The sequence below is a fragment of the Rosa chinensis genome, chromosome 5 (assembly GCF_002994745.2).
Source record: "Rosa chinensis cultivar Old Blush chromosome 5, RchiOBHm-V2, whole genome shotgun sequence".
NCBI lineage: Eukaryota > Viridiplantae > Streptophyta > Magnoliopsida > Rosales > Rosaceae > Rosa > Rosa chinensis.
In genome coordinates this window covers 3,788,758-3,900,764 of record NC_037092.1, presented here as the reverse complement: position 1 = coordinate 3,900,764, position 112,007 = coordinate 3,788,758, and the positions used below count along the sequence as shown (strand labels likewise).

The 112,007-nt window shown below is 38.5% G+C and overlaps 7 protein-coding genes, 1 long non-coding RNA gene, 1 other non-coding gene and 1 pseudogene across 12 annotated transcripts in view; 8 read left to right on the top strand and 2 right to left on the bottom strand.

Moving 5' to 3' along the window:
* LOC112165121 (F-box/kelch-repeat protein At3g23880) overlaps positions 1–588 on the top strand; it is a 2,001-nt gene extending 1,413 nt beyond the window's left edge. Inside the window, exons 2-3 of one of the 4 annotated variants that reach the window (XR_002922641.2) lie at positions 43–185; positions 328–588. Coding sequence is in view for 3 of the 4 variants with exons in the window: in XM_040505370.1 (XP_040361304.1) it covers positions 43–90 (48 nt within the window). In the remaining variant the exon portion in view is untranslated. Of the gene's footprint in view, positions 1–42 lie in introns of all 4 variants that reach the window. The other 3 variants (XM_040505370.1, XM_040505369.1, XM_024301550.2) reach the window with 3 other exon arrangements.
* A 13,424-nt stretch (positions 589–14,012) lies between these two features.
* LOC112166608 lies at positions 14,013–16,121 on the top strand. The gene has a single exon (XM_024303485.2). The coding sequence runs from the start codon at positions 14,240–14,242 to the stop codon at positions 15,977–15,979; it is 1,740 nt and encodes a 579-aa protein (XP_024159253.1). The 5' UTR covers positions 14,013–14,239; the 3' UTR covers positions 15,980–16,121.
* A 6,002-nt stretch (positions 16,122–22,123) lies between these two features.
* On the bottom strand, positions 22,124–22,585 carry LOC112202940 (coiled-coil domain-containing protein 12). The gene has a single exon (XM_024343988.1). It carries the CDS (start codon positions 22,583–22,585, stop codon positions 22,124–22,126), a length of 462 nt encoding a protein of 153 aa, XP_024199756.1.
* A 9,353-nt stretch (positions 22,586–31,938) lies between these two features.
* Positions 31,939–34,502, top strand: LOC112202938 (annotated as a pseudogene).
* Positions 34,503–44,651: 10,149 nt separating this feature from the next.
* On the top strand, positions 44,652–47,413 carry LOC112165049 (sugar carrier protein C). Its single transcript, XM_024301441.2, has 4 exons — positions 44,652–44,930; positions 45,036–45,358; positions 46,087–46,716; positions 46,821–47,413. Exons 1-4 carry the CDS (start codon positions 44,801–44,803, stop codon positions 47,295–47,297), a joined length of 1,560 nt encoding a protein of 519 aa, XP_024157209.1. The 5' UTR covers positions 44,652–44,800; the 3' UTR covers positions 47,298–47,413.
* A 19,349-nt stretch (positions 47,414–66,762) lies between these two features.
* On the bottom strand, positions 66,763–69,887 carry LOC112166764 (vesicle-associated protein 4-2). Its single transcript, XM_024303664.2, has 7 exons — positions 69,406–69,887; positions 68,833–68,903; positions 68,533–68,614; positions 68,301–68,419; positions 67,471–67,548; positions 67,218–67,337; positions 66,763–67,123 (listed from the first exon to the last, which is right to left on the bottom strand). The coding sequence occupies exons 1-7, from the start codon at positions 69,656–69,658 to the stop codon at positions 67,064–67,066; spliced, it is 783 nt and encodes a 260-aa protein (XP_024159432.1). The 5' UTR covers positions 69,659–69,887; the 3' UTR covers positions 66,763–67,063.
* Positions 69,888–72,409: 2,522 nt separating this feature from the next.
* Positions 72,410–72,493, top strand: TRNAL-CAA. Its single transcript has one exon. It is a non-coding gene; the product is annotated as a tRNA-Leu (tRNA).
* Positions 72,494–82,890: 10,397 nt separating this feature from the next.
* Positions 82,891–85,484, top strand: LOC112202129. Its single transcript, XR_002937128.2, has 3 exons — positions 82,891–83,298; positions 83,542–83,906; positions 84,922–85,484. It is a non-coding gene; the product is annotated as an uncharacterized LOC112202129 (long non-coding RNA).
* Positions 85,485–90,658: 5,174 nt separating this feature from the next.
* LOC112166266 (putative PAP-specific phosphatase, mitochondrial) lies at positions 90,659–94,045 on the top strand. Its single transcript, XM_024303061.2, has 7 exons — positions 90,659–91,100; positions 91,178–91,389; positions 91,522–91,581; positions 92,186–92,568; positions 92,945–93,020; positions 93,106–93,156; positions 93,513–94,045. The coding sequence occupies exons 1-7, from the start codon at positions 90,758–90,760 to the stop codon at positions 93,666–93,668; spliced, it is 1,281 nt and encodes a 426-aa protein (XP_024158829.1). The 5' UTR covers positions 90,659–90,757; the 3' UTR covers positions 93,669–94,045.
* Positions 94,046–105,465: 11,420 nt separating this feature from the next.
* On the top strand, positions 105,466–106,985 carry LOC112165555 (transcription factor MYB102). The gene is made up of 3 exons (XM_024302107.2): positions 105,466–105,683; positions 105,776–105,905; positions 105,998–106,985. The coding sequence occupies exons 1-3, from the start codon at positions 105,551–105,553 to the stop codon at positions 106,818–106,820; spliced, it is 1,086 nt and encodes a 361-aa protein (XP_024157875.1). The 5' UTR covers positions 105,466–105,550; the 3' UTR covers positions 106,821–106,985.
* Positions 106,986–112,007: the final 5,022 nt, after the last annotated feature.

The window sequence follows — 112,007 nt, the reverse complement described above, 5'->3', positions numbered from 1 at the left end:
TTCTTTTTTGCCCCTCAATGCTTATTTTGAATTTTGGTATAGGTGAAAGTGGAGAACAAGGGTGCAAAAATGGAGCTTCTATCCTTATAACTACCAGCTCCTCCGGGTTGGAGTAAGAAAGGCTTTGCTTCACTCTGTTATTTCCGTCATACTTTTCTATGGCCTTTCCAATCTTGAATTTTTTGGTGGATAGTTTAGCTTGATTCATGTTCATTGACTTGATTCCAATCATGGTTTAACTTGATTCCAATCAATTTCCACCACAAAAACTCACTCACTAATTTTTTGGTGGCTTTACTCTGCCATTGCTGTTAGTGAGTTTTTGTGGTGGAAATTGATTTTATGGTAATGGGCAATAGACTTATAGTTGGGATCTGAATGTCGGAGTGGTCCTCATTTCTCTGTCCAGTTCAAGCTACTGTGTTGGCTGATTGTAACTTCTGTACAGCATTTTCATAGCTAGGACCATACCCGAGTTGCAATTGGAGTCTGATTGTGCTGCACTCATACATGATCGAACGTAGCAAAACAAGATGTTGATGTATCACCTTTAGGAGTTCTTATCAAAGACGCGAAGCTGTTTAAGTAGGCTTGCTCTAATGTTTCTCCTCAGGGAAGGCAACAATGTTGCCTACTGCCTTGCTAAACTTTCTCTTTTTGTTGCTTCTTCTTTTTCATGGTTTGGTTCTGCTCGGGAGTTTTCTCCGACTCCTCTGTCCATTGATTGTATCTGAACTTATAATTGATCAATAAAATGTATCTACTTAAAGAAACAAAGTAGACTAACACCCTATCTATACAAGAACGCCCGGCCGGGGGTGTCATAAAACCAAACTCCTCAAGAAAAAGCAATCAGAAAATAAAACAAATGACAAATATAAGAAGGAAGTAAAACTAACAAAATCGAAAATTGGGCAGCCCTTGGTAATCCCTCCTACAATAAGAGTGAATAAGATCCGAGGGCATGTCCCATTACGTTAAACCATCATAATAGAGACCCATGTCAGCAAGAGCATCAACAACTAGGTAATTTCCTTCTTACTAAATGTGTAAAGAACGGAATACATATGAGAGATACGATACAAACAATTATGCAACTCAATTCACAGCTTTCAATGTATCAAGTGAGGAGAATGAAGAAATGACAGAACAAGAGCCGAGTCAACTTCTAATTTATATATACATGTTTCTAGTTCCGTACCCGAGCTAACTTTCTGCCATAACCTCCGCTGCCATAGAGCTCCGAATATTAAGATTAAAGGCACCCATAATACTACCTCTAAAATCTCTAAAGATGCCACCGTAACCCGCATGACCAAATTAGCTATGCCAAGCACCATCACCCAACCAAGAAGTGGAGGATGCCAATTAACTTCAATCATACGTGGAGCTCTATGAGGCTTGCAAGGGACACAAAACTTCTTCAAATTAGTGAGATCTCGAACAGAATTGTACATGTAACCAGAAGCAATTCTATTGGAGGAGTTAGAAGAAGAGAAACTATTAAAGCATTTGCATCAGTCATGAGTGTGTATAATTAACGCATACAATTAGTACGTACTTATTAAGATTACTCTCTGACGGTAGTTAACTTCGAGCAATTCGTAGGTTCACCTCGTCACCTACTTGGTGAACTCAAGAATTATTCATCAATTTCATATCCGATATAAGATTTTATTTAAAATAAAATTTAAGATTAACTTTCACATAATTCCTACACATATATATAGGCTCGGAAACCCTAAACCCTATATAATTCCCCTTCTTTCCCATCGTCCTACTGAGAAAATAAACATGGCCGACTCCATACCAATTCGGGGACAGCAACAACAAATTAACACTGTCAGTCTTGACTTCGACGAGGCCATCATCGTTGACATACTGTCCAGGCTACCGGCCAAATCTCTACTAAGGTTTTGCTCTGTATGCAAATTATGGCTTACTTTAATCTCTGATCCCTATTTTGTGAAGAAGCACCTTAGCCGCGTTAGAACCAACTGCCTCAAACTCCTTGTCGGAACACGGGGTTCCCAAGCCGCCATTATATCGAAAGAAGATAATGGCAATGTTGCAATCACAGAGCTTGATTTCCCGGTAAAGACTTTCTTGCCAACTATCTATGGTTCTTACAATCGCTTGATATGTGTAGAATTTGAATGTCATCATATGGAACCCTGGTACTAGAGAATTCAAGCGGTTACCGGAAGCACATTACAAGGTATGTAATACGAGCCACAGAAACCACAATGCATGTCTTTACCCTCAAGACAGGTTCATGGAGGATGATAAAAAATATGAGGGATTCTCCCATGCCGAAAGGAGCCCAGGGGTGATTATTAAACGAAACTCTGCACTGGGTAGCCATTGATTGGGAAAACCTGGCGACAATAGTGTCTTTTGATCTTGCGGAGGAGATTATTAATTGGTCAAAATATTTTACTCCCCGCGAATGTTGTTGGTTATTATTGTAGTATTTCCAGTTCGGTTGGGACTTTTGGAAATTCTCTGTTTGTATGCAACTCCTTGAGAATATGGGTGATGAAAGAATATGGGGTAAAAGAATCGTGGACCGAAGTCATAAGCATTTCCGCAGAGGTTTACCTAAAGGTTTTGATTATTTTAAGGCTTTATGCATTTTAGAGACTGGTGAAGTTGTCCTGAATTGTAGACGAGGCTTGGGTTTATATAATCCTGTGAAAAAGACATTCAGAAATATCTTTGACGATTGCGGATCTGCCTTATTATTCTACTTATGATGAGACTTTAGTTTCACCACTAACCGGCATGGGACTTGAGATTACGAACCTCACTTCAAAAATGGAAAGAATTGAGAAAAGAACAATAGCCCACAAATCATCAGTAGCACAACAAGCTGACTGTGAAGAACCAGTACCCGGGTACAACAAGAATGGATACAATGTTTATAGAGTTGGATTGGAAACTGGGTTGACAATCAGAGACCGCCATATCATAAGCTGTAACACCCACAGCACTGTCAGCCTTTTTGCCCTTCAGAGATTGGTGGAGTTCTTCTGTAACATGGATAAGTCTTAGGATTATAAATCAGGCATAAAAAGACAATTAGAAATGTCATTTAGACTTGCATGCTGGCATCTTGGCCTTGTTAAGCTGCTTATGCAGAGACTATGGTTTGTGGTGGCAGGGATGCATCAGTATGTAACACCCACATTGTGGGTCTTTTTTCGTTGGGGTTTTTTCTTCTTTTTGGACAATTTTTTCCTTCAGTTTAAGATCTTCTTTTTTCTTCTAAGTTTCGGTAGGTGAAAGTGACGAGCACAGTGGAGAACACGAGTGCAAGAAATGGTTAGTGGTGGCTGGGCATCAGTATGTAACACCCACATTCTGGGTCTTTTTTCTCCTTTTTGGACAATTTTTCCCTGGAGTTTAAGATCTTCTTTTTTCCTTCTAACTTTCGGTAGGTGAAAGTGACGAGCACAGTGGAGAACAGGAGTGCAAGAAATGGAGGTTCTGTCCTTATAACTAGGGGTGGCTGAAATTCCTGAACCTGCCGAAACCGGCCGAACCACCGTCATCGGTGCCTACTGAGATGGTAACCGGAAGATCCGGTTCGGTTTACCGTACCGTATAAGCATACGCGGCTCAGTATCGGTACGCTAAAATCAATTATACGGTATTACCGTACCAACCATACATATATACTTGTATTGTTTTTTATTTATTTTTAATACTAGGTATGTTTTAAGCCGTTGATTTCTAGCATCTGTGAAGGATAGCCGTTAGATCTTAGTGGAGATTGGGTTAACCTAACAGGGGTCACTCAGATTAGGTCATTTGCGACTTGTGGCCGCAGCCTCTCTCTGTCGAGTCTCGACCCTCTCTTCATCTCAGAACCAACTCAGCCCCAATCCAATCCCAAAAACAACAATCGATCATTGATGCGAACCTCACCAACATAAGCTTCAACCCAGATTGAGTTTGATTTTTGAAATCCCCAAATCGTTCGACCAAGTCTCGACCCTCTCTTCCTCTCAGAACCAACCCAGCCCCAATCCAATCCCAAAAACAACAATCAATCATTGATGTGAACCTCACCAACATAAGCTTCAACCCAAATTGAGTTTGATTTTTGAAATCCCCAAATCGTTCGACCAACTCTAGATCAGTTGCTTCACTTGCTTGGTTGAAGTGGTTGCTCAGAGACTTATACGGTGTTCAATTGGTGTTTCCGAGCACAAATAATTAAGTAAAATTGATCTCCTTTTAGTTTTTTACTCTTGTTACTCCTTTTGCTCTAATTTGTATGAAAAAAAAGGAATCTGTTGTTGATTTTGTTAATTTCATGGTTGAAATTGATCGTGGTTATCTAACATATATGTTCATATGTGTTTTGATAGGAAAGTCCTTTGAAGCTTGAAGGTATTGACCATGGATTTCAGTTGAGGCTTTATTAGTTTATCCTGAGGCAGGGAGGTGATCGAGGTCTTTGATTAGGTAACTAAAAGTCTAAACTTGTGTGTGCTTGGTTGGGTTTTGATTCTTTGAACTTAAAGTATCTGCTTGTGACTTTGTGTATGGGTGTTTATGATTATTTGAACATGAAGTTTCTATTCTGCTTGTACTCTTATTAATTAGTATGTGACTTTGAGAGTTTCTGTGTGAATAAGTTTCTGCTTGTTCTCTTATTAATTATTTTGTGACTTTCTGTGTGTATAATTATAAACTGAACATGATTGCAAAGTATGAAGTTGTTGCTTTTAATTGTATGTTACTTTTAAGTATAAACTGAACATGATTGCAAAGTATGAAGGTGTTTCTTTTAATTGTATGTTGCTTTTAAAGTTTTAACTTTTAACATGATTGCAGACCATGGCTTCTACAAGTAGGTCAGGAAGTAATTGTTGTTCATCCCCTTCCATAACTTCAAACATGGTTACTGGAAGTTATCAATCTGTTAGTGTTTCCCCAAATGATAACCAAAACCCTTTACCACCAGTAGGTAACTTACCACCAATAGATAATAGTACCCCAACTGAAACACCTAACTTAGTTCCCACTACAACCCCAACTGAAACACCAAATCCAGATCCTGAATCAGTGGAAGCTGCTGCAGGGCTGGGGAAAAGAAAAGGAGTAGATAAGACCACAAAGGGTAGGAAACAGAGTCGAGTATGGGAGTGTTTTACAAGGCATTTGCTCCCTGATGGCAAGCCTGACCCTAGTAATGCACAATGCAACTACTGTAAAGCATTAGTTCCTGCTTTAAGTTCAAAGAATGGAACCAGTTCTTGCTGGTCACATGGAAGAAACTGCAAGGTTAACCCTCTATTTGAGAAACCAATCGAGAAAGGGCAGACCATATTATCTAGGGATAATGTTTCCGGGGCTCCACAATATCACAGATTTAATCAGGGTAGGATAGATGAGAAGCTGTACAAGATGATCATAAGGGATGAACTTCCCTTTAGGCATGTGGAGGGTTTTGGGTTTAAAGCATTTATGTTAGAAGATCAGCCACAGTGGATTCAACCAAGTAGAAAGTTAGTGGCCAATGGAGTATGGGAATTGTACCTATCTGAGAAGGGAAAGATGATGTCGATCTTTTCACAACATGCAAAGAGAGTTAGTGTGATCACTGACACTTGGACATCAATTTAGAACATTAACTACATGGTGGTCATTGCCCATTTCTTGGACATAGACTGGAAATTGCACAAAAGGATTATTAACTTTTGTTCAATTACCAGTCACAAAGGGGAAGATATAGGGAGGGTACTGGAGCAATGTTTGAGGGCATGGGATATCAATAAGGTGTTCACTATCACAGTGGGCAATGCTAGTGCAAATGACCAAGCAGTTTTCTACATGAAAGGAAGGTTGAGGAACATGAACACTTTAAGCTTTGATGGGGACTTCTTGCACATTCGATGTGCATGTCACATCATCAATTTGATTGTCAAGGATGGAATCAAAGAATTACAGAGTGGGATTGATGCAATTTGGCATTGTGTAAAGTTTATTAGGTCAAGTTCAAGTCGATTAGACAAGTTTAGGGAGTTTTCTGTTCTTGAGCACTTGAATAAGAATGCGAATGTTCCCCTAGATGTGATCACTAGGTGGAATAGCACTTATTTAATACTTGCTGCGTCATTAAAATATGAGAAAGTGTTTGATAGGATGGGTGATGAAGATGTGCAGTTTAGGCATTATTTTGAGGAGACAGATACCAAAGGTAGGAAAAGGACAGGCCCTCCCGTAGAGGCAGATTGGAGAAATGCTCAAGCTTTGGTGCATTTCCTCAAAAAGTTTTACGAGACAACACTCAAATTGAGTGCTTGGAAATCAGTTACTGCAAACTTGCAGTTCAAAGAGATGATCGGCCTTCAAACAGAGATTGATAAGAAGGCAAATGATGATTCTGATGAGGTTTTGCAGAGGGTGGCAGTGGGGATGAAAGCAAAATTCAATAAATATTGGGGCAGCTTTGAAACCATGAATCAAATCATGGTGATTGCAAATGTCCTAGACCCTCGCTGGAAACTGCAATATCATAAAGCAGCATTTTAAGGGTGGGAGTCAGAGCTGGCACCATTGAGAAGATAACTAAGGGCTTGAAGAACATTCTGTTGAGAATGTATGATGAGTATAAGGGCTGTGAGGGGGTTTAAGTCAAGCAAACCCCAAGATGGTGTTGCAGCAATGGAGGGGATTGAGTTTGATGATCTAGAAGATGGACAAGCTGAGATACTTGCTGATCTTATGCAAGAAAGACTCGAAAATGAACATGAAATGATATCCAACGAGGTTGACAAGTACCTTGCAGATAGATATGTCAATCCTTTAGTCAAAGGGTTTGATGTTTCACAATGGTGGAGGGTCAATGCAGTTGCATATCCTACTCTTTCCAAGCTTGCTAAAGACATTTTTGCAATTCCTTGCTCTACTGTGGCAAGTGAGAATGCATTTAGCTTGGGAAAAAGAGTAGTTGATCCCTTTAGGAGTTCACTCACTCCTCAAATGGTTGAGACACTAGTTTGCACTAGTGATTGGTTGAGAGCTGAGCAGCCTAATTTCTATTCAGAACCAACAACGGATGAGATGTTCTTGTATAAGGATCTAGAAGAACTGCAGAAAGGTATAATCTGGAAATATTAGCTTACTTGAATTTTTTGTTCATTAATACATCAACTTATTTCTATATTGACTTGGCTATTTGTAATTTTTTTGTGGTTTTAACATTGAAGAAACTGCTGCGCTGCATTTGGGAGGTGCGAACTCGTCTACGACAAGTACTGCTTGAAGATTTGGATGGTGCAAACATCCAGATCAAAGATATAGCTGCTGTGCATTTTTTGGTCAAGTCTTTGGAGTCTACTTGAAGATTTGGATGCAGCTGCTGTGTTTTTTGTTTTGTTTTTTTAGTCTTTGGAACACTCAAATCACTTGCAGCTTTTTGTTTATTTCAATTTGAGGTTCTGTAATATTCAATAACTTTTAGACCAAGTGACATACACTTGGTGAAGATGTATTATTTAGGAAAATGCAGAGTTAAGTATGTATTTAATAGCTTTTATGTATTTGGTAAAAACTGAACAGGAAAAATGGTCTAAAAAAAGCCCAGAATGGGTGATTGGCCTACATAAATGTTTATCAATATTAGGCCCAATCATCCTCTTCGGTTGGGCCCTAACCGAGACAAAACCGACCGTAATATTGGTAACCGAAATTTATGGTTACCGACTTTTCCGGTACAGTAGTGGTATCGGTTTTCAAGATACCGATGTCTTTCGGTTGGTAGTCGGCTCAGATGAAAAAAAAAACGATAACCGTACCAAATCCAGCCCTACTTATAACTCCTAGCTCCTCCGGGATGGAGTAGGCGCAGGCGCAGCTGGTTATTTGACTCTCTGTTTTGCTTCTTGTTGATTTTCTCCAGATCAAGGTAATGAGAGATCACTAAACTGACCCAATCTAAGTAAAATTTTCACAGGTTTTATGTCCTCTCTATTTTACTATGTTCATTCAGTTAATAATAACAACGGGCGTGGGGCTGAGCCTCTCAGTTAAGCTGAGTTCCAAACGCCTTTTAAAAAAAAAAAGGTAAAATTTTCACATCGTGAGTTTGATGATGCAAAGCATCTTCATGGTCTAGCCAGATTAGCCAATTAGACAGGTTAGAGGCATATGTTTTTCATGAACCAATTCTTTAAAGAATTTAATTAGTTGAGTGTTTAACTCCATCATATGTTATAGAACCAAGTATGCATTATTTGATAGTATAGGAAATAAGAAGATCCAATAAAATTTATTCGATAGTATAGGAAACAAAGGACTCAATAAAATTGAGACTTTAGAAGAAATTAATGGTAAGACATGAGAACATAGAAGGAAAGTATGCATTATTTGATAGTATAGGAAACAAAAGGATTCAATAAAATTGAGATTTTATAGGAAATTAAATAGTAGATCAAAGTTAGATTTAATTTGACATTTTTAATCTTTAGCTAATGATGGTTTGGTATCTTTTTTGTCAAACTAGCTGGGTTAAGGGATGTTAAGGATATGGGATGTTAAATATATTCTGTTATTAATATAAGTTGGTGACAATACCTTAGACATGTGTTATGGTAAAGTCGATCAATAAAAATCAAAGACATATCCTTTAACATAATCGATCTCTTTCTAAAACAATATTTTTAAATATTAGGCTTAGATGTAACAATAATGATTTGAATATTGAGCAAATTTATGTACTTTAAATTGCATGCTATTTTTTTTTTAGGCTATATATATTAACCTTATGTAATTATAAGCATGTTGTGGCATTCTGTCCTATTCAAATCTCAAGAAAATAATTACCATATCAGTTTTTAGGCCATGCTGGTCCCTTCTATGATCTCTAAGTCACACATTCTAGGATCCCACATTCTAAACGAAAACTTTTTGGTCTCCATGTTTGTTATCATGGCTATTTCTCTAGATCATGAATCTGTTGATGAACACCTAACACCAACTGGTTTGAGGACTTGATTACGGTCCTCCACAAAGCCACAAATTTCACATACATTTCGTGTCTGTGCCCGATTGGTCATCAATCTCCATTTCATTCACTAAAAGAAAATTAGGATTATAAGCAAGAAGATAATTTGGGTTTTTGGGTTGGCCATATACCCAACAACGGACTTTGCAAGGGTTAGATTCTATAAAACCCAAAAAAAAAGACAAAGATTAGACGGTTTTGATTGCCTAAATAGTTGGAATGATTGTGAAGCACATTTGTTTCCCACAAGGAATAGGTTGACAAGCACCAAATTCATTCAACTTCATCAAGCAATGTCTTTTGTCTTATTCTTAGATACACTCATACACATCTTGATTATGGGTCATGTTTATGTACCAGCCATTGGTGATTGGAGTGGATCTGATTCAGCATGCAATATTTGTTATATGTACTTTTCTCTTCAAAGCTAAGGTATATATCGAAACTGTGCATGCTTGTAGCTAGCTGTATTGAATTTCACTTCTTCCCTACTCAAAGGTTTCCCCAACCATCACTTTCGAGCTTGTGCACCCAGATAGCATTTTCTACCTAACGCTTAAAGAGCATTGAACCACCGTCATAGCATAGACCTTAATAAGGATCTTAGACAAACATGTGTAACTATAGTAGGCACATCTTTAACGAGATGAAGGAGCTCAAATTTTAACTTGTTTTGTTTTTTTAGTTAGTTTTATGTTAGTTTCTTCAAAATAATTTGTCGAATACTTCTAAAAAAAATTTAATCCACCATACCCTTACATATGTAAGTGAGAATCGAACCCATAACATTTACAATGTTAGAATTATAATTTACCAACATATCACAGCTCACCAATAATTTGTCAAACTCTTTACATTAATTAACTTTTGCTCTCTTTACTCTCAATCTAATCACAACTCAACCCTGCGTCTCTACCTCAAGCTCTTCCAAATATCGCAACACTCCGGCACAAAGAAACACGAAGCTACTCAATACTTGGTCATAAGTACACAGATATTTGAGTGGGGGATTGCCTGCAGTCGCACTAGCTACTCCCCTTGGATCCACCTTATAGCTAAATAACCGTACTTTTGCAGAAGGAAAAATGTCGATGAAATGAAGTGATCCCCAACTCAACACAATGGTCATGATTTCATGTTCATCCCACATAATTTACCCAAACCAATCACCAAAGCCTTTTGTATCTCATAGTTGTCTAGATCTTAATACAGCAAATTAAAAGCTTACTCATGCTTCAATACATACAAGGAATGAGAGTGTTACATGTTCTAGCAACTAAATTATGGAGCCTAAAGTCTGCAATACAAAGATATGGATTCAATTATGAAAAGTATGTAAGATATGGGTTGAGACCATGTGCAGATTGAATTATAGTTAAGGGACAAAATCTGCTATTGATTATTGCTCATTCCCTGATGGGATTGGCCTACGATCCATCGAGTACAGAAAGTTTCAACAGATTTTTTTTATATTCTCAGAATCGATTTCCCCCTCACAGGCATAAACAAGATATGTATGATCAACAAGAACATATATAGGGCAAAATCCGTGACATACAGAATTATGATATCCGTTATGTCACGTTACAGGACACAGCACTTGACCACATTTAGACACCCAGTGCTATCATGGGTCATTGAATTTTAATTTCATCTCATTTGTCATCTTCTAGGGTTTTGATGCACGCCTAGCTAGCTCCTACTTTGCCAAGAGTGTGATAATAGAGAGATCCTCTATAGTAAAGAATCATTAAGGCAAACTCATATTCATGTTGATAATACAATGCAATTTGAAAATTGAAGACGTTGATTATTAAGTTCATGTTTTAAAAATATATATCTCATCGAAGTAATCAAATCGTAAGCTATTTGGTGATGTAAGCTATAAGGATAATACAATTCGTAGATATTGATAAAAGTGTGATGAGTGACAGTTAACAATTACTTACTTTCTGTAAGTCTCTGGTTTGCTATCCTTACCTTATTATGCAAGGATGGTCAATGCACATTACCTTTCAAGCTTTACTTGTGAAAGGGGAATGTAGCTTTTGGCTTTTTAAAAGCTCCTCTAACCATAATCCATTCTACTCCAAAAGGAGTTTAGAAAACACCTTCTTTTCAACTTGTGTAAATAGAGATTAAGCTCCACTTCAAGCTAGCTATATGATATATTGATATAAGGGTCCTTGACCCAAAGCACCAAAATAAGCAAAAGTTGTTCCACTTACCCCAGCAACAAATTTTTGTTCCCACATACACAATTTATCAGCAAATGACCATTCTGCCCCCAATCTAATTAAAAAATTACAGTCCTACTCTCTCTCTCCAGACGACTCTCTCTCTCTCTCTCTCTCTCTCTCCCCGTCGCTCCACTCCTCGTCGACGACGCTCTCACCGGCGACGCCCAAAGACATGCACCTGGCCTCTCAGGCCGGAGTCCGATACATCATGGAGAACCACAGCAACATCGCCAACCTCATTACTCTTCTCGAGGCATGTAAATCGGCCAATCCTCCGCCGTCGATTGTGTGGGCCTCGCCGGCTTTGTTTGTCACTGCGTAGAGGCTTGCCGGCTGGTCCATCCGGTCGGATCCCGAGAACAAGACCTTGTCGTTTAAGCCGTAAACGGAGCACCCAGCGCAGACGGCGTGGCAGATCCGGATCTTCGTGGCCGGAGACAGCGCCGACGCGAACTTGGCCTACCACTCGGCCTTGTTTCGATGGGAATCGGTCTCTCCGATAATGATGACGACGGGGATCCCTCAGCTGCATGCCTGCACCCAAGATACGACCTGATTTCTGGTGGCCGGAATTCGGCCTGATTTCTATGGGTTTCCTCCAGGTTTGGTGCCCAGATCATTTCTGGGTGCCCAAATCAGCTCTTTTTTTTTTTTTTTTTTTTAAAGTAATGGGACAGAAAGAAAGCAAAATTTTTTTTGAATGTCTATTGGGGGCAATAGACGTCTATTGGGGGCAATACATGGCTGATAGTCGTCTATTGAGAGGGCAATACATGGTTAATATAAGTCTATTGGGAGGCAATACATGGTTGATAGTCGTCTAATGCCCCTTTATTGGGGGGCAATAGACGTCTATTGGGGGGCAATACATGGCTGATAGTCGTCTATTGGGGGGCAATAGACGTCTATTGGGGGGCAATACATGGCTGATAGTCGTCTATTGGGGGCAATACATGGCTGATAGTCGTCTATTGAGGGGTAATAGACGTCTATTAGGGGGCAATAGACGTCTATTGGGGGCAAAAAAACTTTCCGGTGGGTGGTAGCCGGTGATCGGAATCCGGCGGCCGGTGACCGGATTCCGGCGAAGTTGGCCGGAATCCGGCGGCCGGTGACCGGAATCCGGCTGCCGGTGACCGGACTCCGGCGAAGTCCCCTATGGTTTCTCTCTCTTCCATTCTCTCTCTCTCTCTCTAAGTAACAAAGGTGAGGGTAAAATGGTATTAAAAAAATAATAAAAACAAAAAAAAAATCTTAATGGGGTATTAGGGAAGACCTCCTTAGAGTGTTTGGGGTAAGGGGGAATTAAAAAAACTTAGTGGGGTAAGTGGGAAAAAAATCTCTAAAAATGGTGTAAATGGACAAAAACCCTTGATATAAAGAAGACTGCTACCTCAAGGCACCCAACAAAGGGCTTCTTCTCTTCACATGGTGGGGTGGGGATTGTGTCATCTCCATGCTAAGCCTATTGAAAGCCACCCTTTTTCTTCCTTTTCACCAAATCAAAATAGCTTCCCTTTATAAATGTGGTCCATAACCTTAACAACCTCACTACTAGTCCACTTAATTGTATCACTAGGTATTAATATCATTGCCTAATTTGTCTCATGCTTGGTTTGCTTATGCTTAACTAGTTTCTCCATAACAAGTTCATATAAAGTTGTAAAGTTAAAACGTCCAAAGGCTGGAAATTTCTGATAAACAATCCCTTACTCGTGTACTCAACGCAAACAGTCCCTTTTCTCCATAGATGAACATTTAGCTGGGTGCTTTCTCATATTTGTGAAAAGTATGGTCTTTACAATGATCTTTTACCCCTTTTTAGCCTTTGCAAATGTTATACTTGTGCGCACAAATAGGATTTCCATATTAATGCAATATCGCTATATGGTTGTGAAAATGGTACAACAAAATCACTTGAGGATGGTGGTTTTAACTCCTATAGGCTCGTCTTAATCTCCCAATCTATTATAAATTTTCAAAATATACAACTCTAATAACACTCTCACTTCATCTTCAACGATACAAAATGTGACTTAATTAAATAAAGAGAAAATGTAGAAACAAAATTTACATGAAAATAATTCTTAAAGATGATAGAGAAAATTGGAAACTGAAACTGTTAAGTTAGTATAGTATAAAAGTGGGAAGACTAACCATCCTTTTTCTTCTTTTTTGGTTTGAAACTTGTCTACTTGACATTGACAATTGGGATTAAATAATGCCGCTAATTAGTGACATCTTAATATATTAAATAATGTGGTTAATTAGTTACATCTTAACATAATAGATGGTTCCAACTTCCACTATAAAGACTAAAGTTACCTAAAATAATAGTAAATTAGTCCTTTGCATAATGTAAGGATTGCTTTGAAGCTTTAACTCCAATAGTAAGATAATAATCCCCTAACTTAATTAAATTGCGATGACACGAACACATCATTGCAATATGTAGCATTATACAACAACACACGAAGTAGAAATTATCAGATAGTCATAAACTTCTACGCATCTGTGATTCGAAATAATTTATCGGCTAGAACTATACAACAAATTATTATTTTTTCTGGTACAAAGAAGTAACTACGCTAAGTACTCTTAGATGATCATGTAGCATAATAAAACTACCCCCCCAAATAGGGCTCCAACTTCCAATAGATTGACAGGGTCTCCAATTCTCCACCTGAAATGACACAAACACCCCTATTAAATTCCTCCTCATCTATCACTCTCACACGCCACACGAAAAGGTCAGTCTCGTAAATGCACATTATCACTGGATCAGCTGCAAAAACCAGAGATAAAGTATCGTAGAGCCCCAAAACTGAACCAGCCTGAAGTCCCCTTATTCTCTGTTCTTCACGATAAGATTCCATATTCCGTTACTAAATTCCGATCAAATTGCCGGAATATTCGCACCCACCTCGCCGGAATACGACCCGGTTAATGGGTTCTCTCCAAAACCAGTGAGAGAACCACAATGGGGGAAGAAGAGCAGAGCAGTAGTCAAGGCAAAGAAACAGACCAACCCTCCGCCGCCGGAGAATCAAGTCTCCGGCAAGCCATTCAGTCCATCTCCTCCCTCATATCCCTCACCTACTCCATCAAAATCTTCGCCGGAAAATGGAAAGCGATTACAGCCAAGCTCGAAGAGCTCAACTCCGGCCTCGCCGCCGTCGAAAACTCCGACGGAGATGAAAACCCAGTTCTCGCCGGCGTTCTGTCGAAGACGTTAGCTACCATTAACGAGTGCCACGATCTTGCTCGGCGCTGCGTCGATCTTTCCTACTCCGGCAAGCTTCTGATGCAGAGCGACCTGGACAAGCTCGCCGCGAAGCTCGATCTCCACGCCGGAAGCCTCTCGGAAATCTACAACGCAGGCGTGCTGACTCACCGCTTCGCCATCGTGGTCTCGAGACCCGGGAACGGGGCTTGCAGAGACGACATGAGGTTTTACGTGAGGGACTTGATGACGAGAATGAAGGTTGGTGACGCAGAGATGAAGCGCCAAGCTTTGGAGAATTTGTATGAGTCGATTGTGGAAGACGACAAGTATGTAAAGGTGGTCGTGGAGCAGAGTGAGGTTGTGGGTTTGTTGATTGGTTTTCTTGATTCGAATGAGGTGGGAATCCAAGATGGGTCGGCGAAGATCGTGGCTTTGGTTGCTGGGTTTGGATTGTGTAAGGGAGTTTTGATCGGAGCCGGAGTTATTGCGCCGTTGATAAGGGTTTTGGAGAGTGGAAGTGAAAGTGGGAAAGAAGGAGCTGCGAGAAGTTTGCAGAGGTTAACTGAGAATGGGGATAATGGGTGGTCTATTTCAGCTCATGGAGGAGTCACAGCTCTGCTTAAGTTATGTGAATGTGGGGAGAGCTCAGGCGGGTTGGTTGGTTCAGCTTGTGGGGTGCTTAAGAATCTTGTGGGGGTGGAAGAGATAAAGAGGTTCATGGTTGAAGAAGGAGCTGTAGGGACTTTTATTGGGCTTGTGAGGTCTAAAGAGGAAGGGTTGCAGATAAATGCAATTGCGTTTCTGCAGAATATAGCTTCTGGGGATGAAGGGATTCGGAATTTGGTGATTAAGGAGGGTGGGATTGGAGCATTGCTTCGCGTTTCGGAGCCAAGATCGGATTGTTCGTGCAAAGTGAGGGAGATTGCGTTGAGGGCAATTGAGAATTTGTGTTTTTGTTGCAGTAGGAGTGTTAGTGTTTTGATCAAGTATGGGTTTGTGGATCAGCTTATGTATTTTTTGAGAAATGGGGAGGTTTCGAGTCAGGAATTGGCGTTGAAAGTGGCGATTAGGCTTTGTGAAGCATCAGAGGAAGCCAAGAAGGCAATGGGGGATGCAAATTTCATGACAGAGCTGGTTAAGTTTCTTGATTCCAAGTCATTTGAGGTTAGGGAAATGGCGGCCGAGGCACTCTCCAGCATGGTTTTGAACCCCAAAAATCGAAAACGTTTCGTGCAGGATGATCGGAACATACGCCTTCTCCTGCAGCGGTTTGATCCAGACCAGCTAGGAAATGCAGGTAACAAGAAGTTCTTGTTCTCCATTTTAATGTCATTGACAAGTTGCAACAGTGGGAGAAGGAAAATTGCCCATTCTGGGTACTTGAAAAACATTGAGAAACTTGCAGAAGCAGAAGTTTCTGATGCCAAGAGACTTGTCAAGAAGTTATCCACAAACAGATTTCGAAGTATGTTAAGTGGAATCTGGCATTCTTGAATCCATCAATAATGTGCTTGCATTTTTGTTTATAGAAATTGTATATCTCCATAAGGGTTTTCCAAGTTCTAACTTCGTCTGTGAATCTCAAACTGGAATCAAAATCTACTTCCATTTTTTATTACAATTCTGTGTCTTTCAATGACAGCTTTTTGTGAAGATTGTAGCTATAATTAGAGATTCCATTAAACAGTTTTCTACAAAAGATACTAATCTGCCAGGGAATGAATGATTGAAGAGAATGCAAGTGCATTTATTTAAGTCAGATGGGGGATATACAAAGAAGGGTTTGTAACTTTGTATAATATTTTGCTTGTGTTATTTAGGAGAGAGCACATGGGAAAGCCATGAAAACCCATATGGGCATGTGAGTTGGGGCAACGAAGGTCTACTTCATCATCTACCTTTCTGGACAATAAGATGGTGATAGATGAAGTTTCCTTCTGTATTTGCTTGTCCCTATCTGGTATTGCCTCTTGTGTCAATTGCCTATTGAAGAAGAAGACAATGCGCATGTTTTCAGCATTATGCATAACGGTAAAAATTGTTGGTTGCATGTTTATGAATGACCCAAACGTTCAGGCACTTGGGATTTCAAGTCAAATTAAGATTCTAAAAGAAGTGGATTAAAGAAGGGGATGGTTTCAGTTCTCAAGCTGAGGATTAGCTTTTACAATGTAGGGTACATAGAGATGGACAAGTAGTAAGTAGGCCAACTACATATGGACCATGAAAGTTTCTTGTGATTCTTGACAGGTTGTTTCTATGGAAGAACCCATATGTTTGTCACGTTTCAGATGACAATTGGTTGTGAGATAAAGTTTCAATCTTTCTTTGTCACGAGTGGTTTATCTCATATGGGGTGATAGTTGATTCCTTTAAAAAGAAAATTTAGGTTCTTGGGCGGAGTTAAGAATAGTCATTGTATAGCCTTTAGTCATCGGAACATTTTAGGTGAACCTGGCCAATTTTCCATAAAGCCTAGTGCAGTTTCTAGGTCCGGCAATTTAGGCCTTGATCCACAGAGCTGCATCGGCATAGTTTCAAAGAGATCAGGCTCTCAGTATAGCTGAAGATGACGCAGTTCTTATATCTATCCATCCTCTCCAACTGAAGATGCTTGGAGCCAATGTTGAAAGTTTCAATATTTTCATCGAATGATCTCCTAAAGTAACATGCTTTATGCTACGCGGAACAAGCCCCATGCTCCCATTCAGCACAACTGTAATTTGTCCAGTGAAGTTATTGTCGGATCTTTTCTACTTTTATTTTGTAACGTAACTCCCATGTTTTCTTTTCATAATTTTTCATGAGAGCCCCGACTTTTCTAACCATTTGCTAAGCCAGTTGCTTAATTTGAGGGGATCTTTGGCTTTTGGTAGATTTTTTTGGAGACTTCGAAATATGGATTTTTTCTTTGCAGCTCTTTGGCATCTGATCCCCTTCTGGCCTGGTACAAGACATGTCTTTGTAATCTTATCTAGACTTTAGAAGGACTGCGAGTTACTTAGTGAGTAACGACCTGGCTTATAAGCTTCTATCAATTATGAGTGAACCAAATTTGATGAGCTGGTTGGATGTGAAAGCCTAATTTGTTGATATACTTGCAATTTCTTTTGCTCAATATGCCGAGTTGAATTTGTAGAAATACCAATGGAGTATTATCATGATAGATGATAATTTTGGCAATGTTGTGCTCCTGTTCTCTTTCCTACCTTGATTGATAGTTGAACAGCAGCACATGTAGCTGCAAAGTCTTGTTTTTATCCCTTTCCCGTTAAATGCAAAGGTTACTCAGCAGCTTAACAAAGTTTCATAACTTTGGTGCATGCAACCAACCTTGTGTAAGCACAAAGGTGTTTATTATGAAGAATATTGATTCAGTTACAGATGGGTTTGCAGCAACCATACATGGTTTCTCGTATTCTTTACTATAATACTAATGAGAACTTTATCAAGAGATATTTAGCAAAGCAAAAGCACATTGCACACTACCGTTAATATCAGATAAATACACAACTTGCAAGGTCTTAAAACTTTTATCAAAAGATAGTCATCCTAAAAGGCAAGCATATCCATCACATTACATGCACTTAGAGTAGTGAACTAAATTAAAGATAGATCAGAAGCCTCTATTCCTCATCAGAAGCCTCAATTGCCAACATTCTCTCAGCAATAAACTGGAAAGAATGGTAAGGGGGAGAGAGCAAGAGTTTAATCAACAGAATTTATACAGTTTCTAAGGATTGAGAGCAAGAGTTTCAATGCATAAGGTGTCTCATTTATCATATGAAAATTATAGATTATTTCGTTTTGTTTCCAAGGATTGAGAGCAAGACTCACAATGCAAAAGGTGTCTAATATTCAATTTTACATGACTAATTTTCAACATAGTAAATGGATTTCCCATGACTTTTCCACCTTCTTGATATTCTCCTCGAACAATGAGGACATAAATGCCTTTTCCAACTATAATGAACAGTGTAAAGTAAACTCACCCTTTATATATAGAATAATAGTTTGATGGGGATGATTTGGGTGTTGAGTTTCTAAACCAGGAATTGTGATAAGTGAGTCACACATCAAGTGTTACGACGGTTTACTTAATTTTTGTTCGTCAAACGATTGAAGAATCCGACATGTCAGATGGAGAAACTCTTCAATGAGATGGTCATGTTACATATGTTTTAAATATTTGTAAGACAATGTAGAAAATTGGGGTGTGAAGTTTCTAAGTGAGAAATTGTGATTAGTGAGTCAACATGTCATAAAACGAAATAATGAATATTTTTAATTTGTTGTATTCATATGTGCAGTTAATGCAATATGTGTGTGTATCATGGATTACAAATCAAAAATCACAAATAAGTACATGTAAAAACCTCAAAGCCGAGTGGAGAGAGATAGAGCTAGCTTGAGTTAACGAGAGAGAATGAGATTTTTAAATAACTAGGGTAGCATGGTTAAAAACTTTTTGCATGTATAAAAAACGTTCGTTGTAAAAAAAAAAAAAAAAAAAAAAAAAAAAAAAAGTTATCTGCTTATATGAGGTTGACTATGTTTAATGAGCATTCTCACTTAAAGATGTTATCCATTGCCGATACACGCTTTGCGTCCATTGTGGTGATGCTTATGAGATTTAGGAAGATCAAGCAAGCTCTAGAACGGATGGTGATAAGTGATCAATGGGATGCTTATAGAGATGATGATGTGACAAAAGTAAGGACCGTGAAAGACATGATATTAGATGGTGATGCTTGGGCAAAGATTGATTACATACTTGCCTTCACATTACCCATCTATGAGATGCTTATGAGGAGTGGTACGGATGAGCCATGTCTTCACAAGGTTTATGAGTGGTGGGATGCTATGATTGAGCAAGTAAAGGCCGCTATCTATAAACATGAAGGCAAAGAACTTGAAGAGCATTCGGAATTTTATGATGTGGTGTACACGATTTTGCTAGCAACATGGACTAAGAGTTCCTCACCTCTTCATTGCATGGCACATTCATTGAATCCAAGGTGAATTTGAACTATTTATTTGCGATTGAGTTTAGATTTTTACTTGCAAATACAAATTGTTAATTTTTCTTTATATATATATGGAACTTGTAGATATTATAGCATGGAATATCTTCATGGAGCTCCTAATCGTCTTCCCCCACGTCAAGATAGTGAGATTTCTAAGGAAAGAAAAGAATGTCTTAAGACATACGTACTATGCTAATGAAGAGGAAAGACGAAGTGTGAATGAGCAGTTTGCCTATTTTTCGGCATGCTTGGATGAATTTGCAAGTAGTATCAATGATAGAGGTAAGATGTCACCAATGAAATGGTGGGTTGTCCATGGATCTAGTACATCAAATCTCCAAAGGTTAGCTTTAAATCTACTAGGGCAACCTTGTTCCTCCTCATATTGTGAAAGAAATTAGAGCACCTATAAGTTTATTCACTCTTTGAGGAGGAATAGGATTACACCACAAAAAGCCGAAGATTTGGTGTTTGGACATAATAATCTTCGGCTTTTATCAAGGAGAACTCCACAATACAAAAGTGGAGAAATGTGGGATATTGGAGGGGATAATTTTGATTCAATGGATACGGTTAATGGAGGCATTCTACCTCTCTCTTGATGAACCAGACTTGGAGGGTGTAATCTTTGATGATGATGATGAAGTTGATTGAAGTTGTGGAAGCTTGTTTATTGTGCTTGAACTTAGTTTTATTTATGTTGTTTGAAATTTTTATGTTGTTTGAACTTTTTGTTAAGCAATTTGATCCTTGGACTTATGTTTTGTATGATTGTTTGAATATTATGTCTTTCAATTACTTGTTTCATTGCAATTCCATCATTTTATATGCAATATTCATCAAATATATTTATTAACACTATATATATATATCACATATTATTTTAGAAAATGTATTTGAAATGTATCGTATCTTGTTTTTTTTTTTTTTTTTGAAAAAAATGTATCCACGTTCGTATCGTATCGCACCACATCCCATGTCAGTGCATCATAGCTCTACATTTGCTTGGCGCACCCTTCGATCGTGATTTCCCTCTGCAGCACCGCGATCGCAGTGGTGAACTTGGCTAGGCGAGAAGAAATGCTGGAGCTTGCCGTCGACAGAGACATAAGCGAGAAGGAGGTCCATGTTGCGTGGAAAAAGGAGCAAGAGAGGGAATCCCTTCCCTGGGTCAGGGAAGAGGAAATTGTCAAGAAGAAAGAGCTGCTTGAAGCCAATGCGCAAGCTCACTCTCTAATTCTGCAGCAGGCGTTGGTTGCATATGTCAGGCTACTTTCGATCTCTGAACGTTTCAACAAATAGGTCAGTACTACTTACTCAGTACTTCTTGTCGATTTCTATGCTTTTTATTTGATTTTTGGGAGTAGCTGATTGGTTCTCTGCTTTCCCATTTCTCATCATTCTTAAAAGGCTTTCCCGAACGGTGCGTTTGGGAAAGTTTTCACTTTTTAGGGTTAATGTGCCTCCACTTTTTAGCGCCGCACAACTCTCATAGCCGTCTCTCCTCTCAAAACTTAGAGCCCTTTACACAATCATTGGAGATGACGCATTTTGCTGCTTTTTCTGCTTGAGTGAAAGGCTTCTTGATGAGATCCCGCTTGTCGGAGCCTACGACTGTGCTTTCCTTCGCCAGCACCATGGTCTCAGCATTGAAGACGTTTTCACTCACCATATGGTTATTTTTTAATGATTTTGGAAAATAAGGTTACAAACCAACTTAAATGCCCAAACTCTGTCATTTTTCAAAAATTTTCCTCATAATTCTTAGGAGGCTAAGATTTTCTCCCCAAACGCACCGTTTGAGAAAGTTTTTGGGAAAAATCCTCATATGGTACCTGGACTATCATCTATTGCATTTTTGGTACCTTAACTTTTAAAACTACCTGATGGTACCTGAACTATTGCTCCGTTTCTCCATATGGTACTTCCATCCAATTTGCTGTTAACTTTGCCTATGTGGCCCATTCTTATAGGATGACATTCATCTCAAAAAAAAAAAAAAATTAATAGGCAAAGTTAACGGCAGATTGGATGGAAGTACCATATGGAGAAACGGAGCAATAGTTTAGGTACTACGAGGGTAGTTTTGAAAATTTAGGTACCAAAATGTGCATTGGACCATATTTCAGGTACGATTTGAAGATTTTTCCCAAAGTTTTTAGGGTTACACTCTGAAGTCTAAGCCTTTCTCTCTTACACTCTCAAGCCTCTCTTTACACTCAAATCAGAGAATGCAGCACTTCGTCAATCATGACACAACTGCCAATATTAAATTCTACCCACCGGTATTCGTTGGATGAACATCTTCCATCAATGAATTTTCTTCGGCAAAGTGTATATATATTGATCAAAGTCTTTTGTCGATAATTATCTCTGTCAGTTATTAGAAAATTTGTTTCTACGGGCTAGTCATTCAGTATATGAGGACATGAAAGTGGTGAAATATGACCCTAGTTAGTCTTCTACTCTTCATACCCAATACTTAATCTTGATAACACGAGAAATAAAATAGAATACTAAAAGGAGACATGAAATCAAACTCCAAAAACAAAAGACGAATAGACAAAGAGTTATGAGAGAGAAACAAAAGACATGGTTCTAATACTAGTCTCTAGCTTAGACCATTTATGCCACCTTCATTCTCTTGCTTCAGCCTTTCTTGCTCCATAATTTTACACAACGCCTTCTGCGTTCGCCTTTCAAGCTTATCAAGCCTCTTCTGCACATCCCTTTGAAGTTCAAAGTGTGGTGGTTTGGGAACAAGATCCTTGAACGGGTCCTTTTTCTTCTCTGATGGAAAAGGCACTACTGCAGCAATAGGGTCATCAAACTTCAATATTGGACCAATTTTAAGCTTTCCTTCCATAAGCTTCTTATCACGAGGGAAATAATTTCGGAACTTCACACTCATATTAGTTTCTTCACTAGCGTCGTTGTCATCGTCAGTGTTATTGTTAATATGAGCAGAGTCCTCATCCGGAGTGTTTGACAGTTCCTGTGCAGCTCTAAGGGCTCTTATCATCTCTTTTCGTGTCGCAGCAACTACTTCAATGGAGTCCTCTTGACCTGCCATTTTGCTTCAGCTATACTTAGGGCAGCGTCTAGGTTGTTATGTGTGCTTGAGAGTCTATGTAGTAATTGTGAAATTTTAAAAGAGAAGATAATCACAATCTCTTTTATGGTTGTTTCTTTGTTAGAGGTATTTATAGGCAATACATTTAATCAAATTGAGAAAGTAAGCACAATCCAACTAGGATTAGAAACATAATTCAACTAGGAATCAAAAACTTAATCAAACTAGACAACAAGGAAGGGCAATGCGTAATATTCACTTTACACATTATATGTTGCAAATTAATTGCTTTGTGTGTTGCAATTTGCAGCTAAGAATAATCTGAGAATTCGATCCTTAAAACTAGTAGATGCATATTAACAATATTATTCACCCATACATGATCCATACCCCATTAATTTAACCAGCTGGCATGTAAAATTTACCCTCTATAATTTATACATGATTTAACCAACTTAATGAAACTCTGGGAATACATGAACTATGAGCTTCAAAGTAAAATCTTGCTACTCAAATTTTGTATTAGACTAATCAATCATACTTTGAAGCATAGCACCGTTAACACGTGAAAGTGTGGGAATGAACTAATTAAGTCCATTAATTCTTGTCGAATGGTTGATGTCGATTTTGCATCACATCCTTTTCTCTGCCAATTCATTAGAATAACATTTCGTATGAATTCTGGGTTGGCCTGTCTCTCTGCCTTTGTGTCTCTGTCAATGTCTTTCTACATCGATATTTATTCATCTGCTACTGTGTGATGGCTGTTTGACCTAATTAATTATCGAAAGGGTCTGACTTAGTCTTCGTTTTTCTCATCATACTCATCTACTTTCAGATTGATATATACTTACAACAAATTCACCTTTTTCGTTAGGCCATTATTTGTGTTAGAAGGTACATATGAGAATCATAGATAATCTGCAGAACTTGATGTTGGGTGTGTGGATCCGATTCCTCATAGGATAAGGATTTGTTAATCCTTGATCAAAGAGGAGTTTTGATTGTTTCCTACCTGCTTACATAATCCTACTTGGTAATGGTTTCAATGTCTATTGGGAATAGGTTTCCAATGTCTTATAGGGTCTAGTTAGATATCTATAAATAAGGGCATAGGTTGTAGTAGTAGATCAAGTCTTTGAAGCATTAAACAGAGAGAGCAAGTGAGGTCTTGAGAGTTGGTGAGAACTTTTTGTGAGAGATCCTTGTATTCTTGTTCATGTATTCAACCCAAGCAGCCTGGAGACATAGGCAAAGTTCTTTGTTGAACCTCGTTAATAAGTTCTTGTTTGTTTTCTCGATCGTTTATCTATATTGTGTTGCACTTGTCTACTTCCGCAAGAGAAATTCTAGGTCGAATTCCTAACAAAGTGGTATCAGAGCCTAGGCTCTAGAGTGGAAACAATGAGCATAGAAGACATTGAGAATAGGGTCGATAAGTTCGACGGTAATGACTTTAGTCTATGGAGGTCACAGATCGAGGACTACTTGAATATGAAGAAGCTTGCTAAGACTTTAGAGGGCAAGCTCCCAAAAGATGTGAAGGAGGAAGAATTTGTCGAGATGGATAGGATGGCCCTTGGAGCCGTTCGACTATCGCTTTCGAATGATGTATGATGATTTGTTATCAAGGAGACTACGTTGAAGGGGATGATGGATAGTTTGTCCAACATGTATGAGAAGCCAAATGTCGTTCAACAGTTGTACTTGATGAGGCTGCTGTTCACTTTGAAGATGGGTAAGGGTATAATCTGTTCGCCAGCAAGTTGGGATAGTTGGTGATATTATCGAGCAACTAGCATCAGTGGATGTTAAATTCGACGAACACATCAAAGCTTTGGTGTTGTTGACTTCCATGCCTTCAGATTGGGATGTGACTGTGAACTCGATTTGTAGTGAAGCTGGGACTACGAAGAAGCTGAAGTTTAATGATGTGCGTGACATTCTTCTGAATGAAGAGACACGAAGACAAAATAACCTTGAAGATCCTTCAAGTTCTGCACTCTCTATAGAAAATAGAGGTAGAACATTCAACAAGAACTTAAACAACAATCGTGGAAGGTCCAAGTCTAGGGCACCTGGAAAAGGCCGAAGCGTGTCCAAGTCAGGAAAGTGGTCCGATGGGTGTTGGCATTGTGGGAAATCTGGACATGTCAAGAGAGACTATAACCAGTGGAAGGAGACAATGAAGATGGCAAACACAACTGAGTTTGATTCGGATGCACTTGTACTAAGTGTTACTGAAGCACCATTGGAGTCGTGGATCATAGACTCTGGAGCGTCATTTCACTCAACTTCACAACAAGAGCTCATGGTGAATTACTGACGTGGTAATTTTGGCAAAGTGTTTCTTGATGATGGTGGAGCCTTGGAGATTGTGGGAAGGGGTGATGTGAAGATTTCGCTGACAAATGGTGGAACATGGAACTTGACCAATGTTAGACACATACCGCGGTTGAAGAGGAATTTGATCTCTGTGGGTCAGTTGGATGATGAAGAATGTCGCACTACCTTTGAGAAAGATACGTGGAAGGTGTGTAAAGGAGCTATGGTGGTAGCTCCTGGAATCAAGACAGGGACACTTTATACGACTTTGAATATTGTTGCTATTGTTAAGAACAATGAAGGCACCGCGATCGTTGAGAAAAATGAAGATGCATACTTATGGCATCGTAGACTTGGGCACATTAGTGAGAAAGGTATGGGTGTACTTCAGTCGAAGGGTAAACTACATGGTTTGGACTCAGTGAAGATTGGGCTTTGTGAAGACTGCATATTTAGGAAGCAAAAGATACAAAACTAGAGTTGGCAAGGCACCAAAAGACACAAAACTAGAGTTGGTTCATACTGACGTGTGGGGACCTGCACCGGAGCTTTCGTTAGGTGGCTCAAAGTACTATGTGACTTATATTGATGATTCCACAAGGAAAGTATGGGTTTATTTCTTGAAAAATAAATGGGAAGTATTTGATACTTTCAATTCAAAGAGTATTGTGCAGAGAATGAGATTAAGATGGAGAAGACAATTGCTGGAACTCCACAGCAGAATGGAGTGGTTGAACGCATGAATAGGATTCTGAATAAGCGCGCGAGTATGAAGATACACGCAGGATTGCCAGATATGTTTTGGGCTGATGTGGTTAATACTGCTGCTTATTTAATTAACCATGGACCATCAGTATCATTGAATCATCTCCTACCTGAGGAAAAATGGAGTGGAAAAGAAATAGGCCTATTGCATTTAAGAGTGTTTGGTTGCGTGGCATATGTTCACATTGAGTCCGGTGCGAGAAGCAAGTTGGATCCCAAGTCTCAAAAGTGCATATTCATAGGCTATGGCAGTGACGAGCTTGGCTATAGGTTTTGGGATATGCAGAATAAGAAAGTTGTAAGGAGCAGGAATGTCATCTTTAATGAAGACGTGATTTACAAGAATAGGCAAGCAGCAGAGCCTAAAAGTCCTGTAAGAAAAAATAAGCAGTTTGCAAGGTTGGAAGAATTGTTTAATGAAGATGTGTCTAAGGGAAATCATGGGGAGGAATGACAACAACAAGAAGCTCCTAAGGTCGCAAAACCTGAAGAACAAGTTCCTAGTGATGAGCCAGTGACACCTCCTTTTGTGCCAAGAGTATCATCAAGAAGTACTAAAGGAATACCAGCTGATAAATACTCGCCTTGTGCTAACTATTTGCTGTTAACTGACTGTGGTGAACCCGTGAGTTATGATGAGGCAATGCAACATAAAGATTCTGCTAAGTGGAAGGGTGCCATGCAAGATGAGATGGACTTTCTCATGTCCAACAATACTTGGGAGTTAGCTAAGTTACCAACAGGTAAGAAAGCATTGCATAACAAGTGGATTTACAAGATTAAGCAAGAAGTTGATGGGAGCAAACGTTACAAGGCAAGGTTGGTTGTGAAAGGTTTTCAGCAAAGGGAGGGAATTGATTTTGATGAGATCTTTTCGCCGGTTGTGAAACATGCCACAATCCGGGTGGTGTTTGGTTTAGTGGAAGCTGAAGGTCTGTATTTGGAGCAGCTAGACGTCAAGACTGCTTTTCTTCATGGTGATTTGAAGGAGGTCATATACATGAAGCAACCACAAGGTTTTATAGCACCTGGTAAGGAGGACTTGGTATGCAAACTGCAAAAGAGCCTTTATGGCTTGAAACAAGCCCCAAGACAGTGGTACAAGAAGTTTGATGCTTTCATGTGTGGGAGTGGCTACACAAGATGTCAATCCGATCACTGTTGTTACTTCAAGAGGTTTGACAAATCTTATATCATTCTTTTACTGTATGTGGATGATATATTGATAGCTAGGGAAGACATCAATGAGATTGAGAAGTTGAAGAGAGAGATGTCAAACCAATTCGCGATAAGGATTTGGGTAAGGCAAAGAAAATCTTAGGTATAAAGATTATCCGTGATAAAGTGGTTGGTACTCTGAAGCTTTCACAAGCAGAGTATGTTGAGAAGGTGCTTAAGCGATTCAATATGGATGAATCGAAGGCTGTAGGAACACCATCCGTTGGCGGCTCACTTTAAATTTTCCAAGGAACAATCACCCAAGAGCAAAAAAGAGAAATAATATATGAAGAATGTACCTTATGCATCAGCAGTTGGATGCTTAATGTATGCTATAGTGTGTACTAGACCCGATATTGCTCATGCAGTTGGAGTTGTGAGTAGGTACACGAGTAATCCAGGAAAGCAACATTGGGAGGCAGTGAAGTGGATCATGAGGTATCTACGGGGTACTACTGATATGCCTCTTTGTTTCAAGAGAGGTAGTGCTGAACTACAAGGATATGTTGATGCAGACTTGGCAGGAGATCATGATACTTGTCGGAGTACTACTGGTTATGTATATACTGTGGGTGGTGCTGTTGTATCTTGGGTCTCAAATTTGCAAGGGCAAGTGGCCCTGTCAACAACAAGGTCCGAGTATGTAGCAGTCTCAGAGGCTGGTAAGGATATGGTGTGGCTAAAGGGTCTGTTGGAGGAATTGGGTGAAAAGCAAGAGAATTGTACATTGCACTGTGGTAGTCAAAGTGCAATTCACTTGGCAAAGAATCCTGCTTTTCATTCAAGGACTAAACACATTCCTGTGAAGTATCACTACACACGAGAACTCGTGGAGAATGAAGTGCTGCAATTGTTGAAGATTCAAGGAAGTGAGAATCCTGCTGATATGTTGACTAAGTCTGTGCCAATAAGTAAAATGAAGTTGTGCTTGGCTTCAGTTGGTCTCCAAGTTTGAAGAAGGAGATGTTGGCTGTGATAATGGGGTTTGTGTTGCCTATGATTGAAGTGTATTGAAGAATGTTAGAAGAATGTTAGCTACTAGAGTAATCGGCTTCAAGTGGAAGATTGTTAGGTGTGTGGATCTGATTCCTCATACGATAAGGATTTGTTAATCCTTGATCAAAGAGGAGTTTTGATTGTTTCCTACCTGCTTACATAATCCTACTTGGTAATGGTTTCTATGTCTATTGGGAATAAGTTTCCAATGTCTTATAGGGTCTAGTTAGATATCTATAAATAGGGGCATAGGTTGTAGTAGTAGATCAAGTCTTTGAAGCATTAAACAGAGAGAGCAAGTGAGGTCTTGAGAGTTGGTGAGAACTTCTTGTGAGAGATCCTTATATTCTTGTTCGTGTACTCTTCTTCTATAGTGAAACCTAAGCAGCCCGGGGATATAGGCAAAGTTTTTTTGCTGAACCTCGTTAACAAGTTCTTGTTTGTTTTCTCGATCGTTTATCTATATTGTATTGCACTTGTCTGCTTCCGCAAGAGAAATTCTAGGTCGAATTCCTAACACTTGAAAGGATTCATTATCCTATATTGAACAATGAACGTAAACTTGTTTAGTTCACTTTTTGTGTTTTTTAGGTGGTAAGAGAACAATGGACATTATCAAGTTAGCTTTGGGTGCCACAAATTGATGTGTTAAAATAATCAACTTGGTGGCTTTGGGTGCAACAAATATGGTGTTACTTCCTAGCAGTATTGATGGTTCGGACTTCAGTGGTCGACAACTTCTGATAGGCCTCATCATGGGCCGGGCTAGGGCCGACCCTACCCTAAATTTTAGGGCTTAGGGTAGGGCCGGGCCGAGGCTTTAATATGTAAGCCCTTACCCTCCCTTAAGGCCCATCCCTCTAGGGTCGAAAGGGCCGAGCCGGGCCAGCCTTTCCAAATAGGCTCGGGCCGGGCTTTTGTTTAACTGGCATAAAACAGAATTTCTGCAAAACTTCTTCATATTCTGAAATCTGAAACTAAAGAGGAAAAAAAAAAATTCAAACTGAAAAACAACTCCAGTCATCATACATTCATACTTGAGTCTTGAGAACAGGCTACTTGAGAACCTGAGCTCATTACAAATAAGACAATAAGTGAACTGTGAATAACTGCAAATCCTACAAAACCTTTAATTACGCATTCTCATTGAAATTGCATTGAGACTGAGGCTACAAAAACTCTTCATCAATTCACAGAAGTTGCAATCTTTCTAACAAAAATTGAAGTGTTTTTGGTTTAACACTTACAAACTGCCTTCTTAAGCTAAACTTCCTTCATCTCGTACTAAAATCAACAGGAGAAATAGGCTTTTTTGTCGGATAATACAAAGAACCTGCAATAGTGCAATACATACATATCAGTTCAATTTCACCTTCTGCAAGGATCTCTTCCACTGCTGTAAACTTATAACACACACAAAAGAAAACGGTAAGGATAAAGGATGTAACCAGATATAAACAGAGTTTAGCTAATCAATAATCAATAATCAATATAACTGACATCAACAAACTGAACGGGAATGAGAGATTACCTCATCAACCCAGCTCGCGTCAAGGAAGAATTGTGAGATTTCGAGAGGCAGAGAGAGATTCAAACCCAGCTCACGCTAACAAGAACATTCAAACCCAGCTCGTGTCAACCTGAGAATTATAACAGCAGCTCCTCACAGCCTCAGGCCCTTAGCTCGCCTCGCAAGCTCCTTGATCTTCAATCCGTCACAAGCTCCCTAGGCTCGATCTTCAATCCGACTCGTCCTCAGCTCTCCTCGCTCAACATCACAGCCTCATCTCTCCTCGCGTCTACTCCACCTCGATCTTCTATCCGACTAGTCCTCAGCTCGCCTCGCTCAACATCACAGCCTCAGCTCGCCTCGCGTCTACTCCACCTCGATCTTCGATTGGACTAGTCGCAAGCTCGCCTCGATCCTACGGGATACTGGGATAGAGTCTGGCCATCTGCCGTAGGTGGTGGCTGAGAGAGGCGATCTGGACTCTGATGAAGGAACATCGGGTTTGAGAGAAAGGCGGCCTATATGTTTGAGAGAGACTCAATAAGTCGATAGTGTGAAACTGTGAACATGGTTATGTGGCATAGCGTCTTACTCTGCTATCTAGGGTTTGCTTTTGCCCTATTGCTCCTTGAGTTGGACTTGGACAGTTGGGCTTCGAACCTTCAGCCTTTGGGCCTTAAAGACACAAACTCGATTTAAGAGACCAATTTTGTACAGATTCAAATAATTCATCAAACTCCCATAGTTTTCTACACATGTAAATATGTAATATTGTAATAGAAAATAACAAAAATATAATTTTAAATTTTAGGGCCGGGCTTTTAGGATTGGGCCAGGCCGTAGGGTAGGGCCGGGTTTCATTTGTATGACCCATACCCTACCCTATTTTAAAAAGGGTCGGGCCGACCCGCCCTAATGAAAGGGCCTGACCGGACGGGCTTAGGACCCAAGGGCCATATGATGAGGCCTAACTTCTGATATACAATGTCAATAACCTCTATATATCTATGACTGACCATGATATGGACTTATTACAATATTCAGTTTAGTGCGTGAGTGTATATATATTCAGTTTAGTGCGTGTATATATGTGGTGTACATTAAGATCTAGCTTCTAACTATATAATCAATGTCAATGCATTGAATGTTAAAGGCTTCATGGCCTGGCCTTAATTCCAATATGTCTGGTTGATTTTTGCATGTATATTTTTAGTTCTCGTAAAAAGTAAAAACTGCATAAAACGGGGACTCTATATTAAAAAATTTAGTATAAGACATACCACGCACTCTAATAAAGTTTGAGTAGAAGTCTTAAGTTTGACCCTCGATATAAAGAACAATATTTGTGGTTGACAATGAAACAATGGTAATAGCAAGTGAATAAAAACTCTCTCAAAACCTAGCTGCACACCGTCAGGGAGCGAAACCAAAGAAATCTTCCTCTCGTCCGGCGGCGTCCGCCATCAGCGTTGGCACTTGCCTCGCCGGCATTGGGATGCTGCCAGATGGGAATGGCTGCTATTGCCCTTGGCTTCTGATATTGCAGTACGTGTTTGGGGTTTAGACGGCGAGTGGGCAGTTCTAATCAGGTTAGAAGCACTTCTGAGTTTTAGAGCCGTAGTGGACACTGCTTCATGGGGACGATGTCGGTAGCGCGGCTGGGTTGTACTCGGCAAAGGTGATGACGCTCTTTCGAGGATCTACTGGAGGCTTGGGGAGTGGGTGGCCCAAACCTGGTTGGACTCGGACCAAGATGTTCCTGCGTCTTTTGGTGTCTTCTTGATAGTGGTGTCGTGATGGTGATGATGTTTCCTTGAGGTGGGACGTCAAAGATACGCTCGCGGCGACGATGGCGTTAGAGATACACTCCGGTTGAGTGCGGCAGCTTTTCTGCATAAGGGTGGAGGCTTGAACTATGCTGGGCTAGTTAAGTTTGGGCTTTGGATACTGCTTTTCTTTGGGCCTTATGGGCTGATAATTAGTTAGTTTTCTTTCTTTTATTTTCCTATTTTTGTTTAGGGAACCCTATGCTAGTAGCTTAGTCTATTTTCAATAATTCTCTAGTTTTGGGAGAGCTATACACTTTTATGTATTTTTAGAGAATTTTTTGGAGTAGTATCGAAGGAGGAGACCCATAATTCTTTAGTTTTGGGGAGCTATGCACTTTTATGTATTTTTAGAGAATCTTCTGGAGTAAAATCGATTGAGGAGACCCGCTTTTCAACGTATTTGATGTCTATAGATGATAGCAGAAGGATATGTAATAATCATTTTGGCTTGAGATGAATACTATTACTGCCCCTATGGGTTTGATTCAAAAAAAAATTGATAATAACAGGTGAGATTTATTTTTTTGTAACAAGACAGAGCGAGTTTTCTTTAAGAATCATTTTCCAATTGTATTTAGAATTTGTTTCCTATAAGGTATAGTCTAGGGTAAGAAACTATAAACTCTTGGTAGAGGCAGGGTAAGTTCGTGCAACTATAAATAAATTCTAATAAAACCCTAATCAATTACCAATCTCTGCAAATTTGTGCCATGTCGATCTCTCAAGACCTATACCCCTCACAAGACGAGCTTCTCCGAAACCCCTACAGCCTCAAGCTATGGTGGCGCTACCTGATTGCCCGATCCGACGCTTCGTTCGACAAGCGTAGAATGATCTACTAGCGGGCCGTCAAGGCCCTCCCCCGAAGCTACAAGCTTTGGCACGCTTACCTTCTAGAACGCCTTGAACTCGCTCGCAACAATCACTCCGAGTACGAAACCCTCAACAAACACTTTCGAAAGAGCCTAGTCACAATGCACAAGATGCCGCAGATTTGGCTTATGTATTTGCAGAGCCTGACGGAGCAGAAATTGATCACCAGGACTCGCCGGACTTTCGACAGAGCGCTGTGTGCTCTTCCCGTGCAGCTGCACGACCGCGTTTGGGAGCTCTACCTTGCCTTCGTTAGTCAGAAGGGTATCCCAATCGAGACCTCGCTTAGGGTTTACCGGAGGTACTTGCAGTTTGACCCTACTTACGTGGAAGACTACATTAATTTCTTGATCGATTCTAGTCTTTGGCAAGAGGCGGCGGAGAAGCTCGCCTCGGTGTTGAATGATGATGAGTTTTGTTCAGTAAAGGGGAAAACTAAGCAGACGCTGTGGTTGGAATATTGTGGTTGCTTGCTAGGCACGGTACCAAGGTCTCGGGTATCAATGTGGATGCTATCATTAGAGGTGGGATTAAGACATTTAAAGACGAGGTGGGGAGTCTGTGGACGTCGCTGGCTGACTATTACATTAAAAGGAGCTTATTTGAGGAGGCTATGCAAAGTGTGGTGACTGAGAGATTTTAGTGTTGTTTTCGATTCGTATGCTCAATTTTTAGAGAGTTTCATTGCCATAAAGATGTACATGATGAAAGAGGATGAAGAGGAGGACGAGGACGAGGAAGCAGATGTTCGAACCAATGTAAACTTGTCTGAGGTTGAGTTTAAAAAGAGATTCAAATTTGCTCACCATTTTTATTTTGTGGTGATATCACCACCCAATTAAAACTTGTCACGTCATGTAAAATTAATTTAATATTTAAAATTTATTATTTTAATAAAACATCATGATTAACTATTATTGAGTATCGAAAATGTTCACCTGATCAGTTATTGACCAAGAAAATAATGTTCAACCACCCTTGGATACATCCAAGGGCAGAGAGAATTATTATTAAGTTGAGGTGTTTTGTTTTCCACCATTGGATGTAAATTTAAGGGTTGTTGAGCATAAATTCTCTGGTCAACAACTGACCAGGTGAACACCACTGTAACTATAATTATGTTTTATAACACATGACAGATTTATATTGAGTGGTGGTATCACCACCAAAGTATTGGTGGTGAGCAAATTTGAATTCTTTAAAAAGACATTAATTAATGATTTTTCGCTATGTAGTCATAATAATATCTATTTGAGGTTGACCCTGTTGGAGCATCTCATGAATAGAAGACCTAAGCTGGTCAATTCTGTTGTTTTACATTATGATTAAACTCCCCAAGTCCTCGAGACTCTGGACTTTATATGTGGACTTGGATGAGAGTTTTGGTACATTAGGGTCCTCTCGGGCAGTGTACGAGAGAATATTGGATCTTAGAATAGCCACAACACAAATCATAATCAACTATGCATCCCTTCTGGAAGAGCATAAGTATTTTGAAGATGCATTCAAAGTGAATGAAAAGGGCACCCAAATCCAAATGTTCAAGTACCCCGCATGTCAAAGACATATGGGTTACATATCTTTCGAAGTTTGTGAAGAGATATGGGGGGACACAAATGGAACGCGCAAGAGCGCTATTCGAGGACGCCGTTAAAGTGGCTCCTTCTGACGCAATTAAACCTTTGTATCTTCAGTTTGCAAAGCTGGAGGAGGATTATGGTCTAGCAAAGCGCGCTATGAATGTCTATCATGAAGCAATTGAGGCTGTTCCGAAACACGACAAGTTGAGCTTGTATGAATCTATATCGCCCGCGTAGCGGAGAGACTTGGTGTCCCCAAGACAAGGGAGATATATGTGCAAGCAATAGAATCTGGTCTTCCACACAAGGATGTTAAGACAATGTGTCTGAAGTATGCCGAGCTAGAGAAGAGCTTGGCTGAAATTGATCGTGTTCGGAGAGTATATGTATATGGATCACAGTTTTCACGTCCACAATATGATGCGGAGTTCTGGAACAAATGGCTCGAGTTTGAGGTGCAATACGGAAATGAGGATACTTGCCGAGATATGCTTCGAATCAAACGGAGTGTATCTGCAAGCTATAGCCAGACGGACTCTGTTCTACCTGAGCATATGATGCAAAAGGATCAGAGGTTGAGCATTGATGGGGAGATTAAAGTCAGTGCTAGTTATCATGAAGAAATGCATTGAACTAGCGGAAGAAGAAAGCAAGAAACTGATTTCGAAGATGAGAAGATGGTTGAGGTTGCACAAAAGGAGGTCCCGTTGGCTGTTTTTGGACATTTGGCTAACAAGAGAAAGGAGCCTGAAGATGATTCTCCCCAGAGCCGCTTTGGTGCACTTGAAAGGATACAGAGGCGAAGACTAGCAGTAGTCTGAATTGGTAGGGGCCATATTACAATATTATCCATCCATGCATATATAAATAAATAAATAAATAAAACAGGAAAACTTATTAAAATATATTGAGACAAGTTTTTTTAGATTCGTCACTTGAAGCATATTCAAGTGAAGATGGTGAGAGTTCTTCTATCGAGAGTCGCTTTGGTGCTGTAGAGAGAATACAGAGGGGAAGAGTAGCAGTGGTCTGAATTGATAGTCTGGTACTAGAGCCCATATTACGTTGTTATTCCCCGCCCCCCCCCCCCCCCAAAATATGTAGTTAATTAATGTACGTGGTTATTCCTACGTACATAGTTAAGTAGAATGTGGTTGGCTTAATCTATGTACTATCATATGTAATTCCAGATTAAGTTAGATTATCTAGTACTGTCAAAAGGTGCAACTTAAGTGTTCCCGACAGAACCTTATGATCTATTTGTAGTTCTTCAACTTTCTAAGCTCAATTCTTGTCTTATTTGAATGGAAATAATCAAGATGGCTTTGGATGCAGGAAAATTTAGTAAGAAATGAATTAAAATCATCAACTTGGGGACTTTGAGTGCCACAAAATGACAGAATGCTGTGTATAGCTAGTCACTGTAATGATGTTTGGAAGCCGACAACTTCTGAAGCTCTGGTGTTTATATCGTGTACACTATATATCTATAAGATTTTCCATGGAGTTGTTATAAACAGTTGACTGAATATATTTATACGGGAAAATTCTGCTATACAGAGTTAACAGACCTGCATACTATGCAGATGGGATGTATGGCCATGCGTTTAGAGTTTAGGGTGTCATACATGACAGCCGAACCCTATGCGATACAAACCTGCAAAAAGTTCAAAGAAATATGGTCCGATTAAGTTCTAGCAAGCTAGGTGGCACTGCATTAATGTCATGCATATATGTTTAAGGCTTCATGGCATGTTGTGGTTCTTTTTTTGGCTTTCGTGCAATTTAGAGCAAGTTCACCCGTGAGTCACCGGGTCACCTACTATTCACTGTTTTTTATGTTTATTTTCACCTTCTGGATCACGAGCACAGTGTATTTCGTGCCCTGGGTCACGAGTACAGTGTATTTCATGACCCAGAGAGCTGGAAATAAACACACAAAAGCAGTAAATAGTAGGTGACCCGATAACCAAACTGGTGAACTTGCTCTTAGAGGGGTTCAAAAGTTGGTATTCTGGTGGTGGTTAATTGGCACAGGCAGCGGTGGTGTTCGTTGGTGCCCAAACCCCAATATTTCATCCATGGCAGACATGTCTTTAACTCCCGGCCATGCTATATGCCTAGTGGCTTTTGGCATATTGTAACAACTATCTAACTAGCACTGATCGCTTAGACCATCTCCAACAAAGATGTTAAAATTTTTGGGTCAAATTTAAATTTGACAGATGATGTGGTATTTGACAATTTTGTTATATTTACACTCCAATCCATCAGTTAAAATAAATGTATATTTTATTAAAACACAAAATGCACGATCACACTTCTTCTCCTTCAGTTTCTCTTCTTCTCCTCTACCTTTTTATGCTCTTCTATTTAAATCTCTATCTTCCTCCTGTTTCTCCCCTTTCTCCTCCTTTCCTTCTCCTCCTTCATAATCTCTATCCAAAACCAATTACTCATTCTTCAACTCAAATCCAGCTGCATAAGCTCAAATTGCTCAATAGCAAAAACAATCACATAAACATCCAAATTTAGGAAAACCCAGGTAAAAAACAAATTATATACACAGATCTGATGAAAACCCATAAAAGATTTTGAAAACCCAGAAACAGTATATACCTTCTGCAGCTTCTCATAGTCTTGCAAAAGACTCTGATCCTAATATAGAGCATACGAAGAAGGCTCCACAGCAACAACCCCTTTCATCTTCTTCATCAAATTGATCATAGAGAGACTTCTACAAAAAACCTAGAAGCCAAAAACTCAAAAAACCCATTTCTTGCTTTCCTGTTTTATCTGTGAAACTTGAACCAAGACTAGAAGTTTTGATTTGGTCTAGGTACCGGGTATGAAGAAAGAGAGAGACGAGAAAGAATGAGAGAGAAGAAGAGAAAAAACAATTAAAAAAAGAAAAGACAGAACGCTTGAGTCTGTCAAATTTGACAGGATGAAGCTAGAACTGTCTTCCACGGTGGATTTTAAGAATGGGTTGAAAAGGCTGAGAACTGTCTTTTGTATTCGTTGGAGCTCCACGGTGGATTTTGACACCACCGTTAGAGATGCTCTTAGATATTTGTTAGCGACGTAGGTTATCAGCTACAATAAAATGAGTTAACCACTCTATGAAAGAGTATATACAGTACATAATGCTAGCATCAATCCATATTAGATAATAACAAGTTCATAGAATGAGATAGGGTTTGAGTATATAGAACTTAAACGGCTCTCTCATACATAATGTTCGGCTCCAAAACAGGATCTTGCCAAAAAAACTTTTGGGCTCAAACATATAAAAATATATACACGTTAACGTTCTTCTGTCTTTTAATTAATATATATGAGGTATGATCAAGTTGGCTTAACCATAAAAATCATGCATACAAAAATTATATAATGGAAATATATATATATATATATATATATATATATAACACACCCTAAAATGATGGGATGCCGGCCTTGTGATGCTGATCGAAGATTTTCTTTTTCAACGAATGTAGTTGTCAATAGTTTGTCACCAATGATCAGTGTATATATCTAGTGCAGTTTTATATGTTTAGTGAGGAATATGAAATATAATTTATATGAAATACTGTCCAACAGAAAATTAAGGAATATGTAATATTTTATACTGTAATTTAATTAAGAATAAATGACCAACTGGACAGCTAGCACGTTCACATTGGGTTAACGTATACCTAGAACATTGGCTACGACAGAAAAATACTAAATGTACTAAAAGTTTTCTTGTAGAACTTTGGGTAAGTACTAAATGTGGCAAAACGTCACTTTAATTAAGTACTATATACCATATATGTAAATTACGTATTAATGTTTAATATTTGTATCTAACGAATTTAAATTTGATATTTTAATTTAATTACACTCATATTTTATTAATATAAGATAAACAGCTTCAATTCGATAGATACACCTAATGTGAACTAAATACCGAATAGTATATGTATGGACATGGAGGAATACTTTTCATTTAGCCTAATATTGATAAGAAGATTCAATTCATTTGTTTTTTTTTTTTCAACAGAGTATATATTAAAATGCGTAGTTGACCATGAAAAACTTAAATATTTTAAATATTGGTCAATGGATTCATGAATCAGACAGCTAAACCCCTCTCATCATTTCATGTCATAGAATCAAACCTTCCGTCTGTTATTGGGTACATGTTTTACGTCCTTTGGCCATCCGCCGTAGTTTCAGGCTTGAGCTACTAGTACAAATTAATAATAAAACTGAGAAAAAATAAATGGGACGATCCGCTCGATCAATATCATGTTCGTCCGTTGACTTCTGAATCTTACTTTTTCTGGGTGCTGATTTCATATTGCTAGCTCGACCTCTCTATATTATCCTCTTTCATATAATAATATCATGGGAGACGATGTTGCACATTTTGCACCAATTCATAGACATTAGATTTAGAGAGGGCCATTAAAGCTGCCGCCACAACCGTAATTTAGGCTTATCCAGATTGAGATTTGACTGGTAGTTCATTGATTTCTGGAGTTGGGGTTTTCAACTTCATATTCATGCAAATGGGAATGCTAGCAATGGCGTAGTAGACCGTACTCTAGCTACAGTTGCGGGCAAACATCTAATACTATATTACTATATATCTAGCTATATGTATGACATATGGAAGCAGCCCATTAGTCAAATATATGTATGCAAATGGGAATGCATTATGCATATATGTGTTTGCTTAATTTGCTTTATTACTACACAAATCCATCGATCTTTATCCAAACCGCAATCGTGGGCTTGAACGAAAGGAGGAAATCCAGCAGATTCAATGGCGTGCTCAATTGTACATATGTGTCTAGACACATATAACCTCGCTCTTATCTAACACAGTCACACATGCTTATTATGCAAGCTACAACATATGTGAACAAAAGTAACTTGTTTTAGCTATGTTAATGACAACAAATACATGAGTTATGATGCAATCAAAATTAAAAGCTAGTGAATTCTTAATATAAGAGCAATCAAGCTAGATTGAGTTAAAAAGTACTGTCAAAAATTTTTAGGTAGATCGACTGCGAAATTTTAAAATAATTTTTAATGGTGAGGGTTTATGTGGAGATGAGGGGCGGAAGGAGGTAGGGGCCTACTGAGTCCCGTGTCCCAGTTTTGATTGTTGGAATTGATATATACTATATTAACTGAATAAGTACAAATAAGGTTGCCTAGCGCAGTTGTTAGCAAGCAAGACTCCCCACCATGGTGTCATGGGTTTGATCCCTACGTGAGGCTCTTTATTGATTTTTTTTTTACTTACAGATTTTCATTAAAAATCTAATATCCATCAAAAATATATACGATATTATATTATAGTATCTCTAATTTCTAAACTTTTTTCACATTATACTTAATGATTTCTATTTCCTTTGTACTTACAGTTTTCAAGTCCAATACAAATCATTAAAAAAAATTATATTAACACCAATAACAATTCTCAACCAATTATTTTGTCAATTATAAACATTTTTTTTACAAATATGTCAAAATACTTGAAAATAAAATCATATCCTGTTATAGAGAAATATTCGCGTATAAATAAAGCTTGGTTTTTTTTTTTTTTTTTGAATAAAGGGCTGGTGCGGTTGCCCTCAAGCCTCGATTAATGAAATTGTTGAATACAAGGGGTGACCTTAAGCCTAGACCCCTGATTACAATAAGCATCTAGAGTATGTCCTGAAATAATATCAGGAATCCCTACATAAGACATGTATTCTAAAAAGCACCAACTAGCAAAGAGTGCATGAATAGCTACTCCATTTGCTTTAACATAGCAGTGATATAGCCGAAAGATAACTCGATATATAACCCGATTACAACATAGCTGTTAATGTTTAAGATTGAGCGGTGGCCCAAGTCTTTGTTAACGCTGGTCCGACGGGCGGACTGCTACTTGCAGTGTTCTCAGAGCTTCAGCTACCTGTCAAGTAAAATACAAAGCGGCGTCAGAGGGAGACTGGGCTGGGCGGTCTTCTCTTCTCCAATGCCTAAGTTAGTCAATGTATTTATATTGACAGAATAACAGTAGGTAAGTAGTGAATGCGTAATTAATGAGGAGAGAGGAAAGAACATTTTATAGGTGGGGAAAAGGCCGAGCTCTTCCATGTTTTCAATATGGAACTGATGTGCTTCAGTTCCCAGCTTCTGATGCTATCTTGGCGCGGTGCGTGGCTGCTCGTCAGAGGTGATCTGGGGGTGAGCCGGGGCTCAAGCGGTAGCCTGCTTGGCTGTGTTTCCGTAGGTCACACCGTTAGCGGTAGTTGGTACAGCTGGCGGTATCATGAGTGTGGCTCATTATAGCTAATTATGATTGCAAATGCTCATGTAAGTACAATAGCATAATTACCAGCTTTAGCACAGCTTTCCTCCCATGTTGCTGCCGAAAAGAAAATCCGACGACACTGAGTCTCACCCTGCCACTAGGTGGCAGCGCCAATTTGATGAAGCAAATAATTCGTCGCCGACCTAGAGCGGACAAGGCACATAGAGTGCATACACAAGACATAGCCAGATTAGTCCTACACAACTAATGTAGGGACTTATTGCTCGCATAAAGCGACATAGAACTAACCTAACTTAGACCTAGGGCAGTGCCCAAAAACTGAGCCCAAGCCCAAGCCCTATCTCTAGCCCAGATCGGGCCTACCAGCTGCATCCAAACCCAAAGGACCAAACCAGCAAAGTATTCAGCCATTCAGCCCGCTCGGCCCAAAGGAGTAGCTTCGCCGGCCCGCCACCACAACCACCAACCCACCACCGGCATTGAGCAACCGTCACGCCTCCGTCACCGTCCAACCATCGAAAGACTACATCGAGCGCTTCAGTCCACCCAACACAAACCGGCATCTGGGAATGGATATTAGATTTGTTTATATAGACATAGAAATTTGATATTATGTTTTCGTTAGGACTCTATGAACTATTTTTTCTTTTCGTGTCCCAATAAACTTAAATTCCTGGCTCTGCCACTGGTGGAGATGATCGATTATGATAGAGCTATTAAAAAATATGAAGTCGTCTCTTCTCTCCTCCATGATCAATACCTAGCTAAACACTAAAACGAAAAGCCTCTCTTCCGCTTTGCCAAACTACCACTTTGTGGTCAACTTTTCCGCAAAGTGGCGACAATATTACACAAGAAGCTAGTCATCGTCGTCGCCTATTCGACTGCATGGTACCACTAGCGTCAGGTAGTGCCATGCGTCTGCAGCTCTGTTTGAATGTGACGAATCAACTCTTCTGTATATCTTATCGCACGTGTGATTAAAGTCATCGCACGTAGGACCCCGAAAGCTTGATATCAGAAATGAAGTCAGATTCGCTTCAGAAACCTATTGAGTAGAATCAGTAGATGCCCAGAAGTTAGTTGACATGCCTTGTAATGGCTTTGTCGTTGATCATGACTAGACGGCCACTTCAATTCGCAAACATTGCTTGAGTGACTTACCAATACATACCATACCACAAATTCATGGCGTCAACTGGTCAAAGTCAAGCCAGCCTTGTTTGAAACCCTAAAACCATTTAATTTGGTTTTGGTTTCGGCTTGGAATTTTCGAAACGAAAATTAAAGTCTGCGTCTATATTCCGTGGTCTAGTGACAATCAGAGACCAGGCTCGTAAAGGGTACAAAATTTTGATTAAGATTGGGGGCAAGTGGATACTTGCTACCAGCCACCAAACCGTAGCTGTGAATTTGAGGGACTTTTGGACTAAACAAATCGCGTTGAAAAGTACATGAAGCTGATAGAAAACTGCGGCTAAATGATAATACTAGCATATCAATTAATATAGGCCGGAGCCCTTTAAATGATGATCACTTTAATTAGAATTAGTTGATGATTTTCTAGTTAACAGTTTAAAAAATATATTTTTCGATTATATTACGACAAATTAATTTTTAGATGTTTATATATGTATGAGTATGTCACTTCTGAAAAGTTTTTTTCCAAATTGTTAATCATTAAGGTACCGAACTAAGTCAAATAAATGAACGAACGAAATTTGTCAAACATGAACTGTTCATGTTCATAACTGATAAATCACGATTATGAATGTCTTAACAGTTTTTAATTTTGTTGAAAAATTACATAAATGCTCTAAACATCTAATGGTTGATTTAATGTAATGTGATCGAATAGGGAGTCTCACAAAAAATCTTTAACTTGTCCTTATTTTAATAGTCTCATTAAAAGAGGATTATCCTAGTCAAATACCCAAGACAAAAAAGAAGTCTTAAAGAACCAATACAATGTAAGAAACTTTAAATCTAAGTTATCATCTTCAGATTGAAGCAATTGAGGAAGGAGTTGGTCTGAACAAGATTACTGGAAAATGGAATAAGTAAAAGAGATCACATTTTTTACTTTTGTTCTCTGCTTTCAGTGGCTTTTTCTTTGGTAGTTTCTCCGTATCTTCATGTTCTTTAGGCAGTATCAAGGTCTTTATGTTTATTTGTTTTACTCGAAGAATATATGTGAGCTATATAAGTATATATTAACCCGAGGTCATCGGCAGAGGAACATGTGTAGGGTCCTAGGAAACCACCAGAAACCATGTCTTCACCTAAAGAATATTTGTAAAATCTCACATTAGTAATACTGCATTCGTTAAGCAGATAAGCCTAAAAAGAATTTTCATCATCTTTGTGAGATTAATCTGATTAAATACCATCCCGCAATATGATCTCATTTGCATGTCACTCATGACAATATTTAATCATATTGTGCCATGAATGTCAAATTAATACATTGTTAACTTTAACTGCCAAATTAGTCCTTACGGAAGACCATTTATAGATGTGATCTCATCTATATATAAAACAATACAATAAACTTTTGGTTTAACAAAAGAATCAGCCTCCTTACTTGGTATAAAGTTATATTGTTATAGTGTAGATTCCTTAGATTTGCTTTCACTCGGAAATCACAACGTATGAGGTTGAGGGAATGTTTAAATTTAGGAACATGATACTCTCTATCAAAATGACCCTACATTTTTCAGATATATTTGTTAGAAACTCACTACAATTTATTAATATAACATTTCATGATACATATAGATCAAAAGAAAATCTTAAATAATATAAGATGCGCTCTACGAAAGAAAGAAAAAAGATCACGGAGGTTACTCAACTAGCAAGCAAAAAATTGTGCCGTTGCCGGTTGCCCCATCAAAGGCCGATGTTAAAGAGTTGGTTCAGTAATAAATAAGTTGAGAGAGGACCATTAGACAAAAAAGAGAAAAACAAAGCTTGGAATCAATTTTCTTTGCTGGACTTTCCGGGAAATGAGGAACAGACCTCCAATGACATCAACCCAACCTAACGTCATCTGAGACCTTACCCCGAATATCCCCGACATTGCTCCTAATTTACCAATACTACCACTCTAGATTTGTATTAATTTCTCGTACGCATCTTTAGTATCATCACATTCACATGGACCGACTGCTTTGGTGTAATTGTAAAAGCCCTTTTAAGTCACGTATTCCCCACTTTTCCACAAATCCCATGATTAATGGGAGGTATAGTATAGCCTAGAATGGCCGACGCACCAAAACTCCCCTATTTCTATCCGATTCCATCCCAGCATGATGTGTATATATCCAAATATTATCCAAAGCTATAGTAGTCTCCACAGTATATCCGCGACATCTGATATTTTAATTAATGAGTATAGTACGTGCTCCAACATAGCAGCATAACCGACTTGTTGAAAATCTGACTAATCCTAATCCAATCCATTCCTAGTATGAAATGTATATTGCATTTTCAAATAGGGTGATTCTAGTTAGACCTCTAAATTTGATATTTGGACCCTCTAACTTTTTTCAATTATTAATGGACTTTGTCAAGTTATATAAAAAGACAAATAAGGACAAAGAGAGAAAAATGAAAAAATAAAAAAATAAATAAATACTCTTCTTACCTCCTCCAATCAAATATAACATTCAATTAAATTATTTTTTTTTCCTCAAAATTTCCTTATATTGCCTATGTAGTTTTACAATTTACCTAAAATAATTAAGTAAAAATAATAATTTCTATATATGGCCCATCATTTAATACAAAAATAAATTCAAAACAATCTGATTTGAAATTTTTTTTAAAATTAAATTAATTGAATATTATGATATAGTTATTACTCGATCTTCTAACCAAAAAAATCCTTGAAATCATTTTTTTAGCAAATTCAAAGAGATTCCAACAACATATCAAGATCGAGAATCAACCCTCTGATTAATTTTTGTGGAGGAGAGACTTACTCATAAAAGAGCAATATAATGTGATTTTGATTTATTCTTTTTCTTGTGGTTGAAGAGAGATAAAAAGTAGAGTAACAGATTGTTGTATCTCATGTTCAATGGCGTTTTGATAAAAATAAGGAGGTCTACTTAGCTTTTCAAGTATTCTAAAAAGTAAATTAGAGGTGTACTAAATATGAGAGGTCCAAATAACAAATTTAGAGGTCCAACTAGAACCACTCATCCAAATATGAAGCAAAGATGTCATGAAGAACTTGGACAGCTAAACCACATTGACATCCAACTCACTGTCACCGACCTTTATCCAATTCATAGTATAATTATTACTTACCGGTTTAAACATTTTCGTTGCGGAAAAGCTTAAGAAAATTAAAAACATATTTGGATCACTGCTTTGGTTAACCTTTTGGTCACTTTCCGAAGTAGCTTTTAAAATGTAATTGTAGGACCATAAATTGGTTTTACGTATATGGTAATTGTGGTAGCTTGTTTAGAGAATACTCCAACAAATCATATCAAATCTTATCCTTAAAAAAAATATAGCGTGTATTCATTAGTAATTAGAAGTTATTATTTTCTTTGACAGCTCAAGGGGTTGTTTGTAATTTGACTCCCAGTTCAGACTCTCAGTTTTTCTATTTATACACACCTACTGGCCCTTGTCCAAAACCTCATTGTATCTTCTTCCTCCTGTGTGTGCCTATTGTGTTCTCATTACTTTTCTTCTTGTTCATTTCTAAGTTTTTCGAAACAACTCCTGAGTTTCAAACCCTTTTGCTTGAGTTCTTTCTCTGAGTAAAGCGGGGCGACAATGCCTGCCGTAGGTATTGCCAGTGGTGGCGAAAAGGAGTATGCCGGAAAACTCACCGGTTATGTACTGGTAACATGCATCATCGCCGCCATGGGGGGGCTGATTTTCGGCTACGACATTGGAATCTCCGGTAACCATTTTCTTGACCACACTTTAGTGACGTACTTGTTTTGGTTGAACAAACTTGAATTTTGAACCTTTTTTTTACCTGACATGAATTTCTTGGTTTTGTTAGGTGGTGTAACGTCCATGGACTCGTTCCTGAAGAAGTTTTTTCCTTCTGTGTACCGTAAGAAGGAGCTGGACAAGTCGACCAACCAGTACTGCCAGTATGACAGTCAGACGTTGACCATGTTCACGTCTTCGTTGTACTTGGCTGCTCTCATGGCCTCGATTGTGGCAGCCACCGTGACTCGGAAGTTTGGCCGGAAATTGTCCATGTTGTTCGGTGGTCTTCTGTTCTGCTCCGGCGCCATCATCAATGCCGCTGCCAAAGCTGTGTGGATGTTGATTCTTGGCCGGATATTGCTTGGTTTCGGTATCGGATTCTCCAATCAGGTAAAACAATTGTTTGGATCTTTGTATTTGGTCTCTGTCCGTGAACAACAAGAATGTGCTGTCTAAAAACAAAGCTCAATGATTTTTATTCCTGAGTTATATGCATGGATTTGACTTTTTCTTCAGATCTGATATGGAACATGACGAAAAAACCTTAACTTTTTAGGATTTAGATATGGGATTTCAAGCTTTATATATGAATGTTCTTTTTGTGCTTCTGTATATTAATGATGTCTTCTCACCTTAATTTTGTCACTGAGAATATGAGGAAGAATGGTCACTTATTCTCTATCTAGATGGTTACTTATTGTGTGTTTTCAGCAAGCAAACAAGTTAACAAGGGTGTCATGTGTGATGGGATAAGAATTTGGAAAATAGGGAACTTCTGTGTTTGAATTTAGTTCAAAACTTCAAATGCATGAGCTGTTTTTTCTTTGTTTGTGACTTTCACCGTGCACCCTTTTTTGGCCTGCGTTTACTTTTGATGGTAACGGTGTTGAATATGAAATATTGCAACCAGTTTGTCAATACATTAAATATAATACAAAGTTGTCATTATCTTTGATTCCTTTAAATAATTTGTGAAATAAGAAAACATGACAACTTGTCAAAACCATGTGACCCTCTTGATCCTGACCTTTTTGTTCACTTCTATCAGATTTATTATTTGTAAATCTTTGGGGATATAATTAATTAATTCTGTGATGATTCTATATTTGAATTTACAGTCTGTGCCACTCTACTTGTCTGAGATGGCGCCATCCAAGTTCAGAGGAGCTCTCAACATTGGTTTCCAGCTTTCTATCACAATTGGTATCCTTGCCGCCAATTTGTTGAATTACTTCTTTGCCAAGATAAAGGGCGGTTGGGGATGGCGTTTGAGTTTGGGTGGTGCAATGGTCCCTGCCCTTATCATCACCGTTGGCTCCCTAATATTACCAGACACACCAAACTCTATGATCGAGCGCGGCCAGCACGAGAAAGCCAAGACCCATCTCCGGAGAATTCGCGGCGTTGATGATGTCAGCGAGGAGTTCAATGACCTTATTGTAGCTAGTGATGAGTGTAAGAAGATAGAGGATCCATGGAGGAATCTACTTAAGAGGAAGTACAGGCCCCAACTCTGCATGGCAATTCTGATTCCATTCTTTCAGCAGCTTACCGGTATCAATGTGATCATGTTCTATGCTCCTGTGTTGTTCAACACAATTGGTTTCGGAAGTGATGCTTCTCTCATATCGGCTGTGATCACCGGAACTGTCAATGTTGCTGCAACATGTGTTTCGATGTATGGTGTTGATAAGTGGGGAAGGAGGAAGCTCTTCCTTGAGGGTGGAACTCAAATGTTGATATGCCAGGTACTTAAGCAAGCACTCGTTTTTCAACAGGGGAAATCATTTGTTTAATGAATTTTTTTTCTTCATGATTTTAACCAGCTGGGTCTTGTTCTTTCTAATTGCAGATAGTTGTGGCGGCTTGCATTGGTGCTAAATTTGGATTGGATGGAGATGCTGATAATTTGCCAAAGTGGTATGCAATTGTTGTGGTGATTTTCATCTGCACATATGTAGCAGGGTTTGCTTGGTCATGGGGTCCTCTAGGGTGGCTAGTCCCTAGTGAAATCTTCCCCTTGGAAATCAGATCAGCTGCTCAGAGTGTCAATGTCTCAGTCAACATGATCTTCACCTTCATTGTGGCTCAAGTCTTCTTGACAATGTTGTGCCACTTGAAATTTGGGCTCTTCATCTTCTTTGCATTCTTCGTGTGTGTCATGTCCATTTTCGTGTACTTCTTCTTGCCCGAGACAAAGGGGATCCCAATTGAAGAGATGAGCAGGGTGTGGAAGCAGCATTGGTACTGGAAGAGATTTGTTACCGATGAAGATTACCCCAATGATGGTTATGAGATGAGCAAGCCGACAACTGTCAAAACTGTGTAATTGGTCATGGGCAAATATGCCTCTTCATTTACTTGTTGAGTTTTGGTAGTAGTAAATACTATTGTTTCCAATTGGCAAGGTTTATATATAAATTTCTGTTCTTCAATTTACATACCTATGTTCTGTGCCTTTCCATATACTTGAATCATAATGTGGGTTGTTGGGACCAGAAATGGATTGTGGTTTTGACTTCTTACAAGTGCACTCATTTCCATAATTGGGTAGAAACTTTGGCAATATAAGCCAATGAGACTATGACAATACCGTCATTAAAAAAGAGAAAAGAAATTGAATTTGAGGGTCATCTTAAAATTTGGTATAAACTGTCCAAGAAGAAAGGAGTAGGGAACTACAAGCACTATGCAAGTTCTTGATGAGTAGCTTTCAATTATTGGTGCGATTGCTTGAAGTGGCTTAAAGGGCATCTCAATTTGGGTGTGTTTAGGCCCTCTTGAGTGAGATCCTAACTAACATCATTGGTTTGCTTATCTAATAGTAGTTCAGATACTTTGTCTAAATTCCAACAACGTTACATGAGTTGGATATAAACTTTATAGAGCCCGAAGCAACAATCTTTAGTCCTTTGGATGTTCATTGCCTCTAATGGTCTATTTGCCAAGGCACATTATTGAACACAGCACATGGTGTGATGCTAGACACCCCAAGGATGGATTGATGACAAGCAATAATAATCAAACATACAATTGTATCAGCAAATAAATAAAGAAATTTAATAATGATGATATTTATGTTATATGACAATATAAAGTTCAAACTGTTAAGTGAAATAATAGTTCAAATGAAACATGTCACACACCTAAACTTCACAATCTTTCTATTTCTTCCGCGCATGCCATATTTTAGGCCTCACGATCTATCTCTTCGACCCACATTTTTCTCATAATGTATAGTTAGGTACATTTGTGAGGGGGGTTCACTTTGTTTGAGAACATATAACCAATGCCCACAATACAACATATAACTTGTTCAATTTTTCTTGTATTTGTCAAATTATCTCTTTTACGTGATAATGTTGAGTGATAAAACAATATAAATGAAGATGATATGTGTCTAAATTTTTGATGTTCCGTATTACTTGAATTTACACCTATACACAAATATGTGCACGACATGATATTAAGGGAGATTATGAAGGCACAATTGATCAACAACATCATGAACCCACCCAAATATATAATGGCGCACAATGGATTAATCAATGATTTGTCTGGAAAATTAGAATGAACTATCTAACAATGGAAGAAGAAAGTACTGAATGTAACCAGTAGATCATGAAGATTGCTACCAGTCATAATCATATAGCTTTATTCAAAGTGGAGAAGAATCAAAATATATATCACATGCTTTTGGTTGTAGCATTTTTCTTTTTCTCCACAATGCCATAATGAGATTTAAGAACTTTCGGTATTGCAATTTTACAAAGCTAGCACGCTTGGCGGTGAATCCAACTTGGTAATATAAGAATTAGATACCACACAATTCTTAGGCCAAAAACCTTCTAGCTACCAAAAGAGAGGAGCTTTCTCAGTTTGATCACGGCCTTGGTATGAACTATGAAGCAAAAGAAGAATCGCATGACTATATTTTAATTCATAGGGGCACTTTATAAGTTCTTGGTTTTCTCTTGGAGTCGTAATGGATATGTTTTTGGATAGAGTTGGATAAGTGGAATTCCTTTCTCAATCTCAAAAGGAAGATGGGGGCAATGGGCATCATATGCTAATTGTGTCCTTGTTTTATGTTTGTTTTGTTATCTCTGTAGCTGCTCATTGAGCATCGTCCCCCCCCCAAAACAAAAATATCCCTGTTCATAAAGCAGAAGATGCATACAATTGAGCCCTTTTGGGGGCAGAAAGTTATATTTGAGCAACTAGTCTTGACATACACACTTTGTATGATGCGAGTGTCTTTTGCGTGATTGCCAACATCTTGAAACATATCAAAGAAGCTCTTTACTAGACATCTTTATCTCTACTATAATAAAGTGAGGCTTCATCTCTGCTTCTCTGGTGTCAAAGCATCACCAAAATTCTTTCTTAACCAAAAAAAAGTCCTTCACCAAAATTTGAAAGATCAATGCATTTCAAAACAAAAATAAATAAAATCCATGATTAAATCATTTAAAAAAATTTGTTATGGTAAAATAAAAGAATATTTTTCGATGAAAAGAGGTCAGCCCATTATATATATTCAGCAAGCAGTACAAAAACGAAACACCCCTATGGGGTCGACAGAAAGAATCGTTCCTTATGAAACCCTAAACACCTATTCTATAACAAGAACAAACCCCAGGCCACCCACCTTTTAAGGAAAATAACGCACCTTTATTTCAAACAAAGATCAAACATCCTCCGAAGTAAATAGTAAAATGAATCCTCAGAGAATATGATATTTGCGACTTAACAAAATTTAAGCAATAATGGAAGTAAAGGATGAACCCTCATCCTGCACCTCCAATTCTAGACCAGCCCAGGCCCTCTAAAATAGAGTCCAGCCCACGATCCTTGAGGAAAAAACAATTGCTTGGGCCCAAAACCAAACCTTAGCAACCCAATGCCAGGCCCAATCAACACACCTAGGATAAACCCTAGAGGAAAAGGCAGTCATGCCGCTGCCGCCATCCACCATTCATGAGAATACGCCGCCTGCGCTTCCACTACCACTGGTAGCACCCACCTGAAGACTGCCATAGAAACCAACATGCCTCCAGGATAGAGAAGGGTCCAATTCCGGAAAAATCCCAACATCAATCCCTGCCACCGAAGAGAAATCTGGATCATCACCGATCCCTTCATCCTCCTTAGAATTCGACTGATCCCAGCCCAACTATAGATCGCCATCACCATGCATAAAGGCCCTGACACTGATGCCCTCCCTCGCGGTCTTCATCCAACCTGCAGCCCAGCCCAGTCACATGCCTCGATCTATTCCATATCACTCACCTGACCACCATTGTTATGAGCACAAACCGCGACCACAACAAGGGGAATAAGGTCGCAGCCTACAGAGAATAGGCTCCGTCGAGCGAGCCCGAAAACACCAAGATGTAGCCAAGACGAAGGTGAAGAAACCCCTTCTCGGTTGAGAATGCAAGGCCGCCACCAGCCTAACCTAGTCGCCACCAAGAACCCTCTCTCGCGAGAGTCAGAGAGAAAGACATGGGGAACTGCATATTTATTTCTTGAATTTATTATAAAATAAAAGAATATAAAAACATTAATATGAAAAAATTTAAAAATTCGATGATAAATTTTTTTACGTTCTTTCTTTTAACAATAACATTTGCATTGAATATGAAAGTGGAGGGAAGTTGTGTTAATTACATCATTTGGGCCTGCATTATCTAGCAATACAGTCCATGCGTGCACGATATGAACTCAACCCGCCACGTATTGGGGCTGTTACTAAAGCGCGTCTTCAAGTTATTGTCAAATGAGCCCCTTACCTAATCTTGTCATCAAAGTTATATTGAGCTTCTGATTAGGATCTTGCATTCAGGCTACTTAGAGCTGGCCCAACCTAATGCTTTAGGTTTAGAGTTAAATAGCAAATTAAAAGGCCCATTTGGACCCACAGTTGATATATATACACAGTGTATTCCAACACCATATAGAGCAAATACATAACAATTATTGCCAAAAAAAAATAAAATACATAACAATTAAAAATGACTACGAACCCATGATTAATTTGTACTGCGGTTAGTTCCTTTTTATTCACAGTTTATTCCCAGTTGTTTTTATTATCAATTTACAGCACCTTCCATTCTCATAAAATATATATATATATATATATATATAGAGGCCCGTTCTGAAGCGGACGTCCGCACTTCGCTAAAGTGCGGATGGCGATGCAGCGGAGGCGTTCCAGGCGGCGGCGGCGGCGCGCGGCTTGCAGGAGGGAGGCCGGAGGCATCTTGGACTGTTCTGGGCAGTGTTCACGGTCGGAGGAGGTCGGGGTTGCAGGTTCTGGGCAGCAACCCGACCTGCAACTGCAGGTTTTCTGGGCAGCCCTCCAACGACGTCGCCGGCGACTCCACCTACTGCAGACGGCTCCGCCCGACCCCTGGCGTCCTTCCGGCAACCCTCGCCGCTCCGTCGCGCCCCGAGCCGAGCTGCAGCAGCGCCGTCCGCACTTTAACGAAAGTGCGGACGTCCTCTTTGGAACGCCTCCGTATATATATATATATATATATATATATATATCTATACTATTATTATTATTATTAAGATGCCGCTCCCAAAACCTAGCCGCCTATGCTCGGTGATCCAAACATGGCGACTGCTGCCGATCTCCATTCTAAGTGGAGAAACCCACTCCACATCCCACAATCCAATCTCAGCCCTCCAATCTTGGTCAGCGACCAACCAACAAAAAGAAGGTTATGCAACATTCAAGGTTTCTGACCCGTGCCGGTTTGGGTTCGATCCAGATCGCGGCGGACCTCCAGGGGTGAGCCTTGGGCCCTATCCTCCAAGAGGCAGTGGTGGCTTGCTCTTCGGAGCAAGTAGGGCTATGTTTGGTATGGCTGTTCTTTGAGGAAAAGATGGCTTTTACTTATTTCTGAGAATAAGTAGCTGAAAAGCAAAGTAGCTGAGTGTTTGGTAAACTGGCTTTTTATAAATGCTTTCAGTGGCAAAAGCAGTGGCAAAGTGTTTGGTAAACTCAAACTGACTTGTGCTTTTTGTTTGTGGAATGACCAAATTGGACATGAGATTATTTTGTCTTAATTGTTTGGTAATACATTGTTGTTCAAATGCTTTTGTTATTATTTTTAATCTTTATTATGTCCTTATTAATTTTTGTCAACTTTCAATTTTTATAAATCATGGTGACCATATTATTAATATTGGACAATTTTAAAAATAACTTATACAAATATATTAGTAACATTAATAACAATTGATTTCTGGTTCGCATCAAGTAATCACAAAAAATATCATAACATATTCAAATGGTCACAAATTCTAACACTTTTTTAAGGCAAATTGTAAATCTCAAACAAATGTTTGCTAATTCAAAATATTTGCCTCATCCAAAATGTGAAGATAGCAAGTTTTGAGGAAACAAAATCCAAAAACAAAAATTAGCAGGTGATTTCTATGTACTATATAGAAATCCAGATCAAGATACAGTCACCAAGATTCAGGACAGAGAGAAATGAAATCAAACCCCAAGAAATCAAAATCATAAACAATACTCCTTACCGAACTCGAGGTGTCTACCAGGGAGAGCAAAGGTGGAGGCGCCGATGAATGCACGATCTCGTCCTAAGAGCACTGAGATAGAGAGAAAGAGAGAGAGAAAGAGAGGACAGAGAGAGAGTTGAGGAAGACAAGAGGTTGGTCTGTAATTCCTTGAAGTTCATGAGGGTACCCAATGGTATTTCAAAAAATTCATTCAACCATCGCTACAGTAGCGCGCGGCTTCTGGCTTCTAAAAGCCGGGGTGAGGCAGCTTCAGCTTTTTGATGAAAAAAGCCGCAGCTTCTGGAGAAAGCTGACAATAAGCCGGGTTACCAAACACAATCAAGTCCTGTGCTTATAAGCAGGGGAGCTAAAAAGCCCCCTCAAACGCAACCTAGATCTCTTGCGTCGGATCTCCAATCTACTTCATGTGGATGGTCAAGAAGCTTCTCTTGGCCTCATCCTGCATTGATCACACCTTGGGACCTGAGGAAGATGGTGCAATCGGTGATTCATTGCCGAAGCAAGCCTGTATGGAAAGATGAGTTGGAGGAGTTTGGTCGGACTCGACCGCGTCGGGGACGTCTCAAAGTTAGAATTATGGGTGATCCTCGAAGTTGGATAAGGCCTATGCTAACGTGGGAGAGGATGGTCTCAGGATCTGGGGCGGAGATGAGATCGCCTGCATCTCGTATGTGTGGCAGCGATTGTGGCCGTGATGAAAATTGGTGCAAGAGCAGAGGAGCCCAATCTGGGTTGGGTGCCGAGATCATTGTTGAGGCCCAACTCGAATTGGGGACCTAAATCTATTGTTTGGCGCAACTTGTGGGTATCCAAATCCTTTTGGGTGCAACATCAAAATCCGGATTTGAAGCTCACAGTTTTGGGATCTGGTTCTATGGGGTTTCGAATTTGGGATCTAGGAGGCTGGACCCAGCCATACCTCCTAGCCCCAACTTGGATGAAAATGAGAGATTTTAGTTTTTCGTTGAACTATGCATATGTACTGTGTTCTAGTTTTTTCATAGTTATAGGCTTGCTTTCATTTGTGAGCACTGATTGTCTAATGAGTGGTGCTAGCATGCCACGTCCTAAACTTACTCATAGATGGCAAGGGAATGTATGTATCCGTGCCGTTCTGGCTTGAGTTGAATGAAAGTTGTCTGGATTGATTCAAAAAAATTATTATTATTATTATTATTTTTTAAATCTATACTATTATTATTGTTATTATTATTATTATTATTATTATTATAAGAGAAGAGAGTTTTGCTCTCCAAACTGAAATTTTTTACCAATTTAACATTTATATATTAAAAAATTATGAAATATAATTAATCAATAAGGATAATATGATAAATTGTAAAATAGAAAAAAAAAATTAAAAGTAGAAAATGTGGTAGTTGTATGAGAAGTTTTTCCACTACCTTTAACTTCTCTCCACATACATAGTGGGTGGACCCTGCTAGTATATATTAGAGCAGCTTAGCTAGATCCATCAAGACAAAGCCATTGACCCATGAAGAGAGCTGTGCAATTGAGATTGGGTTTAAGTTAGGGCTGACAATTCCAACATAACTCGATAAGATGAGATGAAATCAGCACAAAATAAAATGGGTTGAATCCGCACTATTAAAAAGCGGATCGGCCACAGGTTAACATGTCATAACCCATTTAATAAACGGATTGACCGTAGATCAACCTGACAACACGAAGTTAACCCATATTAAGTATTGTTTGCATTTTTTTCCCCCAATTTGTTTTCTAGCCAAACACGACTGCAAGTCTGCAAAGTATTGTTGAAATTGTCAGTCCTAACTTCTTTTTTATCGTTTTTCCTATCCCCATGAAATGTCAGTTTCATCTTGCAAAACGACTACTAGTTCTGTCCCAGTCCCATTCAGAATTGGATTTGAATTGTGTGTGTGTGTGTGTGTAGTGGATAGCTGGAATCGACATGAACTCCAGTATGAACTCTTTTTCTGTTGTTGAAGTACCTCAGCTCATGCTTTGTTCTCGAGATATGCTGATGGGGGATACTGAAATGCACTTGGAACCATTAAAATACTATGGGGAGCACAACTAGAGAAAAACCAAGGTCAGAAGGAATCTGAACTAGAGGATGATTATGTGGCTGAGAAGGAGAATTTTGAGTTGCCCCTGACTTGTTCAAATTGTGGCAACTATAAACATGAGTGTCCAAGATTTGAAGCTGCTAAATTGTCACTGATGACAGCGAGAGTGTATTGTCCGTTTTGTGGTCTTCTCAATGATGGCCGATGTAGCCACTTTGACTATGCGGACGGACATCATTCCCTCAAGGTTTGTAATAGATCTCGTAAGTATGGCGAGCACCGGAGTTCTGAGTGTCCAAATGTTGTTGATAAGCGTCCTGGACCTCCTCTCAAGATTAGTAGGAGATGTTGTAAGTCTGGCGAGCACTGGACTAGTCAGTGTCCAAATGTTGTGTTATGGTCTGACAATTGTAAGCGTCCTGGACCAGAATTACAATAAAAGGGTAAAGCTTCTAGGCTTCCTCGACTTGGAACTTATGCATATACCTAGAGGGCGTAGCTGCCTGTAAGAGTACATTTTAGTATGTTGCTCCAGGCTGGAAAGAGCAGGATGTGACAAGAGACCCCAAAGTTTTATGACGTCCTCAATTATTGTTTTAATTTTGCTTGAAAATTATATATATGTATTACTCTGTTATATTTATTAGGATGGTGTTATCACATTCTACAAAGTAATGTTCATCTTTTTTTGCCCTACTTAATGAGCCGACGTCTCCAGACCATACAGTTTTATAGAACACACTCAGTGCTTTGTTATTGGACAAGTTGTTTCGATTTTGAAAAATATATCAAGGCAAGCTTGGTCTACTGATCGACCAGAAGAAAACATGGTGTAGCTATATATACTGAAGAGAAAAATTCAGCCCACGTCCCCAAACTATGCTGCCAATGCCAATTTGATACCTGAACTCTCAAAAGTATCAATGTGATATCCAAAGACCTATATTGGCATCAACGTGATACTTCCGTCAAAAAAATCCAACAGTTCTGTCTATTTGCTGACGTGGCAAACAAGTCAAAAAAAAAAAAGAGAGAGAAAAGACCAAAATGACCCTGATGTTAAATCTCATCACAAATTTTTTTTATTTTTATTTTTTTTAAATCTTCTTCTGGGTCTGCTTCTTCTTCGAGCTCGGTGGTTGGATGCTGAGAAACTGAAGAGGATGGGTTAGGTTGGCGGTGGAGGGTGATAAGAGAAGCGGAGTTCGGCAGGGATCGGGAGTTGGGGTTGGTGGCGAGGTCGAGGCAGGAGATGAGGGACTTAAGGGGGGGTCGCGGTCGATGAAGGCGGTTGACTCGATGAAAGAGCTTGCATCACCAATCCCAATGAAAAGAGATCGATGCTCAGTAGGGTGCCTCTTGGGATTTCACTTCCGACCCCAGTAATTTCGTCGGCGTTTACTGCAATTCCGATAAGGTTATCAGGTCCTCTTGCATTTACACCAATCCCCAGAAGAGGAGCTTGTTGATTCCGAATCGGTGCGAGGCGTCGATGATGTTGGTCTGGATTTGGAGGTTGAGGGCGATGAAGTCAGTCAGGTGGTGTTGGTGGTGCGGATGCAGCCGACTTTAGCGGCGGCGAGGATTACGAATTGGGGCTTTTCGGCGGCGAATAAGGACTCGACGTCGTTTTAGCGCGTGAGGTCGAGGTCAGTGTGGGTGCGAAAGACGAGGTTGGTGAAACCTAAGGACTGGAGCTTGCGGACGATGGCGGAGCCGAATTGGAGAGGATATCGGGGGGGGGGGGGGGTTAGTGATGGTTTGGGTGGTGGAGAAGGAGAGGAGAGAGAGGAGGTGGAAGAGTCAGGTTGAATAAGAAGAAGAAGAAAAGAAATGAAAAGAAAAAAAATGAATTAAAAACAAATAAAGAGGGTAAAATGTCCATTTTGCCCCTTTTTTTTTGCCCATTTGCTTGCCACGTTAGCAAACAGACAGAGCCGTTGGATTTTTTTGACGGAAGTATCACGTTGATACCAATATAGGTCTTTGGGTATCACATTAATACTTTTGAGAGTTCGGATATCAAATTGGCCTTGGCAGCATAGTTTAGGGACGATACCTGAATTTTTCTCCATACTGAAATGTTTGTACATGATTCATACATTTAGAAAAACAGACCCTCAGTTCTTTGGTTTCTTAGACTCGGAGACCACTGGATAAAGTGAGTCCAAGAAGTAATGGCTCATGTATACACTATACTAATCAACTAAGCAATAAACAAATGAAAATTTTAAACTGTAAACTTGTAAAGTTAGTTAGGGTCAATCACAAATAAGGCCACTTAAATAACTTTATTACACTCTAAGCCACTTATTTTTTTTTTCTTTTCCTTAAAAAGCCACCAAAAAACAAGAAATATCAATATTATGAAAATGTCATTATTTACGAAAATATCGTTAAATCAAAGCAGTTACTGTCATTAATTGAAAAGTTATTGTCGACGAACAAAAAAGATATTTCCACAAATAAAACCGCTACAGTCAAATGACCAAAAAGTTACTATCAACGCATCAAAAATCTACTGTCAATTTTTAGAAAAGTTACTGTCATTCAACATAATAGTCACTACCTTATTTCGAATAGCTATTGTCAACTAACTAATAGTAATTTTTCTATAGAACAACAGCAGATTTTCAGTTCATTGAAAGTAACTTTTCAATTCGTTGACAGTACCTTTTTTTTTTTTTGGTTAAACCAAAGTATCCCCCACCCGTAGGTAAGGACTAATCCCTCTCGAGCCGGGTCGGACTCCATTTAAGAGGGAAGCTCTCCCAATACTGGCTGCTCCATTCACAAGGCTCGAACTCGAGACCTTGCTTAAGGGGAACAAGCTCCTTTTTAGGTACTTGGTAGTAGCTTTTTAATTAATAATAATAGTTGTTTGGATGCATTGACATTTTCGTAAACAATTAAAAATAAAAGTGCAGTGGTATTTTTGTAATTATAATAAAACTTCAATAAATTAATACGTGATAATTTAATAAACACGTTTAAATAATAAAAAATTTCCGGTCTCGACTTGAGCTAAATTCTCACTAAATACATAAGATAATAGTTAATAATGTTTTTTGAACTTAATGCTCTATTTGCCAAGGCGCATTATTGAACATGTGATGTTAGACACTCTAAGGATGGATTGATGACTAATTTCACAAACTCTTCGGATTGAAATATTCTTGTATCTAGACAAGCAATAATCGCACATAGGATTGCATCAACAAATGATTAAAAGAAAAAAATTAATGACTAAGCTATTTCTGTTACATGACAGTGTTAAATGTTAAATGAAAGAATAGTTTAAATAAAAAACATCACACACCTAACCTTCACAATCCTTCAATTTCATGCACACATGCATTCTTTTAGGACACAAGATCTATCTCTTCGACCCACATTTTATACAATAGTTAGGTACATTTGTGATGGGTGTTCACCTAGTTTGAGAACATATAACCAATGCTCACAATACAATATATAACTTGTTCAATCTTTATAGTATCTGTCAAAATTATCTCTTTCACATAATAATGTTGAGTGATAAAACAATATAAATAAAGATGATATGTGTCTGAATTTTTTGTGCTTCGTATTACTTGAATTTACACCTACACACAAATATGTGCACGACATGATATTGTGGGAGATTATGAAGGCACAATTGATTAACAACAACATGAACCCACTCAAATGGATAATGGCGCACAATGGATTAATCAATGATTTGTCTGGAAAATTAAGAAGGAACTTTCTAGCAATGGAAGAAGAAAGTACAGAATGAAACCATTAGATCATGAACATTGCTACCACTCATAATCATATAGCTTTATTCAAAGTGGGATCGAATCAAAATAGATATCACATGCTTTTGGTTGTAGCATTTTTCTTTTTCTCCACAATGGCATAATGAGATTTAAGAACTTTAGGCATTACAATTTCACAAAGCTTGGCGGTGAATCCAACTTGGTAATATAAGAATTAGATACCACACAATTCTTAGGCCAAAAAATCTTGTAGCTACCAAACGAGAGGTGCTTTGTCAATTTGGTCACGGCTTTAGTGTGAAGCAAAAGAAGAATCGCATGACTAGATTTTAATTCATAGGAGCACTTTATATGTTCTTGGTTCTCTCTTTGAGTCGTAATGGATTTGTTTTTGGATAGAGTTGGATAAGTGAAATTCATTTCTCAATCTCAAAAGGAAGATGCGGGCAATGGGTATCATATGCTAATTTTGTCCTTGTTTTAAGTTTATTTTGTTATTTCTTTAGGTAGCTTTGGATGCTCAATAAGCGTGTCCGTCCCCGCCCATATCCCTGTTCATAAAGAGGATGCATACAATTGAGCCCTTTTTGAGTTTTTGGGGAAAGTTCTATTCGAGCAAGTAGTCTTGATATACACACTTTGCATGATGCAAGTGTCTTTTGGGTGATTGCTAACAAAAAAACACATTAAATATTAGACCAAAAAAAAATAAAATCTGTATCGACATGTTAATCTCTACTATTATAAAATGGTGCCTCATTTTTGGTGTCAAAACTTTACCAAAATTCTCTCAAAAAAAAAAAAAACTTCACCGAAATTTAATAAAATGTTATTCAAAACAAAAATAAATAAAAATAAAAGATTAAATCATTTAAAAGGTTATTATGGTAAAAGAAAAGAACATAATCAGTATTAATTAAGCCAATAAGGCTTAAGGTTAAATTTTCAATAATCCTACAATTGCCCTTGATTAATTAAAACTCTAAGACTATAAACTTTAATTAGTATTAATTAAGCCAATAAGGCTTAAGGTTAAATTTTCAATAATCCTACAATTGCCCTTGATTAATTAAAACTCTAAGACTATAAACTTTAATAGATAATGGACAAAACAGTAAATTAAAAATAGGAAAAAGAAAAACAAGAAAAGATTGAGAGAAGAAACTGTTAATCTCAACGTGGGAGGGTTTTTACCAGATGTGTGAGCAATGAATCACCAATTGTTATTTACCACAAGTCCAGAAATTGTATTATTCCTTATTTTTTTATTGCATTTTGATGAAGAAATAAATTATGTAAAACTAATTTTTTTTTAACAAAAAAACATTAAAAAAACCAATTGAGCGTGTGTTAAGAGGCTAGTAATAATAAAAAATTCAAGAAGTGGGTGATAAATATTTTTTTCACGTTGTTAACACACGGATGTGACGGTAGTACGTCATTTGGGCTTGCATCCATTCGTGGACCATAGGAGCTCAGCCCGCCAAGTATAGGGGCTGTAGTACAAAAGCGCATCTTCAACTACTCAACTACTAGAGCTGGCCCAATCTGATCCTCGAGGTTTGAGGGTTAAATAGCAAACTAAAGGCCCAGTTTGGGTCCAACCCTACTCATATATATACTTGTATAAATATATATCCAACCAAAGAATATTGACATTATCAATTCCAACACAAAATAGAGAAAACATAACAATTGAAAATGGGTATGAACCCATGATTAATTTGTACTGCCATTAGTTCATTTTTATTCATAGTTTATTTCCCAGTTGTTTTGAGGATCAATTTACAGCAGCATTCATTCTCAACAACAGAAAAAAGAAAAAATAACAGCAGCTTAGGTTAATTTTCCATCAAGGCAAAGCCATTGACCTATGAAGAGAGCTGAGCAATTGAGATTGGGGTTGAGTGTTTCAAACAATGCAAGAGTGAGTTTGAACGTCTTAGCCACCTCAAAGCATGTGTCTCCACTTATTACACCATACACTGAATCACATTCTAGGGTGGGAGGGGAGGGAGAGCTGGGAGGCGGAGCCATGGGACTGGGAGGTGTCAAGATCCCATTTCCTTCATTGTTTCAACATCAAACAAAAGCATGTCAATAATAAAACTAAATGCATATAATTATATGTACTGGTTTTAGTTCGAGTAGCTAGTTTTCGTAACTACTATATATGTGTGTAGTTCAATAATCGGAACCATCATCTAATTTCTTATTAGCTATAAAGTTAAATGGTTATTTCATTTTGTGATTTAGATATAGATTATTCGCAAAATTAAAGTACAAAATATAGAAAAACAATATGCAAAAGTAGATACTCTACATATCCTTGCAAATTACATCGATTTTGTTTTCATGATATGAACAGACAAAGATCCTATATAGATTACCGAAAAATTGGCTTTCGGCCAAGGAGACTAGAAGGAGAAAAGACACCATCAGAACTGTCAAGTTCATGACCATGGATGCATTGGTATCAGCTTTAGCCATTCTCCTAATCTTTTTTTTCCTCTCTGAACTAGAAAGTTTTATTTTGTTTTTGCTATTGCCATTTTAATTGAACCCCTTCCTATATATAGTGGCAGAAACCTGGGGGCGTGCCAACAAATAAAGCCAAGAAAATCGTTACTATCTGAGTTCCAAAGACAAAGAGTCCAGTTGTTTCCGTTCATGCAATTTCATAGTTGAAATTGCGGAAAATACTAGACAAACAAATAGAGCACTTTTGTGTTTTTGAATATAAAATGATTCCCATAACTTGTAGACCAATTTCATAAAAAGGATCAAATTCGCTTTCTTCGGATGAGGAAGTACAATCGGATAGGGGTGCAAATTTGCGAGTTGTTCATCTTAGTGTCAAAAATTTCAGCTCTTTGGGCACGCTTTTGTGTATGGACTGTTCAGCCGGGGCTTTCTCCTATCACATCCCGGCCTAGCTATCACTACCTCCATATCCTTTAGAACTTTACCTAACCAGTAGAGAATTCATCATCACCAATTCTTGAATTTAATATCACCTTATGAGATTAAATATTATTTCGTCTAAAGAAATGTTTAAGAGTAATATTATGCATGAGACTATAGTGTCTTATGTGTGATGAAGAAGAGTGAAAAAGAGTGACCGATAAATAAGTAACAGACTGAAAAAGATTTTTTAAATTCCGTTTTCTCAAAACTTAATTTGAACGTTTTAAGATCGATGCTTGAAGAGTTAATAACTGTCCTTTTGCAGAAATCATAATTTTTCTTAGCAACTCCATATATAAAAGGGTAGGAGTGCAAGACTGATCTTCACTGAATTGCATTGCTAATGTGGAAATGCAAGGGTGCGTGTAATGTAGTGGATCCTTATCACTTTGAGTAATTTATTTCATTTTGTTCTCAGAGATGTTTTGATTTTTGTTCCCCTCTCTCTTATTGTGCTTTTTTTCTTTGATTAACAAAATAAAATAGAGGGACGGCTGGTGGGTTTCCTGTTGCGATAGCCCCCTTTCTTTTGAGATTGTGGGTGGGTGCCAGTCAACCTAAATCGGCTGTCGCAGAGAAACTAATATCACATAATCCTATATTTAATTTAGAAAAAAAAAAATGCAGTGGATGCTTGTGTTGTGAAGTTAACCTTTCTTGATAAATATTAGGAACTCGAATTAGAGAAACATATTATATTCCAATACCAAATAGGCAAAAACATCACAGTGGAAAATGGCTATGGAGTACTACTGCCATCACTCTATTAGTTCTTATGATCTCTTTATTCATTATTCATTTACTTTCCAATTATTCTGGGTATCAAGAACGATGAGCATCAGCAGCTTAAGAACTGAATTCTCCATCAAGACAAACCCATTGGCCTACGAAAAGGGCTGTGCAATTGAGATTGGGGTTGAAGGAATTGAAGACCTTAGTAGGCAAGTTGAAAGCCTCAGCAATTTCAAAACAGGTGTCTCCACTTTTCACACCGTACACTGAATCACACTGCACGGTGGCAGGCTTCGGCTTCAGGATCCCGTTTTCTTCATTATTTCAACATCAAACAAAAATGTGTCAATGAAATTCTTGAAACATATAACATTATAAATTCATCAATATACGTTCATGCGTTAGAATGACTCTATGTTTGTGCATCTTTGCTTAAACGATTTTTCAATACCAATATACATGCATGCAGTGTAGTTCAGCAATCCGATCGAACCACTCATTTTTTCAAAATCCGCCTAAATTTCAATTTTCACACTTGCGAGAAACCAACCCTTGCACGCACAAACCATTTGATACTCCAAAATCTGCAAATAACAACTGGTTGGGCGATTTTGGATATGCTTGATTTTTGACCCATATATATGACTATAAAAGGACAGAAATATGCATGGTTTGGATCGGTGATAATGAGATTCACTCGGGATATTCTTGCTAGTTACATCGAACTATTTTGTCATGCTACGATTAGACAATACCATATAGAACTAATTACCAAGAAATCGACTTTCAGCGAAACAGACTACGAGCAGAAAAGACAGCATCAGAACTGTCAAAACCATGGATGCAGTGCTATTTGCTTTAGCCATTCTCTTGTACTGATTTTTTCTTTTTCCACCTCTAAAGTAGAAAGCTTGATATTGTTAGTGTTTGCCATCCTAATTGAAACCCTTCCTATTTATAATGGCAAAGATGGGGAATCAGGGCTAGGCCAACAACTACAGCCAAGAAAGTCGTTACTATCTGAGTTCCAGACACAAAGAGGTTGTTTCCTTCGTTGCAATTCAACAATGAAATTGCAGAACATACTAGATAAACAATTAGAAAAGGCAAAGATCGACATGCGTTTATATGTTCTTTGATAAATTATTGTAGACCAATTCCATAAGGATGATTAATCAGATTTGCTCTCTAAGCATGAGAAAGAACAACCCGATACGTAAGCAAATGGAATCCCAGTGTCCCACAAGGACCAAAACTGAGTTTAAATTTTGTGGTTCCTCTTCATTAAGCTCTTTGTGACCAGAAATGATACAATATTTCTAAGCAACTCCATAAAAGGGCAGGATTGATCTTCACTGAAATGCATTGCTAATGTAGTGGTGTAAGGGTGCGTGTGATGTAGTGGGATGCTTGTGTAGCAAGGTTAACAATTTCTTGATAAATATTAGTACTCGATCAGAACTAAAGAAACACAGTGAAATTATTAAATTCCAACGCCAAATAGGCAAATACATAACAGTGGAAAATGGCTGTCGAGTACTGCCATCACTTTATTAGTTCTTATGATCTCTTTATTCATTATTCGTAACTTTCCAATTATTCGAGTATCAAGAAGACAAGAACTATGAGCATCAGCAGCTTAAAAACTTAATTCTCCATCAAGACAAACCCATTGGCCTACGAAGAGGGTTTTGCAATTGAGATTGGGATTGATGGAATCAAAGAACTCAGCAGACAAGTTGAAAGCCTCAGCGATTTCAAAACACGTGTCTCCAGTTTTCACACCGTACACTGAATCACATTTCAGGGTGGCAGGCTTCAAGATCCCTTTTTCTTCATTATTTCAACATCAAACAAAAATGTATCAAGGAAATTCTTCAAACATATAACCAAATAACTCCATCTATATATGTTCATGCTTTAGAGTGATTCTAATTAAGTTTGTGCACTTTTGCTTAAACGATTTTAATCCCTTTTTCAATGCCACTATGCATGCATGCAGAGTAGTTCAGTAATCCGATTCATTTTTGAAATCGGTCTAAATTGTAAAGATTATACTTGCAAGAAACCAACCTTAGCATGCAGAATACTCCAAAATCTGCAGAGGGTATCAACTGGTTGGGCGATTTTGGATATGGTTGATTTTAACATGTATATATATAATATGGATGGTTCAGATCAAGGATAATGAGATCGATCCACTTGGGATATTCTTGCTAATTACATCGAACTATTTTGTTATGCTACGATTAAATAAAACCATATAGATTTAATTTACCAAGAAATCGGCTTTCAGCGAAAGAGACCACAAGCAGAAAAGACAGCATCAGAATTGTCAGGTTCATAACGATGGATGCATTGCTAGCTTTAGCCATTCTCTTCTACTGATCTTTACTTTTTCCTCCTCTAAATTAGAAAGCTTGATCTTGATGGTGTTTGCCATCCTAATTGAACTCCTCCCTATTTATAATGGCAAAGATAAGGTATCAGGCCAACAACTACAGGCAAGAAAATCGTTACTCTCTGAGTTCCAAACTCAAAGAGGCGGATTGTTTTCTATGATCGATGTAATTCAACTATGAAATTGCGGAACATACTAGATAAACAATTAGAAGACATACGTTTATATGTTCTTTAATAAATTATTGTAGGCCAATTTCTTAAGGATGAGTAATCAGATTTGCTCTCTACGCATGAGAAAGAACAACCCGATAGGTTAGCAAATGGCATCCCAGTGTCCCACAAGGACCAAACTGAGTTTAAACTTTATGGTTGTTCTTCATCTTTGTGTCCAAAACATTTAGCTCTTTGTGCCCCCAAACAATTTAATTAAGCCGATGACTTCTGTGAATGACCTTGCTATCACTTTGTCCACTGCATCCTTCAATCCATAATTAAAACATATTCAAAGCATGAAATGATTTATGCCTTGATATGCCAAAATATGCCAAACACTTTGTCCAACTTACGTTGATTTGATTTCGTTGTCTTAACTGTGGTTTTCACTTTTTAATTTGTTCTTTAATTTGGAGGTCTGGTGTGACTGTGTGAGTAGATATAGAAGTGAGCACGATGCAGCCGCGGAGATTATGTGTAATGCGTTAAGTGGCTCGAGTTGAAACTAAATAGTATTTAGGAGTAACATTAGCAGCACTAAAAACTCCATTTACATTGAGTGGTATACACAAGTAATAAAATTGAGAAGATTTTGCAGCAAATATTTTGAACTCTAACTGTTATGTTTTAAAGGGGTTTGTACACTAGTAGTGTAATGGGGTTGAAACATCAATGATAAAAGTTCAAACCTAATCAAATTAAAAAGCATGATCTGTCAAGAACTGATATATATTTGCCTTGAATTAATGTAAAAATGAACACCGGAATTCAGAAACATGCAAGTGTGTATGACAAGACTTGCCCAAACAGATCTTCCTACCCAAAAGTACTGTATGGATCCATGTACAAATGAGAAGATCGAGAAGCAGGAGGTGCTAGCAAAATGAATTCAAGTCTTCTACTCTTCTTCATCCTTGTGTCCAAAGTTCTTGTTAGCTTTGTGCCCAGCAATTTAAGTACATGACTTTGTGAAGGGACTCCTCAGCCTCAGCTTGCTTCCTCCTTTCACTTTCAGCGCTACCGCCTTCCACCGGACTATTAAACCTCCTGCTGCATGTCAAGTACTGTCTCTGCTTGCTGGCCTTCGGGCTCGAAACACCTGCCGGATCAACCCTGCTGCTCTCCACAGTAATAGTAGTTCCCAGCGTATCTCTCCTCCAATAACTCATTGAATATTTAGATAATGTGTATGAACTTGTTCTTCTTCTTGCAGCTGAAAGGGATAAGGCTTTATATAGGGAATGTGTCTGGGACAGTATCAGTTGGCGGGGAAGGTGGTATAGTGGTTTTGGATAACTTCAAACTTAAAACCATTAGTGGGAAGCCATTGTTTCTGGTTTTATACCAGTGGCGGGATTTGTATTTTCTGTACTAAATTGACGGTGTATGATTTCTTAGAAAAATTGAATCCACAAGAAACTTGGGAACGAACGGAAGCGATGACATGCTTTGCATTAGGCATGGGATTCTGGTTTAGTGCCATAAAAGTTGCCACCATATGTTGACCGACCTTGATTAATTAATTGAGGCACTATGATAATCTTGTTTAATTAAGACTAGGTGCAATCTCAATGTGCTTTTGTTACCTGAAGAAACGTGTAATCGTGAAATCCCTCTTTGGTCTTGTGGATCGAAATAATGAGAGAGAAACTACGTCCTTCCTTCGTTCTTAGGGTCATCTAGAACGAAAGAGTACGTATAATACTAGTGTACATTTTTTTTTTCGTTTCCTACTGGTCCTGTATTTTACCATTATACTTATTCTTATTTTGATCTTTCTAACCATACAATACAATCTGAGCAATCATCTCTTGAACATCAGTGTACGCAGAGGAAAATTGAAAATCAACTGGTCGTTTCACCAGAGGTAAAATCCATCGGAGAACCTGAACCAGTCTAGTGAGATCAACTGCATTTCTCATTTACAATTTACAATACTCAAGGAAGCCTCTCACAGTATGCATCGATTGCCATGAGTGCAGAATATGAGTCATAAGGTCTAAGCCAGTTTCAGAGCAATGCCATATGAAGGTCTTTTTTTTTCTTTTTTTTTTATGACACATAGAAAGGTAACTTGATACTAGGAGATCAGTTCGACACCAAAGATAACACTTGCCCGAAGACCAGTTTTATTCCTCTGGACAAACAAAATCGCATTATCTACAGATAGCTGAGACTAGCAAAGTTCAGAGTACTCTCCAATTAAAGGAGACTCTACACTTCAAACTTTTTTTTCTTTTTCATTTTTACATTAAAATATATTGGATTGTCGTCATCAATTTTTTAATACAACCACCACCTTCACATTACGGGAAAAGATACGAGGGTACTAATGCAAATGATACACTGATACAATGAAAAACACTTTGATTTTCACTTCAACCAACCAGAACAAATGAAAAACCAGTTCATGCAGAGTCCAACCCTTCAACCTGCTGCCGAGCAAGATATCTTTCCCTCCGCTCCTTCTAAAGAATATGAGAAGAATAAGATGGATGAAGAACACGATAAGATATTCAACTCAGAAAAATTTCTCCTGTGATTAGAGAACAAAGTACTTACCCATTCATCTATGACAAGACCTTCTCCTATGATCTTTGGACCAGCATCTTCTGGAGGTTTCTTGCGTGCTTCAAGCGCAGCATCAGCATCAGCCAACTGGCGCTTCAATTTTTCCATAGCCTACAACATACAAGGTGCAATCTTTCAAACTTGTATACCTATTTAGAGTTCATGAAAACTTATAAACACAGATGCTAACATTGAGTTACTAACATCAAGTCAATGAATAGTGGAGACACCAGAAAACACTTACAGGGGTAGAGCGCTCTGGATCCAGAAAGACAACCCGTAGTATCTGCTCTATTGCTACTTGTTCCTTCTGCTCATCAAACTGTGGGCAAGAGCAAATTTCTAAGATTAGTACTAATGTACAATAACTACATTGCAAAAGAAAATTCCATTATCCTACGGTCCTACCAATGCAGATCAGTTTCATATCAACTTTAAACAAAGATACAATTCACAGCGAAGACCTCAAATTGAACAAGACTATACCTTTTTACAGTTTCTAATGAAAGTAGGATTACTTACACTATCAAAAATCATATCCAATCAAGATGCAATCAACAGCCAAGACCTCAAATCTGAGCAAAAGCTAAATCAGCTTTGAACTCAAAAGGTTGGAATTCTATCATGTCTAGTCTCTGGACTAATCACATTAACGAAAATGTAATCACAGCAGACAACAGTATGATTGATATTAAACATTAATGACCATTGTATGGTTGTCATTCAACTATATGTGGCAGTAGAGCTCAGTATATGTCATCTACGCAGACTTAGTAATGTGCAGTTTTCTAAATGCCCAGAAGCTCATTATACATATTAATGTGCTTCATAACATAACATACTACCTCCAATTTGTATATATAGTAAGTATGTCATCACATAAAAGAATTAAATCAAATTTAAATTGAAATGATTTGATTTGATCTAATTAGGATATACTTCAGTTGAAGAGGTGCGCTGAGGCCTTTTATGCATAGTCACGGATTGAAAACATCCAAGTCAAATACTTAGGAACATGATTAACAAGGTAACACCATAACTAAAGATAGAACTTGAAGGATGCATGTAACACACCAGCTCGGGTACATAGTCCATTGGCCCCTTCACCTTCAGGCTCATTATTTTAAATTTAACTCGGCTCTTTTGATCCACTAGTTTTTCATTGTTCTCAGGAACCTCCACAAACTTGAACACTGCAGTAGAAAGCAAACATTGAGAAGATAAACTTAATAAGAAAACCCAAAATTAAACCTTATGACAAAAACCATTTAAATGAAATTACACGTTACCATACACAGAATATTACCTGTGGCTATGAGACTCTCACCAGGACTAAGAATAGCACCAGGAGGACGCATGAAACAACTTTTCGGTGCAGTCGTTTGAAACTAAAGCACAGAAAAGTGATCAACTCATCAGAAAATTCAAGCAGGATAAGCAAATTTAAGAATGCAAACAACATTATTCAACATGAAACCTTGCTAATATAGAAAAGCAATGATAAGAAACACCGAAACAGAACTTACTCCTGACATATTAAGGCAATTATAATAGAATCAACTATCAAACTATATGCCCAAAAGGAAAACTTAACCTCTGATCGTACCTTGAATGCTACATGGGACTTGCTTGTGTTTTTAATTCTAATGGCACTCCTAACCTGCTTCCCAGGTTCACCTACAAGACACACAGAGTTTATCACCATAAAAACAATACGCAAGCACCACTATTTCCTACTAAAACTTGCATACATCTATCAACACACACCAAATAAGTAAATAATCCAAAAAAACCAACTCCATTAACACCAACTCTTTCATGTCAATACAAAACCATCCATAACATTACTCGAAAATCCAAATCACAATCGCTTACGAGCTAAATCACCTTCTCATTTGGTACAGAGCTACATGACAAAATGTCTAATCCTCATGTTCCAACAGAAATATTCCAAAAAACAGATATTTTCATGCTTAAACAAACAAAATCAGCAACCAAATCCAGAAAAATCTAAAACCAAATTCAAAAGATAGACAGTAAAATCTACCTACACAGCTAATTTAACCAAAAATAAGCAAAAATCGGAACCATACCAAATATATATATATATATATATATATATATATATACAAAAATAAAAAAACAAATAGAAGCAGGAAATGGATGAGATAATACTCACAAGGAAAATATAGCTTATTGCAGGGATCGAGCTTCAGTCTACGACGAGTCGGAAGCAACGACCTGGCCACCGACGACACGGAACTCGAGGCGTGAGGAATCGATCCGTCGCCGTTCGGCTGGTGGTGCGACATAGAAGAAGACGACGTCGTAGTGGCGGCGGCGTTACCGGACGGTCGAAACGGCCGTTTGAAGAAGCCCCAGACTTTTCCGTCAGACGAAGACGACGAAGACTTGTGGTCAGCTATGGCCATCGGTCAGAGCATTAGATTAGGGAACGAAGCGGCGTCGTTTCGGAGGTGGGAGTCGGAATCGGAACTGAGGGAGAGGATTTCAATTGGATTTTGACCCGGTGGAGTTCACGTCCGAGAGGAAGGAGGACGGGACCCCTTTATGCTCCGCCTTTGTGGAATCAATCCTTCACTTTTTGGCAACTGTTTGGACTAAAATGAGGAAACGACGCCGTACTGGGGGATGGAAAAAGTGGCAAAACCATGGCTTTTTGTAGGCGAGGCGTTGACGTGGGGTGTGGGTGAGTTGACTTTGGGTTTTGCTCTCAGCAACTGTAGCAACTGTTGCAGGGTGCATGGTAAGTTCTCCGAAAGGGATTCATAACACCCACGTGCACTTGCATTAATAGAAACGAATCACCGGATAAAATCAATTGTAGTTTTTGGTAAAAAATTAACCGTAAATATCAAGAGTTGAGATATGAGATTATTCAGAGCACCGCCGTGTACTTGCACCAACATAAATGAATGGTTAGATTGCATTAAATACACTTTTTGTTTATTAAAAATAAAGTTGATAATAAATATCAAGGATTGAGATTATTTTATAAGTGTTGGGTCACTTACACCGTCGGTGCATAGAATAATTTCCAGATATTCAATGCTATGTCAATTACAATATCATTGCACTGAAGAATTTTTGCAGTGGGATTAGTTTCGAGCTAATTTTTGTTTTAATTGTTGCGTTTGTATTAATAAAATTGAATGGCCGGATAACATTAAGTGCAGTGAAAGGTTAACCATAAATATTAAGAGTCAAGATCGCATGATAAGCGCTGGGTCAATTATAATGTCAGGGCAATGAAGAAGTTTTGCAGTGGGATTAGTTTAGTGCTAATTACTGTTTAACTTGTTGTGTTTTGAAACTTTTTAAACTTAAGTGGGGGTTGGTACTTGATTATGTGATTGATTAGTGGGATTTACTATTCCAAACTGTGACGTTGCAAGACTTGGACTTTGTGTTTGGTGTAATATTTTGCATGACAAAAATTGTTGTTTTTGTTTTTTTTTTTTAAGACTACTAACTAATCAATCAAGGCTTAATTGGAGGCAAAACTCGCTCTAGTAACATATGATAGCATGATCCAAAATCCCTAAGTTGTTTCCGAAAAATATGACATGACATCAGTATAAGGGCATTAAACACAAGACGATTAATTATGATTGACGAATCGAGTAAACATTCAGTATAATGCAAACATTTTTTTTAATTATTCGTGATTTGCCAAATTATAAGTTGTCCTATATTTTTTAACAGATATAAATAAGAATTTGATGAACTAAAAACGAAATAATTTATAATTTAGCCGAATTTAATTCTTAAAAAATAACCTAACTGATCAACGTACTCGTTCTCTCCCAAGTCCGCTGTGGTATGAATGGTGGAAGTCCACATCTTTTCTTGTTGCATAATGCATAAGATCACATAACTAATATAACGCATAGTTTATCTTGTAACCATTAATTGTCTTCCACAAAATTTTGAATAGGTTTTAGTTTCAATACGGAGAGAAGTCAAATACGCGTGGGAATAGCCCAGGGCAGTATTGACTATTCAAAATTTCAAATCGAAGAATGTTTTGGTTTGGTTAAACTAATGGCTAGTCGTTCTAATGGAACTATGATATACAAGTTTGAATTATAACACTAGCATTCTTTTAACAAAAGCTGAGAAAATTGAGCATTTCAAAACTGGACGTCGTTTTACAAAGGCTTAGTAATGGCTCTACCACATGAACTAATCAACCAATTTACTTAAAAAGGCTGGGAGTCATCCCATTGAAGAACAGCAGAGCCTAAATTCTGCTCTCTTTTGAGCTTGTCCTTTACAAACCAGTCGCATATTCTCCCTGCATTTAGCTCCTCAATTGTGCATCCTTCTTGCTCCGATATCACCCTTAGCAGATTCAATGACGATATCTATGCATACACAAAACAACCAATTTAACACTCGAAAGTCTACTATTTTTCCACTTATGTATCGCTACATTAACTCTCTCGTAGTGGTAGACTAGCTCGTCAAAGATAGATTAGTTTAGTGTCCGTGTGGTATATCTACCACTCTCGGAAGCTAGTCTATCACTACCAAAAGTAGTGCATCGATACCTTGTACTTAACGCGCTCTTATTTAATAATCCCAAAATTTGTATACAGGAGATTAAAGAACAGTAAGAAGAATAGTGGAACTAGTTGATAAGTACCGTTAGGCGACATAGAAACCTCTCGTGGGTGCTGAGGCCTGAGATTTCGACTAGACCAGCTTCTTCTAAAGTCAAGAATGGCTTCCTCTCGCTTCTGCCGCCTTCTCCTTCTTGGTCATTACTACTACATCCTCTGAAGCTAAGCTTTCGTTTGTGGGGGTACAATTTTTTCAATGGTGCAAAATGGGAAGTCTGCGTTTTTGTTAGCTTTTGAAGCGCATGAGGAGGGTTTGAGAGGATTGGTGAGCTATAATATGTTCTACAGGGTTTCAGTAAGAACATGTTTTGTGTTTTTGAGCAATGTGATAGTGGTGGCAGAAACAAGAAGAAAAAAAGAAGCTTATCGGTTTTGTTCCAAGGTTTTCTTGTTTGTGGTGGAGACTTGGGGGTGATGATAGGGGGTGTGGATATCTGATTGGATCATGCGGCTTCATGGGATCTCGGGCTTGGGCTACCCAATATAATTCATCAATAATGCGTATAAATATATAAATACTTGAACACTTAACAACAAGTCAGGATGGCGGAGTGGTCTAACGCGCCAGACTCAAGTTCTGGTCCTCTAACGAGGGCGTGGGTTCAAATCCCACTTCTGACATTTTTTTTTATTAACATATTTTCCATTTTACACTTTGCCCTTTTTTTCAATCAAATCCCACTCATGAACTTCCATAAAATATTAAAAGACTCATTCACTTTGTTATGTGGGATGTTTCATTTAATGAAAATCCATCCACCTGAGATCGATGAACAACGTACAGCAAAAACGTAACCTCTGGATTCAATTAAAAAGTTCATGTACATACACATACGTACATAGACACACTATACACAAAAGCAATATACAATCAACAGTAGCACCAAAAAGATTGCTAGAAATCGAAACCGAGTATATATATACTCTCAGTTCGGACCCCAGCAGCTCAAGTACATGACGGTCCTCAGAGACTCCTCTGCATTCTTAAGCTTCTCGCTCTTGGCCTCCTTAAAAGCACTTCCCTTTGAATCAATAGTTACAGAGAACCGCCTCGTCTGTAACTTCGAAGACGACGAAGAAGAAGAAGCTGAGGAAGCTGAATCCCTGAGAGACTTAACGGTCGACTCGCCACTTAGCTTGGGGCCTGGTCTTTCATCACCCTCATCCCTGCCTGGTACAACACTCTGCTCGCGTACCTCAAGCTCATGCCCAGAATATTTTTACAACCAAAACACCAAACTCAAACTTTGAAGGATTAAGAAATGTTTTGCTGGTTTCTCTCTGAATATATTTATACGGTGAAGTTGGATCCCCAGGTTTCTAGAGAATCTGTGGGAAACAGAGGGCTTGTGATGTAGATGGATTGGCTTGATCATAGCGGACTTAGCAAGAAATCTGGGGGTTCTGGGCCGGAATCAATGAATGGGTGACGCGTGTCTTGTTTGGATGAGGACAAGAATGCCTACGTTGGAGTGATAGAAAGTTTCTAACTTTCTATCTCCTGGGGGGATATTTCTTTTGACTTAGCTCGAATGCCTACGTTGGTCGTTGGGTATTATCTGGATGAAGATAACTTTCGGATAATCATGATTGGAAATTATTCTATGCACCGACGGTGTAAGTGACCCAACTCTTATAAAATAATCTCAACCCTTGATATTTATTATCAACTTTATTTTTAATAAATAAAAAGTGTATTTAATGCAATCTAACCATTCATTTATGTTAGTGCAAGTGCACTGCGGTGCTCTGAATAATCTCTCCAAAATTTTGTTGCAAATATGGTAAAGTCAATCACCAAGTGTGGTGAGTGAGGACCGTGAGGTTAGTCCAGCAACTTAACGCGAAATTTTCATGCACAGTGTTCGAGTTTTAACTCCCATCCATTCGTGGTCAGTAAATTTGAGATGCCTTCAGATTCAAGATGATTTTTTTTTCCGACTAGATTCAAGATGATTTACTATCTCACTCCTGATTAAAAGAAAATAAGCATGATAGAGCTCATAGCTAGAGGTGGCAAACGGGCCGGCCCGACCCGACCCGGCCCATTTTAAGCAGGCCTAGTCGTGCTTGGGTTGGCCGATTTATTATCGTGACGGGCTCATGTCGGCCCATTTACTTAAACATTAAGCCCGGTCCAGCCCATAGCCTGAGCCCATATCGTGTCGAGCCGGGTTAATAACCAGGCCGTGCTAGTGCCTGCCCACTATAAAACACGATTTTAAAATTTTAATTTCAATAAATAAAAATAAATTTTATTTAACTATTTAGAAAATTAAAATAAATTGTTCTACAATGTTTTTCTTAATCTTAGATTTTTAAGATTAGTTTTCTAATAATATTTTATATTCCACTACAAGAAAGAAATAAAGAAAAAAATAACTCATAATTAAGGAAAACTGAATTGGGAAAGAATTGAGTTGTATTTTCATTGATAATAGGGGCCTGTTTATATAGAGGATTACAAACATAGAGATAGAGTTGTACATGGAAACATAATTGTACATTGATTGGATATCTCCTCAGATTCTCCGAGAATATCTCTAATATAAACCTTATTTCAACTAGAACAAGTAACATCTAGTTTAAGCCAAACACATATTCTGAATTTACTTGAACACTCTCCCTTGTGTCGCCCAAACGTGGAGCTTCTCTCGTTGCCTCATTAAAAACCTTGCCGAGTAACAAAAACCTAGTGGGACAAAAATAACTTCTTTTGAAGGAGGAAAAAGAGCACAACACACCCTTCACGTTTCGAGACCATACATGTAGACACCTCCCCCTGATGTCTGCATCTTCCCCTGACGACTACTGACAAGATTCGCCCAAGATTTCACCTTGAAAATCCAAAGTGACCATGTGGGGCCCACCTCAGAAGAAATTCTACAAAAAATTTGGCGGAACTCCCTCTAAAAGTGGACTACCCAAAAACTTGTAAAAAGACATTTACACTTCTAAAATAATCCACCCTGCTTCCTATATCACAACATCTCTCATATCACAAACAATTCTGAACTTAAGAATATTAATCTCATAGGTTATTAGAGTAATCTAATGTACAGGCGTACAAGAGAATATAATACAAGATAAAGGACCGATACTTTTATAATGCGGAAGCTATGACAGCTATGCCTCAACCCCATGTACGCTCGACCTCAAGCTAAACTGGCCTGCAAAAGTACAATTTAGGCGATCACACATACCAGTTCCTCCATCGAGTAATAACTCGGTATATCGCCCTGTACACAATTATAATTCATGAATATCGATTCGGCAATTAAATACGATTCTAATATCTTATACTCCTAAATCAAATTTCCAATTTCTTTTCCAATTTAATCCAACTTCACCCTTAATACTAACTCATTAGTTTAAAGGTTCTAGGGCAGAACCGAGAGAAATCCGACGGCCGGATTCTCGTAATTTAATGATCGACAACCTAAACTTCAGAATTACACAATCGATACAAAACTCCTTCAATTTCCACCAAACTTCACATATAAGCTCCACAATATTTATAGGATTTAATTGGGCTAAAACAGGAATTAAAAACCAGCCGTACGAGCCTCCAGGCGCCATCCACAGTGGCGGCTCGTGGGGTCCACACGCCGGTAGCCACCTGTCACGCCCCTGATTTTACACACATGAAAATCGATATATATAACCCCATCATTATATATGCGTGAACGTCCTGTCATCAATACAAAATACCTGAAATCTTTTTCGCTTAAACTTACACACATATTGATGTCCTGAACCCTCAAAGTAAATATACACTCGCATCCAAAGAGTTATATATTACACAAGCTTACGAATTAAATTGTCAACAACAAAATAAAACGTAAAGGCTGCTCAGAGTAACTATACAACGGAAGCCCTTATCAAAAGTAAAGTCACAAAGGTGGCTTCCTACCGTAAAGCTGCAAGCTCGCTGCCTCAACCTCGATTATCCTAACCTGCAGGATTAACCCCTACACCGTTTGAATGGTGTACCGGGTTGCCACACAACAAACCCGGTAAGCTTTTGCAAGCCCGTATGAGTAACTCAAAATCACACATGCACAACTCACCAAACGAGGAACCCATCAACTCGTAAAAAGGGACACACACACACCTTGTTTTCCCAAAACAGCACATTCTTTTCCCAAAAGAAACAATAAAGGCCACACCGTGACCAAATCATATAAATTGAAACTCTGACAATTAAATATGATAAACAAGTCCTCCCAGGACATTTAAAAGAAAGAATCCCCGAAACTCCCTTTTAAAACACATCCTCAAATCAACATAAGTCACCCCGTGACAAAATCATAATAATTGAAACTCTGACAATTAAATATGATACACAAGTCCTCCCAGGACATTTAAAAGAAAGAATCCCCGAAACTCCCTTTTAAAAACACGTACTCATGAGCATCAGATAGCTCCCCGCTACCCCCCATGATGTACTATGGCAAACAGACTAGAGCTCTAACTGATCGTATCCACAAACCCGGCCAAAGGCGTGAAGTCCCGATTTATATGCTTGAGGTTACTCCCAGCAACCCCAAATCCTCAGACCTCCCAGGTCGTCAGATCAAAACCTTTCAAAATGGTCACTCAGGACCCAAAAGTTACTCAACTCACACAAAAGGAGATGTCACCCCGTGACCTCCAAGCATCAGACCTCCCCGGTCATCAGATCAAAACATTAAATCAAACCAAAAGGAGAAATCACAACCTGTGACTCTCAAATCTTCCGACCCCCGGTCGTTAGATCAAAACATTCAAATCACATCAAAGCAACTCACACCAAATCTTGACACTTTTCAAAACAATAGAAATTCCCAATTCCCACAAAATGTTTCCCGAAAAGTCAAGCCCCCAAACAATAGAATGAAACCCATCAATACCTATTGCTTCAATTCACTCATCAACCCACAAGAATATACATATTCCACGTAAATATATATATAAGTGGTCATTCACTCAGGAAGGCCACTAATACCAACTATAGTTTGCAGTTAACTAAATAACTCTCAAAACAATAAGGTCAACCCGTTCGTGAATGAACTTCGTGAGATTACTCACCTCGAACTCCTGCTGCGTCTTCAATATAGAACCGAACCAAAACTATCACCAACAACTCGTCCAAATACTTCGTCAAGTACCTAATCACAATCGATTTCCACTTAGTAATAATTCACAAACGATTTAAGTCCGAAACCCCTGTTTTGAACTAAAATCCCCAAAGTGGCTCCAATCGAGGCAAAACCACATCCGAGACCTCCTAAAGTCTTCGGAATACGTCCACGATCGATGTGACCAAACCACAAGTCGATCGGACACTCGAATCCTCACTGATCGAATAAATCGATCGGTATGAAACTGTAAAAATCATAACAATTTCATACGAACTCCAAAATTTGCATAATATATATCGAAACGCTCGTATCAACAACTAGAACATATATAATGCCACAAACAGTCCCATACATGGCCGGAACACCGCCGGAACGCCGCCACAGGAGGTGGCGCACTGCCGCCGGCCAAAACTCAATATTTCACAAAACTTCCAACATCAAAAAGCTTCATCTAAGCATGCTTGTGAACTTTCATAACTGGATCGAAGTCAGAAAACAAGCCTAAGGGATCGAAAACTACCTCACAAGCCGTGAACAGTAATCCAATCCGAGTTGATCGAAGTTTCACTTGAATCGATCCAAACAACCACCAGGGATCGATCGGCGAGGCTGCTCTGAGCTTAACCAAGAAAACTCGAAGCCTTGCCGACGTCGGAATAAGGATTTCCGGCCGGGTCCTATTTCTTCAATCTGTGCCGCCTTTAACTGCCATCGAGACGGAGAATCGTCGTAAGAGACCACCACAGAGACGACCGGAGCAAGGAGGCAAATCGTTCTAGGTTGGTTTCACCGGAAGAGGTCGCCGGAGATGCGAGTTCCGACCGGGTCGGAATACCTGGTCCGGGTCTGGTCAGAAGGAAAATTTCGTTTCTGAAGAAGTGGACGAGAGAGAAGAGAGAGAGAGAATTATTTCCGGAAAAGGAAAGGGAAATAATGAATTTAATTTCTGATTTTCCATATTTATACTAAAACGGAAACTTCTTCCGATAGCCATAACTTCCTCATACGAACTCCGATTCTCGCGTTCCACATGTCCACGAACTTGTATCGACGTGCTCTACAACTTTCGTGAAGGAAGTTTTTAGAGAATCCCTACAAATAAAAAGTCAACCTTTGTGCCACCCCTAAAGTCACACTTTTCAAATAGAATTTCGTCCGAAACACTTCCGCTCCGTCCACGAGCCACGAAACCGTCCAACAACCATAAATTAGATTCCGGAAATTCCTCGGAAAATAATTACGAATTTCCGGGGCATCACACCACCACCTCCGATGGTCACCAAATTTTGGCAGCACCACCTACTCAACAGTCCAAGCATTTTTCACAACTACAACAAGTTCCAATTTTACCTGTAAGTGATCGAAATTGGCCGATAAAGTTTTCCCATAAAAACCCAAGAACTCAAGGATTTGAAATCGTCGATTCGACCTCCACACTGCAAATCGTGGCTCAAGGCTAGGGGCAAAATAATCATTGGCAAAAATCGAACCTTCGACGCAGGTTTGGTGGCCGGAGACGGCCGGAAATGGCTGAATCACCGGAAAAGCTCAAACTGCCCCAGTGAGGTTCCTTGCTTCGATTCAGGATTTTCCGGCCAAATCGCCGAAACTCAAGGGCACTACCGTCAAGAGGAGGAAGAGGCGATCACGTGGTGACCGGTTTCCCACCGGTTAATGGCCGGAAGGCTGCGAATCGAAGGGGAGAAGGAATCGCCCTAAAAGGAAAAGGGAGAGATCGGGGGAGAGGAGAGAGAAAGGTGGGTTTCCGGATTTGGAAACCTACTATAGTAAATTTTCATTATTTATACAAATTTCTACCATGAACAGTAATTTTACCTTTTCGCTTATAACTTTCGCATATGAACTCCAATTTTTACGTACCATATGTCCACGGACTCGGTTTAACATCCTCTACAACTTTTATGAAGAATATTTTCTCAAATTTTGACCCGAACAAAAAACTAACTTTTAGGGCCACTAAAAGCACTAAAACGATAGTAAAAGTGAAAGTAAAGATCGTTCACCGTCCAAGTGACTAGTAAACCGGTGAATTCTGGTTCGGGACGTCACAACTACGGTCATTCGAGTTCTGATAACTTCCGCAAACGATACTACCAACATGTTTCTCTAAAGTAAAATTTAGGCAATGACTTAGTGAGCAAGTTTGCCATGTTGTCCTCAGATCGAACCTAGTTCACTTTATCTTGAGGAGAGTTTGTTGTTATTGATTATACTTGGTGTGGTCGTTTTTGATGTAGGCTTGCTTCAAAACAAGCAGCATTATCCTATATGCTCGTAGGCTCATCTGTGGTAGACTTCAAACCACAATTGTTCGAACATGCGTAACTATGGATCCAATTCATATACAATCACGAACTACTTCGTGAAGAGCAAGAATCTCTGCATTAGTCAAAGATATAGCGACTAAGGTCTGTTCTGTAGACCTCCAAGATATTTTCTTATGGTGAACACTTAACCAGTTTGGGAATGACCTTTGTATGAGTCAGAGAGATACCCAACATCAACAAAACCTTCCAAAACACTTATGTCGTTTTGGGATGGAGTTAGTGGACGCAGGCTCTTGTTGGCGGCGTTCCTGGTGTGTGATGGGCTTGAATCCATCATCTTTCTATAGGGATAGAACGAGCCAATATCAATCGTACATCTTAAGTACCGAAAGATATCTTTTACATCAATCAAATGGCGTCGCGTTGGCGCAAAGCTATATCTTAGCTAACAAGTTCACTGCAAATGAGATGTTCGGTCTTGTGCATTGAGCTAAGTACAATAATACTAAGGGTTTCTAATGAAGATCATGTCCAACATGAATCGCGATGGAATCCGAAACTTGTTATAGAAACGTGTGGGCATATCCCTTCCCAATCAAGTAGTCACTTTAGTGAGCATTTTAACCTTATTGTAAACACGCTCCGTGGTCTAGAGCCACTTAACTTGGGTAGATGAAGTTCACCAAGAACGTTCATGTATATTCCGTATCTAGATCCTCATAAAGATACGTAGTGACCACATTTGTAAGCTGCATGATCAGTTATTCGGAAACTACCAAACTGACAAGGTAGTGGAGTGCAATGACATCCATTACAAGAGAATATATCTCATCGTAGTTTATTCCAAGGCGTTTTGTGAGAAGCCTTGCGCCATAAGGCGAGATTGCCATCTCTTTTTCTCATCACGCTTTCTAACGAAGACCTATTAGTCAATAGGTTTTATGTTAGGAGGTGTTGACATCACTGGCTCAAAAACCTTCCTCTTCGTTAGAGAATCTAACTTAACCTGGATCGCATCTTTCCATTTATGCCAAATCTCTCTACGTTGGCATTCATTCATCAACGGAGCGTTGTTCGATATCATCTCACTCAACAAACTCATGTGTAACGAAATGCGCAACTACATCATCAATTATGATGGAGTTTCTATCCTACGTCTCATGTACACTAGTGTAATTTTCATAGAGCTCTATATTCTCAGGAATATGTTCTGACGTTGACGCGTCCCCCAACGATAACCATAACCCGAAAGATACTTATGAGACGGATTTTGAGTCTTGATGATCAAAGGATTGGGTTGTGCCAAAGTATCCTTCGAACTCATAGGCCTCCTACGCATCCTAGCTGGGGCCATGGCCTGTAACGCCAGAGTGCCACTCTCTTTGGTGTTGGCGCCATGCCTATCTCCGTGTAGGGTGGCGCTACGTCATCTCATAAGGACGTACTTCCTTACAGGCATATTTGCAGCAGATGTGTGATCTCGTCACTTTAGTGAGGATCGAGATGAGACATAGTGGGGACAGACCACGACAATTCATGTCGTTCCTACTGAACATCTGTGTTCTTATCTCACCCTAATGACGGGAAGACTGTCTCATCAAAGTGAGATCCGCAAATCTAGCGATAAAGAGATCGCCTAGCAAGGGCATGAAATGTGAAACACAATGTAGTTACTGGATCCAATTGATGGCACAAGAGGATTTGTGAAGGGGAACAAGGCGTTGTTTGTGGTATGTTTTACCAGCTGTAAAAATATGGCTTTTGGTTTTCCTTGTAAATTCTTTTCGTAGATTTTTTCATGAGTATTTAGCTGAGGGTCTTATGTGAAAGTGATTTTAAAGGATTAATGGAGTTCCAACTTGTTAGTGTTACTGAGGATATGAATCGGATCAGTTAGGATGTAGGAAGATTGATATGAAAATGGAGTGATTTACGTTTAATTAAGAAGTAATAATAGGGAGAAAGTGATGAATCTAAACACAAGTAGGAATCTGAGAAATTTTAACAACTAATCTTCGTGCAAATCTATAGAATGCCACTTTTATTTGGAAAGAATAATGAGAGATGATTAAGAGTTTTGGTTAGTGATCAGAAGGCAGATCCAGTGGTATATGTACCTTTCATCCTGCATTTAAGTATATGGATATATATAGGAAGGTCAACAGTTTCAAATGTAATATGGTAAGAGTAGTCTATGTTGCCAAAAAAATGATTCAAGCTATGTTCTTTAAAGGGAAATTGTTGGTGAAATTACAATAAAAATTATAATTTCTATATGCGAAACTCGTTGACAATAGGCTGAGGCGTGGGTATCTCGCTTTCTTTAAGGAGATTTAAGCCCTCTGCGGAACAATGCCGGTGCGCCAGAAATCTCTTGACTTGTCCCCTCCATGATACAATAGCCCAACAACAAGTTATGTAGCTCACACCAATCTGCACAAATTGGAGGAACCTAAAGCTCCACCAAAAGAACACCTTTCTTTGGCCAAATAACACACAAGACACTTTGGGGGATTTTGGAAAGAAAGTTGATGGGTGAATAATAGTGTTTCGTAATAGTCTTACGTAAAAGCAATGATCTATTTTAGCATGCAACAAATTGTGCTATTTATAGGCTCTTAGGACACTCCCTATAAGTAATAGGGTAGTAATCAAAAGTCATAGGTTACAAGAATTAAAACTCAAAATAAAACACCATGAGTTACAAAATAAATTCTGAATTTAAACACACAAATAAATTCAGAAATTAAACACAAAATAAATTCACCCAAATTTAATTTCAAAAATACATAAAATATTAAAATGTTACAACAGAAATTCATATCCTATCTACTGCAGTACTTATAATCAGACGATTTTCTACTTCTTACTGAATAAAGAACAGAATTTCTAAGGAAATGGCCAAAATTTCCAGGTAGGTTTGGCTCTTGTAGTTGACGGGGAGATTGTATTAGGCGTCATGGGCTGCCCGCACTGGCAGGAATCGAACAAATGTATCAATGGAGTCCAGGAAGAGAAAATCGAAGAGAAAATGGGGCTTGTGTGGTAACTTCTGAATATCAAAGAGAAAATCACACGTACATACATCTCTTTAATTTACACCAACTAGCTACCAAACCAAATCAATTGAGAGTGCAGAGCTTGCAGTACTTCAATCCCCACCATGTGAAGCTAATGTCCTTAACTGAAATTTTTCAGTTTTTCTTTTAATTTCAGTGGTCCTAGATACCATACTTTGACTGAGTTCCTTGGGGCTTCAATCATGACCCAATTAAGCAACTTGCTTTAGGGCATTATCATTTTAATTAAGTAATAAACAGATATCAGAGCCAGTTAATCACATAAAGAAAGTGGTAATTAATATTAATCACAATTCATAATCCATTTTATTGGGCTAAGTTATCGTAGTTTTACCTTATCATGTTTATAATCGTTATTTTTTGCATTCAAACTTCATTCCAATACAGAGAAGAGAAGCAAAAGAACAGAGCTTGTAGTAGTCTCAGTATTGACCAAGCAGAACGTGCTTCACAGAATGCAGAAGACCCTATCTTAATTTGACTGCATCTGCTTCTACCAAGTACTACCAATTACTCCTGAGTTTGAACAGTTCAAATCCATCTTTCGAGGAATGCAGTATAAAAACGTGGTTAAGGGTGTGGACAAACCCATACTCATTCCAGCCGCTCTCAACTAGTCCCTCTGTAACTCGTCTTCTCTTCGTCTTTGTTTCGCCCCAGAATACCATCCTCACCACCTTTACTCAAAACATGAGAGAAAAGACCATAGCCAAGCCCCTGCCTTAAAAAATCTGTGGCGTCCATGTTCTTATGGGGCCATTTCCTTCATACCTCTCTCGCTCGGTTCCGGTCTATGTCTTTGGGTTCAATGAGATGGAAAAGAAGGGAGTGGGACTGGATGTAATCAGGTTTGATATGAATACGATTGTTCAATTCACCTTGGATGATGTTTTGGATAAAAATTGGGGAGAAAGAAGCAAAATCTCGGCATCGAGGTAATTCCCTGCGTCCTCAATGGCACCTTTGTGTTCTATTTAGAATTTCTTCGTGGGTTCACTGCATTAGATGCACTTGTACATCTAAATCTCCTTCCTTTAGAAATTTAAGATCTACCTCTGATCCGTTCTGATATTTTAATTGTTACCTGCAATTTTTGACATCCTTTTATTATTTGCAATTTTATTTGAATTTCATTTATTCTTTGCGCTGATAATTGATCTATTTTTGTAATCAACAAGAATGGAGGGAGGCTCGGGCATCGTTGCTGCTGCAACAGGCCGCAGTTGCCTACATTGGCCTTCTCTCCATCTCGGTTCATGCTGGATTCCGCCTTGTTGGAGCCAACGACTGCGCTTTCCGTCGCCAGCGTCCTCATTGCAGGTGAGGGCTTGGCAATCCAGTAGGACACACTAGAGCTGGCCACTCGCCAGGTGGAAATCCATACTGCGTGGCGGAAGAAACAGGAGAGGAAGAGGAAATGCTGAAGAAGAGGGAGCTGAGGGAAGCAAATCTGGAATGCATGGCTCATCACTTTCTGATGCTGCAGCACAGCTTGGTGGCCTACATTGGGCTCCTTTCAATCTCTGAGCCTTCGGACGAAAAGGTCAGTACGACTTATGCTTTGCTCTACTTGGTTGTGTGCTGTTGAATCTATGTTGTACCTTTATCTATATTTCTTGCTTCTAAAAGTTTCACTTATTTGTTATCCTATGATTAAGGCTGGCTTTAAATATAATCTGAAGGAGTATACATCTGAGCTTTGCTAGTTTGCTAGTGTACTTTCTCTTTTACTATAGCAACTCCTTTTGTTTCAGAACTATAGTCCCTGACATTTTAGAACTATAGTCTCTCACAAGTAAATTTGATTTTAGGTTATTTTTCCTGTTAAATTGCTTTTGTAGTAACGTGGGTCTTTCACCTGGTAATAGCTTTAATGTATTGAAAATTCTGTTGGGGATAGGAGAAACCCCAAAACCTGAAGTATCTGGTAATAGCTTTAATGTATTGTTTAGGACTGATCAAACAGAAACCATTCACAAACCCTCACAAGCTGGTTTTTGTTTGTTACCTCTTCATCTATCTTTGCTTGTATTTTTTTCAGTCTTGGAATATCAAATAAGAATGATTGGCTACTGGTAAAAGCATAAAGTGGGAAACTTTCATAAGATCTGCATGCTTGTGAAATGGAATATTAGTCTTTGCTTGTGTTACTTTTGCAGGTTAGTTTTGAGTGATATTGCAGTAGAATAGATCATGCTGATCTTTTTTGTCTTACCCTTCCTTTATTTGCTCCAACCAATGAGTGCTTAGGGGTATGTTGGGTTCAAATGGTTGCGGGTTTTCTTTTCTGAATTTTAATCATACTAAGGTGCTACTGATATTCTAATTAATTTCCAAGAGCGGATAAAGTGGAGGTCTTGCTATTAATTGCTCTCTTATTGACAATGTGTGTGACCGTTCGATTTGTTGGATATTATTTGGGATGTACATTTGGAATTGATTCCTTTTCTAGCGTCCCTTAGTTTGGTTTCTTGTTTTTGCTGGCTCCTTTCTTTCATCTATGTCCGATATTGCTTGATAAATTCAGAAATTCACCACTACAATTCTTGTTTTATTAGGTATGCGTCAAGGACTGAAGGAGGAGGACTTTTGATTGCCTTTCATCTGTGTCCGATATTGCTTGATAAATCCAGAAATTCAACACTACAATTCTTGTTTTATTAGGTATGCGTCAAGGACTGAAGGAGGAGGACTTTTGATTGCCTTTCATCTGTGTCCGATATTGCTTGATAAATCCAGAAATTCAACACTACAATTCTTGTTTTATTAGGTATGCGTCAAGGACTGAAGGAGGAGACTTTTGATAGCTACCGGAGGAGAAAGTCATGTGGAATGCCTAATATCCAGTGTTTCTAGGTTATTAAGTTTTCCTATGTCTTCTGGGAGCTATTTCTTTTCTCTCCTGCTCAAATTTAAGTACTTCAAGTTATAGCACTCGGTTATGTCACGTGGCAATTGAAAATTGGGACACATTCAAGATCTAAGACCCTCAATAGTTTCAATCCATTTTTCAATTTTTGCAATGCAGAAGAATTAATGGCATCGTTTTGATAGAAAACAAAGAATGTGCGAACCTTTGACATGTGGTTGTGCATTGGTAATACTTCATGATTTGCTTGTATTGGTAGGCGGCGGGGAGTTCTGATCTCTTCAATTGTTTCGTGCTCATTATACACGGTACAAAAAGTTTCAACTTCTGAAATTGAAAGGGCAAGTTCTCGTAATAGATCGTAGGGGCATCTTAAATTGTTTTATCCTACCAGATGGCTCTCTCCTAACAACTTGAAGGATGAATCGGCCACTGAGCTCTGCTATGTAGCTGTTAGCTATCCCTTCTAACTTAGCCCCTCGAACTTGTTCCACAAATCCCTCTGCTATCCACAATCTCACTATATTTCCGCACTGAATCACAGTCTTCCGGCAAAATGCAACAATATAAGAAGCCATGCTCAAGTCTGTATGGTAGATCAAGTAAGATGCTCTTTACTGCTTCAAATGCCAGGTTGTTGCTTAGCTCCCAACTCGAGCTACTGTAAACTTTACCCCACTAAGACACAGTTTTTTTTCGTTGACATTACGGCACCCAAAGCCACAATCCCTAGAGGTAAGCCTTCACATTTCTCAACAAAGTCCCTAGCAATTTGTTCAAGGTCCAGAGGACAACAACTTTCATGCCAACTAGAAAAAGCTTCCATGGAAAAAAGTTCCCAAGCCTCGGTCTCAGTAAGAGGTTCAACATGGTGAAGATAACTTTTCAACTCCAAATGAAAAAGAAGCAACGTCTTCTTTTCGAGTTGCAAGCATGACCCGACTTCCATTTCTTCCATCCGGAAATGCGACATGTATTTGTTTCCAAAGATCTATATCCCACACATCATCTAAGACAACCACGTACCTCTTTTGCTGCAAGTAGCGGACGAGGATTTCCACCAAATGCGTGTAGCTCATGGTGCTAAAATCAAGAGGAATGTCTTTCTTTTCCGCTCCAAAAAGCGCGTCTTGATCATGACTCTGCATATGTCTTCAACTGTGTAAGTTTGCGACAGTGATCCACGCATAGCAATCAAAGTGTTGCTTCACAACTTCTGTTGAAGGTGTTGGCAACTAAGGTGGTCTTGCCCGAACCCCCCATTCCCACCACTGATATCACTGTTCTTTGAGGTTGCGCCGATAATAACCACCCCATTAACTTCTTGTTAGTATCTGTGATTCCCACAAGATCATCATTTTTAAAGAAAAAAGATGACTGACGGAACTTCTTGACCCGACTAGGATCGTAGTGAGTAACAATCATGCCACCTTCAATACGCTCAACACCGTAGCGCTGGCTTCTCTCTGGAATCGCTTTAATTGCGTTCATGATCTTCTGCAGCTTGTTGGCGATCTGATGCCTCTCTCAAAGATTTTTGGGCACGAGAATGGTGCGACCTAAAGCTCTTGCGAATGGACCCCAACTTTTCTACTTGTTTATGTGATGATGTCTTCGACTTCGATCGAAATGTTTCTCACATTTGCGACCCACGTTTTTTCTACTTCGCTTAGAGCTCCCTTTCTTTCTGCATCATTTAAGAAGGCTTTCATGGTTAGCGATACAAGCTTGATTTCTTCAAGCTCATTGCCAACTTCTCCTAACAGGGATACTTCATTTTCGAAAGATGATACTACGTACTTTGCCAATCAGGAGGTCTATTGCAGCTGAATCCATCTCCTCCTCTTTTGATCTTTTGCTCTGCATACAATTTGGCAACAAATTTGAATTTCTTGTAGAAATGAGGATGTAAAGCTCTTGGCCGGCCGACTTGTTTTATATATTGTGATCGATACCAATCAGTGACAACAGCCTTTTTAGTTTCAAATATATATACCACTCACATGATCGAGGTTTGTCCATACAGACCAACTATATTCATACAAGGAATAAAACAAAAAGATTTGTATGAGTTTACTTAAAATATTGAAAACCACTTACCATTGTTTGTATCAATCATCCAGAGCTGAGGAGTCATTATCGGTAGGCATAACTATTTTTATGGTAGGTTTTGGTCTCCGATACCACAATCGGACAATAAGCAAAGCACACCAAAAGAAACACACAAAGAGACAAGAACACAAGAACATAAATTTAAGATGGTTTAACAAAACTTTTGCCTACATCCACTAGACAAGGCAGAAAACAGTTTTTCACTATATTTATAATGACTACACAAATATGTTAAGCCTCTAACAGACTTGATGAACAACCAAAAAGAATAAGAAAGCAAATACTCTCTCTTTTCTTCTTATCTCCCTCATCTTTGCCCTCATTAAACTATCTAACTCCAAGAATGAAATGTATAAGTCTCTCCAAATTAAAAATATGGACATATCTATATTTCAAATTATTGGTGCGGGTCAACTATTCTTAATACAAGTGTACTAATTATTATTTATTGTAATTATGATTAGTATTTATTATAATATATTCCTTACTTATATATATATTTTTTTGAATCAAACCCAAATCCAAAGAGCGGGTGGCAATATATTCATCTAAAGTCAGAAGAGGCCGTTACATACCCTTCTGCTACCATCTACAGACAGACAAGAAGGTAGTAGTAGTACCCACAGTGGTACATAGAAATAGACCTACCTATTAGACATTCATGAACGTAGATATAGCAGATATCCTCCTTTGGTACTACTCCAGAGGCGTTAGAGACACATAGAGTGTGCACAAACACTTAGCTTCCTAAAATAGGGAATTATTGTAATTGGACTAACTAAAAACTTAAAGATGGGCCTAGGGCAAAAACCCTAGCCCAAAATACTGCAGTCCAAGTAGCCCAAGAAGAAGGCCCAGCAGGCTTGGCTTGGCGCGGCTCCAGCCATCACCTCCAAACCACCAAACTTCCAGCGCAGCTCCTCCCCGGTGCCTGCTCCATCATGCCCCCGCCGCCCCGAGTCTGTCACAGTCTGCCACGACCAAAACCCGACGAACCCCGCTGCAACACGAAAAACACGATGAGACTAAGCCGCCACAAGCTACATCCCCACGAACCAGTCTTGATTTCACCGTCCTCGATCGACACCGCCACCAAATTCTAATCGCACCGTCGATCCAAGCTTCTACCGACACAAGATCTGTCGCCTCCGAGAGATTACCTACCGGAAACACAAAACCAAACTGCACCTGCCAAAACTTGAGCAACCCAATCCAAGGACTACATGAACAACCCATTCATTCCCCGTCCGGCAGCAAAACCACATGACATTGGCGAGGCCAAGGCCAGCCGAGCTGCCCGGGCCACCACTGGACGAGAGGTTAGCACTGGGACGCCGCCGAGTTAGGGTTTTCTCTCAAAGGGAGAGAGAAAAATGAATACGAATAACATTCCTTACTTTTATTGTACATCTTTAAATCGGTATATATTATATTGTACATCTTTAAATCAGTATATATTATTTCCAAGAGAGATGAAAGGATTTGCTATCTATTTTCTTAACTCAAACCCTACATTAAACCAAAATTAACCCAAAAAAAAAAGGACTAACGCTTCAACATTGAATTGGCGTCCACTATATTCTTGTAGCAAATGAGTCATCATTGTTCACATCGAGCCACTGCGATCTTCAACTTTTTAATAAGACCAAACACTGATAAACTAGAATTTTTCTGTGTTATTACCTTCAAAGAAACAAACCCATCAATAAAAACTTGGGCTGAAAAGCCCTACTATATTCAGCAATTAATCATAATCCGGATGGCTGTAGTACATGTCTTGCCCAACACTATAGACATCGCTAGCAAACCCTAAATCATCCAATAAATTTCCTCCATCCCCAGTTCCCCACCATGTGAAGCGAAGCGCTCATACGGTACCGTATCCCCCATTGCCAAATGGACCACGGCTTCAAATATTGAGCTTCATGTTAGTTGAATTGATCATTGTGAATTTATGCTGGGAATCAATGCATATGGCATGGTCGCATGGAATCCTCAATCACATGTAAGAAACAACCACATTTTTTATGTATTTACACATATTCTTGAGATTTTCTGGTCTACTCACAACATTTTAGATTTTTATATGCATATATACCAAAAATTTGAAAATAGCAATGCACAAAATAGCCAAGCATAAGTTGAGTTTTCGCACTGCTAATGAATATCGTGTCAGTCAAAACAAGTCTTAATCCGATTTTGCTTCTAGTTCTCATTCCATCATTTCTGCGATCTCTTCCTAAACTTTCAAGTGGATGTTTTGTTTAAGCAACTGTTTATACATATGTGTACTTTTTGTACGTTGACGAATGAGAGGTTTAGGAAATAGAGACGGGAATGAAATCTTTTGAAGAGTTTTGTTCAATCGTTTTCATAGAAGTAAAATTTCTCGCTTGAAAAATCTCCAAAACCGAGAGAGATCACGCGGTGTGGGATTGTTATAAATCTTTTCATACTAGCTTAATAGTGGAGTGATTCCTCTACGTATCCCGTTATCAATGCAGCAAAGATCTTACTTTTGTGTTGAGAGAAAATAATCAGAAGCAAAGAGAAAAAAAGCTAACCGTACTTAAATGAACAATTCGAAAATTTCTTTATAGTATTCACATTTTATGTCATGATGTATCAATGCTGAAACCCTTCTTGGAAAGGCTTGTTCCAAGATTGTTATTAGTCTATCTCTCAACAATATAATATAAATAATCACATGAGATGACAACCACACTTATTCTCTAAAATTCAAGCAAACAGTGATATGATCTCAGACTAACTGCCTATTAGTTCAAATCTAAATCTAATATATTCATGTCATATTCAAGTTGTGTTAGGCAGTTTGTTTCTAAGATTGTCACCCATAAAAACTTGTGATCCGACCAGCCTTGGTCACCAAACTCCAATTCACCAGCTACATTCACCGGTCGTTTGGGCTTTTTTTTTCTTTTTTTTTTTGAGAAGAAAAAAGAAATTGTTTGTAAAACAATTTAGATACAATTACATGATATAACTATGAGAAAGTAAAAAATGACAATCCACAGCTTAATAAGAAAGTCAAGAAATAAAATAGCACTCTCTACTAACTAGCTGCACTATCTGTACCTTTCACTAGAATATCTACTTATAATCAAAATCGGAAGAAGTGAATAAGGGTCTTCACTCCTCTTCTTAAATGAAACAAAAAAAAAAAAGTATTCACTTCTCTTGTTAAACCTAATTTAGAAGTGGTTCGGGACTCATTTGGGGGCTAGGATTACTTCAAAGCTACCATGCGGTTCATGCATCCCCATTTGGGCCTCTAACCGGGTTTTGATCCCATCCCTCTATCGCACACAAAGCAGTCTCCTCCACCAATCACTTACCATTTCAACTGTTTCCACAGACCACACACTCTGTGACACTCGGCCGTTATTCCCGCCATGATTCTCGCCCACTCCTCCCGCCATTTCTCCACCGTCCGATTCACCCTCTCCACCTCATCTTCCCCTGCGCCTCCCCACACCCGAACTCTCACCTTCACCTCCACCTCTCTCCGCTGCCGCCTCTCCAATTTCAAATGCAGCTCCCGCCTCCCATTCGCCGCTGAGGCCGCCAAGCACTACAGAGAACTCGAAGCCGCCATCGCCGTCGTCGAAACCGCCTCCAACCTCTGCGTCGAGGTCCAAACGGCGTTGGCGTCGAGCGCCGGCGGGGTTCTCGAGAAGAACGACCAGACTCCGGTCACCGTCGCCGATTTCAGCGTCCAGGCGCTGATAAGTTTAGGTAATTTTTTGCTAACTAGTCCTTGGATTTGAACCTAAATGCGAATTTTGAGGTCTGATTGGTATAATTCCGAACAGAGCTGGGGAGACGATTCCCGTCGATTCCGTTGGTGGCGGAGGAGGACTCGGCGTCGGTGAGGGAGAATAATCTGGTGGAGCCGGTGGTGAGTGCCGTGGTTGATAAGGCCGGCGCCGGGGAAACGCCGTTGACGGCGGAGGATGTGTTGGAGGCGATTGATAGAGGCGGACCGGAGGCTTTTAGATTCGGAGCTCAGCCGGCGACGTATTGGGTTTGTGTGGTTTGGATTTTGATTTATTACAAAGATTTAACTTGCTTGTGGTAAATAATCATGATTTTCTTTGGTGGTTTTAGGCTTAAACTGTGTGATAGAGTTTTTACTGAAATGTGAAACACAATGCAGTTACTGGATCCAATTGATGGCACAAGAGGATTTGTGAATGGGAACAAGGCGTTGTTTGTGGTATGTTTTACCAGCTGTAAAAATATGGCTTTCGGTTTTCGCCTGTAAATTCTTTTCATAGATTTTTTCATGAGTATTTAGCTGAGTGTCTTATGTGAAAGTGATTTTAAAGGATTAATGGAGTTCCAACTTGTTAGTGTTACTGAGGATATGAATTGGATCAGTTAGGATGTAGGAAGATTGATATGAAAATGGAGTGATTTACGTTTAACTAAGAAGTAGTAATAGAGAGAAAGTGATGAATCTAAACACAAGTAGGAATCTGAGAAATTTTAACAACTAATCTTCGTGCAAATCTATAGAATGCCACTTTTATTTGGAAAGAATGAGAGATGATCAAGTGTTTTGGTTAGTGACCAGAAGAGCAGATCCAGTGGTATATGTACCTTTCATCCTGCATTTAAGTATATGGATATATATAGGAAGGTCAACAGTTTCAAATGCAATATGGTAAGAGCAGTCTATGTTGCCAAAGAAATGATTCAAGCTATGTTCTTTAAAGGGAAATTCATATCCTTTCTATTGCAGTACTTATAATCAGACGATTTTCTACTTCTTACTGAATAAAGAACAGAATTTCTAAGGAAATGGCCAAAATTTCCAGGTAGGTTTGGCTCTTGTAGTTGACGGGGAGATTGTATTAGGTGTCATGGGCTGCCCGCACTGGCAGGAATCGAACAAATGTATCAATGGAGTCCAGGAAGAGAAGAGCATTCCATCTGAAACAGGGCTTCTTATGGTCTCTCATATTGGTTGTGGCACATGGACAAGAAGTTTATCATCTGTGCTAAATGGCACGCCAAAGATTCCTTATTCTTGGACCCGTTGCTTTGTTGATGGCTCTTCTGTGGTGGCTCAGGCACGCTTTTGTATCATACAGAGTGAGCCATGGGAGGCATTGCCACCGTCAGCTTTCTTTACCTCAACAACTAATGCTGATAGTGTTGGTGAGGGTCAAGTTCTCGTTTTGAAACCTTGTTGTGGAAGGTTTGTTCTTTTCCAATTCAATTGATTCTACAAGAAAACAGGATTTTGCATAGATACATTTAGTAGTGGTAACGATGGTCATGCATTGTTATTTAGGTGCATAAATGTAGATATAATCTATTCTATCATCATACACCTGTGTTTCAAAATGGCAGTGATCACTGATTGCATAGGATGGTCCTGTCAAGATTGCTTTTAATCTTAAGTTTACAATCCAAATGTTTGTTTTTAGTGTTGATTTTCCATTGTGCATGTGTAGGTGACACATTAGAATTAAGTTCAGGGTCCCTGTTTTTGAAATTCGAAGATCCATTACAAATTACTTTTACCTTGTTTAGTGCTAACTCTAACAAGCTGTATTCACACTTTCTTGCAGTTTATGCAAGTATTTATTGGTGGCTTCAGGTAGGGGTTCTGTTTTCATTCAGCGACAGAAAGAAAAAGTTATTAAGGTATTGATTCTCCTACAGTTGTCAGTGAATTACAGAAACTTAGGAACTGCCTTAGCATCACTCACTTCAACTTATTACAATGCAGGCTTGGGATCACGCTGTTGGTATTATATGTGTGCTTGAAGCAGGGGGAAGGGTATGTTATTCTATGGCTCTTTCTGTAGTGTTGAGTAATGTATCCATTTTGGTGCATTGAGTAATGAACTAATGATACTTTATCTAAAATATAGAATTGATGCCAAACTACCATGTAAGAGTATTAAAACTGAAATGAGGTTAACTGATGAGAGTTTAGACCAGAAAACCAAAATTCATGGCTTTTGATGATAAAACATATCCTACTTTTGAATGAATATGAATATGAAAGTGTAAGGCTTCTGTTTACATTATTACAAGTATTGCATAAGCATTTTGGAATTTGTGATGGCTCTCAAAACATATGAATTGATGTACTTTTACCATTGATCTAAAGAGATTATACTGTTTAATCAGGCAACTGACTGGAAAGGGAATCAAGTTGATCTTGCAGCAGATGAAGCCGGACGGAGGAGTATATACCCTCAAGATGGTATCCTTGTGAGTAATGGCAAATTACATAACCAGCTTCTGGAACTGATATCTTCCACTTCATCAACAGTTTTAGGCTAGTCGTATTTTAATATGCGAATTTTTCTTCACTCATTTTTTCAACACATGATTCTAATAATCTTGGACAGGAGGTAATAACATTACTTCATCTGTCATCACATTATGAGTTCTTTGGAAATTCATATGATAGTAGTGATTCACCTTCACAACAGTCTTAATTACCGTCATACGCGTTCTTCTCCAACTACCAGATCTTACTACAAGGGAAACCAAATAATTTACATGTCATGGTATCGAACAAACTTCCTATTAGAAGTAAATTTGAGTTCATCTAGAGCAAGATTGGTTGGGTTTTGTGGAAACACAGGCATTTCTCAAAACACGATTATGACTTTGTATCCTATATTTTATCTAGTCCAGTCACATCTGTGGATTAATGTTGGTTTCCCCAGTAAGTTCCACACCAATAACAGCCTTAGGCCTGGCATTTAAACCCGTAACCCGCAAAGCCGCACGCTAAAAACTCGCACAAACCCGCCTGTTTATTAATCCGGGCTAAAAAAAGCCCGCACGCAAAAAACCCGCAAGTTAACGGGTTTTACGGGCTAAACCCATTGGAACCCGTTGGAACCCGTTAACTCAAAATCCTTCCCAAAAACCCATTTCCCATTACCCATACGGGTTCCCCATTTTTTTATTTTTTTTTTTCAACCAGGGCATTTTTATAATTTTTCTTATTCCCCATGAGGATCCGAAAGTTGGATCTTCGTATAATTGTGAAAAGACGATTCAAAATGAGATCCGTGAGGATTCGACAGTTGGATCGTAGTATAATTTTGTGAGGATGATTCTAAAGGCGATCTGGGACGATCCAACCGTTCGATCTTCGTATAATTGTGCAAAGATGATTCAAAAGGCGATCCGTGAGGATCCGACCGTTGGATTGTCATATAATTTTGTGAGGATGATTCTAAGGGCGATCCGGGACGATCCAACTATTGGATCTTCGTATAATTTTGAGAGGATGAACCTAAGGGCGATCCGTGAGGATCTGACCGTTGGATCATCGTATAAATATGTAAAGATGATCATCTAGGTGATTTGTGAGGATCTGACCGTTGGATCGTCGTATTATTTTGAGAGGATAAAACTAAGGGCAATCCGTGAGGATCTAACTGTTGGATCATCGTATAAATCGGTAAAGATGATCCTCCAGGTGATCCGACTGTTGGATCTTCGTATAATTTTGAGAGGATGAACCTAAGGGCGATCTGTGAGAATCCGACCGTTGGATCATCGTATAAATCAGTAAAGATGATCCTCTAGGTGATCTGTGAGGGTCCGACTGTTGGATCGTCGTATAATTGTGATTTGTGAATTATTTTTTGTCAAAAAAGGAAAGAAAAAAAAATCTAAAAAGATAGAAAATAAAAAATTTCAACAGAAGTTAAAAAGATAGAAAATAAAAAATTTCGTTGTATACATAAGTCTTAATTGGTTTTAGTTACTTTGATAAAAAGTTTTAAAAAAAAAAAAAAAAAGTTTACGGGTTCCAACGGAAAACCCGCAAACCCGCCGGGTTTGGCTCGCAAAACCCGTTAAGCTAACGGGTTCTTACCGGGTCGGCCCGTTAAGAACCCGACCCGTTAAGAACCCGCACTGTACCCGCACTATACCCGCACGTTGCCAGGCCTAAACAGCCTCATGCCTTCCACAATTTTTTTTATTTTTAAGGGGCTGTTGTGTTTAGCCGAAGCCAAAAATCTGAATCTACCTCCCATTTGTTTTTTTCTCTCTTTCAAAAGTTCCCAATTTGCTTTTGGCGAAGTGAATGTCTGCTATTACACGTATGGCACGCACCTAATCTGACGGTGTGGAAGTCATAAGTAACATTCATCTCTCATCACTTACCATCAGATATTTGTATGCATGGCATACATGTGTGTATAGTAGTTTTTTTTTTTTGGCAAAATCAAAACTTCTCACTTTACTTTCATTTAGTGAATCGATTACTGAACAATTTTCAAATGTGTTTGATTACTGAACAATTTTCAAATGTGTTTGGTGTCTAATTGCTTATCGAGTAATCTTCATTACACTCCATGATTGATTATTGATGTTTGTCCTATCGATTTTAGAAGTATTCACTAGGAAAACCACCGAATCCAAATAAAAAGGATAGTTTTGAAGTATTGATTGGAGTTTAGTAAGCAAATTGGGCGAGCAATTTAGAACTAGTCATTGTCCTTTTAGATGAACTAAAGCCCCCATAGTTTATCCTATGTGTCAAGACGACATTGGTCGAGAGCATAGAAAGTCAACCCAAGAAAATATAAGGACATTTTCAGCATGGGTGTTCAGACCACTGTGCTCTTGACACGTTCTTAATCTCGTGAATGGTATTCATCCTATCACACCATTTCCAGAGACATCCATGGAAACACCAGACGTGTCCCAGATTGCTTACGTTCCAAACAAAACAACGACTCTTCGTCCAGAAACTTCTTCAAATATATTATAAGTTTTCGAAATCTTATTGATTCAGTATGGTCTACGTCCCAATAAAGAAATTGGACCATGCAATTAAAAAACGAAAGCCACAAAGTATTGTATATGGTGCTTCTTCTATAATGACATTGCTGGTTCTAGTTCTATAATAGTGATAGTGAAGGCTTCGGATCCCGTATCTCAGTATACTCTAATTTATGTGCGCTTTATCGACCAAATTGGCATTAACAAATGTTGTGAAAATTCATGGTCATTATTCAAGGTTTGTTGTGCAACAATTTTTAGATTATCTACCTGAATTGTGTGTATTTCAGGGCAGTCAAGTAGTCAACAGGATCACGTATGTTGCTCTATTTTGAGATACATCTATGTAGAGGCAACTAATTACCCTTTTTGGTATGAGATGTGGGCATTGGTATATAGTATTGTAAATGATGATTCATTAGTAGTAATCCATCTACTAAGCAATCTTGATTACTTAAATTAGTTGTGTACATGTCTCGTTGATACCAAACATGGAGACAATTAGGCTAGATTACGGTGTATGCGTTGATCACAAAATACTAAATATAGTAAATACTCACCAACACCCCCCCCCACCCCACCCCACACACAATTTTTTTAAGAGATCACAAATAATTGAACACAAATAATTGATTGTGTTTTGGTTAGAGGGTTTCTATTAAGACCTCCAAATCTGCTCACTTGACCTCACTCTGTTATGAATTATTAAATGACATATATAACCTACTATAAAATGACTACTAGGGACAATAATTATACCCAAAAAATGGTTATATTTATTTTCTCTAGACTTTCCAATTCAATAATATTAGATTGCATTCTTTATTATTTTCCCTATCTATTTTCATTTTCCAATTTCACTACGTACTCATTAAAGCATTCATATATATGTGTATATATATATATATATATATATTAAGAAATAAAACTATGATTAGATAAAAATGTATGATATGCATATTGAACGCATATTAGTCAGGGAGAACAAAATAAATTGTATTATGCCCTAAATCTAAATCTATCTATTATATTTGTAAAAAGAAGAAGAAGAAAAAAAGCTAGCAAATAAAAATAAATAAAAAATATTTAAATAATTAATCATGAGGTACATAAAATAGAGAAACATTGAGAAAAAATGATTAATATATGATTAATATTTTTTTTTTGAACAGCTAAAAAAGAAAAAGGTAAATAAAAAAAATCACATAATAGTTCATGTTATTTTATTTTTATTAATTTTTAAAACTCAATACCTTATGTTTGATTTTTTTTTTTATTGGATAAGAGATTTATGTTATCTGATTAAGGAATGGAGATGTAATTAAGATTTATAGAGTAATTAAATCATTGAAATGACTAAGTTTTTTTATTATAAAGATCTTAGTTTGTTTGTAAATTAATTATATGAGTGAGGTTATTTGAGGAACTTTAGTGAGGTTTAATGAGTAAATTTAGTATTTGAAAATTTGATAGGAGGTGTAAAAAGCATAGAGGTCAAGTGAGTAAATTTGGAGGTTACAATAGAAAAACTCTTTTAGTTGACTATGTGGTTTCTAACTCGTACGTATTTTTGTGAGTTTGTACGTCTAGTATATATGTAATTAAAACTGAGAGTTGTGAGATGGATTTCACCCTCTTTTAAATTAAAAAAAATAAAATAAATAAACCTTCTTTTAAATTAAAAAAATATACTGAAAAAATAAAATAAAAGATAAAAAAAATCACAAACACTCTATATGTATGTACTTGTATATGAACATAATAATGAGAATCTAGCTTGAGGGTTTGATTATAACAAGAATTTCTAAGAGCAACTCCAATTTTGTATTATAGGGAAGTAAAAATAAAAGGTTTAGCCTCTTTTTCTTCTCCAACTCCAACACATTTCCCATTAAATACAATAGTCTCTAAAATCTCTATAATTATTCCTTAAAATTTTAGAGATTGCAATAATTATAGAGATTGCTGTAAATTTATGAAATTTAGTTTTCTCTTTCCTCACTTTCTCTAAAATAAGGATAGTTATAAGGAATCTGTTGGAGCAAAATAGACTTATTTTCTATAAAATAAAGAAAAATTAAAATATAATGAAATTGTTGGAGTTGTTCTAAAGTCCAAAGAGTAAGAAGGTCATGCAAGCAAATGCATGGTATTGGGTGAAAATTTGTAAGCTGTTGCTTAAAAGTCAAAGGGAAAGATCTTAGTGGATGATTAAAATAAGATTTGACCGTACATCATTTATATCCTTTAGTCTAGAAAGGTGAATGAGACATTTTAAATGTCAATGCCAATGAACATATCTCCACATGAAAATAATGTATGTTTACTTCTAATTAACTACTAGCTAATGAACCATACTAGTGTGAAAAGAAATCAAATTAATTGTGGAGGCAACTTTGAAAAGTTCACACTGCATCATGTAATGCAACACCTCTGCAAATCAAACATTTTGTATAATTATCTAAAATTGATTGCACTAATTGTTTGTTTAAGTTGACTTAACGGATACTACATGCAATTAGAGAAAGTTTAAGTTAACCTCAACGCAAATTCAGCGCATAAAACTCATTCATCATTTTCATAATTAAGTTTAAATAGTCTTGCTCACCTAAAGTACGGTTTTAAAAAACTGTGAAGAACAAGTGAATTTCAATTATATGTATTAAATTTAAATATGAAACTGTAACAATTTAGAACTGTGTATTTATTCTCAGCTATCAGATACACTTCTCCCTCATAGCCTTTAGAAAATTGTCTCTTAGGTGACCAGTTTTGTAAGTTTAATTATTAAGAATCCGATTGAAATAGAGGAGAAAATAAACTCTATTTTAGACTTTTGTTGTCATGAAAGCTTTGTTCTTTGTTAGGAGAGACTTTTAAAGATTGAGCAGAGATATTGTGATACGTCAGATTTCCTGAAGTGGCAAGCTGGTGATCATAACAGTTTAAGTCAGGGAATCAGGACCATCCAAGTGCTTGATCTAGGCAAACTCTTCTGAGACTACAGGGTTTTGTGTCGGTACACGTAATAGGTCAAGCTCGATTCGACGTGATTAAGTTAAATAAACTAAGTTGAATTAAATACCCTAAGAATTTGGCGGAAGCAATAGAGGTTCGTACAGTGGAGATCGTCATCCATGCAGTGCAATGCAAATTGTTTATTTACCCGTAGCTAAATTAACATTGCTTTCTTTTCTAGCTAGTTATAATTTGAGGAGAAACAGGGAGTCAGAGATCATGCACCATGCCGGTGAGCTATGTGGTTTAGGGCCGGCTTCCCTATGAGCTAGTCGAACACTTTCAAGAACTAAGAATAAGAAGAAGTGGTTAGTGTTGATTAATATATTCCGCGGATTATGAAAGTAGTAATAATAATAATAATAATTACATTTTATATCAATATTCAACTTTTAATACAGAAGGCTGTTCGAAAAGGCAATCTGTTGAGAATATATTTATCCCACATGGGAAAAATGAGACTTTGCCTATGAGTTTATAACGGTTTGGGACACTCCATTCATTGCCAATTGGTTTTAGATGTGAACCCAAGATTATTTTATCATGGTATCAGAGCCAGATTATCCCACTTGTGCATGCCTTGCGGCCACACGGGTTCCACATCACCCAAAAAGTTGTCCACGTGTATGACTTGAAAATTCGCCACACGTGTGGGGGTGTGGAATATCTCACATGGGAAAAATGAGACATTGCCTATAAGTTATAACAAAATCTATTAGTAGAGTTTAAGGTATATTTCGCCCAAACTAGCCCTAAGATATGTTTCCAACCTTCGCTAAATCTATTGGCAAACTTATGAAATCCCTTGTTTCTCAGGCTGACGAATCAAATAAATTGAACAATGTTCTTCTTCAGGAAGGTACCAACTGCCAACAATGATAGTTAAGCTAGAAAACTAGTGTGGGATCGGAGGTACGTACTAAGAATATCACTTAATTGTCAGGTTAGAGCTCGTTAATTAGCAGATATTAAATTCAATAGTCATGGACTCATGGCATTCAGCTTAATTATATGTTTGGTTGTGTCTACTGGCTTGTTAATTGGCTTAAAAATACGCTAATTAAATAGCTCGAGGTTTTTCTGCTAAAGAATTAATTAGCTGGGTTCAAGTTTAAGGTAAGATCCCAGTTCAAATTACTTGTACGGTATAGCCCATGGGTAGCTAGAGCTAGGGAATCGAGAGAGAAATATTAGATAATTAGTCATTATCTTTACACTAATTACTACTGTTCTTAGGCCCATTTTGGCCCCGAGGTCTAAGCAGCTTAAGCTGCTTATTCAGTAATTTAAGTTGGATGAGATGTTTGGTAAGACAAGAGGTTATTGATTATAATTCAATCTCCTACTTCCCAATGTTATAATAGAAAATTACACACAAGTGTCATTTTGAAACTTAAATTAATTATAAGGCCACTAAAGTTTTTTTTTGTACACATAAGGCCATTTGTATCTTCATATTATTTCCACCCTGACGATTTTACCCATCGTGGAAGAAAACTAACTCCATCTCTCTCGCCAAAACAAAAAGAAATTCATTCTCTCCTCTCTCTCTCTCTCTCTCTTCCCTCTGCAATCACTGAAAAGTATCAATTTCGGCCACCATCTCTCATCACCATCACCATCAATTGAACCACAACACAAACCCTACCAAAGCCCAGCCACCCCATCACAGATTAAGGCTCCGGCCACCGCACGCAATCCAAAGGTGAGTTGTCGTTGTTCCTCAACTCTAATCGAGCTCCGGTCATCCTTTCAATGCATCGCCACCACCAATGAGTTTAGAGGAAGCCAGACATCTGTCTGAGCCCACCGATCGGACTAGCCATGGTCACCATGCACAAATCACACACCGGTCCGAGCCCAAATTCAAGACTCGCGCCAGATGTTAGAGAATCAACTGGAGCTCCTAGATCCTTTCAACTTCACTGTTGTCTCCCTCCGCCAACTCCAGTCTCCCACAGATCACTGTTGCCGTCGACGGATTCCATTGCTTCTCCTACAGATTGACAACGACGACATCGTCTCCGCCTTCGAAGGCAAGTCCAACCTCTTCTGGCAGTTTCAACCTCGTTCCCATCGCCGGGATCTGAGATTGCATATCTGAGCTTTAGTTTGAATCCGTCGTTTATGGTAAGAGAACTCTCCGATCGGGAGGATCGTAGCAATAAGAAGCTTTGCTTCTTTGTACGGCGTCATTGACGTCCTTGATTCTTCAACCTCAATGAAATCAGAACAATTTTCTTCATTTTTATATTACTACATTTTGAGAAATTGAATCGGATTCAAATCCCTTCCCACCACGACCTTCGTTTCATCATCTCAATTGCCTCTAATAAGACTCCGACGATGTCCTTGAAATTTTTTTATTTTTATTTTTAGGATTGGTGTGTTTTGATATCTTTTCTGTTTTTGTTAAAGATGAATGTTATTCCTCATATGAATTGGATGTGTAATGTGCGAGTAATTACTTGTCTAATCTGACGATTTTTGCATTTGGCATCATTAAATTTTGATATCCAATCAAGAGTGTTGTCTGGCACTTGCACTTATCTTGCATCATTTCAGAAAGAGAGCAAAGAAAGCAGTTTTCAATGTCGGTGAGAGTAGCTTTCGGAGTTGGCGAGAGTAGTTTTTGATTTTGGTGAAAGTAGCTTTATGTTGTAGGTGAGAAGAGTTTTTGATGTTGATAAGTATCTTTTGTTGTTAGTGATAGTAACTTTTGGTGGTGATGATTGTAGCCTTTTGCGGTGGTGATAATAGTTTTTGACGTTTGGGAGAGTTGCTTTTGTTAGCGGTGAAGATAGTTTTTTGCTGTGGTGATAATAGCTTTTTACGTTGGTGAGAGTACATTTTGTTAATGGTGAGAGTAGTTTTTGATACTGGAGTAGCTCTCTAGTGTTAGTGAGAGTAGCTCGCTGGTGTTGGTGACAGTAATTTTTGTTGTTAGTTTGAGTAGCTTTTGGTGTTGGTAAGAGAAGCTTTTGCTATTGGTGAGAGTAGTTTTTTGGTGTTGGTTAGAGTAGTGTTTATTGCTGGTGAGAGTAGCTTTTGGTGTTTGTGACAGTAATTTTTGTTGGTGGGGATAGTAGCTTTTAGTTTTGAGAAGCATAGAATTTTTTGGTAAGGAGTAGCTTTTGTTATCTCGCCGGAGGTTATCAGAAATCTCATCATAGTAGCTTTTGTGGTCGCCGGAGACCTGCCGAAAGTTGGCCGGAGACCCGTCGGAAGTTGGCCGGAGGTCAACCGGAGACCCATCGGAGTTGACTGGAGACCTCGCCGGAGAGGGGAGAGAGACTTTGTACTCTGGTGGCATTTATGTAAATACGTTAGTTTTTAATATCCAAAATATAACACCCTTTTTAATCTAGTGGCTTTATGAGGGAAAAAACTAGGTGGTGAACATTCAAAGATGCACTTATATGTAATTAACCCATGTTATAATTCACAAGTTGCAAAAGTGATGCTTCTAGAGTAAGAGATTTCAGAAGTTGAGATCATTTATTAGCTTTACCTATATTGCCCTCATCTATATTCTAGCCGAACTCAGTTTCCCAACACTCTGCCGATACTGGTTTGAAGATGTACTGAGATTCGATGCCTACAACGTCAGCTTTCTTTTACAGATGCAGCAAAGCCAAGACTAAGCCGAGAAGAGCCGGAAAAGTGTCCGGCATCAAGGAACCGCGACGGAGCAGAGAATTCCCAAAAACGAAAATCATCATATTCTAATCAAATTCAAAAACTAATCACACAGGCATGTAGACCATGATGAGAATATGAGGTTTCATACCACATGCAAGCCAATTGGTGGCCGGAGTTGTCGAAATTCGTTAAAACTGGCCGGAGCAGTCGGACCTTCTCACTGTCGATTCCTCTTTGTCATCCAGTGCATGGACGATCAAAGGCCACAGACATGACGAGTACGAGGAGACGAAGAGGATGGTGCCCGTGCGTCGTCGTGGGGTGGCCGGAGGTGAAAGTTCCAGTCAGACTTCTCTTCTGGGTCGGCTGCCTCCTTTCGGGTCAGAAACTCCAAGTTCCCTCTCTCTTGAGCTTTCTAGGCCAATCTGGTATGTTTCATTTCCTTTTAAAGCTAAATCAACAGACCAGATTGGATTGTGGACGAAATTGACGGCTCAGATTGCGCCACTTGATTTCTATTTCCTTAAATAAACTTTCAAAATCCTAGAACTTTGGAAAGTTACGATAAATGGTCCGGGTATCAGAAAAATTCTCCGAAAATTTCCCAAAACTTCAAAAAGTCACGATAAATGAATGAGTAGAGTATAACTTATAAAGATAATAAATTTTATTATAAAAATCATAAATGTTATTATTTCTAAAAATATATAGAACACCATTTTAACATCATGTCCTTTTTGGTCATTTTCTAAACTCATAGCACTTTTATACTAAATTTTACCAAACACTTAAACACTGCTTTTGTACTCACAACACTTTTAAAAGCACGGTTTACCAAACACCCAGCTTCACAGCTGATTATTTTCACAGCACAGCTAAAGCCGATTTTAAATTAATCACTTCGGGGCCAAACTTGCCCTTAGTCCCGATCTTTATAGGATGGAACCGTCTTTGTAATTAGGAGCTAGCCGTACATAATTGCTCAATCAGTTTCGATGAACTGCTCAAGTCAATGAAGTTGAGAATCTTGAAGTTTTGCCAATTGACAGCAAATAAGTATTTAATTGTGTCTGAGAGTGAGAGTAGAAGATTAAGAAGAAGAAGTACATGCTTTCCTCAGTAATCAATCATTCATAAAGTCAAAACTGTTTTTTGTTTTCTGCACGTTGTAGGGCAAAACCAGACTTTGAAAACAATGTCTGCGCTTTGAACGATGCCCTAATATATGTTTTCTTTTAATTGTTACCTTGAAAAATAGTGTTATATTATATAATCAATATGATTATGTAATGCTCCAACGCCCAACAGTATTCAAAAGTGTGAGCCTTTATTTCTTTGTGTATTCCTGTAAAATTTGGCTTTCTCTGTTGTGCTAATAATGCAATGCAACATGTGACTTCAGCTAGCTTTTCTTCGATGGTCAAAGAGTTTGCTAGCTTGTTTTAATTCGGATAATGCATTTACTCCATCTGATATTAATGAATGATGAATATTTACCTTAAACTTCATAATTTTTATTTTTTATAATTACACTTTCATAATTGGAACTCTTAGTTTTATAAATTACTCTTTAAGGATTATTCTTTTAGTTTTTAGACATTTAAGTTCAAGAGTGAATTGACTCAACCGTTCATCCATTTGTGAGGAAATTATAACATGGTTCCGATTCATGGTACACGTGGTGATCCGGGTTAATGTTATTAGCTCATATGATTTGTAATTATTTATCACTTTACACTACTATAAGCACTTGTTCATAATATTTGTGGATTAACTTTTTGTGTCTCTAAAATATAGTTTAGAAAACAAATAATTTCAAATTTAAATAATATAAAGTGAATATTCGTAAATCACAATAGAAATGAAAAAACATCTTCGCTCGAAAGTGAAGCTAAACCGTCCTCCTTTCATTTTTTCTTCACCAAATATATTAGGCTATCTTATCATAAATGCTTCGACATTTCGGCAAACACCGAACTCCATTATTGCTATCTCCACGTCTTTTGTCTAACGTTAGCAAAAAAAAAAAAAAAATTTCCTGTACGTAATATTGTCCTCTCTGTACTGGTCAACTTAAAAAGAAGATGAAGATTGTCCAAATTTTAGCCAGTAAGTTCAATATTTTGAATCTGTCCTCTATTGCACGAAGTCATTTGAATCATCGGAAACCCAATACTTGGTTAACCCTAATTAGCTAGCTTTCAGCTATGGCTTGATTGAGTTGATTATGATCTAGCAGAAGCCATGCAGTGATACAGAGGAACGCCGTGAAAGTGAAGTTGCAGTAAGGACAGGTCAGCTCTCAGAGGAGGCACGTGGCACAATCACAACGTTGATGACAGCTAATATTATGAATCCGGGAAAGGCGAGGGTGACGCAACCCCACCGGAAAACGATAACCTAAGAATTAACAACCAAGAAATAATAGGTAGTATATGTATATCAGTATATGGCCGGGGTTATAGTTCCAAATAATTACAATAATCACAGAGAGAAAGAGAGGGACTAATAGGACTTGGATACTTGATGACGATAACAAAATTTTCTCAAAGCAAAAGGACACGTAGCCAATTTGATATACGGAGGACGGCACCGAATCCTTTTGACTTCTCCTTTTATACTTTCACCTATTGCTATATATACACCTCCGTCTTCCTTACGGACCCTACATCCTTCCCATTTCTCTCTTCTGGCTCTGAACACTAATCAGTCTTTCTCAGAAGAACAGTAACGTAACAGTGTTATTCACAATGGGAAGAGCACCGTGTTGTGACAAAAACGGCCTGAAAAAAGGTCCATGGACTCCGGAGGAAGATCAGAAGCTCGTTGATTATATCCAGAAACACGGTTATGGCAACTGGAGGACGCTTCCAAAGAATGCAGGTGTGTATTTCATACTTAATTTTCTTTCCTTAGTTGATTATTAATGGGTGTGCATGGTTGAATTTTCTAACCAAATCGATTTCGTTATATAGGACTGCAAAGATGTGGAAAGAGCTGCCGTCTCAGGTGGACCAACTATCTGCGGCCTGATATCAAACGAGGAAGATTTTCTTTTGAAGAGGAGGAGACAATTGTTCAACTGCATAGCATTTTGGGCAACAAGTAAGCCTAGATAGCTACTCTCTTTGATTAATTTCCCATGTTACAATTTGCATGTTTAACATTTTGAATCTAATCATATAATTTATGTATAGGTGGTCTGCTATTGCTGCTCGTTTGCCTGGAAGAACTGACAATGAAATCAAGAACTACTGGAACACCCACATTAGGAAGAGGCTTCTCCGAATGGGAATCGATCCGGTTACTCACAGTCCTCGGCTTGATCTGCTTGACTTCTCTTCCATTCTATACAACTCTTCTCATCATCACCCTCAAGTAAACTTTTCAAGGTTGCTTGGGATGCAACAAATGGGACTCAACCCTGAGCTACTAAGGCTAGCCACGATCCTATCATCTCATAGAGAAAGAAATTCAAACTTCTTCATTCAAAATGACCAGCAGCAGCATCTTTGCAGTCCCCAAAATGATCAAATCCCAGTACAGCTAGTCCAATCTAGCCAGCTCCAAGAACCCTTTCAAGAAAACGTTCCAGTTTGCGCCACATTGAACACCGGTGATATTCCATTTCCTCATGAAGTACAACCACCAACCATTACTGATTTCAGTTCCCAAAATTGCCAAATAAGTGAGTGGCAAAGTAATGGCGAGGCCCCTTCAAATTTTACTGAAAACCAATATGTTCAATTACCAAGCTTGACATATTATGATGGGTCGTCGGATCACCAGATCGTCAGTGATGTTTCACCCGAAACTTCGAATTTGTACTCCTACAACAGCAACAACCAGAATTTCAACTTCACTTCGGTGTTTTCAACGCCTTGCTCAAGCCCAACGCCTTTGAATTCAAACTCGACTACATACTTCAACAGCGGCACAGAGGATGAACGTGAGAGCTACTGTAGCAACATGTTGAAGTTTGACATCCCAAACATTTTGGATGATTTCATTCATGTGTAATTAATCAATGTCAGGATCAAACTGATCCCAATTGATGAAGCATTTTCGCAGTTCATACGTGTAAAATTTAGCAAATAATTATTAGCTCGAGCAATTTTCTTAATCTTACTGTATTCGGAAGCAAGTTCTTGCCCCTTGTTTTTTAATTAAGGAAGGTTTCCATAATTGAGTGTCACTGTACCCTTCAATCTATTTTCCCTTTCACTTAATTAGTATATCCTACAATTTTAAATAAATAAAACTATATATTATTTGTCTATGGAAAGAACGTACTACTCCATTGAGTTCATGTCAATGATTATGCTCTTACAACCTTATACAATAATATGGCACCACAATAATATGGATAAAAATACATAAAATTATTACTATAATAGTTGGCAGTCACAAGAAGTATAACATATTAATAAATCTGTCGCAGTAAAGCGGTTTTTTTTCCCCTCTCCTGCTCTGTTCAGATGGTGGAAACATATAATTTATAAATCTATAAGAGGAAAGAGCAAATCCAAGTGAAATTCTAGAAGCAAAAGAAGGCTCAAAATTGGAGAGATCGAGCTTGGGCCTTGAGTACGGAAAACTTTGTTTCATAGATCCCGACATCGAGTCCGAGGCTCCGGCGGTAGTGCCTGAGGGGGTCGCCGGAGGGACACCTGTCCAGGCCACCTGTATGGCACAGCGGTCGTTTTCACGTACTAAAAAAGTAATGATTTGCATGGGGATTATTTAATGGCGAAGTTTGACTAAAAAGTTAAGTACGTGTCGATGCATGAGCGGTGTAACATTATTATTTTGTGGGGACCACGCAAACCCTAGCTCCCCTCTGCTAGTCTGCTTTTATTGAAAATCATGGCGTGCTTCCTGTGCCGGAGTTGGGGTTTTGTCCCTTTAACGATTTTGCTAATTAAGGAGGGACTTGGGTATTTATTGCGTCAGCATCTGGGACACGTGTAGTCAATAATGCAGAGGGTGGGACCGTACGGTGTTGGAGGTGACGGTTGACCCGGTTAGGTGAGGGTTCTTATCCAGTCGGAGCTTTACAACTTAGAAGTGCAATGGTGCCTAGGCTTTTGACTACCAGTTGGTTCTTCGATCGCTAGCTGTTTATTTGTACAGGAATCCAGGGTGTTATTGCGATAGGGTGATGACAATGAGCTTAAGTAGGCAGATACTGTTTTTTTCAAGCTATTTGACTTAAACAGTCTTATGGATGCAAAATTCCTGTGCAGTGAAAGTAGATTTAATAGTTAGGTTTCAAAATTTGGACCTACTCATTGTTATTTTAGATATAGATAGATAGATCGATATTGAATATATACACGCGACATGACATACCTGATGCAAATTCACTTAATATATATACAGTGGTTATACTTTTATTCTTATTTCGACATTCGTTCCTCTCAAATTTATGATTATACATAGTCTTATATAATGTATGACCTTTTGTTTTGTTAATAATTGAGAACTAATTTGAGTCACACTCTTTACATAAAAGCAAATTTCACAGTAGATGCTCTGGTTAAAATTGGTCACTCTCTACGGAACGAGCAAACTCGGGAGAATCGGTTTCCATCTAATTATGTCTTAAATGCTTCTATGTTTGACCAATTAGGATTAGGTTGCCCCATAGACTCTTGTATGTAGTTCTTTGTTTTTGTCTAAGTCTTTTCTTTAATATATATATATATATATATATATATATATATGTCTCTCTCTGTGAGAACTAAAGTCGTGCTCTTACAATTTGATGCCTTGAAAAATGTAGCCATAAATTCATAGCATTGACTTCATATCTATAGGCTAGGTCGAAATTAGAAATATTTTTTTTGCTTTAATTGGATATATATATATATATGGAACTTTAAAGTCTAAATTGACAATACTAATATGATTTACATTATTCCCATGCAATACCTGATTAGATCAGCTATATATAGATCGATGGACAGCTCATGGCCACCCTCATGGTCATTCAGTTTGAATTTAATCCAAACTTCGAAGCTTGGCTTGGACCTAAAATGAATGAGGTCATCAATCAACAAGAAAACAAATGAAGTGCTGTACCTATTAGGCGGGTTCTATATGTAAATTTCCCCACCAGATCTCCGCTTCACATTGCTGATCATCAGCGAGTCCTATCCTTATTCTGCAATGTCTATGTAATTGGTGGAACACTACTGGAATGTGTTCTCCACACGTCTCTAACTCAACCTTTTACCGATTTCCCTGCACATTAAACTCGTGCTCATATGGACATTAACATGTTTCGCAAGTTCCTCTTCAAGATGAAATGGTAAACAGAGCAGAAGGTTTACCATTTATATACGAAACCCCTAGATAGTTAAGTTTTCATTTCAACAAAATTCCCATCTCGATCACTTCGACAAGCGCGTTTGGTTAACCGAAGCTTGATAAGTTTTGATTCTTGTTCAACAAGACAGAACCAAAAATTTTCGTATATGCTCAGAAACTTGTTTTCATTATTGTAGTTAACCATTCATATACGAAACGTACATCTTATACTCTGGCTCCTCCTCAATCATATGCATGCAAGAATTATGTGCAATCAAATAATTCAACTTATCTAGGAAACCAAGCTAGCTTGCTAGAATTGCCATTCATACGTCCCAAGCTAATGTCAATAAATCGCCAGAGAGATGTACTTCTGCTTCTTCTACTTGCCGATTATTAGAAGCTCTATCACAACGCATTTCATTGATGATTAACATCAAGGTCAAGCCCCTTCATGCATGTAAGCCATACGTCATTTATACGTCAAAGATATTGATTAATATGTATGCGGCCTATATCCATGACACTTGTCTAGAACACCTACGTATATTCGTCTTTAATCAATTGTTCACGATAAATGAAGGATCCCTAAAGTGAATGCTTATGTTCAACTTTGGTGGAATGAGTTTGAATCATTTCATTTGGAAGATTTTTTTTCTTTCGGGTCCCATCTTTGTGGCCATTCCTATCTTTTAAGGCTGTTTTAATGTATTGGTATTTCATTTTCGGCCGTCTGGATTAACTTGTATTTGAGTACTCATACATCTTCGATTATTTAATTTTGCCTTTCTACGCGTAGCTGTAAATTAGCTATATATTGAACCATCAAAGTATAATGGTGAAACTATCAAGTGTAATTACTGGTGTAGGTTATAAGTTATAACCATCAGCTAGGACTGCAAAAGAACAGATTATTACAGTGTATGGAGGTAAAAGGGAATGACGAACAAACGGGTCCAAAATGAAGATAACTTTCAATGTATTCGGTCTTAAAGAAATCTCGTAATTTCAATGTATTCAACCGTCATATAGCTTTATGGAATTTCCAAGCTTAATCTGCTCTTTGCTCTATCATTAACAAGTTTACACTTTACACGATGATAATAACGCTTCGTGTGTGTGTGTATATCCCAATGTTTTCTTTTCCCATGGCATATATACGTGCCTGCCTCTGTGTAAGCAAAAATTATATCATGTAAAGCATTTGAATCGAGCCCATTGACGAGTGTAAAAATGCAGACAATTTCGTGGTATAAAGGGTACGGCTGGTCTTTGACTCGCAACCGACCAGAACACAAAGACAGAGACCCCTTTTAATATACAATTTTCTTTTCTGTTTTTCAATCTAGATCCTCCATCATTTTCTCTCTCGACCGCCCAAAGAAAAAGCTCTTCAAACGTTTTGAATAAGTAAACCCCTAAAGCGGGTTTGTGTCTTTGAGCGCTTGAGTTTTCTTTTCCTTGGTTCTCAAATTTCTTGCATCCTTTCCTTTTTGTTTCTTGCTGCAGTTGAGATGACAATGCACTACTCTATCATTGAGAAAAATTGCACAGAAAGATGGAAATCATGAGGAATCAGCCAAATGGGCTCGTGAGGTATTAATATATTTTCGTCGAGGTGTGACGGCTTCTTTTGACAAAGAATGGTGTTTTGAAGGCTTGCTCATATATGTGGAAGGAGAGACAGATAATGCTTCTGTTGCGCTAGCTTAGACAAGCATTTTATGTGGGGGAAGATATGTAGTAGACGCATTTCTATATAAGGTGTGAATTGAAACCAATACATGCATTGATGTTTCTAGATGTGCGTCTAAGAAAATTAAAGGGTTTAGTTTTTTTTTTTTTTTTTTTGAGTAATGCCACCAGGGCGAAATAATATATTTATCACAAGTCAGAATAGACCGTTACATATCTTTCTGCTGTCATTTAAGGACATAGACAGACAAGAAGCTAGTGGTAGTACCCATAAGTGGTACGTACATATAGTCCTACTCATTATACATTCAGTACCTAGAAATAGCGAATATCCTCCTTCGGTACTACTCCAGAGACGCTAGAGAGACATTGGGTGCACAAAAGTGCTCAAGTTCCTGAAAAACAGAGAATTTATTGTAAAAGACAAGCTAAAACATAGTAAAGACCTAGGGAAAAACCCTAGCCCAAAATAGTAGGCCCAAAGCATCCAAAAGAATAGTCCAAACTTCAGAGTCCATCAAGCTGGTCTGTCCCCAATCCATCACCCTCAATGACATTTCGTATGTCACACGCCCAGCTCTCCTGACGACATGGCGTATGCCACAAGCACAGCAGCACAATTCGACCCGCTCTGCCACGATCCGTGCTACTACAATCTACGCCACCGCAGTCACTCACCACTGCGACCCAAACCGTCACATCTCACGTCACCTATGGCTCATGGCTGAATCACACCGCCACAACTCACGCCGTCCGGAATCCCACTGGTCATGATCATCACACCCCCACTGCTGGTTGAGATGCGGCAAGAAAACAAGCCAAACCGTCTGGAAAAATCCAAAGCGCAACCATCCATGAACAAACCTCAGACCAAATCGAATCGAATACCCGTTCGGCAACAACCCCAGACAACGGCGAGGCCGGAGCCAACACCTGTCGGGGAGCCGCCGGACGAGATTGAATAGTGAAACTGAAAAGGGTATTAGGGTTTCTCTCTGTTTTTTTTAATAGATGATATCATATTGTGAGAGATATCTAATTAAGGGTTTAGCTTTAATAGAGAGGAAAAAAATATATTGCTGCCAAGTTAAATAGAAGGATCACTACTGTAGAAATCAAAGAAACATCTTCACTTTTTTTTTTGGAGGGAGGTTACCCTCTTCTCAATATACAATTATTATTGAGACTTATTAAGAAATG

Excerpts from the sequence above, each read along its gene's own strand:
- LOC112166608 (XM_024303485.2), top strand. The coding sequence starts at position 14,240 with ATGGGGGAAGAAGAGCAGAGCAGTAGTCAAGGCAAAGAAACAGACCAA.
- LOC112202940 (XM_024343988.1), bottom strand. The coding sequence starts at position 22,585 with ATGGCAGGTCAAGAGGACTCCATTGAAGTAGTTGCTGCGACACGAAAA.
- LOC112165049 (XM_024301441.2), top strand. The coding sequence starts at position 44,801 with ATGCCTGCCGTAGGTATTGCCAGTGGTGGCGAAAAGGAGTATGCCGGA. Across the intron at positions 44,931-45,035 it reads CTACGACATTGGAATCTCCG|GTGGTGTAACGTCCATGGAC; the intron begins GTAACCATTTTC and ends TGGTTTTGTTAG. Across the intron at positions 45,359-46,086 it reads GTATCGGATTCTCCAATCAG|TCTGTGCCACTCTACTTGTC; the intron begins GTAAAACAATTG and ends TTGAATTTACAG.
- LOC112166764 (XM_024303664.2), bottom strand. The coding sequence starts at position 69,658 with ATGGCCATAGCTGACCACAAGTCTTCGTCGTCTTCGTCTGACGGAAAA. Across the intron at positions 67,549-68,300 it reads TGGACTATGTACCCGAGCTG|TTTGATGAGCAGAAGGAACA; the intron begins GTGTGTTACATG and ends TCTTGCCCACAG. Across the intron at positions 67,338-67,470 it reads ATCCAGAGCGCTCTACCCCT|GCTATGGAAAAATTGAAGCG; the intron begins GTAAGTGTTTTC and ends TGTATGTTGTAG.
- LOC112166266 (XM_024303061.2), top strand. The coding sequence starts at position 90,758 with ATGATTCTCGCCCACTCCTCCCGCCATTTCTCCACCGTCCGATTCACC. Across the intron at positions 92,569-92,944 it reads TTGAAACCTTGTTGTGGAAG|TTTATGCAAGTATTTATTGG; the intron begins GTTTGTTCTTTT and ends ACTTTCTTGCAG. Across the intron at positions 93,021-93,105 it reads AGAAAGAAAAAGTTATTAAG|GCTTGGGATCACGCTGTTGG; the intron begins GTATTGATTCTC and ends ATTACAATGCAG.
- LOC112165555 (XM_024302107.2), top strand. The coding sequence starts at position 105,551 with ATGGGAAGAGCACCGTGTTGTGACAAAAACGGCCTGAAAAAAGGTCCA. Across the intron at positions 105,684-105,775 it reads GACGCTTCCAAAGAATGCAG|GACTGCAAAGATGTGGAAAG; the intron begins GTGTGTATTTCA and ends TTCGTTATATAG. Across the intron at positions 105,906-105,997 it reads CATAGCATTTTGGGCAACAA|GTGGTCTGCTATTGCTGCTC; the intron begins GTAAGCCTAGAT and ends ATTTATGTATAG.